The 144179-nt window shown below is 37.8% G+C and overlaps 1 protein-coding gene, 2 non-coding genes and 1 pseudogene across 3 annotated transcripts; all 4 read left to right on the forward strand.

Annotated features, from left to right (window-relative positions):
• Window positions 1-21701: 21701 nt before the first annotated feature.
• Window positions 21702-66778, forward strand: LOC118839854 (annotated as a pseudogene).
• A 2296-nt stretch (window positions 66779-69074) lies between these two features.
• On the forward strand, window positions 69075-74484 carry LOC118839086 (cytochrome c oxidase subunit 7C, mitochondrial). The gene is made up of 3 exons (XM_036746552.1): window positions 69075-69270; window positions 72751-72889; window positions 74392-74484. Exons 1-2 carry the CDS (start codon window positions 69196-69198, stop codon window positions 72865-72867), a joined length of 192 nt encoding a protein of 63 aa, XP_036602447.1. The 5' UTR covers window positions 69075-69195; the 3' UTR covers window positions 72868-72889; window positions 74392-74484.
• On the forward strand, window positions 70334-70395 carry LOC118835087. Its single transcript, XR_005009437.1, has one exon. It is a non-coding gene; the product is annotated as a small nucleolar RNA Z39 (small nucleolar RNA).
• LOC118835085 lies at window positions 74110-74172 on the forward strand. The gene has a single exon (XR_005009436.1). It is a non-coding gene; the product is annotated as a small nucleolar RNA Z39 (small nucleolar RNA).
• Window positions 74485-144179: the final 69695 nt, after the last annotated feature.

A 144179-nucleotide genomic window follows, 5' to 3' on the forward strand; every position in this document is an offset into this window, starting at 1 on the left:
TCTGCCTCTAGAATATCAGGGCAGTTCTCCTTGATAACTTCTTGAAAGATGATATCTAGGCTCTTTTTCTGATCATGGCTTTCAGGTAGTCCAATAATTTTTAAATTATCTCTCCTGGATCTATTTTCCAGGTCAGTGGTTTTTCCAATGAGATATTCCACATTGTCTTCCATTTTTTTCATTCCTTTGGTTCTGTTTTATAATATCTTGATTTCTCATAAAGTCACTAGCTTCCACTTGCTCCAATCTAATTTTTAAGGTAGTATTTTCTTCAATGGTCTTTTGGACCTCTTTTTCCATTTGGCTAATTCTGCCTTTCAGGGCATTCTTCTCCTCATTGGGTTTTTGGAGCTCTTTTGCTTTTTGAGTTAGTCTATTTTTTAAGGTGTTGTTCTCTTCAGTATTTCTTTTGGTCTCCTTTGGCCAGTCATTGAGTTGTTTTTCTTGGTTTTTTCACATCATTCTCATTTCTCTTCCCAATTTTTTTTCTACTTCTCTAATTTGCTTTTCCAAATCCTTTCGAGCTCTTCCATGGCCTGAGACCAGTTAATGTTTTTCTTAGAGGCTTTTGATGTAGGCTTTTTGACTTTGCTGATTTCTTCTGGCTGTCTGCTTTGGTCTTTTTTTGTTACCGAAGAAAGATTCCAAAGTCTGAGTCTGAATCTGAGTCCGTTTTCGCTGCCTGGCCATGTTCCCAGCCAACTTACTTGACCCTTGAGTTTTTCATTGGGGTATGACTGCTTGTAGAGCATAGGGTACTTTGTCCCAAGCTTGAGGGGCTGTGCTGATGTTTTCAGGGCTATTTCTACCCAACAAGCTCTGCCACAGCAGCACTCCTCCTCCCCCAAGAACCACCAACCCGAACGGACTCAGATCTAAGCTGGCTCTGCACTCCCGCTGAGGTCAGCCACTTAATTCCTCCCACCAGGTGAGCCTAGGACAGGAAGCAACTGCAGCTGTAGTTCTGTAGTTGCACCACCTCCGCTGCCCCCGGTGCAGCCGTGAACTCCTTTCACTCCGACCCAAGCAGGTTTTCCCACTAACCTTGTCTGTTTTCTTTGACATTTGTGGGTTGAGAGATCTGGTAACTGCTACAGCTCACCGATTCAGGGCACTAGGGCCTGTTCTGCCCTGGTCTGGTTGGTCTGGGTGCAGCTCACACTGGGCTCTGCTCCCCTCTGCTCCCAGCTCCCTGCGATAGACCTTACCTTGAGGCCACCCAGGCTGTCCTGCGCTGGAGCCCTGCTTCCCTCTGCTATTTCATGGATTCTGCAGTTCTAGAATTTTTTCAGAGCCATTTTTATAGGTGTTCGGAGGGACCTGGGGGGGAGCTCATGCAAGTCTCTGCTTACCAGCTGCCATCTTGTCTCTGCCCCTCCAGAATTCAAAGTTTTAAAAGCAGATGCTCAAAAAAAGTTGTTTTTGCATACAACTAGGAAATAAGATATACAGGCAGTAGAAATCTATCTTGCCCTACAAGAAAGTAAGGCCAAAAGGGATGGGGGCTGAGGGGGAGTAGGGTGATAGAAGGGAGGGCTGACTGGGGAATGGGGCAATCAGAATATATGCCATCTTGGAGTTGGGGGGGAGGGTAGAAATGGGGAGAAAATTTGTAACTCAAAATCTTGTGGAAATCAATGCTGAAAACTAAAAAATATTAAATAATAAATTATGCAATTCAATAAAAAATGAAAAAGAAAAAAGAAATTAAGCATATCACCCAGATCCCATTTTACTCATAAATCCCCAGAAGGATACCAATATCTTGTTAATTTTTGAAGTAGTATTCTCTCCAAATTATAGCTCAAAAGCCCCCATTGATGTGCTTACTTTTACTTAGTCAGCCAAGTTTATACTCAGTTTGAAGCAAAAGAATATAATGAAAAATGATGAAGTTAAATGTAACTTGAGGATTCAAACCCAGTGTTTTTACTTGAGACTCTTTTCACTGTTGGAGAGAAGAATTTTTTGACTCTGAATGTTTATATGAGGGGTGGAATTGGCTTAGGAGCTTGGGAAAAGAGAAAATTTTCTTGCTTTCAGGAGACATTTTCTGTTAGAGGAGGAGCCAGAGACAAAGAGACTGAAAGAGAGGAAGAAACATACAGACAGAGAGGGACATAGATATAGAAGATAAAGACAGAGGCAGAGAGATAAGACCAAGAGAGTGACAGAAAGACAAAGAAAGAGATACAAAGATAGAAAATCAGAGAGACAAAGAGAGAGAAAAGAGAAGACTTTGGGGAATGGCATGCATGTAGAAGAGTTGGCACTTCCTCATGGCCCTGATTTTCAGCTTACCTCCTTAAAATTTTTAAGGTTAAATTGGGGATTTTTTTCACTTGTTTTGAGCTTAGATAACTCACTCTTTCTGGGAGGGCTTATTTTCTCTGCACATTATCTGGTATATTTTAATCTGTATAACTGCACTGATTTTGGTTGTCTATCTGCTTAGATAAATAGGTTTCTTTACTATTCTCTGAGCCTAATAGCCCCAATTTCCTATTCTCCTTTAGACAAGAATCAGTTACCCTTGGAAATGAGTGGACAAGATTCCAGAAACAGCTATTAACATCTCCCTGCTAGCTACATTTAACAACCCATGTAGAAATACATATAACCTAAATGATTAACACCCTTATCTCCACCCCTATGTAAGAGCAACAACACAGGGTATTCCTTTCAGAAGCCTTTAATTTACAAATTAATTCATCCTCAATAGAAAAAGTGGCCATAGCACACATATGGTCAAAGCACATTTATTTCAATCTGTAGAGAGTTTATTGTTCTCTTATGTAATATTCTTTGGTCTCTTGTTAGAGACATGAGTGCTGGGCTGAATGGATGTAACTTACTATGGTATTTCATGTGTCCTCATATCAATTCCCTGTCCTGTCCAGTCTCTTTATGTTCTTTGTCTGCCTCTCCTGTCTATTTTCAATATTCTCTATTTTCTAAAAGTAGGAAAATGTTACCATGAACATAGGCTTTAGGATGAAAATAAATGGCATTTTTTTCTTTCTACTTACATGAAATAATATGAAGGTTTCATGGAAGGGCAACTTCTGTGATGGTGCCTTCTTATGATGTCATGCAATTCTCTGCTGGACCTGTTCCCTGGCTGACATCACTATCCTGCCGCTGCACCACTAGGTGTCATGTTTTAGTTGCTTCCTACTGGGCTTTGCATCTTCAGCATAGTGGAGTTTGGATGTCCAGTTAACTTCTTTGAATCCCCAGTACTTAGCTTAGTGCCTGGCATATAATGGGCACTTAAGGTGTATTCACTGACTAGTTGATTTAACACCACATTTACCATCTATTTGAAGTTCTGTGTTTAGTCAGCTTCTTTTCTAAGGTACTGAGCCATTTCACATTAAAGACTAAGTCTTTAACTGATGTGATATCTTCAGCTGAGATTCCTCACGTGAAAAATGGAACTGATAATAAATTACTTTATTTACATCACACAGTTGAGGTGGGCAAAGCACTTAGTAACATTAAAGTGTCATGTAAATAAGTTATTATTACTGACATCCATATAGTAAGCATATCATATCCTTTATCATCATTTGCCTTCCAAAGACACAGCATTTTAAGGGAAGAAGAGATGATATTACTTGTGCTCCAAGGTCCTACTATTTCACATCCAGGAGTTCAGAGTCACCAGAGATATATTCTGGGGTTATTCCATATATATTATTAGTTTCCACAAAAATCAGTTTTAATGAGTGATGGCATTCTCTTTGTCATATCTCTGGCATAAATCTTCCAAGAAGAGGGAACATCTTCCAATTAGCTATATCCATATGGTCATGTCCATAATTCTCAGCAAGTAATCATCATCCACCACTACATAAGTTTTTCTCCTGGGGTCAGAAACATGATTTTTTTTTTGTATCCACTACCACTGGCAGTTTTCTCCTATTTTTGTGGGAATCATTGGATGCTGAAATTTCTTCATGAAAGCCCAAGTTTATTTTCTTTTCGGAGATCCTGCAATACCACTCTGGTTGTGTTTAATTATTTTTCCTTTTCTCTTCTTCTTCAGAATCACATACCTCCACTTGATAGCCCTTCAGACGTTTGTATAGCCACCATGACCCTCCTGATCTTTCTATTTTCCTGGCTAAACAACCTCACTTCCTTCAAATGACATGGTCTTTCCCCATCACAGCTGCCTGCCTCTGGATAATGCTTAGCTTCTCAAAGTCTTTCCTAAACTATGGCACCTAGAACAGAACACAGTACTCTCTATGTGGTTTGACCAGAGGACAACAGGACCATCATCTCCTTGTTTCTGGAAGCTCTGTCTTTCAATGGAGTCCAAGATTGCTTTTTTTGGCTTCCCATAATACTGCTGACTCATGCTGAACTTGCAGTTGACTAAAACTCAGACCTTTTGTCAGCATGTTAGTATCTAAATATGCCTTCCCCATTCTTTTCTTGTAAACTTTATCCTTTTGTAATTCAAATGTAAGACAATACTCATCCCTATTAAATTTCACTTTATTTTTTCAACTTACTTCTTTAAATCAAAAAGCTATTTTTGGCTCCTAACTCCCCTATTCGGTGTGGAAGCTATACTACGCAGTTGTGCTATCTGCAATATAGTAATTATGCTATCTCTGCCTTGATATAAATCACTGATAAAAATATTAAAGAGCCTAGAATAGATCCCTAGGCCACTTCTGTAGAGACTCATTGCCAAGTTAATACTGATGGCTTTTTAAGTCTAGCCATTCAGCCAGTTCTAAATATCTCTAGCCCATATAAGAATATCTTGAGATAGTATATCAAATGCTTTATTTAAATCTAGGTAAATTATATTTATGGAATTCCCCTGACTTATCAACTTAGTAATCTTGCCAAAAAAGAAAGGTTTAAAGTTAGTTTGACATAACCTGTCTGACCTATTTTTGATGAAGTTACATGGACTATAATCCCATTTTCCTTGCTATATATTCACTAATCTCTTTAATGATCTGTTCTAGAATTTTCCTTAGAATTGAAGTGACCTCACTGGCATGTAGTATCCAGTTCCTTCTCTCCCTTATTGTCCAACTGTGCTCTGTGAAAGACCTGTATTTCCAATTTTCTGCCCTTTATACTCCATTTAGCAGGAGAACTGATCAGTTCACACACATGGCTTGTACTTGCCCTTCTAAAGACTTTTGTTGGGAGCCAAGATGGTAAAATAAGGCAGGAATTCACCCAAACTTTTGAAAATTTACATCAAACAACTATGAAACAATACCCAAAAGGCATTCTGGAGTGACATAACCAACAAAAGGATTTCCTAGCCCAAGACAATTTAGAAGGTCTTCAAGAAAGGCCCATCTCATTTTGATAAAAGAGGAGGGCAGTCCTGTGCAAACACTGTCTGGGTAAACAAGCAGCAGACCATACTCCAGAAAACCAGTTGTGAACCCTGCTAAAAGGTACTAATCACAACGAAGTAACAGCAATGCTAAATATATATGCCCCAAATGGTACAGCTTCCACATTTTTAAAGAAGTTAAATGAGTTATAGGAGGAAATAGACAGTAAAACTATACTAGTGGGAGACCTTAACTTTCCTTCTCAGTACTAGATAAATCTAACCTCAAAATAAATAAGAAAGAAGTTAGGGAAGTCAATAAGATTTTAGAAAAGCTTGATGTGATAGACCTCTGGAGAAAATTGAATGGAGATAGAAAAGAATACACATTTTTCTCAGTGGTAGATGGCACCTACACAAAAATTGGCCATGTATTAGGGCACAAAATAGAAAAGCAGAAATATTAATGCATCCTTTCCAGATCATAATGCAATAAAAACTACATTAAACAAAGGGACTTGGAAAGATAGATTAGAATTAATTGGAGATTAAATAATCTAGTTCTAAAGAATGAGTGGGTCAAAGAACAAACCATAAAAACTGTCATGAATTTCATGAAAGAGAAAGACAATAATGAGAAAAGATACCAAAATTTATGGAATGAGGCCAAGACAGTACTTAAGGGAAATTTTTATCTCCAAATGCTTATAACAGTATAATAGAGAAAGAACAAATTAATAAATTTGGTATGTAACAAAAAAATAAGAAATTAAAAATCCCCATTAAACTTCAAATGGAAAATCCTGAAACTCAAAGCAAAGAATAACATTATGAAAAGTAAAAATAAAAACAAGAAAACAAAACATTGAACTAATAAATACAACTAGAAGATGGTTTTATGGAAAAGCACAATAAAATTGGTAAACCAGTGGCTAAGTTGATTTAAAAAAAGAATAGAAGAAAACCGAATTACCAATATCAAAAATTAAGAGATGAATTCATCACAATGAAAAGGAAATTAAAACAATTATTTGGAACTATTTTGGCCACTTATATGCCAACAAATCTGGCAATCTAAGTGAGATGGATGAATAGTTACAAAAATATAAATTGTCCCAGATTAAAAGAACAGGAAATAGAATACTTAAATACCCCATCATAGAAAAAGTAATTGAACAAGCCATCAATGAACTTACTAAGAAAAAAATATCTCTATATCCAGATGATTTCACAAGTAAGTTCTACCAAATATTTAAAGAAAAAAAATTAATTCCAATGTTATATAAACTATTTATAAAAATATGCAAATACAAATACAAATATGATACCTAAACTAGAAAGAGCAAAAACAGAGAAAAAAAACTATAGATCAATTTTTGTAGTGAATATTGATGCCAAAATTTTAAATAAAATATTAGAAAGGAGATTGCAGCAATATATCACAAGGATCATGAACTATGACCAAGTGAGATTTATTTTAGTAAGCAAGGCTTGTTTAATATTAGGAAAACCATCAGCATAAGTGACCATTTCAATGACAAAACCAACAGAAATCATAAGATTATGTCAACAGATATAGAGAAAATGCTTTGTACGAAATATGGCACCAATTCCTATTAAAAACCACCGTGAAAGCATGGGAATAAATGAAACTTTCCTTAAAACAATAAGTAGTATCTATCTAAAACCATCAGCAAGCATTATCTGTAATTAAGAAAGACTTTTGTTGATCCTCTTCCCTTCTCCTACTTTCCTGTGGGGTAAGATACCCAACTGAGTGTGTATGTCATTCCCTCCTCAAGTCAAATCCGATGAGAGGAACATTCACGCATTCCCCTCACCTGCTCCCTCTTCCCTTCCAATGAACTGTTTTATCTTGCCACTTTTGTGTGAGATAATTTACCCCATTCTATCTCTCCATTTCTCCCTCTCTCAATATATTCTTCTCTCACCTCTTAATTTTATTTTTTAGATATCATCCCTTCATATTCAACTCACCTTGTGCCCTCTTTCTATATATGTATATGTATATATATATATATATATATATATATATATATATATATATATATATGTATATATTCCCTTCTATTACCCTAATACTGAGAAAGGTCTCATGAATTACACACATCATCTTTCCATTTAGGAAAGTAAGCAAAACAGTCCCACTTCAGTCCCTTATGACTTCTCTTTCTTGTTTGCCTTTTAATGCTTCTCTTGATTCTTGTGTTTGAAAGTCAAATTTTCTATTCAGCTCTGGTCTTTTCACTGAGAAAGCTTGAAAGTCCTCTATTTTACTGAAAATCCATATTTTGCCTTGGAGCATTGTACTCAGTTTTGCTGGGTAGGTGATTCTTGCTTGTAATCCTAGCTCCATTGACCTCTGGAATATCATATTCCAAGCCCTCTGATCTCTTAATGTAGAAGCTGCTAGATCTCGTGTTATCCTGATCATGTTTCCACAGTACTCAAATTGTTTCTTTCTGACTGCTTGCATTATTTTTTCCTTGACTTGGGAACTCTAGAATTTGGTGACAATATTTCTAGGACTTTCTTTTTGTGATCTTTTTCCGGAGGCAATTGGTGGATTCTTTCAATTTCTATTTTACCCTCTGCCTCTAGAATATCATGGCAGTTCTCCTTGATAACTTCTTGAAAGATGATATCTAGGATCTTTTTTTTTATCATGGCTTTCAGGTAGTCCAATAATTTTTCAATTATCTCTCCTGGATCTATTCTTCAGGTCAGTGGTTTTTCCAGTGAAATATTTCACATTGTCTTCCATTTTTTCATTCCTTTGATTCTGTTTTATATCTTGATTTCTCATAAAGTCACCAGCTTCTACTTGCTCCAATCTAATTTTTAAGGTGGTATTTTCTTCAGTGGTCTTTCTGACCTCCTTTTCCATTTGGCTAATTCTGCCTTTCAAGGCATTCTTTTCCTCATTGGCTTTTTGGAGTTCATTTGCCATTCGTGTTAGTCCATTTTTTAAGGTGTTATTTTCTTCAATATTTTTTGGGTCTCCTTTAGACAAGTCATTTTTCATGGCTTTCTTGCATCACTCTCATTTCTTTTCTCAATTTTTCCTCTACTTGTCTTACTTGTTTTTCCAAGTCCTTTTTGAGCTCTTCCATGGCCTGAGACCAATTCATATTTTTTGGAGCCTTTCAATGTAGGCTCTTTGACTTTGTTGACTTCTTCTGACTGTATGTTTTGATCTTCTTTGTCACCAAAAGAAAAAGATTCTAGGGTCTGCTTCTGAGTCTGCATATTTTTTTGCTGCCTGGCTATGTTCCCAGGCAACTACTTGACCTTTGAGAATTTTGTCAGGGTATGACTGCTTGTAGAGTAGAGAATACTTTGTCCCAAGCTTTAGGGGCTGCGCTGCTGTTTTCACCACAAGCTCTGCCACAGCAGCACTCATTCTCCCCCAAGAACCACCAACCAGGACCAGGACCCAGATCCAAGCAGGGCACAGCAAGCCCTGCACTCCTGCTCTGTTCTGCCACTTGATTCCTCCCACTGTGTGAGTCAGGGACTCCAAAAGCAGTTGATGCTAGAGCTCTGGAAGCAGCCACCGGAGCTTCCTGCTGCTGTCACCACTGCCAGCAGTGCCCCTGCTGCACTGCCTCTGCCACCCCCAGGGCTGAAGCCAGACCACTTTCTAACCTGATCCAGCAGTTTTCCCACTAACTTGCTCCATGGTCTTTGGCGTTTTTTGTTGAGAAGTCTGTTACCTGCCACAGCTCAATGATTCATGGCCCTAAGGCATGCTCTGGCCGACTTCCAGTCTGGTCTGTCCTGGCATGGCCCACACCAGGCTCTGCTCCACTCCTAGTACTGCATAATAGACCCTTTCCAGCAACCATCCAGGCTTTCCTGGGCTGGAGCCCTGCTTCCCTCTGTTATTTACTGGGTTCTGCAACTCTAGAATTTGTTCAGAGCCATTTTTACAGGTGTTTGGAGCGATTTGGGGGGAGAGCTTGAGCAGGTTCCTGCTTTCCAGCCACCATCTTGGCTGCACCAATTTCTTTTTTCTTTAGAAGAATTTTAAATATCTTGTAATAAAAGGAGGGTCCCAAACGTAAGTAAAGAAACTCACAGGAAGTTCACTCAAGGAAGCCATCCACTGCAGGGACTAAAGGATATATTTGCAGAATTAGACAGTTGAGTAATGCTAAAAAGCCAAAGGCTTTTTTTACTTAGGTTTCTTTGACTCACAGAGTAGGTTGTCTATAGACACCAAAGGGCACAAGGTATTGAAGTAAGGGATACAATGAGAATCCCTGGAGTGCAGTGAGCAGAGTCTGATCTCAGTCACCAGATGAGAACACAGTATTACTCATAAGTGGGTCTTTGACTTTACAAGAGGCTATCCTTGTGATGTTATTCATTATTACAGCAAATTCATCATCACTTCCTGTATCAGGACAGCCCAGGAATGCTGAAGAAGACCAATTATCTTATTATTTTATAAAAGAATCAGGAATGTGTTATTGGTTTCCCACAAACAGAGGAGGCTTCCATCAGAAGGATTTCTTCAGAGGTGGAATTTTCTGTCAAAGAAGATTTCTGTCAGATGCCAGAAAAAGGAATGGGTGGTAGGCAAAAGGGAACTTATCTAGAGCAAAAATACCCTATCAAAAGACTAGGTCCAATAAAACAAAAGTGTATTCAAAATTATAATCTCAGAAAAACCTATCATATACTACATAGAACACAAAAATCCTCATCCCCTCTTCATTAGTGAGCCCCAGGCAAGGTATATAGCATTTTTAAAAACGATGTTCCAATTTCTTGTTTCAGACTCAATCAGGAAAAATTGTCAAATAAAAATAGGATCTATAGAGCTTTAAGGTTTATAAAGCACTGCACATTATATTATTTTATTTGAGGCTCACAACCATCTTGGGAGGTAAGTACCATTATTATCCCCAATTTACAGATGAGAGAACTGAGACAGAAGTTAAGTTGCCTGAAGTCACACAACTAGTAAGCATCTCAGTCTGGATTTGAACCCAGGTCTTCCTTACTCCAAGTCAAGCGTTCCATCCACTGTGCCTTTATATTTGGACCTTTACATTTAAAATGCTTTGTTGATGGTGGTACTCTGATGTGAACAGAATAGGGAGTAGTTTCCTTGAGTGGCAACTATTTCTTCAAATTGAGGCTGAAATTCTTTGAGATGGAGAAAACTTACCTATAATTGCCAATACTGGGAACTCTGAGTTGCCTAGATTGACCTATGATGTCACACTTAAATATAAGTAGGATCATTAATCCGTACATAAAGATCCTTGTAGGCCATATATTGACTTAATTTTAAAATGTAATGTTATCCATGTCGTATTATTTTCTTTTATTTTAATTTAGTTTGTTGCAGCTAACTGCATAAGGCCAGCAGACTGGCACATCTTGCCTAGACCACTGCTCAGAATTACTACAGCTATATAAATTCTTTATCAACATTATGATAATACTCCATTATATCCAGTATCCTTAAAAATGTATTTGTTGCAGGATATGTGAAGTTTCTAACATATTTATACAGTAAAAATTATTTAATTAGATTTTTTTTTGCTAAATTAGATAACTAGATTATTAAAAATATTTAAGTAAAATATAGTAAAAAAAAAAGTTCCCAAATCTACATTCATATAGACTATGCTTAGAGATACGATCAGAGGATGGCTACTCATATTACTTTTCAGTTTCTTTATATATGTATTAAAATGGTCAAGAAAATGATATTCCAATATCCATTTTTAAAATAAGCTCCTTAAGGAACAAGATAGTTTTTTTTTATTTTGTCTTTAAATTCCCAGTGCCCGGCACATCACCTTGCCCATGAAAAGTGTTCAATAATGTTTAATGAACTGAATCATTAAATCTTTAAAAATATTTGAAAAATTATGCCATTTTCCATCCTAGAGTTTGTATTAGTTCCTAGAATATTTTGTTTTTAGGAAATGGAATCTTTTAAAAATAAAAGATTTGACTCAAACAAGGAACATAAAAAGATTGGATAAGACAGAGCATATGTATAAGAACATATATAATCCCTAGGACTCATGTCTTTAACAACAATATTTTATAGAAGAACAACAAACTCCATAGATTCTAGGAAAAGAAATAGTAACTAATTCTCTTTCTGTCCCTGCTGAAAGATTGATAGACACAAAGGGAATAGAAAGGAAGAAGATTGGTGGAACAGTACTCCAGGTCAATTCCATGTAAACTTTGTAAATCGAGCAATCATCCAAGGAAATCAGTGCAACCTAGATAATTGAAGGCTGAGTGTCAGCCTGATCACTAAATCTAACAAACAAGAAAACTTTTAAATTCACAAATAAAACTTTGACTGATGCTGATGTTGATCATTTACTAGGCAATTTATTAGTGCTGTAATTTTTCTCGGTTAAAGTCTTCCCCTAATGCTTCATTGTAACATGGAGCTGATCACGGGTCCTTGAAGCCTTTGTCAGTGAAGAATAAACCCTAAAAAGTCCTTCTTAGCTGGAAAGACTTTACAAGTACAAAGCCAGTGATAGACTGTATATTTGTCTGTTCTTTGAAGACCAAAGTGCCTAAGTGGCAAGAGGCTTACTATCACAAAGTTGAACATCAGGTGACCTTTTTTTTAGTCACAGAAACTTATGAGATCATATACTAAGGCATAGGAGGACTGGCAAAATCAGTAGAGGAAATGGCCACGCATAGTAAACCATGTATTTTTGAAGTATTGCAGTAACTATTTTTTCTGACAAAAGTCTCCTACTGGGGCCTGTTTATAACATGGCAGCAGAGGTTACTTCCTTCCAGAGTGAATCCCTCTTTGATCAGAACTCTGCTCTGCACCTTTTCCCTCTCAGTGGCAAATACCTTTGGTGAACACACATCTTCCTGTTTCTATGCTTCACCTGATGTTGATTATCAGAGGTTCACTGAACAGTTATTTCAGTTGTTAAGTTTTCCAGGGAATCTTGAATTATGTTGATGTATGGATAGAAGACATCTTATTGTAAAGAGCCTGGAATGGGCTCACTCTGACTAGGAAATAAGAGATCCCTCCCATGGCTTTCTGTACACAGCCCTACGTGGTTTCCCCCTCCAGCACAGCATCAATATGTGTGAGCTTGATTTGGATGATACCCTCAGTGTAACAAACTACAGAAGAAAACATCTGGTCCCCTTTGTGCTCCTCCTTGTTTTCCTTTTCATAGATTTTGCTCTAATTTCTCCTGTTTTTTTTTGTTGTCTTTTCATAAACAATGTATGTATCATAGAAGCGTACATCTTTGTGTTTTCTTTTCTTCTTTCCTTCCTTCTTTCCTTTTGGCTGACCAACTGGCACCAACAGACAGATAAGCACAGAATCCACAGGAGAAGCAGCACCTTCTAGGCCACCAGTCCTGCCTCCATTCTAGCTCTCACAGTGATCATTCAGGAAAACAACTCCTATAGAGAGTGGACCAACTACCCCCCACCAACTATTAATTAGCTGACATACACAGGGATGGCAAACCAGCCTAGCTGAAGCAACAAAGTAGAAACAGGAAACAACGGCATGTGCCAGGCAAGTAAAGACAACACTACCACCACCTTGGCCACCATCTTCCATCAGACCCTGCTGGAAATAACCCAGGATCATGAACACAAGAACCTTAAGAATAGAAATAACTGGAATGAGGAAAATTGCCAGGTAGAGTAAACAACCGAGGCAAACTCTACCAACATTACCCTCCAAACAACTTTAAAATTATGTGTAAAATTGAAGTCTAGTCCTGCAGAGCCAACAAAAGGCCAGAGTGAGCCATTTTGTTTCCAGACAGAGACAACTTAAGAAGTTAACAGAAGAGGTCTGTGACACCAATGAGCTCATGTGGCTCAGGGAAAACCAACAAACGGCTTTGGAACTGATTGGGATAGCAGCAGCTTTCTAAAGTTCTCAGCCCAGAGATAGCAAAGGGGTTGAACAATTCATCAGAAAGACATTACAGAGGACCCTGAGCTGGCACTGGATACAGGATCCTAATGCCTTCCCCATTTATAGTTTCAGGTCACAGTTGCAGAGCAAAGAACAGCATGAGCATTTGTAGATGCAGGGGAGGAGAGGCACTGGTCACAGTTCTAGGGCCAAGAGGAGCACTAGCAATTGTGGATGCATGGAGCAGGAGTCCTTCCCAGGCCAAGACCAGAGTGCAAACTAGGACAGAGGTAACTGATGGGGTTCTTAGGTGTCTGTGCGTGGACTCCAATTCTAAAATGATATTTCTCCCTAGCTCCAAAACACTCCCTGCAGCTTGTCCCCAGCCCAAGGACAATTACTCATGAGTGGGCCCCAGCAAACACTTCTCTCTCCCTGGTACAGTAACAAACTGCACCAGTGAGAATTATGAGTTTGAACTGCCTTCATACTAGCTCATAAAGATATTTAGTACCCACTGGATTATCTATACCAACTCCTTACCTCATTATATGCATCCTGTATTCCTTATTATGTCTATCATAGACTTTAGACATATGTATACTCTCTACATCTATCTTATCAAACAAGACATTTATTAGTGGCAGACTGGGCAATCATCAGTTGTCCCTGACTGCTACTTGACTTACTGATATAGCAGGCCTAAAACCACACCTCCATGTGGCCCAACCTTGGGCTTTTCCTGCTGAATTCTTGGTAGTAGTAGATACTGTGCAGTAGATACAAAAATTCTATGTTCCTTTAAGAACTGACCACTCCTTAACCACTCCCTAATCCTGCCCAGAATTACCTAATTAACATATTTAGCACTTCTTTTACTATAGTTTATTCTATATAAAATAACTGTACCCCTCTAAGGTCACAAGTTCCTTAAGAACTTTTGCCTGCTGAAAAGTGTAAAAATAAATCTTTACCAACTTGATTTAAAGAATGCTTGAGTCCATGAATTCATTCCAGATGACCCTGTCCAGTGCTCTGGTCCTTGAGGGATCCCTGAACCCCCTTAAAATTGCATCAGTAATCATACCTCTCTTAGTATCACACCACCTTAGAAGCACCAAAAACTTAAAAAAAAAAAACCCAGAAACTATCTCTGAAAACAGAAGCACAAAAAAAACCCATGAATTTCAGGAGAGGGCACCAAGTCAAATTCAGGAATAGAGCCGAACTTTAACATAGAGTTAAAAGTCAAGAACTAGGCTGAGGAAATGAGAAAACAAAAAAAGAACCTGATCGTTAAATAGCTACTATGATGACAGGGAAAATCAAGTCACAACTTAGAAGAAGAAAATTAAGTCAAAACAACTACAAGGAAAATCTTAAAGAAAAAAAAATACACACACACACACAGGCACGCGCACGCATGCCTGTGTGTGTGTGTGTGTGTGTGTGTGTGTGGACACAAAGCCAACAAGAATCCCAGGAAAAGCTAAAAAATGATTTTCAAAATCAAAGTAGTAGAGGAAAAATAAGGTAAAAAATGAGAGCAAGGGAAGGAAATTACAAAAAAAAAAATAAATAAAACAGCTTGGTAAAAGGAGAAACAAAAAAAAAATGGAGAGATTACCTTAAAAATAGAATGGGACAAATGGAGAAAGCATCACAAAATGTCACTGATAAAACTAATTCCTTAAAAAGTAGTATTGGTTATAAGGAAAAAGAGGTAGAAAAGATCACTGAAGAGAATTTGGCTCATATCTAAGGGTTTCTAAAAGGAGATTAGAAAGGTACTCAATATGCAATGTAGATCAGGCTTAGACAACTATGTATTTCATTCACACAAAAGAAATGCTTTACAAAAAATTCAAAATATACAAAACTTGCAAGGATATTTTGACAAAAATTAGCAGAAGTAAATTGCAAAAACTTTTATACCCTCCCAGGAGGCTGATACTTAAAACATCAGAACATGAAAAATTTTTTATGACTAATAAATTGGCATTTCACCTTCAGCTCATCTTTTTAATTTCTCTTACAGGGTCCATATCTTTTAGCAAGCTATGTCAGGGTTTGAGCTCTTCATGTCAGTTATTTTCTCCTCCACTAAAGGTCTTAGTCATTTTTAGGGGCACCTTACATAGTTCTTCTAGCACCTGATGAAAAACTAGGAACTTCAGAATTCTTGAACTCGTGAGGTTGCCTGCAAGTCTGTAGTGATAATCAAGGTGGAACTTTTTTACTGTTTTCGTTTTTGGAATACTAAGGCAATCAAGTGCCTTTCATGAGTCTTGGTTTTTTGTTTGAATCAAAAGTCATTGATTGGAAACAATATATATGATTTGGTGCTAGTGATTAAAGATCTTTCCCACACCCCTTTTGCTAAGTAGACCCTGAACTCTCGGGGCCCTGAAGAGGGTACATGAGCTTTGAGGTTGGTATTTTACTTTTGGGGCTACACTCAATGGAAGGGTATTGGTGATTTGGCCAGACTAGACTCAGGGTAGCGTTAGGAGCCCCAACCCCCCAGCTTTGAAAACCCAGATGTTGGTGCCTCTCTCTCTGGTAACTATGTATTGTGATTTGGTCAGACAACTAGAGGCCTGTCTGTTGATTTCTGTGTGTTATTTGCTCTGTTTGTATAATTTCCACTTGCAATTTCTGTTTCTGTTTTCCCTGAAGTTCAGGGTGCTGACTTTTTTCCCCTGAACTAAATGAATGATATATGTATGTTTAATTAAAGTGAGATTGTTAACTCCTTAAAGTTGTTTTCCTTTGAAAAGCAGGTCAAAGACCCTGTGCTGGCAGCCCTTCTGTGTGCTCTTGTTGTTGGTCTTTCACCTCTGCAGCAGCTGCTAGCAACATTGTTGTTACAAAGTCATACTCAGGAAAGTTAAGTTATACTCAGGAAAAGAAACAAAGTAGAAGAGGCAGCCAGAGGTCAAGCACAAACTGACCTAGGCAAGATCTGACTCTAGTTGCCATGTGCAAATAAAAGTCATCTGAATAGGCAGAAAGGGAAAAGGACAACTTAATCTCTCCCATCCCTCAAGGGAAATCTCAGAAAGTGCCTTGACACATACACAAGAGAGAAGAAAGAACAATGAGAGTGGAATCTATCACTCCTTATAAAGTCATATGTCTGCGCATCCCTGATGCAGTTATGATGGGTTGAAGAGAAGAGGGATCAGGAACTACCCAGGATGTGCTCTCATTCAAAAGCAACAAATTCTTCAAGACAGAGCATATATTTTCCAAAAAGTCATCAGGGACACATTCAGCACTTGGTGGGGTATTCTCTAGGCAGAGGAGGTGAAGGGAATCTGCTGTTTAATCCCATTACACAATCCTCTCATTCAAAGTATGGATTTAGACTGTCCCAGCCTTTTGTTTGGTCTCCTTGTTGCATTAGTATAATTTTATACTCTGTTAGCATTTAAGGAAGGAAAAAGCAATATTCTTAGATGGAACAATGGGAACAGAACTACTTTTTTTTTTCTTAATGAGCAGTTTATTGCCATTAAGACAAGAAAATCACTAGTACAGACAATCATTGCTTACAACTCTAATTGTAGGCATTCTAAAATGTCTACTTGGGAAAATTATCATTAAGATATTTAAGGTCCGCTCTGAGATATACAAATTACATATGGATATATAATTTTGTTTGTCTCCAAGTACAATCAGTTGTAGGCTAATACAATTTGATCAAGTCTTCAGAAACAAAAGCTACTACATTAAAATCAAGGAGAATAAATGTTTTCTTTTGTTGTCTATAAAAGTACCATTTGTTTTAAACAATTCATATATATGTCTCACAGTTCCTTATAATACATTGGGAGCTGAATATGTATTTGCTAATAAGTGAATTAAAACAAGAGTTGGTTCAAAGATACCAGTAGAGACAAGAAGATGAAAGGGGTGGGGGTGGAGGTGAAGGTGGGGGCAGAATAGGATGGAAATAACTTAGATGGCAAATCATGACACGAATGTGAATGTTATTTGTTAAAAACAATGAAATCATCAGTATCATCAAAGGACGTATTTGCATTTAGTGTTAAGTGAAGATCTCTCCTTCAGTAAGTCCTGTTAAGAAGCATAAATGGAAAATATATTAGAATGGAAAGACTGCTGATGAAATGGCAGACTACAGGCAGCAATGCCTCTGAACTTGCCCAACATTCTCCTCCAAGTCACACTAAAATAAAAGTTCAAATCTAATTCTGGATAGGCAGAGCCAACAAAAGCTTGAAGTAAGAAATTTTACCAGCCCAAGACCACTTAGGAGGTCAACAGGAGAGGTCTGCAAGACATGCATTAAGATTAGCCTGTAGAGCAGTACAGGAGCAGCAGCTTCAGGAGCTCCAAGTGCAGTCAGACAACTGATCAGAAAGAGATTGGAAGGTTCCCTTTGCTGGCACTGGGTACAGAACCCTGTTGCACTGCTTCTATGCATTTCCAGGTCTCAATTGAAGGACAAAGAAGAGCAATAGTGCTTGCAGCCTCAGGGGATCAGGGACTCTGGTCAGAGGTCCAGGGCAAAGAAGAGTGCTTACAGTCACTCATAAGTGAACAGAAGCCCTGGGCTCGATTACAAGGCAACAAGAAACACTAGTGCTTATGGCTACAATAGATCTGTGCCCCTGGTCACAGTTCCACAGCCAAAAGGAACCCTAATACTTGCTGCTGACAGGGAACAAGGTCGCTTCCTAGGTAATGGCCAGAGTACTAGCAATGAGCACAGTGACCACACCTCTCTTTGGATCATACCACCTTGAAAACATAAAAAATTTACAAATCCCCAGAATTAGCAATAAAAACAGTCGCACAAAATAAAATTAAAAAATGAAGCTTGGGACAGTGATCCCTCTAACCTGGAATCAGAGCCTAACTTTAATATCAAGTTAAAAATTAATAAATAGGCTGGAAAATGAGGAAACTACAACAACAAAAATAATATAATGATAAAAGCTACTATGATGACGGGGAAGATCAAGACACAAACTCAAAAGAAGAGAAAATTACTACAATGAAAGCCTCAAAGAAAAATATGAATTGAACATAAGCCCAAGAAGAATTCCTGGAAGAGGTCCGAAAAAGGATTTTTAAAATCAAATGTGAGAGGTAGAGGAAAAATTGGGAAAAATAGAGAGAGTGGTGCAAAAAAAAAATTAAGAGAGTCAATTGTTGGGTAAAAGAAGCACAAAAATCAAAATTGGCCAGATGGAAAAAGTAGTATAAAATCCACTGAAGAAAATAATTCCTTAAAAATTAAAATTGGACAAGTAGAAGCTAATGACTTTATGAGACATCGAAAAACAATTAGACAAAATCAAAATAAATGAGAAATATCTTATTGGAAAGACAATTGGCCTGGAAAATAGATCCAGGAGAGATAATTTTTAAGTTACTGGACTACTGGAAAGTCATGATCAAGAAAAGAGCCTAGACCTCATCTTTCAAGAAATTATCAAGGCAGAAATCTGCCTTGATATCCTAGAACCACAGGGTAAAATAGAAATTGAAAGAATCCAATGATCACTTCTTAAAAGAGATCCCAAAATAAAAACTCCTGAGAATATTATAGCCAAATTTCAGAACTTCCAGGATTAAATATTGCAAGCAGGCAAAAAGAAACTTCAAACATCAAGATCACACAACATTTAGCAGCCTACATGTTAAAGAATCAGAGGACTTGGAATATGATATTTGGGAAGGCAAAAAAGTTAGAATTACAATCAAGAATAGCCTACACAGCAAAAGTGGGTATAATTCATCAAGGGAAAAAATATATATTTAATGAAATAGAAGACTTTCAAGCATGCCTGATTGAAAAAAAGATAAGCTGAATAGAAAATATGACATTTAAACACAAGACTCAATAAAAACATAAAAAGTTAAAGAAGAAAGAAAAATCATAAAAGATTCAATAAGGTTAAACTGTTTACATTCCTATATAGAAAGATGATAATTGAATCTCCCAAGAATTTCATCATTATTAGGGCATTTAGAAGTGGTACACATAGACAGAGGGGACAAGTGTGAGTTGACTATGATTGAATGATCTTAAAAATCATTAAAGGCTAAGAAGGAGGGATGCACTGGGAGTATTGGAGGAGAGAGTAAAAATGGGAAAAAAGTATCTCATATCTCAAAGAAGATCTTTTACAGTAGAAGAGAAAGTGGGAGTGGGGTGGGTTGGCAGGCAGCACTGGAACCTCAACTTCATCAGTCAAAGAGGGAATAACAAGAAGGTAGGAGGCAAATGAGATAAGAGAAGAGGGATAGGGTTGGCAAGATTAAGAGAGGTGGTGGTGAGAAGCAAAACACTTTTGAGGAGGGACAGTAAAAAGAGAAACAGGGAGAAGAATAAACAGGGGGAACTAGGAGGGAGGGAAATGCACAGTAATCACAACTGTGAATGTGAATAGGATAAACTCACCTATAAAACAGATGCTGATAGTACAGTGGATTAAAAGCCAGAATCCTACAATGCACTGTTGACAAGAAACACATGTGAAACAGAAAGATATACACCAAGTAAAGATAAGGGACTGAAGCAGAAGCTATTATGCTTCAGCTGAGATTAAAATAAGGGGGCATAGATAGCAATCATGATTTCAGACAAAGCAAAAATCAAAATAGACCTAATTAAAAGAGATAAGCAGGTGTGCTACATTTTGCTCTAAGGTACCATAGACAATGGTGTAATATTAATATTAAATGCATATGTATGCACACACACACACACACACACATACACACGACACTATAGCATTTAAATTCTTAAAGAGAAAGCTAAATGATTTAAGGAACAAAATAGACAGTAAAACTATACTAGTGATGACATCAAGTTTCCTCTCTTAAAACTATATAAATCGAATCATTAAATAAATAAGAAAGAAGCTAAGGAGATGAATATAATTTGATATGATAGACCTCAGGAGAAAAATGAATAGAAATAGAAAGGAGCATACTCTTTTTTTCAGCTTACATGGAACTTTCAAAAAAATGATCACATCTTACTTAGGGCAAGGGTGGGGAACCTGCTGCCTCAAGGCTACATGTGGCCTTCTAGGTACTCAAGGTGGCTTTTTGACTCAGTTCAAGTTTTTCTGTAGAAATCCTTTTATCAAGGGGATTTGTTCTATGAAGTTTGGATTCAGTCAAAGGGCTGCACTTGAGGACATGGAGAGCCATATGTGGCCTCGAGGCTGCAGGTTCCCCACTCCTATCTTAGGACATAAAAATCTCACAATCAAATGCAGAAATGCAGAAATGTTAAGTGTATTCTTTTTCAGATGATATGCAATAAAAATCACATTCAATAAAGGGACATGGAAAGAAGGACTAAAATTTAATTGGAAATTATATAATCTAATCCTAAAGAACAAGTGGGTCAAAGAACAAATCACAGAAACAATCAAGAACTTCATGAAAGAGAATGACAACCATTAGACAACACTGACAAATTTATGGGATGCAGCCAAGGCAGTACCTAGGAAAATTTTTATATCTCTAAATCCTTACATGAATAAAATAGGGAAGGAGCAGATCAATAAATTGGGCATGCAATTAAAAAAGCTAGAAAAAAGAACAAATTAAAATCCCCAATTAAACACCAAATTAGAAATCCTGAAAAACAAAGGAGAAATTAACAAAATTGAAAATAATCTGAACTAATAAATAAAAGAAGGTTGTTTTATGAGAAAAAACAATAAAATAGATAAATCATTGGTTAATTTGATTTTTAAAAGAAAGAAGAAAATCAAATTACATTACCAAAAATAAAAAAGTGAATGTACCACCAATGAGATGAAATTAAAGCAATTATTAGGAGCTGTTTTGCCCAATTATATGCAAATAAACTGACAATCTAAGTGAAGTGGATGAATATTAGCTAAAAATATAAATTGTACTGATTAACAGAAGAGGAAATCGGATACTTAAATAACTCTAACTTAGAAAAAGAAATTTAACAAGTCAGCAATGATCTCCCTAAGAAAAATCTCCAAGACCAAATGGATTTACAAGTAGATTCTAGCAAACCTTTAAGGAGCAATGAATTACAAAAAAACATAAACTATTTGGGAAAATGGGCAAAAGAATTCTGACAAATTCCTTTGATGACACAAATGAGGTGCTGACACATAAACCAGAAATGGCAAAAACAGAGAAAGAAAACTATAGACCAATTTTCCTAAAGAATATTGATGACAAAAATTTTAAATAAAATACTAGCAAGGAGATTGCAATAATATATCACAAAGATCATACAGTATGAGCAGGTGAGATCTATATGAGGAATATAGGACTGGACCAATATTAGGAAAACTATAAGCATAATTGACCATATTCATAACAAAAACAACAAAATCATATGATTATCCTAGTGGATGCAGAAAAGGCTCTTGACAAAATGCAACACTTGCTGTCTTCCCATTAGCCACTGCCACAATGAGAGAAAGGGCAACCACCAAAGTACTGAAGATTAGTAAGAAGCTCTATGAGAGTAAAACAAAAGAAGTTTATTAATTGTTGGATAGTACTGGGAAATTCCTCTTCCAATCTAAAGACCAGATTATAGCAGGAAACCCAGATAGAAAAAATCACCTGGATGGAAAAGCTGCGATCTCAAATGAAATTATCTCAAATGAGCTGTATTTTTGAATTGTTACAGGAAGCAGGTATCAAAACTGCTTTCACCAAAAAATGTCATGAAACAGCTTTCATTGCACCTCAATATGAAATGATTCCAATTGAACTGATATGTAGAAGAATTACAACAGGTTCTTTTCTCAAAAGAAATCCTGGTGTCAAAGAAACATGCAAGTTCTGCTCACCTAAAGTGGAGTTGTTTTTCAAGGATAATGCCAACAATATCCACAGTGGTCTGCAGAACAAGTTATTGCTACAAAATGGTGTTTTGCTGCACTTAACATATGTCAGACTGAAGTGGATATTATAAGTCATTCCACACAGGCTAATTTTTAAATACTGGAAAAATCCTGGTTACCTCAGAATTGTACACTGGTTGACATGAAGATTGAATTTGGTGTAAATACAAAAGAAATTTTTCTTGCTGATGTTATTGGTAATGATTCCTGGTGGCTCTGGTCATGGTGATAGAACCAAAACAGAAAGACAAATAGTCATATTGGGACCTTGAGGAAATGACTCCTGAAGGCCTCCGGATGGTGAAGAAAGACTTTGAATGAGTTGCAGAAAGAGTGGAGTTGCTTTGAAAGGAGGAAAGTCTATGCAGAGTTGTAGTACTGATGGGCTCAACTTCTGACCTTGGTCATTGTGAAAAAATTAAGAAGGCTTGTGGAGGGGGACAGAGTCAAGATGGGGGCTGGAAAGCAGGGACTTGCCTAGGGCTCTCCCCCAGAACCCTCCAATACCTATAAAAATGGCTCTGAACAAATTCTAGACTTGAAGAACCCATGAAATAGCAAAGTGAAGCAGGGCTCCAGACCAGGACAGCCTGGATGTTCACTGGGTAAGGTCTATCACCCACGGAGCTGGAAGCCAAGCAGAGCAGAGCCCAGTGTGGGCTGCACCCAGACCAACCAGACTGGGAGCCAGGCAGAACAGGGCCTGGCGCCCTGAATCAGTGAACTGTGGCAGTTACCAGACTTCTCAACCTACAAACACCGAAGACAACAGAGAAGGTTAGTGGGAAAAGCTGCTGGGACAGAGTGAAAGGAGTTCCCCATTCAACCACTGCCCCAGGGGCAGCGGTGTGTGGTGCAGCTACAGAACTATATTTGCAGTTGCTTCCAGCCTCGGGCCCACCTGGTGGGAGGAATTAAGTGGAGGATCAAAGCAGGAGTGCAGAGCCAGCTTAAGATCTGAATCTTGTCCAGGCTGGTGGTTCTTGGGGCAGGAGGAGCACTGATGTGGCAGACCTTGCTGTATAGAAATAGCTCTGAAAACAACAGCAAAAACCCTTAAGCTTGGAACAAAGTACTCTATACTCTACAAGCAATCATACCCCGATGAAAAACTCAAGGGTCAAGAAGTTGTCTGGAAATTTGGCCAGGCAGCAAAAATGGACTCAGGTTGAGACTCAGACTTTGGACTCTTTCTTTGGTGAAAAAGAAGACCAAAACATACATCTAGAAGAAGTCAACAAAGTCAAAGAGCCTACATCAAAAGCCTCCAAGAAAAACATGAACTGGTCTCAGGCCATGGAAGAGCTCAAAAAGGATTTGGAAAAGCAAGTTAGAGAAGTAGAGGAAGAATTGGGAAGAGAAATGAGAATGATGTGAAGAAAACATGAAAAACAAGTCAATGACTTGCTAAAGGAGATCCAAACAAACACTAAAGAAAATAACACCTTAAAAAATAGACTAACTCAAATGGCAAAGGAGCTCCAAAAACCAATGAGGAGAAGAATGCCTTGAAAGGCAGAATTAACCCAATGGAAAAAGAGGTCCAAAAGACCACTGAAGAAAATACTACCGTAAAAATTAGATTGGAGCAAGTGGAAGCTAGAGACTTTATGAGAAATCAAGATATTATAAAACAGAACCAACGGAATAAAAAAATGGAAGAAAATGTGAAATATCTTATTGGAAAAACCACTGACTTGGAAAATAGATCCAGGAGAGATAATTTAAACATTATTGGACTACCTGAAAGCCATGATCAGAAAAAGAGCCTAGATATCATCTTTCAAGAATTATCTAGGAGAACTGCCTTGATATTCTAGAGCAAGAGGGTAAAATAGAAATTGAAAGAATCCACAGATCACCTCCTCAAAAAGATCCCAAAAAGAAAACTCCTAGGAATATTGTCACCAAATTCCAGAGCTCCCAGATCAAGGAGAAAATACTGCAAGCAGCCAGAAAGAAACAATTAGAGTATTGTGGAAACACAATCAAAATAACACAAGATCTAGCAAATTCTATATTGAGGGATTGAATGGCTTGGAATATGATACTCCAGAGGTCAATGGAGCTAGCATTAAAACCAAGAATCACCTACCCAGCAAAACTGAGTATCATGCTCCAAGGCAAAATATGGATTTTCAATAAAACAGAGGACTTTCAAGCTTTCTCAGTGAAAAGACCAGAGCTGAATAGAAAATTTGACTTTCAAACACAGGAATCAAGAGAAGCATGAAAAGGTAAACAAGAAAGAGAAATCACAAGGGACTTACTAAAGTTAAACTGTTTTGTTTACATTCTTACATGGAAAGATGAGGTGTATAATTCATGAGATCTCTATATTAGGGTAGCTGAAGGGAATGTACATATATTCACATATATATATATATATATATGCATATATATATATAATATATATGTACACACACACACACAGAGGGCACAGGGTGAGTTGAATATGAAGGGATGATATCTAAAAAAGAAAATCATATTAAGGGATGAGAGAGGAATATATTGAGAGAGGGGGAAAGGGAGAGATAGAATGGGGTAAATTATCTTGCATAAAAGTGGCAAGAAAAATCAGTTCTGTTGGGAGGGAAGAAGGGACAGGTGAGGGGGAATGATTGATTCTTGTTCTCATTGGATTTGACCTGAGGAAGGAATAACGTACACACTCAATTGGGCATCTTGCTCCACAGGAAAGAAGGAGGAAGGAGATAAAAAAGGGGGGATGATAGAAGGGAGAACAGATAGGGTGAGGAGGTAATCAAAAGCAAACACTTTTGAAAAGGGACAGGGTCAAGGGAGAAAACTGGACAAAGGGGGATAGGATAGGAAGAAGCAAAATGTAGTTAGTCTTTCACAACATGAGTATTGTGGAAGGGTTTTGCATAATGATACACATGTGGCCTATGTTGAATTGCTTGCCTTCTTAGGGAGGGAGTGGGGGGAGGGAAGAGGGGAGAGAATTTGGAACTCAAAGTTTTAAAAGAAGATGCTCAAAAAAAATTTTTGCCTGCAACAAGGAAATAAGATATACAGGCCATGGGGCATAAACATCTATCTTGCCCTACAAGAAAGTAAAGGAAAAGGGGATGGGGGGGAGTGGGGTTACAGAATGGAGGGCTGACTGGGGAATAGGGCAATCAGATCATATGCCATCTTGGAGTGGGGGGAGGGTAGAAATGGGGAGAAAATTTGTAATTCAAACTCTTGTGAAAATTAATGCTGAAAACTAAAAATATTAAATAAATAAATAAATGATTCGGGGAAAAGAAAACTTTGTTATATGGGATGGCTTTTGCAGAGGGAGAGGAAACACATTGGGGAAAACTGTAATAACATGGAAAATAAAGCACCAATAAAACATTTTTTAAAAACAAAAAAGGAGGCTTGTGGAAACTATGGAATTCCCTGTGAACTTCAGTAAAATCTGCCCATAAATTTCCAGATGAAACAATTCTGAGGTACCACCTAATACCTATTGGATTGGCGAAGGTGTCAGAAAAGAAAAATGACAAATGTTGGAGGGGATGCGGAAAAATTGGGACACTAATGCACTGTAAGCAGTTGTGAACTGCTCCAACCATTCTGGAAAGCAATTTGGAACTATATCCAAAGGGCTATGAAACCATGTAAATCCTCTGACACAGTACTATCACCATTAGGTCTGAATCCCAAAAAGATCAAAGAAAAAGGAAAAAAGACCTATATGTACATAACTATATATATAAAACAACTACATATAAAAACTCTCTCTCTCTCTCTCTCTCTCTCTCTCTCTCTCTCTCTCTCTATATATATATATATATATATATATGTATATATATATATGCATATATATATATATATATAACAACCATATATAACTATATATAAAACAACTATATATGTGCACATAGATAACTATATGCTATAATTATAGCAGCTCTTTTTGTGGTGACAAGGAATTGGAAATTGAGGGGATGCCCATCAACTAGGAAATAACTGAACAAGCTGTGGTATATGATTGTGATAAAATACTATTGTTCTATAAGATATCACAGACAAGAGGGCTTCAGAAAAACCTGAGAAGATTTATGTAAAGTGATACAAAGTGAAATGGGCAGAATATGAATATTGTACATAGTACCAGCAATATTGCAACAATGACCAACTATGAATAAATTTAGCTATTCTGATTAATACAATGATCCAAGATGATTCTGAAGGACTTATGATGAAAATGCTAACCAGCTCCAGAGAAACAATTGATGGAGTCTGAATGCAGATTGAAGCATAGATTTTTTCACTTTCTTTATTTTTCTTGATTTCTTTTAACATGGCTATTATTGAAATATATTTTGCATTATTCCACATTTATAATTGATATCACATTTATTTCCTCTTTAATGAGTGAGGTGGATGTGGGAGGGAGAAAATTTGTAATTTAAAATTTAAAGAAAATGAATGTTAAGATGAAAGGAAGGAAAGAAAGAAAGAAAGAAAGAAAGAAAGAAAGAAAGAAAGAAAGAAAGAAAGAAAGAAAGAAAGAAAGAAAGAAAATAAAGGAAAAGGAAAGAAGAGAAGAGAAGTGAAGAGAGAAGAGAAGAGAAGAGAAGAGAAGAGAAGAGAAGAGAAGAGAAGAGAAGAGAAGAGAAGAGAAGAGAAGAGGGATTTGAAATTATAGGACCTTAACTAGAATCCCAACTCTGCCACTTAACACCTATGTTACCCTGGGATAATTACTTCACCTCTTTGGACCTTATTTTCCTAATCTTTAAAATAAGGCTATTGGACTAGATGACTTCTAGGGTCCCTTCCAAGGAATACAAAGGGGAAATGGCTTTATAATCATTGTAATGAATGTAATCAGTGTTAAAGCTGTTTGTTGGAAAAGAGAGGCAAATTTACAATTAGTTTTACAATTTTAATTGATGTCTCCTGTTCTATTACACCTCTATGTTATTTTTCTCTTTCACTGTCTACTAAGCCATGGAAGAATTGATAATTAAATATTAGTAAATTAGTAAAATGTACCTATACTGATAAAACAAGGGGTCTTTTAGAGTATTAAGTATTATAGAAATTAAGTGCTCCAGAGAGTACATAGGCAGACATGTAGGCTTATGATTTCTAGATGCTACTATAACTTTCAGAATACTGTACTAAACAAAACAAATTGACTCAAGCTTGGGGTCAACAAGCTATATTCCACAGAAAACTTTTAGTCTGTCATCTGCTTTTGTATTACTAGATAAGAATAGTTTATTTCTTGCATTTTTTAAAAAAGTCTTCTTATATTTTAATATATAAAAAAATTCTTTCATCACAGCTATACAAAAACAGGTAGATATGGCTTTGGTCCATGGTATGAGAACCCATCATCTAGGTACAAAATATTGAATTAGATATGAGGAATTCTGAGTTTCTTTCCTCATCCAGTTGTCTTGACTTTGATACCTATAATGTATAACTATTCAAAAATAATTTTTTTATTTTTATTGTTGCTGTTTTTATCACAAACACTTGGGTAGTAAGTCCAAGGTTGGTGTAGTAGGCATTTATAAAAAGGTTGGATAAAAATAAGAGGAAAAAAGGAAGAGAATGACTAGAAAATCCAGATGGATTTTTTTTAGTGAGGACATTATGATCTTACCACATTACTCCTATGGAAAAAAAGATCTCAAGGCCTACCTAATTTTGTTGTGATTCTAGAGAGCTTGGCATTACAGCAAAGGATTATGCACTAAACACCATTACCTATGACAGAAAATAAGAAATTTTTTGTTTCCCATTTTGTTTCTTAATTTGCTTCATCTAGGCAGAAACATGAAAAGCACCTGTTCAACTTACTATAATCAATTATCCATTAATATTTGACTTAGAATATTCAAAAATATTCCCAGTAGTCTACCAATCTTCACAAATTCTCTCAGCATTCTGTATATACCTTCATCAATCTCCAGCTTTGTGCATGCTTTCTCAGCAACCTTTTTATCATTTGCATTTGATTTTTCCGCATTCTCTAAAGATAATAAATTGTTTAGGTATATGCAGCTCAAATAAATTGTTGGACTATGGCACCTGGTTTGCTTGTCTTCAATCTGGCTCTTCCCTTGCATAAGAAATAAAAATGATTAAGCTGAAATTGCAATGCTCTAGGTTAATTTTTCAACACTTGGAATACATAAAGAAGAACAATTAGTATAAAGGTTAGAACAAATGATACTGAACAACTCGATTTGTCATCCTCTGATGCATTTACAATGGGTGACATACTTCTGACAGGGATGTTAGATTAATATCCTTGTCATTTAAGGCCTCAGAAAGATTTTCAAATCCTAATTCCCAGGGCGGTCATGGGGTTGAGGATATACATGATGGGGTATATGTTAAAAATGTTTAGCATTACCAGAACTTCTTTCAAAGAACCTCTGGGTGCTCCTAGGTTAGGTGGATGATGGCAACAGTATCCAAAGCAGGATTGGCACTAGAGAGCATGGCAGTAGAAGACAGCATCTGTTGTGTTAATAAAACTTTCATACTTGCAAAGGTGGAAAAACTAATAGAAAAAAACTGATTCTACCAACAAAAAGCGAGTTGTTGCTGAGTTAGAAATAAGGGTGGAAGGAAAATGATTAGGACACATTAGAGTTTGTGATTCAGTAAGAGAAGAAAGGCAGCGAGGTGGCACAGTGGATAGAAGGCCAGGCCTGGAGTCAGGAAAACCTATGTTTAAATCCAGCCTCAGATACCTACTAGCTGTGTAACCCTGGACAAGTCACTTGCCCTCTGTTTGCGTCAGTTTCCTTATCTGTAAAAATGAGCTGGAGAATGGCAAACCATTCCATTATCTCTACCAGAAAAACCCAAAATTATGTCACAAAGAGATAACAACAAGAGAAGAAAAGCCAGGCCTAGTCTGACCCTAGATTTGGGGAGAGGAGATTTCACAGTTAAGATAAATAATAAGTAGGATACTAAAGAATAAATTTATAGACAGCAAGACAGTCTAGTAGAAGTAGAAAGAGCTCAGAGAGGAAAATATGAAGATATAAAAGGAAAGATTTCAATGAAAAGGAAAAAGTGATCTATAGCATGCTTTCTAGAGGCCATTTTTCAGTTTGCAGTTCCTTCAAAAAACAGTTCATATGGTTTAATTACATATTCGTTGCTCAAAGGCTTCCATTGAGGGCCCACTAGCCCCTGAGTAGTGCCTTACAATTTGGGACAGCTGTATTTGTTAGGAAGCTTTTTCTTACATGAAAACTAAATTTGCTTCTTTGGTATTTCTATCTATACCCCAAATTCTGCCCTCTGGGGCCAAGCAAAACAGTATAATCTTCCTTTTCGATAACATCCTTTCTAACATTTAAAGAAAACTAGGATTTATCCCCTAAGTTTTTTTTAGTGACTTGGATAAATGCATAAATATCAAATTTGCATGTAATGCAAAGCCAAAAGGGTTAGCTAACAGATTGGATGACAGTCAGGATTCAAAAAAATCTTAACAAGTTAGAACAATGGATTGAATCTGATAAGATGAAATTTAGTAGGAATATCTATAAAGTTCTGCACTTTTGTTCAAATAATGAAATTTGCAAGTATAGGGGGAAAGGAAGAGGACAAGGAATAAGTACATAGTAAGCACCAACCATGTGCCAAATACTATGTTAAACACTTTTAATATATCTCATCTCATTCTTACAAAAACCCTGTAAGGGGTACAATATTATCTTCATTTTATAGTTGAGTAAACTGATGCATACAGAAGTCAAGTGGCTTGTCCAGAGTCACACAGTTAATAAGTGTCTGAGGCAGGATTTGAACTCATATCTTCCTGGCTCCAGGCTCTAACTACTCTGCCACCTAACTGCCCTAATGTATGGGGAAGACATGGCAAGTTAATACTTTGCCTAAAAAAAATAATTAGGGAGGTTTTATGGACCACACATTCAATTTAAGTTGCTTGCATGATATGGAAGCCAAGAAAGCTAATGAATCTTAGGCCTCATTAAGAGGTGTAGGGATCAAGTCTAGAGAGGGCCACTGTACATAGCCCTGGCCAGATTGGATCTGCTGTATTAAGTTCAGTTTGGAGTACACCATTTTACGAAGGATATTGATAATCCGGGGAATATCTAAAGGAAGGCAACCAGGATTGCAAATTCATGATCTATAAGGATAAATTGAAGGAATTGGGAATTTCAGGCTATAGGAGAAGAAAAATGACAAATGTTGGAGGGGTTGTGGAAAAATTGGGACACTAATGAACCGTAAGTAGTTGTGAACTGCTCCAACAATTCTGGACAGCAATTTGGAACTATACCCAAAAGGCTATAAAACCATGTAAATCCTTTGACCCAGTACTATCACTGTTAGGTCTGAATCCCAAAGAGATCAAAGAAAAAGGAAAAAAGGTCTACATATATACAACTATATATATATAAAACAACTACATATAAAAACTGTCTCTCTCTATATATATATAATATATAAAACAACCATATGTAACTATATATAAAACAGCTATATATATATGCTATAATTATAGCAGCTCTTTTTGTGGTGACAAGGAATTGGAAAATGAGGGAACACCCATCAACTGGGAAATAATTTAAACAAGCTGTGGTATATGATTGTGATAAAATGCTATTGTTCTATAAGATATCACAGACAAGAGGGCTTCAGAAAAACCTGAGAAGATTTATATGAAGTGATACAAAGTGAAACTGGCAGAATGTGAATATTGTACATAGTACCAGCAATATTGCAACAATGACCAACTATGAATAAATTTAGCTATTCTGATTAATACAATGATCCAAGACAACTCTGAAGGACTTATGATGAAAATGCTAACCAGCTCCAGAGAAACAATTGATGGAGTCTGAATGCAGATTGAAGCACAGATTTTTTCACTTTCTTTATTTTTCTTGATTTCTTTTAACATGGCTATTATTGAAATATATTTCACATTATTCCACATTTATAATTGATATCGCATTTATTTCCTCTTTAATGAGTGAGGGAGATGTGGGAGGGAGGGAGAAAATTTGCAATTCAAAATTTAAAGAAAATGAATGTTAAGATGAAAAGAAGGAAGGAAGGGAGGGAGGGAGGGATGGAGGGAAGAAAGAAAGAAGGAGGAGAAGAGAAGAGATGAGAAGAGAAGAGAAGAGAAGAGAAGAGAAGAGAAGAGAAGAGAAGAGAAGAGAAGAGAAGAGAAAAGAGAAGAGAAGAGAAGAGAAAGAGGGATTTGAAATTATAAGACCTTAACTCGAATCCCAACTCTGCCACTTAATACCTATGTTACCCTGGCTATTGGACTAAATGACTTCTAGGGTCCCTTCCAAGGAATAAAAAGAGGAAATGGCTTTATAATCATTATAATGTAATGTAATCATTGTTAAAACTGTTTGTTGGAAAAGAGAGGCAAATTTACAATTAGTTTTACAATTTTGATTGATGTCTCCTGTTCTATTACACCCCTTTTTTCTCTTTTACTGTCCACTAAGGCATGGAAAAATTGATAATTAATTATTAGTAAATTAGAAAAATGTACCTATCCTGATTGATAAAATGATGGGTCTTTTAGAATATTAAAGTATTATAGAAATTAAGTGCCTCCAGAGAGTACGTAGGCAGGCTTGTAGGCTTCATGTCCAAATATAAAAAGTACGTACGAGAGAAATTGGAGAGAGAGAGAGAACATGAACAGCTGCAGTGCTCAGTAAAGTCTTCATGTGCAAGGTGACATTTGAGTAGAACATTAAAGAAAACAATGGCATGTAAGAAACAGGGGTGAGAAGGGGTTACATTTCAGGAATGAGAGAAAGCCAACCAAGGCATGGTGATTAAAGGTGGAATTTCCCATATGAGGAAGAGCAAGAAGATTAGTTGGACTGGACCATAACGTGCACGAAGAGGAATTAATGTGAATTTACATTGGAAAATGTAGGTTGAGGTCAGGCTTTGAAGGGTTTTAGAAGTCTTGAAGAGGTATTTATACAGGATGACCCTGAAAGTCTTCACATAGGCAGTTTCACATTATTAAACTTAAAGCTGCCCCAACTTTTGGGGACAACTTTTATTTCTTCCCAGAGGCAAGAGAGGCGTTGGTCCTGGGTCTTTTATTCCTTAACTTGTTAAGGTGCCAAGGTAATAATTGATATTCTTAGGTGTCTTAGAGTTCTTATGTATGCTATTCCAGAAACTATACCTGTACCAGAATTGTAATAAGTTGCTTCAATGGAAAGTCTTCAAAATTTGTGGCAAGAAGAGCTGGGTTCAAATCAAGGTTACTACTTATAGAAATTTTGATTTCATTTGGCTTGGCCAATGTTCCCTGTTCTTTATCATTCTTTATCTGTAAGATGAAGGGGTCAAAGGAAGTGCCCTTTAAAGTCCCTACCAGCTAAATATGTTATTTAAATAAATGATGGTGATGAATTGATTCAGATCTGGGCTAGACTTGCCTTTCTGAATGTTATGAGGAGCCGCACTGTGTCTGATTAAATGTCCCTAGAGCACGGCATGTCATGACACACATCAAGCATATCAAACATTAGTTAGACATAGCATGGCATCTCTTATGTTGTTTTGAGATCACAGCTCCATCCTTGTGGCTTTCAGTTACCCAAAGAAAATAAGATTTCATGATCAACAAGAGGAACAGAACTGTAGATTGCAAATTTAATAAGACTTTGCTTCTACTATAAAACTGAGTCATTTCTTTCTAAACTAAGCCTTAGCTTAATCTCCCCAAATTGTCTTGAATTTCAAAATTATATAGTTGTAATTAAAATCCAATTATACTTTCTTCATCCTTTCCAATACTTCCTGGTGCCATTTCTACATATGCTGAAAAGGCTATTCAGATATGTAACAGATTGGGCAATTGCTTTAATGTTCCTTCAAATGGAAAAGAAAAACTGGAAAAAATCTGTCATTTTCTATCTTAAAAAAAAAACAGCTGGTCCTTATATGGTTCTGTGTACAATATAATGCAAATTAAACATTTGCACTTAATTGAATAAAAATATTGACACACTTCTGGAAAATCTGAATCAAGCCATTAAAAATTGAAGGGCTACCAGGCCACTATGCACCACCCCCACCCCTTTCCCTTCACCTCCACCCATAGAAGAACATGTTTCAAAAAATAAAAGAAGAGAAAAGGAGAAAGCCAACCCACTTTTTGATTCTCAGCTGTGGTATCCATTAAGCTGTACATATTCTTCACTCGAAGTTCCATAAAGTTATGCATTGGTGGATTTACTTGAGCCCCAGGGATCTTGATTACTTAACATTTTTCTGTGTTCTGTCTTATCTGCTACATTTTAGGGGGAATATTTTTTCTTTGAAATGAACAAAATAGGAGTCTAATTAAGAAGCCAGAATTCAGGACTGAAATCATTTCTCTGTGTAATTATACTTGCAAGAAGATCCCTCAAATTATCAGTGAATCAAAGCAAAAGCAGAAAACATTCATGCTGATGCTGATTTTTTAACCCTAACAAAAACCTGGAATTTAGATCCTCAATCACAGGTCAGTTGTTATCAAAACATACTTTTTAAAAATTTTAAATACCAATATTAAGACTTAAAATATTGTCATTTAAATAATGACAACTTCAAATAATATTCAAAAGAAAAAGAAATGCCCTACAATACTGACATAATGATCATAATGAATCTTCTTGAACTCTGAAAATAAAACTGAAAGACTACTGGGTAAGATGATGTGAAAGCCAGAGCTAATGCATAGTAAATAGCTGCAAATGATCCCAGAAAAACCAATCATAAAGAAATGTGAGAAGTAAGCCATCCACCTAGGTCAAACTTGGACATGGAGACAAACATTCAGAGGAAGGGAGAAGTGTTGGACCAGGAAAGCCAGAGCCAGCTCAAATAAACAGGAAGTAGAGAAGGCAGGGAGAAGTTAATGCTTGAGAAACTGGAATAATCTCAGGTAACCTTGACTGAACTCAACATGATGGTAAGTAGGGAGTGGCAAAGGGGAGGAGGAGAGCCTACAAATAGACCTGAAGAGAGACAGGGCTCTGAAAAAGGGCATTACAAACCAGAGCCAGTTCTAATACTTGAGCACCTGAAGCCAGATTCTGGTCCTGACTTGTTGTAAAATAATAAGCAGATGACAAAACCACCCTCTTCCACTGCCATAGCTCACTATGCAGGGACACTGAACCTGGCTGTGTAGACCTCAGAGAACTGGGAGCCCATACCAACTATGTATGTACCTGGACACAAGGGCTAACCACTTACATTTTAAAAGAGACAAAGAACAGATTAATGAATTAGAAATGCATCTTCTCTTACTTCTAAGGCTAGCATTTCTAATATAATATTGAATAACAGAGGTGATGAAGGGCATCTTTGTTTCATCCCTGATCTTATTGGGAAGTCTGCTAGCTTATCCCCATTATAGATAATACTCATTGATGGTTTCAGATAGACACAGTTGTAACATCAATGTTACTAGCAGCTGTTGTGGGGGTGAAAGACCAACAACAAAAGCACACAGGAAGGCTGCTAGCACAGGTTCTTTGATCTGCTTTTCTAAGGAAAGCAACTTTAAGGAGTTAACAATCTTTCTTTAATTAAACATACATAATCATTCACTTAGTTCAGAAGGAAAAGCCAGCACCCTGAACTTTAGAGAGAATACAAACAAAAATTACAAACATATATTATATAAACAGAGCAAATAACACAAACCAGTCTATCCATAGTAATACATAGTTACCAGAGAAGCACCAACATCTGGTTTTTTTCAAAGCTGGGGAGCTCCTTAACAATGGCTACACAGAGTCTCATCTGGTCAAATCACACAACACTTTTCCAGTGAGTGAGAGCCCCAAACAAAATGCTAACCTCTGAGTTCATATACCCTGTTCAGGATCAAAAGGCATCACAACCATTGGACTCAAACCTATGTGAACTAGGTTTTCCTTGACTTAAAAGCAGGTCATCAAAGACTCCCAATTTAATCAAAGAAACAAAGGCCAGACTCATCAAAGCCACTTGTTTACAACAATGCTCAAAAAGAGGAAACTGTAAAAAAGTCCCACCCTAATTACCAATACAATAGCTTATCATTTTAAGGAAACTTCATTTATTCCCATGTTTTCTAGTGTTTTTAATAGAAATGAGTGTTTTATCTTGTGAAAAGCTTTTCCATTTATGTATGAGATAACCATATTATTTTGTTGGTTTTGTTATTGATAACATCAATTATGCTGTTTCTAATATTGAACCAGCTCTGCATTCCTGCTATAAATCCCATCTGGTCATAGTGTATGATCCTTGTGATATCTTGCTGTAATCTCCTTACTGGTGTTTTATTTAAAATTTTGGCATAAATATTCATTAGGGAAATTGATTTATATTGGTCATGTTGACTCTGGTTTTGCTCTTCCTGATTTAGGTATCAGCACTATTTTTGTGTTGTGAAAAATTTGGTAGGATTCCTTCCTTGCCTATCTTCTCAAATAATTTATATAGTTTTGGAACTAGTTGTTCTTTAAATGTTTAGTAGAATTCATTTGTTAATTCATCTGTAGTGAGAGTTTGTTCAGTTTTTTTTCCCCTAAGATAGGGTTATTTAATTATTCTATTTCCTCTTCTGCTAATCTGAGCTATTTATAAATTTGTAAATATTCATCCATTTCACTTACATTGTCAGATTTATTGGCGTATAATTAGGTAAAATAGCTTCTAATGAGTGTGGTAATTTTCTCTTCATTGGTACTGAACTGAGTCTTTTAATTTTTGATACTGGTAATTTGGTTTTCTTTTTTTTTTTTAAATCAAATTAACCAATGACTTATCTGTCCTATTGTTGTTGTTGTTTTTCATAGCTCCTACTATTATTTGTTAGTTCAATGGTCTTCTTGCTTTCAATAGTATTAATCTCTCCTTTGATTTTCAGGATTTCCAACTTGGTTTTTAGTTGGGAATTTTTTATTTGTTCTTTTTCTATTTTTTAATTGCAGGCCCAATTCATTGATCTGCTCTTTCTCTATTTTACTGATGTAAGAATTTAGATCTATAAAATTTCCTCTAAGTACTATCTCAGCTTCATCTCACAAATTTTTGAATGTTATCTCATTGTTAAGATTCTCCTTCATGAAATTCTTGATTGGTTCTATGATTTGTTCTTTGACCCACTCATTATTTATGATTAGATTAATTAGATATTAGTTAATCTTTGTCTCCATGGCTCTTTATAAAATGTAATTTTACTGCATTATGATCCGAAAAGGATGCATTTAATATTTCTGGGGGTTTCTGGCATTTGGTTGTGAGGTTTCTATGCCCAGACAAATGGTCAATTTTTGTGTACATGCCATGTACCAAAGAGAAAAAAAATATATTCCTTTTTATTCCCAATCAGTTTTCTCCGGAGGTCTATGATATCTAACTTTTCTAAAATTTATTTCATCTCCTTAAATTCTTTCTTGTTTATTTTGTGTTAGATTTATCTAGCTCTATAAAGGGGAAGTTGAGGTCCTCTATTAGTATAGTTTTACTGTATTTCTTTCTGTAACTCGTTTACTTTTTCCTTTAAGAATTTGGATGCTATACCACTTGGTGCATATATGTTTAATATTGTTATTACTTCATTGTCTGCAGTATCTTTTAGCAAAATGTAGTTTCCCTTATTATCTCTTTTATGTGGATCATTTTTGCTTATACTTTATCTGAGATGATGATTGCTGCCTTTGTTTTTTTTTTTTTGTTTGTTTGTTTTTGTTTTTTTAACCTTAGCTGAAGCATAAGAGATTTTGCTCCAGTCCCTTACTTTTATTTTATGTGTCTCTCTGCTTCAGGTGTGTTTCTTGTGAACAACATATTGCAGCATTATGATTTCTATTGTACTATGCTCTCTGTTTCTACTTTGTTTATGAGTTTATTCCATTTACATTCACAGTTGTGATTTCACTCCATCCTATTTTCCTCCTGTCTCTCTGTCTCTGTCTTTCTCTGTCTCTGTCTCTCTCAGTCTGTGTGTGTGTGTGTCTGTCTCTCTCTCTCATTTCACCCTGTCCTTCCTCAAAAGCTTTTGCTTCTGACCACCATCTCTCTTAGTCTGCCCTCCCTTCTATCAGCCACCACCCTTTTCTCTTATCCACCTCCCCTCCTACTTTTCTTGTACTCAAATATCTTCTTTCTGGCTGCTTGCAGTATTTTCTCCTTCATCTGGGAGCTCTGGAATTTGGCGACAGTACTCCTAGGATATTTCTTTTTGGGATCTATTTGAGAAGGCGATCGGTGGATTCTTTCAATTTCTATTTTGCCCTGTGGCTCTAGAATATCAGGGCAGTTCTCCTTGATAATTTCTTGAAAGATGATATCTAGGCTCTTTTTTTGATCATGGCTTTCAGGTAGTCCAATAATGTTTAAATTATCTCTCCTGGACCTATTTTCCAGGTCAGTGGTTTTTCCAATGAGATATTTCACATTGTCTTCCATTTTTTCATTCCTTTGATTCTGTTTTATAATATCTTGATTTCTCATAAAGTCACTAGCTTCCATTTGCTCCAATCTAATTTTTAAGGTGATATTTTCTTCAGTGGTCTTTTGGATGTCCTTTTCCATTTGGCTAATTCTGCCTTTCAAGGCATTCTTCTCCTCATTGGCTTTTTGGAGCTCTTTTGCCATTTGAGTTAGTCTATTATTTAAGGTGTTGTTTTCTTCATTATATTTTTCAGTATTTTGGGGGGTCTCCTTTAGCAAGTCATTGACTTGTTTTTCATGGTTTTCTTGCATCATTCTAATTTCTCTTCCCAGTTTTTCCTCTACTTCTCTAACTTGCTTTTCCAAATCCTTTTTGAGCTCTTCCATGGCCTGAGACCAGTTCATGTTTTCCTTGGAGGCTTTTGTTGTAGGCTCTTTGACTTTGTTGACTTCTTCTGGCTGTCTGTTTTGGTCTTCTTTGTTACCAAAGAAAGATTCCAGAGTCTGAGACTGAATCTGGGTGTGTTTTCGCTGCCTGGCCATATTCCCAGTCAACTAACTTGACCCTTGAGTTTTTCAGCGGGGTATGACTGCTTGTAGAGTTAAGAAAACTATGTTCCAAGCCTTGGGGGATGTGCTACCTCTGCCACCCCAGCACTCCTCCTTCTCCAAGAACCCCCAACCCGGACTAGACTTATATCTTCAGTAGGCTCTTCACTCCTGCTCTGATTGGCCACTTAATTCCTCCCACCAGGTGGGCCTGGGGCCAGAAGCAACTGCAGCTGTAGTTCTGTAGCTGCCGCACCTCCTCTGCCCCAGGGGCAGTGACCCAACCACGAACTCCTTTATAAACCCTGTCCCCAGAAGCTTTTCCCACTACCCTTCTCTGTTGTCTTTGGTGTTTGTGGGTTGAGAAGTCTGGTAACTGCTGCAGCTCATTGATTCAGGGTGCTAGGGCCTGCTCCGCCCAGCTCCTGGTCTGATGGGTCCACACAGCCCATGCTGGGCTTGGCTCTGCTCCACTCAGCTCCCAGCTCCGTGTGGGATAGACCTCACCCAGACACCATCCAGGCTATCCTGGGCTGGAGCCCTGCTTCCCTCTGCTGCTTTGTGGGTTCTGCAGTTCTAGAATTGGTTCAGAGTCATTTTTTATAGGTTTTTGGAGGGGCTCAGTGGGGAGCTCACGTTAGTCACTGCTTTCCAGCCACCATCTTGGCTCTGCCCCACCCCCCCTACTTTTCTTTAAGGTAATATACATTTCTATACCCAACTGAGTGTGTCTTATTCCATCTTTGAGCTCATTCTGATGAGAGTAAGGTTCAACATTGCCTGTCACCACTACCCTGTTTTCCCCTCCACTGTAAAAGCATTTTTATGTCTATTTTATGTGAGATAGTGTATTCTATTCTACCTCTCCCTTCCCCTTCTCCCAGTACATCCCTTTTTCTCACCCCTTTATTTTTGAGTATCATTCCATCAGAGTTAACTCCCACTCATGCTCTCTGTCTACATATACTTTTTCTAACTGCGGTAATTATGATAAAGTTCTTATGATTTACAAGTACCATCTTCCCGCTAAGGAATGTAAATAGTTTAAGCTTTCAATTCCTTATGATTTCTCATTCTTGTTTACTTTTTATGCTTCTCTTAAGTCCTGTATTTGAAAGTCAAATTTCTATTCAGCTCTGGTCTTTTCATCAGGAATGCTTAAAAGTCCTCTATTTTGTTAAATATCCATTTCCCCCCTGGATAATTATAGTCAGTTTTGCTGGGTAGGTGATTCTTGATTGTAATCCTAGCTCTTTTGCCTTCTGGTATATCATATTCTAAGCCCGCCAGCCCCTTTAATATAGAAGCTGATAAACTTTGTGTTATCCTGACTGTGGCTCCATAGCATTTGAATTGTTTCTTTTTGGCTGCTTGCAGTATTTTTTTCTCTTTACCCAGGAGCTCTGGAATTTGGGTATAATCTTGGGACCTTTCATTTTAGGATCTCTTTCAGTAAGTGATCAGTGGATTCTTTCAGTTTCTATGTGACCCTCTGGTTTTAGGATGTCAGGGTAATTTTCCTTGATAATTTCTTGAAATATGATGTCTAGGTTCTTTTGATTGTGGCTTTCACTTAGTCCAGTAATTCTTAAATTGTCTCTCCTAGGTATATTTTCTAGGTCAGTTTTTTTTTGATGAGATATTTCACATTTTATTCTATTTTATTTCATTCTTTCGACTTTGTTTTATTGTTTCCTGGTATCTCATGAAGTCATTAGCTTCTACTTGTCAATTTTCATTTTCAAGGAATTATTTTCTTCAGCTAGCTTTTGTATCTCTTTTTCCATTTGGACGATTTTAATTTTTTAGTCAGTTTCTTTTTAATTAGTTCTTCTCTTCCAGTGATGTTTTGTGCCTCTTCTAGAATTTGACCTATTTCATTTTAAGATGTTATTATCTTTAATAATTTTTGCTTCTCCTTTACCAACCTTTTGACTCTTTTTTCATTTTATTCTTGTATCACTTCCATTTCTTTTCCCAATTTTTTCTCCATCCCTGTTATTTGATTTTTAAAGTCCTTTCTGACCCCTTCCAGGGCCTAAGACCAATTAACATTTTATGTTGATGCTTTGCACGTAGCTGCTTTGATTCCATTGTCTTCTTCTTAGTTTGTGTTTTGATCTTCACTGTCACCATGGTGACTTTTTGTGGTTAGCTTTTTTTTTGTTTCTTTGCTCATTTTTCCAGCCTATTTCTTGACTTTTAACTTTATATTAAAGTTGAGTTCTACTCCTCTGGTGGAGCAGGCACTATCCCAACCTTTAGAGTTGTTGTTCTGCTGTTTCAAGAGCTAGTTTTGGAGGTCTGTAAGTTTTCAGTTCTTCCAAGGTAATATGATCTAAGGAAATGTGTGTTCACTGCTCTCCTGTTCTGTGCTCTTGTCTGTGAATGACCACAAGCACTCTTTTCTTTCCTCAAACTTTGACCAGAGTCCCTGCTCCTGCTAGTGCTCCTCCTTGCCCTGGAACTGTGACCCAGAATTATATATGAGCAATGCAATAGAATCCTACTTGCAGTGCTTATAATATCCTCCCGACCAGCAGTCCAACGCCCTTACTATGTTGAGCTAAGATCTTTGGAAACCATGACTCCCACCAATTCAATTGCCCCCAAGACCTGCTGTTGGATTCCAGGTGAGGCCTGTGCTGATGGTGAGCTGAAATGCCTTTCACTCCCAGCCCGGTGAGACTGACAATCTTCTAAGTTGTCTCAGCCTGGAAAATTGTTTCACCCTGTCATTTTGTTGGATCTGTCACTCCAGAATTTGTCCTGAGGCATTATTTTAACATTGTTCTGAGGGGAATTTGGTAGAGGTCAGGTGAGTGCCTTTTCTTGGCATCGTGGCAAATAAAAATTATTTTAAAAAGAAAAGAAAACTGATAGTTTTAAATTTAGTGACTTCTAAAAATAAAAAAAATGAATATTCAAATTGGGCTAGTTTCATAAATACAAAATCAAATAGAGAGTATAGTTGCCATTTATCCAGAGTTTGGGGCTTTAATTATCTGTACATTGGGTAAAATGTTTTTACCTATGAAATTGCCTTTAATTCTTCACTTTACTCTGTGTTCGCTCCAGTAGAAAGTAAACTCTGCATGCGTAGAGACTGTTTTTCATCTTTTTTTTTTTTGGTCATAACTCTAGAACCTAGAATAGTGCCTTCTACATTTACAGTAGGCACTAAATAAATGCTTTTGGATTGAAAGATTATACATATTTATGTTTGCATGATCTATAAATGTTCAGTGCATCATTAATTTGGGTGAACTGAATATTTTAATTATTTTCTTGTATACTAGAAATATAATGTGATATATTAAACATTATGAAAGGTGGAAGAATTAGTATTGCTATTAGCTTCTTGGTTATCACTTATTTCTTAATACCTTTTAATTCTCAAGTATGTAGTCATTTGCTTTTTGCTTTGAATTATTTATATTCTTAACTGGAATCATTAATAAAACAACATCTCATTAGGCTATTATCCTTTACTAAAGGTACTTGGTTCACACATAAAACTCATTTTAGCTTTTCAGCAACTGTAGTCTTAAATCTTTCTTTAAAATAATATTTATGGAGTAGATTTATATGAAGTGGGAGGGAAAATGGGTCAGCTGTCTTTAAAACCAATGATGTTTTAAAGACTTAAATCAAAATGAAATGTACAATTACATTTTCTACTTTTTATTCTAACTTCTCTACCTACTTGATATGGGAGATCTAGGGACTATGTAATAAATGGATCAACAAATAGGCTAAATCTTAACTATGATTAGAAGAATGCCCATATATTCCTATATCAAGGTCAGCAATTCTGTGTACAGCCATAAATTTCCTGCGCAGGGCCTGCCTTATAGATAAATAATCTTCTAACTTCCTATTGCTGTCTAGGGCATCACTATACTTACAACAATTCAAGATCACAACCTTGCTGTTATCCTCAACTCCTCACTCAAACTCACCTCACATATGCAATCTGTTGCTAAATATTGTCATTTCTACCTTATTATCATCTTTGACCCCAACTATTACAATAACTTTCTAATTGATCTCCCTACCTCAGATGTGTTCCTGTTCCCATCTCTCCTCCAAGGTGTTCTTCTTAAAGTATGTTCAGCCATTTTCACTTCTGCCCTAGTCTTTGTGATGCCATTTAGGGTTTTCTCAACAAAGATACCAGAGTGGTCTGCCATTTCCTTCTTCAGCTCATTTTATAGATGAGGAACTGAAGCAAATGGGGTAAAGTGATTCACTTGGGGTCACACTAGAAAGTGTCCCAGTAAGTGTCTCAGGCCAGAGTTAAGCTCAAGAAGATGAGTCTTCCTGAGTTCATGACTTCAGACCTAGGAAATATGTCTGATTAAGTCATTTACCCACCTACTGAGTAAACTTCAGAGGCTCCCTGTTATCTACAAGATCAAATATAAAGTCCTATTTTTGGTATTTAAAGTTCTTCCCAATCTGGACCCTTTACCTTTTCGGTCTTCTTTCATTGAGCTCTCCTCTATATTTTCTAGGATACTTCTACACCAGTCTACTTGTGGTTCTTCTATCATGACATTCCACTTCCATTCTTCATATATTTGTACTTGCAATATTTTCTCCTTAACTTGGGAACTCTGGAATTTGGTTCTTTTTCAAGAGGTGATCAGCGGATTCTTTCAATTTCTATTTTACCCTCTGATTCTAGAATATCAGGGCAGTTTTCCTTGCTAACTTCTTGAAAGATGATGTCTAGGCTCTTTTTCAAGTAGTCCAGTAATTTTTAAATTATCTCTTCTGGATCTGTTCTCCAGGTCAGTGGTTTTTCCAATGAGATATTTCACATTGTCTTCCATTTTTTCATTCCTTTGGTTCTGTTTTATAATATCTTGATTTCTCATAAAGTCACTAGCTTCCACTTGTTCCAATCTAATTTTTAAGGTGGTATTTTCTTCAGTGGTCTTTTGGACCTCCTTTTCCATTTGGCTAATTCTTCCTTTCAAGGCATTCTTCTCCTCATTGGATTTTTGGAGCTCTTTTGCCATTTGAATTAGTCTATTTTTAAAGTGTTATTTTCTTCAGTATTTTTTGGGTCTCCTTTAGCAAGTCATTGACTTGTTTTTCATGATTTTCTTGCATCACTCTCATTTCTTTTCCCAAATTTTCCTCTGTTTCTCTTACTTGATTTTCCAAATCCTTTTTGAGCTCTTTCATGTCCTGAGACCAATTCATATTTTTCTTGGAGCTTTTTGATATAGGGTCTTTGACTTTGTTGACTTCTGGCTGTATATTTTCATCTTGTCACCAAAGGAAGATTCTGTAGTCTGAGACCTTTTACCCCACTTGCTCATTTTCCCAGACAATTAATTGACTTTTGAGCTTTTTGTCAGGGTATGACTGCTTTCAGAGTGAAGAGTGCTTTGTCCCAAGCTTCAGAGGTTTTGTGCTGCTGTTTTCAGAGCTACTTCTATTCTGAGGTGGTATGGTACTCCTCTCCTGGCCTGTGCTCTGGTCTGTGAGTGAAGGTACTCTTTTCTGCCATGTAACCACCAGGATGACTCCCTCTCCACAGTCACCATGAAGCTCTGCCACACTAGCATTCCTCCTTCCCCAAGAACTGCCAACAAGAACCATGACCCAGATCCAAGCAGGGCAAAGCAAGAGAACTTTGCCTCAGTGCCAGCAAATCTCTGCACTCCCACTTTGATCAGCTGCTTGATTCTTCCCACTGTGTGGATCTGGGGCCGGAAGTAGCTGCCTCTGCTGGTGCTGCCGCTGCAGCTGCACCACCTCCACCACCCCTGGGCTGCAACCAGACCATGCACTTCCCTCACTCAGATCTAGCAGTTTTCCCACTGACCTGCTCTGTTGTGTTTAGCATTTGTGGGTTGAGAAGTCTAGTAACTGCCCTGAGTCCTGCTTGTTTCCCTCTGTTATTTTGTGGGTTCTATAGCTCTAGAATTTGTTTAAAGTCATTTTTACAGGTATTTGGAGGGATTTGGGGGAGATCTTAAAGAAGTCCCTGTTTTCAAGCTACCATCTTGGCTCTACCAAGAAAAAGTTTTAATAGGGAGATGAGATCACTGGGTAAGGAGTGGATAAGTATAAGGAGAAGAAAAGTGAGGGGCTCTTGAACTGTAAGAACAGGAGCTCCTAAAATAAATGATTTGATTCCTAAGTTTACCTAGGACTGGCAGGTAATGCATGCACATGCAGGAGTGAGTGCAGTCAGAAAGCTAGAGACCCTGCCCTCTGTGGAAGACAAACCTAGGGTGAGAATAGAGAGTTGAATGGGTCATTAAAATTCATAGTTGTCCAACCTCTCATTTTATACCTGAGAAAACAAAGGTCCAAAGTTAAATGACTTGCTCAAGTTCACATAGATAACATTGACATTTCAGGCATTTTAGCTCTATGAGATAAAATGCTATTTCCAAGAAAGGTGATGTTAGGTATCAACCAAAGAGGAGGTTATTTTTGAGCAGGAAACTGTGTCTCTAAACTATGAGATTCACTCAAATAAATATAATTATAGATGTAGTGCTTGCTATGTGTAAAGTACTGCGCTTGGCAGTGATATCATAGAAAAAGCACAGGATTGGAGTCATTCAAATCCCAGATATATTCTTAAGTGCCTGTGTGATCTTGGACAAGATATTCAATATTTCTCGGTCTCAGGTTTTTCATCTGGAAAATTCAGGGTTGAAGTAAGTCACCTCAAAGGACAGAGTACCCAGCCTCAAGTCAGAAAGTTCAAGTCTAGCCTCTGAGAGTCAATACCTGGGTAAGTCATTTAATTTCTGTCTGCCCCCATTTCCTTAACTGTAAAATGGGGATAATAATAGCACATACCATTTAGGGTTGTTGAGAGGATCAAAAGAAATAGTGTTTTTAAAGTACTTAGCACAGTATCTGGCACACAGTAGGCACTTAGTAAATGCTTGCTCCTCTCCCCTCGCCTCCCCGCAAAGATTTCTTCCAGTTTTCAATATATGATATGATGATCCTACTTCCAACTTGTTGGTCACCTCCTACTTTCTGTACCTGTGAGTGAAGGTATACTTACTAACTTGTCACATAATCGAGTAAAAGATGTGGATAAAACAGCTCAGGTGGATAGAGCAAAATATTGCCTTAAAGCCTTGCTAGTAACAAAGATTTTCCCATATATACATGAAAAGTATAGAAGATCATCCCAAAGACAGAACAGAGATGACCTTTTTCAAACACCCTCTGATCATTAATGTCAGGCAAGGCACAAAAGAATGAGGTATTTGACACTGTCATGGAAGACATCCCGGGTAGAGTCCAGGTGGAAGAGGGATTCCATACACAGCAGGAGTTTTTATCCTTTTGTTTCTGTGTCACGGAACCCTTCTCAGATTAATGTTTTCAAATGTATAAAATGGAATACAGAGGATTATTTTTGTTATTGATCAGTTGTTTCCATAATGTCCAATTCTACAAGACCCTATTTGGGGTTTTTTTTAGCAACAATGTCAGAAAGGCTTGCCAGTTCCTTCTCTAGCTCATTTTACAGTTACGGTACAGTTACAGTTTACGGTTAAGTGACTTGCCCAGAGTCACACAGCTAGTAAGTGTCTAAGGCTTGATTTGAACACATGAAGAGAAGTCTTCCTGATTCCAAGCCCAGTGCTCTATCAATTTCACCACCCGACTGCCCAGATAGGATTATAAAGACAATCAATTACATTGAAATATAGATATTAAAATTTTTTTACGTATGCAGGCCCCAGTTTAAGAGCCTCTGGTATAGGTGATGAAGTAGTACAGGTGTTCCACTTTGCAAATGACATTATATTGGTTGCATGAAATCTCAGAAAAATTCAGGGCCTCTTAGATGAGATTCATAACTGTTCAGAAGAGTTTAGTCTTATCATGAATACAGGGAAAAGCAAGTGGATGAAGAATTCCTATTCTCCAGATCATGACATGGAGGGAGATGAACATTGTATGGAGCTCATTCATAGCTATTTGATCAGACTCTACAAACAGGCAAAGTGGGCCTAGAATTAAACTGAAGAATAGCAGCTGAATTGCCTTTAGGATATTTCTAAACTATTTTAAGAACCCCAAATTTCTCCCCCAAAACGATGACACATTTTTAAAAATAAAAGTATTGTACTATTGTAGTTGTTAGAGGACTATGAGTCACAGAACAATATAGGCTACAAAGAATTAAAAATTAGTTTCAATTAGAGTTATGGACAAGTACAGTGCAACATATAATTTTTAAAAAGTACAGTCATGAAAAATCACAGTAAAAGATAACATCAAAGAAACATTGGTTGATTGTTGTCTTTTGTTTTTGAAGAGGACTATGTTAGGGTTAAGATACAGTGTGTCTAACTGTGGCTGATAAGAGCAATATGATCTCAGAAGGCTCTATCATAGGTTGGGAAGAAATAATCTGTATGAACATTTGGAGTGTAGAGCATATAAGAAGTGTATAAGATTGAAAAGAAGATGGATTGGTCATTTGACAAAGCAGGTAATTGACAATCCACATGCTACACTATAATCATTGTGATATAAAAAGCTTAGCTCATACCTTCTACTAGGGGCCAACTTAAGACTTTTTCTGATATTCCCAGCTATTGCCTCCTGTTTGCACATGCATACATACACACACACACACACACACACACACACACACACTTACACAGATATCATGTATTTTATTATATGAAATCTCATCTTCTACAGGAAGCCTTTCTTGATATCCCCTAATGCTAATGACTTCTCTCTATTGATTATTCCAGTTTATCCTGTATTTAATTTGTTTGTATTGTCAAGATACCTTTAGGAGACTCCTTGTTTTCCAGAGCTAAGGCCCAGTAAGCAAGCTGTGCCCTAAGCTTGGCATAACAACAATCCTTTGCGCTCACCCTCTAGATGAACGCAGTCACAGAAAAATCCTAGAATTGTTTCACATAATGATTGTATTGCTTTGACCGGCATCAAGTGTCCTCTGAGCTAAGACAAGCACCTACAGTACCCATGTTCCGGTCATAAAGCCCTGCTATGAATCAAACTTGTCTTGTTGTTGCTGTTACCCCTCATTGTCAAGGCTACAGCTCACTGTGTAGCCATTGATATAAGTATTGATATCTGCCCACACTAAAGTAGGTCTGCCACTAGGGGTCTTGGCACATGTGTCTAGTTTCCCTCCCTGCTTGCAAGCCGCTGGTTTCGTCCAGTTAACAGTATATACTTATTTGTGTGTTGTCTTTCCCAATAGACCAAGCTCCTTGAGAACAAAGACTCATTTACTTTTCTTTGCAGCCCTAGTGCTTAACATAGCCTTGGTGTACAGTAGGGACTTAATAAATGTCTTCTTACTGACTTAAATCTGGGCTTAATTTATTGTTTTGTTGATTTCTAGATTTAGGAAAGTGATCAAGAAAATGTTAATAATGCAGATTTTTTAAATGGTGGGATAGATATATGGTTATATATGATAGATAAAAATGTATCATATACATACATATATCACTCACATATATACCTATGTATGTATTTTGCGTGTTTTCCAGAAAGCCAGTTGTTAAATATTTACTAGCATAGCACTGCAACAAGGTATAGTAGAATAAAAACTGCCGTCAGAACCAGGCAGACCTGAATGCAGGTCCTACCTTTGTTGAGTACCAGCTCAACTGCGGCAAATCATTTAAGCTCACAATGCTCTAAGTGACTCTTGGGGACTCTAAGTTTCAGAGACAGTGACAAGCTTCATTGACGGAAGTCGTTTCCTCATTCTGGAGTTCCTTATGTCAACGAAATCACAGACTCCCATTCTATTTACTTTGTATTTGTGTATGTGAGTTTGCGTTGTCTCCCTCAAAAGAATATAACCTCCTTGAGGACAAGGACAGTACCATTTTTGTCTTTGTTTCCCCAGCTCTAAGCATAGTGTTTGACACATAGTATATGCTTAGTTAAGTGTATGCTAATTGGTCAATTAGAAGATAAAAGGGGAAAAGTCCTTTAAGAAGTTAGATACTTCTCCCTTCCATCCCTCTCCTCCCCCTTCCCCTTGAATTTATGGAAGAACATGGATCGATTCAATTGTCTCTTCCATGTCTGACTCTCCATGACCCCGTTTGGGGTTTTCTTAGCAAAGATACTGGAGTGGTTTGCCATTCCCTTTTCCAGAGAGCATGGATAGCAGCCAGAAAAAGAAACGAGGTACAATCACAAATCCATTAGAGTATCCAAGTGACCTTAGCCAAATCACATAACCTCTCTGGGCCTCAGTTATCTCATTTATAAAATGAGAGGAAAAACCTGCCTCACTACTAAGGTCCTAGCTAGCCCTCAATCTATAATCTTATTTATTCTTCCTAGACTTTCTAGAAGCTTTTATTCAAATACTCACTGTATATACTCTGTCCCAGAATGCCAATCATTTTGTCATAGTCATTGCATTTTATCATAAATCAATATTTCTAGTTTTTATGTGCCATTATTATATTCATATACAGTCAAGCAATCAATTAACAAACATTAACTAAACACCTAGTTTGAGCCAGGCACATAGGCACATAGGCGCTGGGGATACAAAGACAAAAATCAAATGGTCCCTACACTCAAAGGGCTTGTATTCTATTAGGGAGACAAAATGCAAACAAATAAGTACAGCAAGGGGTTTATCAAGGGATTTCTAATCAAATGAGTCCCTCAGTCTCCTTAAGGAAATAATAAAATGTAAGGAACAGGTAGCAGGGACAATGAGATATAAGGGCACATTCAATTCAGACTCTGCAGCAGTCCATTTTCATCTTGTAAAGAGTGTACCCCTTCAAGGTTTTGATTATCTTTGTTGTTACTCAGTTGTTTCAGTCATGTCTGATTCTTCATGACCCCATTTGGGGTTTTCTTGACAAAGATTCTGGAGTGGTTTGCCATTACCTTCTCCAGCTCATTTTACAGATGAGGAAACTGAGGCAAACAGGGTGAAGTGATTTGCCCAGGGTCACACAGCTGGTAAGTGGCTGAGGCCAGATTTGAACTCAGGAAGATGAGTCTTCCAGACTTCAGGCCAATCACTCTACCCATTACACCACGTAAATGTCCTTTTGATTGTCTACATAAAGGAAATATAAAGAAGCATTTTCACTACTTTATTATATTATGACATCCAAAGACGTTCTTTAATCAGTTTGGAGGAATTATAGTGCTTTGCCTGTTGGGAGAAGGCAACCGATGCCACGTAGGAATAATAATAATTAGCCTGAAGAGGATCAACCATTCCCATATATAATACAAGTGAATCAATCAGCTCTATTGAAGAGAGAAGGTGGTGGTGGAGAAAAGAACCAACCAAATAACTAATAAAGAACTCAGTTACTGAGCACATTTTTCATGTAACCGCTTATACCACATACTCCCACCATAATGGTATATTTTAACATAAGATCTGTCCAGAATTTAGCTTCAGAGTCAGGTTGAACAAGTAACAAGAAGAACTGATTGATCATCCAGCCCCGAACTCAGGAAGTGGAAAACCACAGAGCCAAGATTCCTGCTGGTTCTGGGCCACAGGCTCCAGTTATGTTTGTTTTTGGTTTTCCCAAAAATGCATGGAAGTATCCTGGGCCAGCTGAGTCCAAAGTTGGAGGCACTGATGATTACAGCCAAGCAGAGAAGGAGCATCTATTAGGGACTATGAGAGGAACGTGGCAAGAAGAGCAGTAGAGAACATCAATGGCCCAGCAACCCTCAACAACCGCGGTTAGAAGGTACTGATCCTCATGTGTGCCTTGGTCATATTTGTTCCCTATGTGGTTGCCTCTCTGCTTATAAACTCTATGCATTTACACTCTTCCCACTGATACTGTATAGAATTCTGGAATATCATGCCTCTGGTTTTATGGGAAATTGTTTCATAAGACTCTTGTTCTTAGCATTTCTTTTCATTAAATGCCCTTGCTTGAAGTAACTGTGTCCTTTAGCTGTCTAGAGAAAAGATGAATATACATGTGAAGGCTCAGGAGCTATAGTCTTAGGAGTGTAGACGTACAAAGTACCTTGCACATGGTATAGTCATCTCCCAGGAGGACCCAATGTGTGGGAGTAAGTTGGAAGCAGGTAATCAAATAACCCGTATAGAATTTCATAGCATATACAAAATGCATGCAAAGTGAATACAATTAAATATAATAATTTGGAGGTTATTAGTTAGAAGAATTAGGAAAGACCTTACAGAGGAAGAAGGGACAGAAAGATAGGGATTCTAGGAGATGGACTTAAAGGAAAAACTGCATTCCAGGCGTGAGATGGACAGCCTATGCAAAGGCACATAGATGTCACATTCTATATGAAGAACATGAAAAAAGCCAATTCATCCAGACTATAAACTCCATGAAAGAGAGTAATATATAAACAGCCTGGAGAGGTCAATTATAGCCAAATCATAGGGGGTTTTAAATGCCAGAGGAGCTTGTTTTTTGTCCTAGAGACAACAGGGAACCATTAGAGTTTATTGAGCAAAGGAATGACATGGTCAGTCAGACTTGTGCTTTAAGAATGTCACCTTGGGTTTCAGAAAAACCTGAGAAGTCTTATATAAACTGATAGAAAATAAAGTGGATAGAACCAGGAGAACATTGTATACAGTAATAGCAATGTTATAATTATGATCAACTGTGAAAAACTTAATTACTCTGATAAAGACAGTGATCCAAGACAATTCCAAAGGACCTATGATGAAATTGCTATCCATCTCCAGGGGTAACTGATGATCTCTGAGTACATATTGAAGAATACTTTTTTCTCTTATTGTATTTTTATTGTTATATGTGCATGTGTGTAAGTTTTCTTTTGCAACAGTTAATATGGAAATATGTTTTACATGACCTCACATGTATAATTGATATCATATAGTTTGCCTTCTCAAGAGGTGGGGGAGGGACAAGAAAGAGGGAGAGAATTGGAACTCAAAATTTTAAAAGATGAATGTTAAATATACATATGTATATGATTGAAATAAAATGTAATTTTAAAAAAAATCACTTTGGCAGATGAGTGAATGACGAATTGAAGAGGAGAGAGACTTGACATGAAAGATGAATTAGAAGACAATTTCTATAGTTCAAGTGAATGGTAATATGAGTCTAAATTAGAACTAGTGGCTGCTATAAGTGGAGAGAAGGGTGAGTATTCAAAAATTGTTACAGGGCTGCAATTTGATTGGACAAGTGGTGTGAGCCTGAATAAGGTTCATGCTATAAGGTTGTAAATCTGGGTAACAAGAAGATAGTGGAGCCCTTGACAGAAATCAGGCACTTCGAAAGAGGTGTGAGTGCAAAGGAAAAGATAATAAGCTCCTTTTGGACATGGTGAATTTGATATGTCTGTTAAGACATTAGAATACCCAATAATCATGTGATAGAGCATAGGAGAGAAACCAGGGCCACTATATGGATAGAAATGATAACTGAACCAATGGGAGACAAAGAAGTAACTGAGAAAACATATAGAGAAGAAAAGAAGGTCCAGGACACAACCTTAACAGACACACAGTTAAGAAATGGGATATAATGGTGATCCAACTAGAAAGAGTTAGAAGTGACAGTGAGGCAAACAGTAGGAGAACCAAGATAGACCAATGTCACAAAAATTCAGAGGAAGAAAATACTCAGGAAAAGAGAGTAGTTGATAGTGTCAAATGCTGAAAATATGTCAGGTATGAGTGAGAGGGATATAATTTGTGAAGACTTCACAGGGTAAGAATATAGGGGCTACTCTTCTCATATTTCTGGAATGGTAAAGGAGTAGGAGAGGCTTGGAATTTAACCTTGTATTGACTTACCTAACTTCTGGAAGTCAGGGCCTGAAGCTGTAGGTGCCCCTCCCTTCCCCCTCTCTCTGTGCTAGCACAAGAATTTTACCAAATAAGGAGATAATGGACTACCTGTGAGCTGTTTGTTCTCTGCTCCAGGAAGGTCCCCCTCTCCTTCCTCATTCCTTCTCTTTAGCCATCTCATCACTACATTAGTAGCCAAATAAGAAAAGTATATATGGATTGGCTCTGTATTTTCATGCCTAGATTGTAAGCCCGCCTCATGGGCAATGGTGAGAAGGGATAGAGGTGGGCGGGAATCTTTGCATTAAGAGTACATCTATTGCTGCATTTCCTTTGTACTTTGCGCCCCTCCACTAGTTTCCTAGTGGAGGCAATGCCCAAATCTCACAAGGTTTGTAAAATAAATTCACTTTGCTTCTACCTAAAGATGTTTCTCCAATTATTTGATTTTTCTGTCCCATACAGGTAGAAGGATTCAGAACCACATGGTAAATAAGTTTCTGTTTCACTTTAATTCTCATTGTGACTTAGTAATTTTTAAATTTCTTATGAAAGTTGCTATGTTTTCAGAATGACCTATACCACCCTATATTCACCCAATAACCCTTTGTTTTTGTACTAGTCTTAATTAAATTTTAAACCTTCATTAGTTTGTCAGTTTCAATTTTTGCCTAGATTGAATGAAATAAATGTACAAATCCTTCTGTGGCTGAAAAAAGTCTGTTAAATATCTGCTTCCAACTGCAGAAGCAGACAGGAAACATTATAATGAACTTAAAGAAATCTGGCAATAACGATGGTAGTGTCTTTGCATGTACAATTGCAATCAGCTCAAGATGGCAATGGAAAAGAACAGTAACTAATATTGAGGATTTCCATATTGAGAAAGGCTGTTTCTGTATTCAATTTTTGAACATTTACCCACATTTGGCCATTCCCAGGAAAACAAGAAGGATAAATAATGGATGTGTTACCTCATGAAGAAATTTTAAATTAACTAACCATCTTTAACATTTGCTGATTAACCAGATGGAGATGGTCTGAGGAACAAATGAACTACCTTCAAGCAACATTTTTTTTGGAATATCCTTAATTATTCCAAATCTTTGTCTTTTACAGATAGATTCGATTTTTTAAATAAAATCTAAAACTCATTTAAAGCCAAGCTTGGTGAATAAAGGTATGAGTAATCTGAGTAATATTTGTGGTTTGGAATTTTTTTTAAAAAGAAGTAGAAATAAGAACCCTCATATCAGGGTTCTTGACCTGGGTTACATGAATTTTTTTTAAATGTTTTAATAACTATATTCCAATGTACTTAGTTTCTTTTATTTTGTATTTTTAAAAACATAATTCTGAGGAGTCTATAAGTTTCACCAGACTGATCAAGGGGTTCATGAGATGAAAAAGTAACAAGCTCCTGCCTCAGGAAAAAAAGTCATTTCCCACAGTTTGAAAAGAAGGGCATAGTTCAACAACCAGCCTCCACACTGGCTTCCCTCTTAACCTTTCACAGATAACTCTTGAAGTTCAATCCAACCCAATTCAACAAACATTTATCAAGCATCTAATGTAATAACGTAGGAGGTACAATGCACTGTGATATCTTTGTCCACTCTTCTCTAAAAGGAATTTTGATTCCTTCCAGGAAATGGAGTAAAAGACTGGAGCCAGAGGCTGACCTCTATTCTCAGAGAGAAGGGATACTGGGCTAGAGCTATATGTATTGGCTCCCTGGCTCCTGATCATTGTCTCTTTACAGGGAAGGAGTGGCTCAGCCTATACATCTAAGACTTAACTCCATGTCCAACAAATACTAATTTCACAATGATGACATATAGCAAATAGTGAATAAACCCATTTTTTACAAGTCAACATACCAGAAAAGGTAAGAATATACTAGACAATACAAAGTAAATGAGCTCTCCTACTGGAAACAAGATTACTAAGCTCAATAAAGAGAGGCTCAGATCTCACCCAAGGAAAAGTTCCCTGAATTCTCTAGTATTAATAAATTGGAGATAGGTACTTGATCAAGGTGCACACTCCTCTACAGGTAGGCTTCTTCCCAGAATCTCCAGGAAAGACTTTTTTTTTTGAGGTTTGTAACCTGTCTCATTTATTTATTTATTTATTCATTATTTTTTATTTTTTACTTATGTTTAGTTTACAACATTCAGTTCCACAAGCTTTTGAGTTCCAAATTTTCTCCCCTTCTCTCCCTGCCATCTCCCTCCCTCCCCCCAATATAGCATGAAATCCAAATATAGACTCTACACATAAATTCACATTAAACATATTTTCACATTAGTCATGTTGCAAAGAAGAATTATAACCAATGGAATGAATCTGGGAAAGACTTTTGTTAAATAAGTTGTGGTGTCTACTACTAAAAAGTTGTTAGCTAGCTCTTATCAAGAAGAGGTTTTACCCAGTATACTCTAGGATAGTGGTCTCCAAACTTTTTTTTTTATCTTGCCCTCTATCCATAAAACAAAGTCTTGAGAGTTCCTGCTAATATATGCATATTAACTTATATACATCTACTGTTTATAATTATGTATGTGGTTAAATTTATAGAAAAAAATAAAAATTAAGAAAGGATGGGGTAAAGATGAAATAATATTTGGGTATACTGAGTAGGGGAGTGATGTGATCAGACCTGCTTGTACTTTAGGAAAATCACTTAGCTCTGTAGAAGATGGATTGCAGTGGAGACAGACATGAGACGGGGAGTCCAATTAGGAGGCTATTGCAATAGTCCAGGTAAATGCTGATAAGGGTGTTAACTAGAGAGATGGCTATATTAGTAGAGAGAAAGGAGCAAATCTGAGAGATATTGTAGAAAAAAGTGACAGGAGTAACTGATTGGATACGTGGGATGAGGGAGAATGAGGAGACAAGATGGTGATGCCTTTGGCAGAAGTAGGGAAGCTTGGAAAAGCAGTAGATTTGGTGGTAAGAAAATGTAATGATGTCTTCTAGATCTAGAAATAACTAGGTGAGGCAGTGAACTCTGGGCCTTGAGTCAGGAAGATGTGAGTTCAAATCCAGCCTCAGACACATACTAGTTGTGTGACCCTAGGCAAGTTACTTTACCTTGGTCTATCTCAGTTTCCTCAACTGTATAGTAAGGATTATAGCACCTACCAACTAGGGTGGTCCTGAGGATCAAATGAGATATTTGGAAAGTGTTTAGCACAGAGCCTGGAATACAGTAGGCACTTAATAAATCCTTCTCCTATGCAAATCATCAACCATTTACACCTGCTTATCCAATAAGGCTCACTCTGTCCCAGCCAAAGTGAAAAGGGGAGTAGCAAGTGGGAGGACGTTTGCTCATCATTCATTGCCTCGGAGCACAAAGGGAGACTTTGATTCCTGCCAGAAAGGGAAACACTAGCTTGGAGCCAGAAACTGGTCACTCTGCTCTCCTTAGACAGAGGGCATACCAGGATAAAACTGTATCAATCTGCTCTCTTAAATATTGCTAGTCTGACATAAATAAAAGTTTTAGGTTCAAGCTGTGTTTTCACTCTGAGGGTCACCACCCAGCCACAGCCTAGAGATGATCAAGGTGAAAAGCAGTAGATATGGTAGAAGACAGAGGGAAAATATTTTCCCCCATTAATACTGGAGCAGCTGTGAGTTTCTTGGTAGCCATCAGGTTATAACTGCCCTGAGGGGCTGACAATCATTCAGAAAGAGAAATATTGAGATCTTGCACAGGGGAGAAAAAGGGCTGAGAGAATAGGAGGAGAAGGAGGAGATTCCCTGAGGAGAGGTACTGATGCAGCTGTCAGTCTACCTGTTAATAAAAATAGAGAAGTCTGTTGTCTTCCTGGGGCATGTATTTAAGATATAACAGACAACTTCCCAAAACTTAACAAAATGGATGGCAATTTAGAATGATTCATGCGGACACAAATGATGCTGCCAGAAGGAATTTAAAAAATATTGCCAACAATCATGATGTCTTGGGCATGAAACTAAAGACCAAATAGATTGTTTTTTCCTCACTATCATTCATTGAACATAAGAGCTGCTAAAGAGAAAAATTAATTTATGAAGCAAACAGCCAACTTGGAAAGCAGTGTCAGGGGATGGGATTTGACTTCTGGACCACAGTTTACAACATGCTAATGATAGATTCCTGGCCAGAGAAAGAATATACCTAATAAAATCGGGTAGGAATGTATTTACCAGGCATCTTACACATCTAATCAAAAGGGGATTTGATGTGAAAAATGGGGAATAGAGAAGAATATATGCGTGTGTGTGTGTGTGTGTGTGTATGTATAGATATATACGAAGAGAGAGACAAATGTTCTCTCTCTCTCTCTCTCTATATATATATATATATATACAACTATATATATATAGAGAGAGAGAGAGAGAAAGAGAGAGAGAGAGAGAGAGAGAGAGAGATACATATATATGAATACACATATACCTTATGCCTAAACTTTATAGGTTTGAATCTATGAATTTTACCATTTGTGTAGAAACTTTTAGATTTATGAGTTTTACCATTTTCAACTGCCACAAATGAGACAACAAAAAGTTCACACAGTTGAAACACCTGGAAGTTCATACGAGACAAAATCCAAGAGAGGAATTTGTAGTAAAATTCATTGACCCAACCATCCGTACACAAAGTTTAAGGCACAAAGAAGGGGAACTAGAGCTCTTAATGCAAAGAGGCCAATGTGACCTCATCGTTGTTGCTGAGACTTTGTAGGATGAAGCCCATTACTAGGCCAGGGTTCAGCACGCAAATAACTTATTCCAAAGAAACAGGATAAGTTAAAGGAGGTAAGAAGGTACAAGCACCCATGTGAAGAAATCCAAGAAACAGAAGGGGAATTCATAATAGAGAAAAGTTGGATGAAGTTGAATAGAGGAAAAAGCAAAAGTGATTTTATCTCTGGAATATATTATGCTACAGACCACCTGGACAAGGAAGAAGGAATATATAAGGAGTTTGTGGAATAGATCACAAGCCCAACATGAAGGCCTGCTATTTTGTTGATAAGAGACTTCACTTATCTAGATATCTACTGAAGCATTCTCTCTGCCAAGTAGTTAATAAATTCTTTGTTTTTCTTAGTGATATTTTCATCCTTCAAAAGGTAGAGGAACCCAAGGGACATTCTATACTGGATTAGATTCTCATTAATAGGGAGAGTTGTTCTCTGGGTTGACAAAATGGGAACCCTAATGAGAAATTGCTGTTCCCTCCTAGAATTTGTGACGTAGAAGAAAAGAAAATCTGGGCAAGTAGATTTCAAAGAGTTGAGAGAAAAGATGTCAGATAGCAAGGACTAATTTATATTTTTAAATTAAGTGTAGAGAAGATGGAAACAAGACCAGGAAACAGTGGATGACTAAATTATGGCACGGTCCTGTGAAAATGGTTTCAGGAATATTAAAGCTCAGAATGGGTTGGGACTGTGTAGGGAAACTAAGGAAAATAAAAGGTTCTGTTTAAAGTTTTTTTGTTGTGCAGTCATTTCAATTGTGTCTGACCCTTTGTGGCCCCCTTTGGGGTTTTCTTGGCAAAAATACTGGAGTGGTTTATCATTTCCTTCTCCAGCTCATTTTACAGATGAGGAACTGAGGCAAACAGGAATAAGTGACTTGCCCAGGGTCACACAGCTAGTAAGTGTCTCAGTCCAGGTTTGACCTCAGAAAGATGAGTCTTCTTGACTCCAGGTCCAGCACTCTGTGCACTGAGACACCTAGCTATCCCAGTTAAATTATATTGGCAGAAAAAGGAAGACCAAAGAGAGAGTAGTATCTTTAATTGGCACAAATGGAACAGGGATAACTGACAAAATAAACAATGCAGAGTGGCTCTATTTTTATTTTGCTTTTATTTTTTTCTGCCAAGGAAGCTGATGTTTACACTGAAAATGAGAGAACAAAAATGACTAACAAGGATTTGATACCAAATATAAATAAGGCAGTAATAAGTGGCAGTTGGTGAATTCAAGTCACCTGGCCCACATGAACTACAACCTCAGGCTCTGAAATAGCAGATGTGAATGATGAGCTACTGTTGGTGATATTTGAGGGGAAAAACATGGAAAATTGGAGATTGAAGAAAAACAAATATTTTCCCGATTTTTAAAAAACAGAAGATAATACAATCTGCAAACTATAGGCCAGTTAGTTAGTTTGATAGCAGAGAAAAGTATAAACAGCTCATTAGAGAGATGGTTGCTCTGCTCCATTGGGCATCTTCATCATGCCTCATCCTCCTCTTCATCATCCTTCAAGATGACATCAGCCTTGGCACTCCCAGCTCATCAGTACCTTCTGTTTCTTGGACCCTTCTGCATGGAGGGTAGAGCACAGAAGTTCTACCAAAAATCTCCATCTAAGGAGTGTGCCCTGGCCAGCCAGCTCTTCATTTTCCAACTGGCTGCAACCCTTTAGACTTCATCATGATGCAATGCCCTCTCCCCTCCCTTTTCAGCTTCTTTTTGTTCGTTGTTTGTAAGCTCCTGGAGGATGAGGACTGTCTTTCTTTTTCATACTCATATCCTCATCACTCATCACAGTACCTGCAACATAGTTTACTGACTGATTGAATTCAGGTACAGGAAATGGTAATTACAAAGAGACAGCATAGACTCATCAATAACAGATTAAGCCAGGTTAACCTTATTTCCATATCTGACTCGATTACTGAACTAATAGAAGATTCTAGCAGGGCTTTTGATAAAAACTGATAGCTTCTTCATGGAAAATATGGAGAGATGTGAAATGGAAGCTAACATGAAGGACCACTGAAGCCTCTTTCAACTTTCAAATTGTGTAATTCTGTGATCTTATGGCTAGAAAAAAAAAGTAAGCATATTAGAGGTTTATAGGCTGTGGTTTTAAGTGTATTCAGTCCCATTGAGTACCTAGATGGATCTGTAACTGGTTGGATGGTTAGTCTGAAAGAATAGCTATTAATGGTTTGATGTCAATGTAGGGGTCAGATAGGAATAAGCATGTACATAGTGGCTACACTATATTCCGGGCACTGTACTAAACACTTTATGAATACTGTCTCACTTGGTTCTCATAATGACCCTATGAGGTAAGTACTAATATTATCCCCATTTTACAGTTGAGGAAATTGAGGAAAACAGAGGTAGAGTGATTTGCCTCACTTAAATACAATTCACAATCAAGATGAGACATCATCCTCATCATGTTATTGGTCCTCTCTGAGAAGGAAGGATGAAGAACAGTAACAAAAAAAAAAACAGTAAGTATCTGGAGCTGAATTTGAATTCAGGTCCTTCTGACTCCAGACTCAGCACTCTATCCTCTGTACCACTTAGTGACCTCTAACATGGCAGGAACTCTCTAGTGAAGGACAGCAGGAATATGTGGTTCTTGGCCTTGTGTTGTTTAATATTTTAATCAGTGACTCGGATAAAGGAATAAGTGTCAACACTTATCCAATTGGCAAATGACAAAAACCTGGGACAGATAGCTAGTACACAGCACAGTAGAGTCAGAATCCAAAAAGTCCTTTATATGATGGAGCAATGAGCTCTCTCTAATCTAAACTTCACCAGGGCAAGATGGGGAATGAAGACATGACAAAGTTCCACGGAATTTAGTGGACCTCAAGTTGAATATGAGTCGTCATTGTGATGTGCCAGCCAAAAAACTGTTGTGATCTTAGACTGTATAAAGTGAGCCATAGCTTTAGGAATAAGAAGTTGAGAGTCCCACTTTTCAGATGTCATCTGGGGTATTGGATTTAGTTCTAGATGTAAGAGGTTAGGAAGGACATTGAGAAGCTAGAGACTGCTTTGAGAATTGTGAATCCTCAGACTGCATTTGGAATGGTGAAAGTACACGTCAAAAAAAAAAGACCATCCTAAAGAAACTGAGGAGGTTTAACTTGGAGAGGAGAAGATGTAGGAGACATATGATAGTTATCTTCAAGTATTTGTAGAGCTATCATGTGAAAGATGGAGTGACTTGTTCCACTGTGCCCCAGAAGGTAGAACCAGGAGCAATGTGTGGAAATTACAAAAAGTCACATTTAAACTAAATGTCAAGAAAAAATTTCCTAACAATTAAGTGTATCTCAAAGTAGAATGGGCTACCCAGTGAGGTGGTGGGTTGCCTCTCCTTGTAGGTCTTCAAGAAGCTATATGATCACTTGTCAGATACATTGTAGTGGCAATTCTTTTCATATGTGGGGTGGACTAGTTGGCCACTGAAGCCTCTTTCATCTTTCAAATTCTGTAATTCTGTGATCCTGTGGCTAGAAAAAAGAAAGCATATTAGAGGTTTATAGGCTGTGGTTTTAAGTGTATGCAGTCCCATTGAGTACCTTGAATTTGTGGAAGTTGTCCTGAGGTTTCCATATTGGGAGAATGAAGTACCCTATGATAAGCATACTTGTAAATATCAATAACCTCTTTAAGGGTCCCAGTTAATTTGAATGATCAAAATCTTATTTTCTCTAACAAAAGAGTGGATAGAGTAGTGCACTTGTATACAAAAAACACTAGATTCAGATCCTATCTCTGACAGTTGTGAAATTTTTGATTTTGGGCTAGTCACAACCTCTCAACCCGGTTTTCTCATATGTAAAATGAGGATAATAATACCTGAAGGACCAACCTTTAAGAGTTGTTGTGAGACTCAAGCAAGAAAATTACTTAAAAAGCACTTTTCAAGTGTTTAAGCACTATGGAAATGACAGTTCTATTAATATAGCCTATAGTAAGGACTAGATAGATGAATAGTAAATAATAAGTAAATAGATAAATAAATAAATGATGAATATACATATTTATATTTAGATTGATTGGTCAAGTTGATAATAGTTGCATTAGAGTATATTGGTATTACTGTTAATAATAGTTTTAATGAAAAAGCCACATATAAAAATAGCTTCATTTTTGTATATCTTTGAAGCTTATTAAACACTTTACCCATCTTGTCTCATCTTTACATCATACCCATCATCTAAAGTAGGAACTTCAGGTATTATAATTTCTGTTTCACAGATGAAGAAACTAAGGCTAAGGTAAACAATCACTCAACTAGGAGATTTCAAAGGCCAAATTCAGACTCAGGTCCTCTCAACTCCAAGTTCAATACTACCTTTTCCGTGTCATGCACTTGTCGTTTATGAACCCAGCACTAATATGGTGTAATGATAGGAATAGGGATTGAAAATGTGATTTCATGGGTAAAGGGAACTCCCAGTGAGGAAGCTCCTAAAAATGCAGGTCAGTATTTTCTCTACAACTTATATTCTTAGAGAGTTGCCTTGATTACTGAGATATTAAGTGGTTTTCCATTACGTGTCAGAGTAAGGATTTAATCTGAAGTCTTCCTAGCTCGGAGACAATACCTCTGTTACATTAGTGGTATCAAACTCAAATATAAATGGGGTCTTCTAATTTGTATATAACAATCCCCGTGGGCCACATCTTAACTTAGTTTTAAAATGTTATGTTATCCATGTTTTATCGTATTTTTACTTATTTTGTTAAACATTTCCCATTTACATTTTAATTTGGTTAGGCAGCACTCAAGAGGATAGTGGGCTGCATGTGGCCTCCAGGTTGCATGTTTGACCTTTCTATGCTGTGTTAGTGTCTCAAATCATTTCTAAACAGGGAAACTATTGGAATAACCATTACTTAAGTAGTTTCCAAAAAACAAAGCATTAACATTTTATGAAGAAGAATTTTATAATTGTTGGACATTTCCATGATGAACTAATAAGTCTATTACTACCACACAGCATGACATAGTAACATGGAATAAATAATATGCCTTGAAAATACATGTATTTTAAAAATATGTAACTGAGTCTATAATTATCAATGAATACAATATACCCTCCTGACCTTTGGAGAATTCATGCTATTTTAGGCACCCTTCATCTAGAAAAGAAACTCTAATTCCTGGAACCAGCCACTGTCATGGACACCAGAAAAGAAGCTCTCCTATAGCAACCTTAAAGGATTCTCATACATCTGGGGGGGCACAGCACCCAGAAACATAACAGGGATAGCATCTAGGTTGTACTGCAGAACATAGGATTTTATGGAATTAGCCCTGTGGCCTTTGCAAGAGCACAATTTTCTTTTCCTTCCATTTAAGTCCATGTAGAGAATTTTTCTGAAGATATACAACAGGCTTCTCTTTATTCTGGGATTAAGAAATCATGCTTAATAATACAGCGGGGAGTATTTTATTGAGATCAAAACTTCTTTCCTTTGAGCCATCATTGAATTAGTTAGAGGGCTGACAGAATAATTCCAGACTCACTGCTCCTTGTTTATCTCTCAGTAAACCATACTGCCTCAGTTAATTGATTTTTTCTCACTTTACAAAATCAAAATTGTCTCTGCTCATTTGAAATTTCAAAAAGATGCCAGTATCAGGAACGCTATTGCAACATGTGATTTTGTAAACTTTAAATCAAAAGACATTTGTCAATTTGAATTTTGCAGTACAGAGTAGAAGCCCATCCTTTCTCCACTAAACAACTTATTTTAAAGTAAATTTGAACCTAGTCTTCAAAATCTGAACTATTACCTGGTGAATGAAATGATTAATACTCTAATTTTTAGATACACTGAACTACATAATGTAATTCCAGCCACAGAATACTCATGAGGGCCTAGGAAATATAGCCCAGATTTCATGATAGATACCCAGCTCACTACTTAAAATAATGGGATTTTATTTTTTAAATATAATAACTCTGGAGTAATGCTGACTTCCCTAAAGATGCTTTTCCATTTTGTACCAAGTAATTCATGAAATGCCTTATTTCTTTGTAAAATAAATTTTATACTGAAAAGTCTCCATTCCTTATTGTAGTTTCCAAAGGACCATTACTAGTTTATTTGTCTGGGTATGGAAACTATCAGGTGGGGAATGATGAATTTGTCATCCCTCATCATTATCATAGGATGATAAACTGAAGCTAGGAGAAACTTCAGAGGTCACCTAACCGAGCTCCCATAGTTCATAGCTGAGGAAACTAAACCTCAAAAAAGTTGTGTTTTATCCAAGGTCACATAGATAAATAGCTAACAATAGGATCTGAAATTGGGTTCTCTGACTCTGTTAGCATGCTTTCTACTGCATTATGCTGATTCTTGCAGTATTTACTGTACTTACAGTCAACTTGGACATTCCTAGAAGCTCTCTAAATTTAAATGCATTTTCCACAAAAGAGTGGATAAAGAAATTTGAGGTATAACTTACAATGAGGTTATATATGTATAGGAGGAGTTGGTAAGGTTATGTATATACAGAAGAGTTGCTCCACGAAAGCCCAGGATCTAATCATAGTAAAGGGTCTAATGAGATGATAAACTAATTGCAAAGAGGAGGCCACCTTCATGAAATTCAAAAAGGCCACCGGAGTGAACTGGAAAAGGAACAACCATAGCATGTACAATGATAGGCCATGCCCTCTGGGTGACATTTAAAAGTCAGTCTATTCAAAAACTGCTTGAAAAGGAATCCAAGTGTATATAAGAAAAATAGGGCCAGAGAGATGTTCAGGCAGTGACTGCCACTACAGGAAATGAGGCCAGGATTCTGCGAGTGAGGTTATTTGAATGGTTTGGGCACAAAGGGACAGATGTTGTATTACTAAATATATCTCTACACTTGCCCCCACTACCACTACCACTACTACATGCCATGAGCCAATAATCTCGTGTTTTCTTTTTTCCCTTTGGGTTTTTTCATGGGAACTGAAAGCCTTCCTCTCTGTCATGGGGAATGTCTGTTCATCTTCATTTAATTTAAATGTTTACTTAGTCATTATTCACAATATTATCTGTTAATTTTGCTAGTCTTGGTGTTTTTAATGGGAATGTATCCGGGAAGCGGTGATTTTTAAAAAGGAAGCATCCACATAGAGATACCTCTAATATTCCAGAGGGGTTATTTCTGAATGAGGGCTCAGAGCTAAAAAAAAAAAAAAAAAAAAAAAAAAGGATTACAGATCCTTTAATACTAAAGTAGAGAAGGAGTGTTATACTGGGAAACCCATTTAGGCAATGAATCAGAGTGTGGGACTGTAAGTGCTTTTAAACAACCCTGTTCACTGTACTACTTGTGTATGTGTGTATATATGTATGTATGTGTGTGTGTGAATAATCTATTATCTAGATAAAGATATGGATATAGAAATAAATATATCCCCCATCCTTCCCCTCTATCACCATCACCTCTCTTCATTCACAGTAATGTAAAACTATTACCTTTTTTGAATTTTTTCAGTATTTTGAACCTTTTGAATTACTTTAGTTAAGACTTCAGTGTGATTCTGAAGGAACAATATAGTGAGTAGTTCTCTACCGGGAGGTTCTGTCATATTGAAGGCCGGATTCTCCTTTGCTGTAATAAGCAAACTGAAAACTATACAATGAAACATATTTGTCCAAAGACGAAAAGTTTTTTCAGTTACCATTTAATACAAAATTAATAAAGAGAATTAGAACCCTGTAAAAGTGATTTAATCCTAGCTTTGCCCCTAAATAGTTGCACAGGCTTGGGCAAATCTTTTATCTTTCTAGCCCTCAATTTCCTTATCTTTAAAATAAAGGGGTTAGCATGAAACTGTGAAAGATAATGAAATGAAAAATATCAGAGGGACTATGGGGAAATGGCTAGACTACTGAATTGCTGAGGGAGTTGTGAATAGGTCAATCTATTGATGCAAGGAATTTGTATGCCCTTTGACCCAGTTATACTATTACTAGACCAAAGAAATGAAAATGCAAAAGGACCTATATGTACAAAAATATTTATAGCAGCTTTTTTTGTTAGTCAAAAATTGGAAACTAGGGGGTTGTCCTCCTACTGGGGAATGGGTAAATGACATATAAATGTAATAGAATATTATCTTGGATTTGTTAGAGTCAATATTTAAGACTGAGCCTATTCTACCCAGGAACCAAGGTGATAGAAGAGAATGTGATCCCAGTACCAGAGGATTTTGTACTTGGGTACTTTCTGTATTTTCTCAGTAAATAATCTTTTGTCAAAGCTAAGTGGTGCTAGTTGTTCCATTGGTATTAAAGAGAAAGAAACTGGCTGATTAGTATTAGTGAGACAATAACTAGTGATTGATTTTGGGAGAAGCACACCTTTTCTCAAGAGCAAAAGTACTAGAGAAACACCCCTAAACCCTCAGGGTTTCCCCTAGAAAGATGAGGGAGGAAAATTAGCCTTGCTCTGGGGACTTGACACTCAAGTGAAATAGAGGTTGGAAGATATGCGACTACAATTCAGTAAAGAGGTTAGAGCCAGATACACACACACACACACACACACACACACACACACAGATACACAGATACATAGATATAGATATAGATCTAAGACTCAGCTGCACAGAGATGAGAGTTGAAACCATGGTGCTGCTGAGTTCATCAAGAGAGTGTCTAAAGAAAAAAGAAGAGCCTAAAGTTGGGGTACATCCATAGTTAAGGTTCAGGATATTGATGATGATCTAATAAAGGAGACTCAGGTCTTGTGCCCAAGATTTTATATTTGATCTTGAAAGTAATAGAGAGCTACTGGAATGAACTTAGTAGGGCATTGACATGGTCAAAACTGCATTTTGAGAAAATTACTTCAGCAGCTGAGTGAAGGATGGATTAGAGGGGGAAGAGACAATGCAGGGATACCAGCCAGACAGCTATTGTAATTGTCTGGGTGTGAGGTGATAAAGATCTGAACCAAGGTAGCATCTGTGTGCATAGAAAGAAGAGGACCTGTAACTTGTTGTTATTGTTCAGTCATTTCAGTAATTTCATGGCCCCTTTTGGGGTTTTCTTGGCAAAGGTACTGGAGTGATTTTGCATTTCCTTCTCCAGGTCATTTTACAGATGAGGAAACTGAGTCAACCAGGGCTAAGTGACTTGCCCAGGGTCACACAGCTAGTAAATATCTGTGGCCAAATTTGACCCCAAGAAGATGAGTCTTCCTGACTTCAGGCCCAGCACTCTATCAACTGTGCCTGTATTAGAGATGTTGTGAAGATAGACACAACAAGGCTTGGCTGTACAAGGTGACAGTAAAGAGTCAAGGATGACATCAAGTTGCAAACTGAGTGACTGGAGGTGCTTTCAGCAGTCATAAGAAAGTTTGAAAGGGAAGGTTGGGGGAAGGTAACGATAAGTTGTATTAACTTTGAGATGCCTATGGCACATTTATTTTATGTCAGGATCCCCATGCTAAGACCACTCCTCTCTTTTTACTCCTCTTTATACTACTAGGAGACACTGTTTTACAGAGCTAAGGCCCAGCAAGCAAGCTGCACTCTGAGCTTGGCATAAGAACAATCCTGTGCACTTCCCCTCTGGACGATCTCAGTCACAGTAAAATCCCAGAGTTGTTTCACACCAGCATCAAGTGGTCCCTAAGCTTGGACAAGCATGTATAATGCCCATGTTCTGCTCATGAGGCCTGCTTTGAATCAAACTCGTCTCATTGTTGCTGTTACTCACTGGGTGGACACTAGTTTTAGTATTAAGATTTGTCCACACTAATGCGGGTCTCCTGCAGAGGGGAAGTGGGAAGGTGGGGGGATGGAGTCCTGGCACATATGTGTCTAGTTTTCCCTCTCCAAAGGAATAAAGACAGCTTTTTGCTTATAACCACTGTCAGCTCTTTGGGTTTATTTTATTTTATTTTTGGAATTAACTGTGGTTTTGATAACCTGTGTGAACTCTGGATTTTTAGCGTTAACAGCAGTTGCAGAGCTGCTGTGGCTCATTGGTTATTTGGTCAGAGTTGACAACTGAAATGTACAATAGGCAGTTAGTAATCTCTGGCAGGAGCTCAGAAGAAAGGTTAGGACGGTATATCCCTGGACTGAGACTGTGTTCATTTTCCAAATTTAGTCCCTAGCGTCTTGCACATAGTAGGCCTTTAAATGTGTGAATTTATTCTTTTTAATGCTTGTACAAAAATTTGAAATGTATTTTCATTTTTAATTATTTTATTGATGTCTTCTGTTTTTAATGCCATCATAATTTTCCCCAATAACACTCTTCCTCCTCTCCCCAAAGAGCCATACTCCATAACAAATAGTATTTTAAGACAAAATAGAAAGAAAAAGAAGAGAACAGAAATCAACACACTCAATCAATACAATGAAAAAGTTCCAAAGCAAGTACAATGAAGGCATAGAATTGGGAATGGCTCTTTTGAGTCATGACTGTTGTCTATAATTTTGCAATATTCCCTTTTGATTTGTGTGTGGGGTTGTTCATTCAATTTATATTGTTGTAGTCATTATGTATATTGTTTTCTTGGTTCTGCTTTACTCCACTCTAGATCAATATATATGTGTGTGTGTGTGTGTATATATATATATATATATATATATATATATGTACACACATGTATATGTACATATTATATATATATATATATATATATCTTTCTGTTTCTCTGTATCATCATAGTCATCATTTTTTCTAGCATAGTAGTAGTATTCCATTACATTTATCGATGATTTTTTTGTTTAGCCATTCTCCAATAGATGAGTATCTACTTTGTTTCTAAGTTTTTGCTATCACAAAAAGTGCTACTATAAATATTTTGGTGTATATGGAGATTTTCTTCTTATCAGTGGCTTCTTTGGGGTATAAGCCAAATACTACAACCTCCAGATCAAAGGGTATGGATATTTGAGTTACTTGATTTGCATAATTACTGCTTTCCAAAATTATTGTACCAATTCACAACTCTATCAACAATATATCAGTGTGCCATCTTTCCACAGCCTTTCCAATGGCCTCAAATATATTGCGATGGAATAGATTTTCATGTTTATGAAATTCATATTGAGTCACAATGCTTTCTTTAATACATTTGTAGATATAGGCAACAAATCTTTGCTAGTTGTGAATATATTTTATTTTTGAAAATAGCCAGTTAATACACAGTGGAAATTGTCAATTAAGAGTTGGTGATTAATTATAGTAATCCTATTCTGGATCAAAAATAAAGCTTGATAATAGCATAAAGAGGAAAATGTGGACTTCTTCCTCATCCATTCCATCTGAGAGGTTAAAGGAACAGTAAGAAATCAGGCACACAACAAGATGGTCTCTGAAGAACTGATTCAATTAAATTCTACAAACTCTTAGTAAGTATAAGCTATATGGAAAACACTGGGGTCTGTGTGAAGGATAGAAAGATTTATTTCAATTCCATTCAATTTATTGAAACATATTTACTAAGCACCAATTATATTTAAAATATTAAGCCAGTACAATTTTTTTAAAATCCTGCCCTCAAGGAGCTTACATTCTCCTGCAGAATAAGACATATAAAGAGATAAGTAAATAAATGAAATTTGAGGAAGAAAGAAGTATCAAGAAAACCCTCTCATAGGAGGTAGCACCTAAAATGAACCTTAAAGCACAGGCTCTTAAACTGAGATCAATGAACTTGTTGTGCAAATACATAAAAAGATAAATACATACACACATATATACATATGAACATACATACATAGGATGTGTGCATATGTATGTCTGTGTTTGTGGGTGTGTATGACAACTATTTTGATATAACTTAGTTTCCTTTACAATCCTATGTATTTTATTTTATGCATTAAAAAAAACCAAAACATTATTCTGAGAAGGGGGTCTATAGGCTTCACCAGTCTGCCAAAGGGATCCATCATGACACATACACAAAAAAAGCCAAGAACCCTTGCCTTATAGGAAGTTAACCATTCTAATAAGCTCATTTGGAAGGGAATGTATTTGCAAACAAAAGAGACAGCTTGTGCAAAGGTTCAGAGGTTCTAAGAAGAGGTACTCTTTGCTGCAGGCACGGTTCTAGTAAGGGAGAAAAACACAGTAATCATTGTAATACAAACTTGGCCCTAACATCAGGAAGAGGGGAGAGGAGAGCAAGAAGGATGAATATGAACTCTACCAATCACAGAGGTTAAAGAGAAACAAGGCTTAGTGTATGGCGGTGACCTCGGAACTACATTACCCACAATGCCCCAGAGAGTTCGCAGCGCTGCATTTCCGGCTTTTGTCCGCTTCTCCCTCCCCCCCACACTTCCCATCATCCTCCTTGAGTTGTTGCCCGCGCAGGAAGGAGCAAGGTCAGTAGGGAGAAGGGTATTCGGCGGCCATCTCTTCCTCCTCCGTTGCGGCCTCTTCTGCGGTCGTCCCGGAGCCTCGGCAGCGCCATGTTGGGGCAGAGCTTGCGCAAGTTCTCCACCTCCTTGGTTCGCAGGAGCCACTATGAGGAGGGCCCGGGGAAGGTAAATGCGGCCGGGGCCCGGGCAAAAGGCGGGAAGGCCCGGCAGGCGGGGGCAGACTTGCCTACCACCCCGCGGAGGTCACGGCTCCGGGTGTAATGGCTCTCCGCCACCTGGAAGAGGGGAGAGGCCGAGGCCGCCGAGCAGCACCTGCGCCGGGGCTGAGGGGAAGCGGGAGGGCGCGGTCCGGGTTCGGATCCTGCCGCACACCCTGAGATTCGTGACCGTGAACAAGTCACCTGCCCATTGTTGAGCCTCAGTTGCCTCTTCTGTAAAACGAGGGCTCGGACCGGATGACCTGCGGTCCCTTTCTACTCTCAGTCTGTGACCTCATCCGGGCACCCCCGCCTTTTTTACGGACAGGGACGCTGAGGCCCAGGGAGAAGTGACTTGACCAAGGTCATACAGCTTTTAGGTGGCAGAGGCAGGCATAAACCCCAGGCCTCTTGGATTTTACGCCACACAACGAAAAACTTAGAGGCAGGCGGCAAGCTGGAGGCTAATAATCGTTTTCTCCTTGTTATTTTAGTCCCTGGTGGCAAAGGTAATTGCCTAGGAGAGGACAGCAATTGAAGAAAGCGGCCCAGAACAAGGTGGAGGCCCCTGGTGAAGGTCATTAATTGCAAAGTGACTAGGAAACCGGGACTCTGTAGTTAGAGCCTCTTAGAGGATGTTATTTAAGTAAAGGTGTAGGGCAGAGATCACTGGATGTGGAACAAGAAGATCTGAGGTCAGTTTTTGAGTCTGCCACTTCTAACCTATGTGACCTTAAGTAGTTTGAGCCTTAGCTCCCTCATCTGTGAAATGAGTGGTTGGAGTAAAGGATCTGAATAGGCCCTTGAAGTCAGGCCTTTGAATGGAGGATTTCTGCCCACTAAAAGCCTTTATCCACATTCCAGTGGCGGTGCGTGGAATGAAGGGCCTAGCAGCTAAGAGCAGTAAAAAGAGGCCACCTGATAAAAGAAACTAGTCACTGCCTGTGATGCAGCAAAATCAACTTTTTCATAATAGAATATACACTCTTTATCTTTTTTTTTGTGGGTCTGATTTCCTTTCCTTTTCTGTGGTACATGTGATGAGAATCATACAGTATGAAAAACAATGATACTGTAAACGCTTTCTGATGTACCATATACTTGTTCTACTTCCTTAGTCTTCTATAAAGTGTTACCAGCACCATTTATTCAGGATCCACTCTCCAGAGCAACGTTCTAGGCCCTGTGGGTGCATACAAAAGAAACAAAGTAGGTAGGCACATAGGACCTTCGTATAGAAGGAAGCAGATACCTAAAAACAACTCATGCAAATGCCCTATTTTTAATAAACTAGTGCTGTTTAAGATTCCCTTTATAACTATTTTAAATGTCACACTAGTAAAATTTATTTCCCCTTGGTCTTACTGTAATAACATGAAACTTTATAATAATGAAGTAATAACTGGCTTTGAAACTATGACTGCTTAAATCTAATGTCCCTTTCAGCAAAGAACCTTGCAGCTAATTTGGAATTAGCCTAGGTTAAAATTCAGTCTCTCCCTCCACCCCCACCCCTTTTCTTTGCAAGAAAAAAAGAAGTACCATAATGTTTATGGCCTAGTAAATCCTTAATCATTTCAATTCACTTAGATAACTCTTTCATGATATTGGAACTTTACATACAGCTTTATTGTTTTCTTGATGTGTTCTCCCAACCCAAACTAAAACTCAGGCTTACTGATAACTATTGCCAGCCTTCAAGTTATAAGTAATTTTTTCTTTAGAAAATCGGCTTTTTAGTAAAGTTTAAGTAATGTGCAAATGTGATATAGTACTGCTGAGGGAATATTGCATAAAGGAATGATTAAAAAAAAAGCATTTCCATTTTCTTTCCCCAGTTCTCTTTTAAGGTCACAGAATATCAATCTTTCTGGTAGTTACTGACTTTTCAACAGATAGCTACTACGATTTATCATTATCCAGTATATTGTTTACAAAGAAAAAAAAATCCTTTTTGTTAGAGGTCATCTAGTCTAAGACTGCCCTCAATCCAAACTAATTCCTTCTTAATAGTCCTAACAGAATGAGCCTTTATCCAAATACCTCCAGACACGGAAAACTTTCTTGAGCTTAGTTAAGTCAACTCATTCTGCTTTTTGGACAATTCTAAGTGTGTAAGTTCTTATAATGAGCTGGCTTTAATCTCCCTGTAATTTTCAATGAAGTAAATAAGTTAGGATCTCTAATTTTGTAGAAACTAGTAAATTTTTAACAGATTGGCTTAATTTTATTTGTAAACCTAAAGTATCATAGTAGCACTATTTTTGTCAGTATATTAGAAGAAACCCTTTTTTCTAGAACAAAGGCCCAGCAAGCAGGCTGTGCCCTGAGCTTGGCATAACAACAATCCTTTGCGTTCACCCCCGGGTGATATTAGGCATAGTAAAAGCCCAGAACTGCTTCTGGTCATGAAGCCCTGCCATGAATTATTTTTAGGGCTGTAGCTCACTGTGTAGCCAAAGGTGTAAGTATTGAGATCTCCCCACACTAAACCAGGTCCCTCCCAGTAGGGGCAGGGCTTTAGTACTTGTGTCCTGGCTTTTAAGCCATTTCTCTTACTTTGAAATTAAACAGTTGTTTTATTCCTGACTGCTGGTTCTAGCCTGCTTTGTTTTGCTCTGGCTACCCATAGATTAGAGACCAGTTCTGATCTGGTTGACATTTTCCAGCTTGTAGTCTTTTTTTTTTTTCCATTCTCATTGAAATGTAGTTTTGATTCTAGAAATCTCTTGCTTTTAAAAACTTCTGTTGCTTCCCATGTGAAGTCAGATGCCATAGCCTGATACTTTGACTATGACCTTAATTGTCTTTTTAGTCTTAATTACTACTGTTCCCATATAGAAAATCTTTGATTCTACCAGATACTCTCTCAACACACCTTGGCCTTCCCTAACTCACTTGTTTGTCAAGGCTACTTCTACTGAAATCTTGCCCCTATTGCTTTTCTCTCCCCCCTTTCACATCCCTACCTTTAAAAATGTAATGTAGCTATTAAGGTTTTTCTCTGATACCATCTCCATTAAGCCTGGGATTTTTCTTTTCCTCTGACCTGTAGCACTAATCTATGTACTGCTCATGGCACTGCTGTGACAGTATATAATATTTTTGCAAATCTTTTCTCTAAATACAGGCTTTATGTTCCTAAAGGATAAAGATAACATCTTATGATCATAAAATACATTTGCATGTGGACATACAAATTTTTCTTTATCCTGTTGAAAATTTACTTTTTATCTATACCTTGTTTTTATATAGAATTTTTTTTTCCATTAACCTATCCTTAAGAGAGCTGTCAGTAGTAATATACTTGTGCTTTCATTATACCGAAACTCAACAAAGGTAGTATACATTTAGTAGTTAATCTTAATTCTCCCCAAATCACTGATTACCAATTACTATATTATTATCAGCATTCATTGATTATGATTACTATTTTCTTTCTCCAAAGAACCTGCCCTTTTCAGTGGAAAACAAATGGCGGTTGTTGGCAATGATTACTGTATTTTTTGGATCTGGATTTGCTGCACCTTTCTTTATATTAAGACATCAGCTGCTTAAGAAATAAGATTCTCCTATACAGGAATCAGGTAACTACATTTATTTGACCTTGCTAAAAAAGGGAATATTTCTACCATTCTTTCTCTTGCTTATTTCTTAAAAGTAAGCTTTTTTTAAATCTGTGATTTCATAAATGGGGTGATTCCCTAGACTTATACCTATTTAAGACAATCCTTTATAGTTATGACCGAAAAATTGCTCCCCCTCACCAACAAAGTTCAACTCTTTGAATTTAGCTAGGCATCTCAGAACCCTGACAAATGTTCCATTTGTCGTTGGGTCTTTCTAGTTTTCTGCCACAGTTTCAGATAATCTTCATGTGAACCCTACCATCTTCCCAAATTACTATTATATTGGCTCTTTCACTGCTAAACGTCCAGGAAGGATTCAGTCTTGAACCTATATTTTCTGCTTCCATTTGCACATGAGCCACTTATTTTTCAGCTCTTTGCAGTCTGTCATCCTGCCCCTTTTGTTTTGCACAAACTTCTTTCTCAGCCTATAGGGGTGCAGCAGGTTGTAGGGCAAAAAGTGTTGCATTTGGAATCGACCTGGGTTCAAATCCTGGTTGTGTCACTTAATAACCATGTAATTGCCTAATATGTACATGATGATGTATTCGTCTTTAGGTATACAAAGATACCACATAGAAATAATACTCTTCCCTCAAAGAGCTTATATTTTACTGATAACAAAATCTAGATTTGTTGTGGGTTGGGGAGGGAGACAGAGACAGGGAAGGTCTTATGAAGCAGGTGGCACCCAAGTTGAACCTTGAGAAGGTTCTGAGAGTCAGAGAGGATGGAGTGTTATCTAGACATGAAAAATAGTTTGTTCTAATGCACAGTGTTAAGAAATGGTGTGTTGAGTCCTAGGAATGGCTAGTAGTCAAATTTCTCTGGAATTTAAAGTATGTGGAGGATAGTAGTAAGGCAAAATGAAGCTAGATTGTGAGTCTTAAGTGCTGAATTGGAGATGTTGTCTTCTTTTAGAAACAGGGAGTCATGAAGTCCTGTACCCACAAAGTTTCTGCTCAGAGATACTTCCTAACTATGTGACCCTGGGCAAAATTACTTAGCCTCATCTTTAAAACAGCAACCTACCTACCAGGGTTGTAGTGATGACAAATGAATTATTTGAAAACCACTTTGCAAACCTTAAAAATAATACAGAGGTGCTAACAATCACTGATACTATTACTACTACTACTGCTACTACTACTACTACAAAATAGGAATTATGTTTATTGGTACATATGATGTGGCAATTCAGTATGAATAAAACCGTGATACTGTAAACGCTTTCTGATGTGCCAATTATAACTAAATTAACTTATATATACAGATAATTCTGGAAGCTAGGTGTCTAAGTTGTGATTTTTTTTTAGCTAATAGTTATAGACTAGAACCTGTCCTCAAATGCAGTTACAGAACTTGAAACTTAAAAATTAAGGATCCCATTGTTTTGTGAAATGAACAGGTATTTGCATGCGTGGTTAATTGAAGTTCTATGTTTTTTTTTTCCTTCCCAGACTTGAAGTACAGCCACTTATAAAAGCAGAAGAATGGAGTAAGCCAACTGTTTACCATAATATATGTCTTTGTAAATAAACCTATTAAGTGAATGTTTTGGAGTCATCTCTTTATTGAATATACTGGGTTGTATGTTCATTAATTTGACCGTTTTGCTGTCAGTCATATCTAAAATATTGTTGGCTTTAGACTGTATTCACTTGTTAAATAATTGTTACTGCAAAGATGGGTGACTTGGGTTCAGAATTCAGTGACAGCATCATTCATGCAGAATTATAAATTTGGCCATCCTCTGACCTTATTTTTTTACATGAATGAAAATGCTATCACATATATATATATATCTTTTCTACATTGCCTATGAGCATTTAACCAAATTTTATATCAGAATTTCTACATGCATGAACAACTGATGATCTGTGCCAGTGACTAGGCTATCAAAAAGTGCTTAATCAGTGATTATTTGCTTTGCTTATACCATGTGTGCTCCTTCCTCAGATGCTGAAGTCCTCCATTTAAAAGCCTTTAGTACCTACTCTACCTTCTTGTTTTACATATAAGACAAAATTTCAGCTGCCTTGCCTGATAGCTCTGTAGCCTAATAATCTTATCCTGCCTTTTCAAGTTTAAAACAACTACTGTTACTCTTTCCTCTACTAACCTATGTCTCAAGATACACTTATCTTTTCACCATATTCCCTTCACCAACCAGATACTATATTCATTTTTCTGATCCTTTGACATTTTCTCCAACTGAAACCAGCAAGTAATTATTGAAGCTCCCCCTGTACCCTATGATAGGTACTGGGGTTTCACAGTTTTTGAGTACCTGCCATCAAGGAGCTTGCATTCCATCAGGAGGGAGATGGTGTGTCCAGTTACATGTTTGCGCAAAAAATTTACAAAATCTAAAATAATTTAGGGGAAGGAATCAGGAAAGACATAAAGGTGAAGTTTGAGTCGAAACTTGAAGGAATCAAGTAGAGATGAACATGCATTCCTGGTGTGAAAATATACAGAGGGGATGGGAAAAGTGAGAGGAGCAGCAAGGTGTCTAATTCAGCATAAAGCAGAGCAACATATAAGGCAACCTGTTGGAATCAGCCTGTACAGGGCTAGATAGATGAGTTTGTATTCAACCATAGAGATAATAAAGATTTGCTGGAGTTTAATGACTAGTGGAGTGGCATGGCCAGCTAGAACCATACTTTAGGAAAATCACTTTGGAATGTCCTCCCTCTTAACCTGTCTAAAACTTTTATAGCATATAAAGAAATCTATGTGTTTTCATGGAGAATGGAATCTCTACCCTTCCCAGAAGCATGCTAAGTATAATGCTTTAGATGGCCTTTTAAAGTACAAGTCCCCAACATTTACGTAGCTCTTCAGTTTACAAAACTAGCCTGAGTAATTGGTAGTGCAAGTACCTCCTTCTTGAAGAGGCAAAAAGAAAACAGGTTGAATGATCTGTCCACAGTCAAAACATCTGATTAGCAGCTGTCAGAGTTAGTATGGGAGCAAATCTGATTAGTCAGGGCTGTATGGCCTGATTTGCTTTTAGAATCTAGAGCAACTTTTTGTTTTCCCTTTTTTTAAAGTATATGCCCCTTATAGTTCCTTCATTGGTTTACCTGGATAAGAGTTTTTTGCCAACGGCAAGATCTGCTACAATGATTAATTGTGTTGAAAATGGCTCCTCTTGGAAGTATGGAAAGTGAGAAGTCTCATATCCCTGGGCCTGAAAACAAGCACTCACAAAGAAAACATTAAAAACAACCCTTTACGCTGCTATTGTTTCCCTTAACTACTGTTCCTTGACATCTTCATATGTGGCATCACTAAGACAAAATAGTATGTGGGGAAGGGCCTGTGCATGTTTTTAGAGACACTAAATTTCAGGGACACCTATTAGGTCTGCTTTAGAGCAAAAGGAAACTGTCGTCCCTCAGGTCCTGATCATGGGAGGAGTAGAAAGCATTCAGGGAACCCCAAATCTTGGAAAAACCATAGGCTCAACCTCCCCACCTCCTTCCAAAAGAAAATATAGTTCTCTGTTTTAAATATACTTTTATTTGTTTCCTGTTCCACATTGCTATATGTTATTTCATAGAATTGGAAGGTATATGTTTTCTCCAAACCTCAAAGACAAGTATCTGCATTGCAGTGGAAAGAATGTTACAATAAGAGGACCCAAGTAAAATCCTCAGGTCACATGTGAGTTGGGGAAAGGCTCTTAAGTCTCTGGACCTCAGTTATCACAACTATAAAATGAGGTTGAACTCAACCATGAAGGTCCCTTCCAGCTCCAGATCTGTGACCCTTAAGGTCATCTAGTTTAGTCAATCACACATGAGCAGGAATCGCCTCCTATACATTATACACAAGACATTTAAGTGCCTATCCTGGTGTTAGTGTGTCATCACAGCATTCCAACCTTTCCTAATGCTAAGATAAATACTTTTAATTTGGACTCACAGAGATCCTTATAACAATTATGGAGAAAATAAACCACTCAAAGTACCTATCAGTAGAATTGCAGAGAGAAAAAAAACTTCATATTTTCCATTTTTGATATGGAAATAAGTATGTGCTTATCATCTGCAAGCATATTGTTTACATGTCAATTAAATTCACACTGCCTACAAATGGCTTAATTATACTACTGTTAAGGGCTGGAAAATTATAGCTATGCTGGGCTTCTGATACTCATTCACAGATGTCAAACTAAATTACAGGTGAAGGAAAAACATCCATCTCACATAATCAAGCCACAGTAGTATACATAATCCATAAAACAAATATAGGCATTGTTTTTTGTTTTTGTTTTTGCCATACTCCACTTGCAAGATACTTAATTTGAGAGAAAGAAGAGTTATTTTCATTGAAAAGAATTGATCTTTAGGGCAAGTGTAAGAATTTTATTTTTTTAAAAAAAAAACACAACCTTCTTTTTAAATTTTGAGTTCCAGATTCTGTCACTCCATCCGTCCCCCACCCACTGAGAAGGCAAACAATATGTCAATTATAAATGTGAAATCATGCAAAACATTTCCATATTAGCCATATTGCAACGAAAAGGGAAAAAAATGAGAAAATTGTATTTCAATTTGCACTCAGAATTCATCAGTTCTCTCTTGAGGCAGATAGCGTTTTTTCATCATGATCCCTTTGTAATTGTCTTGGATCACTTGATCAGAGTACCCAAGGCTTTCACATTTGGTCAACATTACATCGCCATTACTGTGCCCAATGATCTGGTTCTCGTTTCATTTTGCATCAGTTCATATAGGTCTTGCCATGCTTTTTTATTTTTCTGAAACCGCCCTCCCCCATAATTTTTCATAGCTCAATAGTACTGCATCACAATCATACCACAACTTGTCCAGCTGTTCCCCAATTGATGAGAATCCCCCCAATTTCCAGTTCTTTGTCACCACAAAGAACTGCCATAAGTATTTTTGTACATACAGGTCCTTTTCCTTTTAATTTTTTTTTTTTTTTTTACCTCTGGGGTACCTGCCTAGTACTGGTAGTACTGGATCAAAGAGAATGCACAGTTTTATAGCCCTTTGGGCATAGTTCCAGACCATATTCCAGAATGGTTGGACCAGTTCACTATTCTACTAACAGTTCATTAATGTACCCATTTTCCTTCATCCCTTGTAGCATTTGTCATTTCTGATAGGTGTGAGGTGGTACCCAGTGTTGTTTTAATTTGTATTTCTCTAATCAATAATGATTTAGAGCATTTTTTCATGTGACCATAGATAGCTTATGATTTCTTCTGAAAACTGCCTGTTCATATCTTTTGACCGTTTGTCAATTGAGGAATGGCTGGTTCCTATTAATTATAAATTTGACTCTCTTCTGTATGTGTTTGAGAAATGATTCCTTTATCAGAGAACTTGGTGTAATTTTTTTCAATATCTATTGTCTATGCTTTTTAGCAAAATGTTTCTCTGATGACCTCTTTTAATAAGGTCAATTTTTACTTCTCCTTTGTCTGAGATCGTGATAGCCACCCCTGCCTTCTTCACCTCACCTGAAGCATAATGTACTCTACTCCAGCTCTTCATTTCAACTCTGCACATGTCTTTCTTTCCAAACTGTGTCTCATGTACACAACTTATTGAATGCTGGTTTCCATTCCATTGTGCTGTCCACTTCTGTTCCTTACATTAGCTCTTCCCATTCACATTCAGTTATGATAATTAGCTGCATTTCCCTCCATGCTATTTTTCTCTTTTTATCTTGTCCCTCTTCAAAAGTCTTTTGCTTCTAACCATTGCCTCACCTAATCTCCTCTCTCCTTTGTTATCCTTCCAGTTCCCCTCCCCCAGTATCTGTTTTTATCTCCTTGTTGGGTAAGATAGAATTTTGTACCCAACTGAGTGAGTATATATATTCTGCCCTCTTTGAAAAAGTTTCTATGAGAGTGAGGTTCAAGCATTGCTTGCCAGCCGTCTTCTCATTTTCCCCACCACTATAAAAGCTGTTCTTTGCATGCCTCCTTTATGTAAGAAAATACACCCCACTTTCCCTCTCCCTTCTGCCTTCTCCCAATGCATCACTCCTCACCCCTACATTCTTTATTTGGAGATTAACCCAACATAATCCACTGACTCCCATGACCTCTGTCTGTGCAGACTTCTAACTGCCCTAATAATGTATTTAGGAGTAACATGAATCATCTTCATATGATAGGAGTGTAAACAGTTTAACTTTATTGAGTCCTTTATGATCACTCTTTCAATTTTACCATTTCATGCTTTTTCTTGGGTCTTCTGTTGTAGCACCAATGCAATATTCACAGCGCCTGCCGGGACTATGAATATGCTGGTGTAGTTCTGAATCACAAAATATAACAGACTCTCCACATGGAAGACAGAACCAAAACATTTATTCGAACATCAGAAAGCAGAATCCCAACACCAGAAAACAAATCCATCATAGCAACAAAGAAATCTATACAGACTAGCAATGCAGAGGGCACCACCATCCCCAAGCCTTCCCTCTGTTAGGGCCTTCCCACAAACAAACAGCCTCAAGCAAAATCACTCCTTGGCCCTCACCTGAGCTAACTCTCTCTTCTCTCTCTAAGCTGCAACTCCCACCATCTTCCTCCCAGCTCTGATCTGACTGCTTCCTCTCAGTAATGCTCCATGCTTCCTGCTCCACCCCTTTCTGTTCTATCCCTTCAGCAAGCTCCTCCCACCACAGGGTTCATGCGACTCAGACTCATGTGACTTAGGCTTCCATGTGACTTAAGCATGTCACATGGGCCTGTTAATGGATGGTAAAAATCTTCCCATTTATATTACCATTATATCTGTTTAAACGTCAAATTTTCTATTCAGCTCTTTTTTTTTTCCACTATCAGGAATGCTTAGAAGTCCTCTATTTCATTAAATATCAGATTTTCTCCCAAAGGATTATGCTCCATTGTTCTGGGTAGGTGATTCTTGATTGTAACGTAACCAGAGCTCCTTTGTCCTCCAGAATATCATAATTCCAAGCCCTCTGCTCCTTTAAGTGGAAGCTGCCAAATCTTGTGAGATACTGACTGTGGTCCCACAATATTTGCATTGTTTCTTTATGTTTGCTTGCAATATTTTGTCCTTGATGTGGGAGCTCTGGAATTTGGCTATAATACTCCTAGGAGTTTTCCCAGGAATCTCTTTCAAAAGGTCATTAATGGAGTCTTTCCATTTCTGTTTTACCTTCTGTTTCTAGGATGTTAAGGCAGTTTTCCTTGATAAGTTCTTGAGCTATGATGTCTAGGCTCTTTTTTTGATTATGGCTTTCAGGGAGCCCAATAATCCTTAAATTATCTCTCTTTAATCTATTTTCTAGGTCAGTTTTTTTCTAATAAGATTTAACATTTTCTTCTATTTTTAATTTTTTTAACTTTTTTTTTTATTATTTCTTGAAGTCTGATGGAGTCATTAGCTTATACTTGCCCAATTCTAATTTTTAAGTAAATATTTTCTTCAGTGAACTTTTGCATCTCTTTTTTCATTTGATCAGTTCTGCTTTTTAAGGAGTTCTTTCCTTAAGTGAATTTTTGTGCCTCATTATCCATTAGGCTGATTCTGTTTTATAAGGTGATATTTTCTTCAGTATTGTTTTGTGCCTCATTTACCAAGCTGTTAATTCTCTTTTCATAATTTTCTTACATCCTTTCATTTCTTTTCCCAATTTTCTTTCTACAACATTTAGCTCTTAAGAAAGGGAAAAAAAAAAAAACTTTTCTGGGAATTCTTGCTGGCCTTGGGTCTAATTAGCATTTTTCTTTGAGACTTTGCATGTAGGTGTTTTTTACATTGCTGTCTTTTAAGTTCATGTGTTGGTCTTCCCTGCCACCATAGTAGCTTTTTATAGTCAAGTTCTTTTGTTGTTGTTTGATCATTTTCCCAGCCTACTTTGAATTTTGACTTTATGTTAAAGTTGGCCTCTACCCACTTGGGAGTGGGGCGGCACTGTGCCAAGCTTTAGGCTTTTTTTTTTGCTTTTTGCAGAGCTAGTTCTGAGAATCTGCTGGTTTTCAATGTTTCCAAGATTGTACAATCCTGGGAGAAGTATGGTCACTGTTCTCCTGGTCTGTGCTCTGGTCTTTCACTAGGAAGAGCCCCTGCTCCCCTACAACTGCAATGCTAGCACTCTTCTTGGCCCTGGAACTATGACTATGGCCCCTGCTCCCTTGTAATTGATCACAAATGCTCCTCTTCACCTTGGAACTACAACTCAGAACTGCTTATGGGCAATAGAGTTACAATAAGTCCTATCTGCACTCCATGCCAGCACAAGGTCCCCTGTAATCACTTTCTGATTAGTTGTCTGACCCCCCTGCCATCTCTGGACTGATAGTTCCCAAAGTTGCTGCTGCTGCTACTGCTGCTGTGGCCACTTCCAAGGCCCACCACTGGTGCTCTAGGCACCATCCTAGCGTTACAGACCTCTTCTGCAGACCTCCTAAGTTGTCTTGGCCTGGGAAAATGGCTCCCTCTAATCTTTTCTTGGCTCTGTGGCTTCAAAATTTGATTTGTGGTGTTTTTTAAAGTTGTTTGCAGGGGATTATTGGGAGAGTTGAGCTGGATCCCAGACTATCTTCTACCATCTTGGCTCTACCAAGTGTAAGAATTTTAAAGTCAACTCCCTATTGACTTTTAAGTTGATAAAGTATAAATTCAAGAAGAAAAGCTAGAGCAACAAGGAAAAGTTCATATCACATTTTCCATGGCTCTTTTGAGCCTTCTGTTTACACTGGTAGAAAAACAATAGAACATTTTTTTTTAATTCTTAAAACCTTGCATTCTCAAGAGAATCACAGATCCCCAAAGACACCTAGATTAGAATTTACATTTAGAAAGACTTTGCGGGTAATAATTTAGAGCTCATTTTAATCACAATTAATGAAGTAATAAAGCAACCCTAGATCTGGCTATTTGTTTGAGCATTTTGTAGGAAGACTTTTAGTTGATCCTGGCCCCAAAGATACCAAGTCCAATTTAGAGCAGAGAGTGTGTGCAGGATGTCAGTAAAGTAACAGCTGAAATTTCCCATCAATCAATCAATACGCATTTATTAAGACTTTATTATGTATGCTAAGCCGTGGAATAAAATGGTGGTGACCACATAGCATCTGCTATGACAGAGTGCCAGGATAAAGGAGGCTTCTTCGCAATAATCACTTTCTGAATCTGATGGTAGACTGATGTTAGTCACTTTAAGACACTGGATCTCGTTTTCACCAAACTTCAAGTTTTGTTTGTTTTTTATTTGTAAATAGAACTTCCTTCTGTTACATAAATTGCATGGTTTGTTGTAGGTGGGGAATCTCTGCTACAGGGGTTATTTATATGTCTTTACTGGCTTATTCTGTGTGTGCGTGTGTGCATGCATATGTGTGTTTGTGTCTGTATCTGTGTGTGTTAGGGCAAAGGGAACTGGCCATGGAGGAAAGAAAATCAGTGGGGAGGATGCCCTTGTGATGAATATAAGGGACATGTCTCTAGGGAGGCATTCACATTCTGTGCTTGGTGGTTTAGTAATTTCTATCCTCACTACGCATTTATTACTATTTAATTATATTTGTAGAAGGCTCTTGAAAGAAAAGTGAATGCTAGTGAGAATTCTTGCAGAGTACTTGGAATCTTAAGTAATCACTAGGTCCAGGCTGCCATCTTGGTGCTCAAATAGGATAATATATAGAAAGCCCTTTGCTGGCCTTCTGGTGCTAACTACACATCAGTTCTTTATGTTATTATACTACTTCCTATGAATGCTGCTTGAGAGATCCATACTTCAGACTAAAGTTTTACTTCATCTTGGCTTGTTTTGAGCATTTATATTTTTAATGTCTTACTGATGTTTACAACTCTCACAATCACATGTAAATTTTTTGGCAATTACTAATGTTTTATCTTTGATATAAAATTCAGAATATAAATTAGGAAACAAGTTTCTATCAAACACACCTGCATTCAGTAGGACAGTAGGGAGGGATCGCTTTTGTTGTATGGATGTCCCCATTGACAAGCATGAATTTACCAGGTTACAGAAGAAAATTTTGTTTGAAAATAAAAAAGCAAGGAAAACAAAACTGAAAGTTACATATGGTGATTATTCATCCCAAAGAGCTAGGTAAATCTCCATCATCACTTAGGATTGTAAAATAGGAAGGTTTCTCTTTTCCTAATCACTCAGAAAGGGGGAGGGGAGAAGGATCTTATCACCACGTGAGAAATAAGTTTTATTGGAGGTGAAGGGGAAGAGAGATTTGCCTCTGTGGGATCACCTAGCATTTTGAATAGGTATTTGGCTCTTTTTTTTTTCAAGCACTAGATCAAACTACAAAGTATTTCTGTTTTGCATTAAATGGATTAATTTTGTGTTCTATCCAGGAAATGCAGTTTTTCAGTCCATATACTTCAACAGTGTTTATCTTTTTTTTTTTCGAAATCCTTTTTGATGCATTTTTATTTAGAAGTGGGTTATGGAAATATTAAAGGCCTTAACAAGTAATTTTCAAAGTTGTTAAGAAGGTATTACTTATGCTCTTATTAAATTAAATTTTATATCCCTCATGCAATTAATCATCAAGACCCTGTCAACTCATTTTCTTTAATATATCTTTCACATCCATCCATAGCATGCCAGGCCCTTCTTTCCTTCACTATCTCCAAAGTTTGTCCAAGCTCATGTACATTACTTCCATGACACTACCTATCCATCTGTCTTCTGCTGTCTCCTTTTCCTTTTGCCTTCAGTCTTTCCCAATGTCAGGGTCTTTTTCAGTGAGTCTCCTTTTCTCCTTATGTGGCCAAAGTATTTAAGCTTCAGCTTTAGTGTTTGTCTATCTAATGAATAGTCTGAATTAATTTCTTTAAATATTGACTGATTTGATCTCCTTGCTCTCCGAGGGACTCTTAAAAGTATTTTTTTTCACATCACAATTCAAAGATGTCAACTCTGTGGCACTCAGCTTTCCTTACAATCCAACTGTCATTGCCACACATGACTACTGGAAAAACCATAGCTTTGAATATATAGAGTTTATAGACCATTGTTGACAAGGTAATGTCTCTGCTTGTTAATATGCTATCCAGATTTGGCATAGCTTTCCTTCCAAGGAAAAAGTGTCTTTCAATTTCATAGCTGCAATCACTGTCTGCAATGATCTTTGAACCCAAGAATATAAAATCTGACACAGCTTCCACTTCTTCTTCCTCTATTTGCCAGGAAGTGATGAGACTGGTTGCCATGATCTTAGGGTTTTTGGGTGTTTTTTTTTTTTTAATGTTTAGCTTCAAGCTAGTTTTTACACTCTTCTCTTTAACCCTCATCAAGAGTCTTCTGAATTCTTCACTTTTTGTCATCAAAGTGTTATTATCTGCATATCTGAGATTGTTGACATTTCTGCCTTTTGATTCATCCAGCCTGGCATTTTGCATGAGGTACTCTGCATGTAAGTTAAATAAATAAGGTGACAATATAAAACCTTGTCATACTCTTTTCCCAGTGTGGAACCAATCAGTTGTTCCATGTTTGGTTCTAACTCTTGCTTCTGAACCCTTATATGGGTTCCCCCCAGGAGACAAGTAAGATAATCTGGTACTCCCATCTTTTTGAGGGCTTGCCACATTTTGTTATGATCCACAGTCAAAGGCTTTAGTGTAGTGAATGAAGCAGAAGTAGATTATTTTGGGGTTTTTTTGTCTGTTTGTTTTTCTGGAACCCCTTTATTTTCTCCACAATCCAGAGAATGTTGCTAATTTGATCTGTGTTTCTGTGCCTTTTCTGTGATACATGAATTCAATAAACAAAAATAATTCAGTAGTAAGGAAAGTTTTTAATCTGCATTTCTGGCACTGGTTGTACAAATGACATCCTCTTACGTTTCTGTTTAAATAGCTTTAATATAGTCTTTAAGTTGATGATATCTGAAAGATAGGAACCCTAACAAAGATTACACCAGTTAAGATAGTTCCCAGCAAGTAGGGTAATCTGTGTCTTTTCAAAATTGAGTTCTGGTCCCTTTGGGTTGAATGGGGGACAGGCACACTTAGTTTTTTGGATACTCACTGATGTATGACAACAAACCAGGACTAATGCTTCAATCACATTTTAATAATAATAGAGAGTACAGATGCAAGTGGTTTGGGGTGGGATACAGAGATAAATGGCATGGAGAATGGGGATAGGGTGGCAGAGGGAATTAGGCAGCAATGGGGAAGAGAATGGGGAGGGAGAAGGGCACAGACCCTAACCAAAGATCAGAGTTGGGTGCTCAAAAATAATTAAATTCCCTAATATTTCCATTCAGTTCTCTTCATATAGTAATAAATGTAATGTTTGCACTATTATATTAAAGTCTGTAACCTTTTCATATTTTTTTTGGTTTGACCTATATTCAGTCAGTGGAGTATTGAATTTTCCTACTATTAATATTTTTCTGTTCAAATAATTTTTGAAATTCATTTAACTTTAAAAAAATAGTTACTATTTCTATTTCTTGTTGAAATCAAATCAACATTGCCATTGCCGCTAAAAAGACTCTCTCTCAGTGGGCTGCAGTATTATTCATATTTAGTGTGATTTCCCAAACCAAGAAACCCTCCTATAGCCACCACTCCCCTCCATTCAGTTGATGATTTGATTCTTTTTATAATAACATTTTTATAACAACATTTTTTTAAATAACATTTATTATGCACCTACTATGAGCCAGGCACTGTGCTAAGGACTGGGGATGCAAATAAGAAAAAGAAAGTGCCTTCCCTCAGGGAGCTTATAATGTAATGGGGAAATACAACACATAAAAGGAAACTGAGAGTTCAAACCAAGCAGAGCTGTATCTAGAAAGTGGAGAGTCCAGTTTCAGCCCTCCATAAGAGAAAGCTTTGGGAGTAATATAAATATATTATATTGTACTGTGTTGTTTATTACTCCCATGTATTCCCAAGGTTAGTTATGATCTTTAATTTCCATTTGAGGTAGTCTCTCTGACACTTTATTTTCCTCCAATGGTATCCTAAAGGTTTTTGTTAATCACGTCAAAGACATTGTCACTTTGATGTTCCCCTGTGATGAAGCCAGTGGGAAAGTGTTTAATCATACCAACATTCCTGTAATTCTGATTCTTCTTCCCAAATCTGCCTCCCTTCCTTTTGAGACCATTATAAATCATGCTGTTTTTATAATAATATGTAATATTTATGTTGAAATCCTATCTAATTATTCATAATTTTAAAGCTCCCTTATTGAAATTCATTGTGGATTTGCATATCAAAAGACGTATCTAGGTCTGTCCTAGTGTGCCTTGCTGGCATCATGAATAGAGTTCTAACCTTAAAGTGAGAAAGGTCTGAGCCTGTGTTATGATGGACAAATCCTCTCTCACACTTAATTTACTCATCTGCAAAATGGGAATTATAATGCTTAGAATACCTACCTTATTGCATTTTTGTAGGGCTCAAAAGAGATAATGTCTATAAAATAGTTTATCAATTTTAAATCTCTAATAATAGTAATAATAATAGCATTTATATGGTATTTTGAGATTCACAAAATTCCTTTCAAATAATATCTCATTTTGTCTTCACAACAATCCTGGGAGGTAGATACGATTATTATCCCATTTTTTAATTAAGAAACTGAGGTAGATAGAGGTTGTGACTTCCCCCAAACAACAAGTGACTGAGACTGGATTTGAAATCAAGTATTCCTAATGTTATCTTCTGCATCACCTAGCTGCTTAAATATATACTCCATCTAAATATCAGTTATTATTACCTGTTGAAGCTATATTTCTGTGTTGATTTTTCAATATCAAAACTCCTAGAGAGCCTGCCTTTCAACTGTAGGATGTCTTGGAACAATTCTGGAAAATTAAATATACATTATTTTGCCTTCAAATATTACAGTTAATTTAGTTGGGTAATAGATATTGGGATAAAGCCCAATTTTCCTGGCTTTTCAATATTTCATACTCTAAGTTGTTTCTTCTTTTTCATATTGGATAAAAAATGTCTGTGATTTGAATCTGGTATTTCTTCTTAAGTGATGCTGTTCTTAGCTAAGATATCAGCTCTTTGTCAATGTAACTGTGGAGTTAGATGGCAATGTTTCTGCATGAGGGGAATGTGAGTTCCATCCCTGTTGGCATCTAGTGGATTCTTTCAATCTGTAATTTTCCCTTTGTCTCAATAATTCTCAAAAATGTTCTTATGTTGAAAAATAGCATCAGATTTTTGTCCCTCTCATTCTGGGGGGAAGCCCAATGGCCCAAATCATTTCTCTCTGCTTTTCCCTCGAGTTCCATCATCTTTGATTGTTAAGACTCTGTCTAGTTTTACTGCTTCTGGATTTTTTTTATTCCAGTAGAACAGTTATATTTCTCATTGATTCCAAAATTGTATTCAATTTTTTAGCAGAGCTCTCTGTATTGCTGTTTTGTTAGAATTTTGATTTGTTCTCTTTCCCCATAGTAATGGATTGCTCTTTATCAATATTAGATCTTTCTTTACCCACATCAGTTTCTACTTTATTTCACTTAAAGTATCTAATATGTGATCATTATAGTTTTGTTTCTATACTGCTGTGAGTGTTAATTCACTGTTGTTTTTCCCTTCCTCATCTGTTTGCTTTGGATTCTTTTAATCTGTATCATTTACTTATCATTTTAAAAGGTTTTATTTATTTTTTCTGCTTGCTTATTTTTTGACTATTCCTCTTTTTTTTGGTGGGTGGGGAGGGACTATTTGCTTTTTAGATGATACTTCTCCTGCTTCTCCCCTTCCTTTTTTTAATTATTGAGCACTTCCATCTCTAGGCTACTCAAGTATGCCAGCCAATGTGCTAAGAGCTGAGAGTATAGAGAAAGGCAAAATCACAGCAGCTAACATTCTAATAGGAAAGACAGTAATTTAAAAATGACGTACAAACAAGATATATACCGTATTCATGGGCAGCGATCTAAGAGGGAAGAGATTATCACCAAGACAGACTGACAAAAAGCTTTTGCAAAAGGTGGTTTGAGCTGTCTTTTTAAAAAATTTTATTTATGTTATTCTGAACTTAAGGAGTAAAACAAGAATTTCCATAACATAATAGAATTTAAAAAAAAGATGACTGCACAAGAAACTGCCAATATGTTATGTACAATTTGCTTTTCTTTTTAAATATATAATGAAGTTATCATGTGACTTTTATTCCTTTTTCTTCCCCTGCCCTCCTACCCCCAAGATGGCTATCATAAGACACAAATATGTGTGTGTGTGTTTGGGTGTATGTGTGTATGTAAAACCATTCTATACATATTTCTATTTATCAGTTTTTTTTCTGGATGCAGATAGCATCTTCCTTCATATGTCCTTTGTAGTTAATTTGGGTATTTATACTGGTCAAAATGACTTTGTCACTCAAAGTTTTTCTTAAAACAGTATTGTTGTTACAGTATACAATGGTCTCTTGGTTATGTTTATTTTGTTATTCCTTAGTTCGTGCAAATCTATGTTTTTTCTCATAATTTACAGCAGCAAATAGTATAGTAACCTCGTATTTGACAAGTGTAAAAATAAGTTTTGGGTACTAGAATTCATTATTTGTTGGGCAAGTCACTTAACCCCAATTGCCCTGTGTTCCCCCCTCCAAAAAAAAAAGAATTCATTATTTGGTTAAAAATTGTTGGGAAAACTGAAAATCAGTATGGCAGAAACTGAGCATAGACCAATATCTTACACCATTTACCAAGAAAAAATCAAAATGGAAAATGACTTATATATAAAGAGAGATATTAAGAGAAAATTTGAAGTACATTGAATATTCCCTATCAAACTTATGGACAAGTGAATCATTTATGTATAAACGAGATAAAGAGATGTATGAGGTGAATATTGAACTGAGCTAAGTCTTAAAGGAAGCCAGGGAAGCCAGGAGGTGGAGATGAGGAGGGATGACACATCAAGCATGGAGGTCAGCCAGTGAAAAAGTACAGAGTAAAAAGAAGAAGTGTCATGTGGGAAGCATAATAAGAAGGTCATTGTCCTTGGATCATAGAGTCATGGAAGAAAGTAAAATGGAAGAAGACTGGAAAGGTAGAAAGAGGCCAGGTTATGAAGGACTTTAAAAGCTCAGCAGAGTATTTTATATATGATCCTAGAAATAATAAGGAGCCACTGGGGTTTATTGAAAGGGGGTTAAGGGAGGTGACATGGTCAAACCTATGCTTTAGAACGATTACTTTGTCATTTGAATGGACTATTGTGGGAGAGACTTGAGGCAGGAACATCAACCAATAATCTAGACATGAGGTTAGGAGAGACTGTACTAGAATGTACTATGAGAACAGAGAGGAGGAATCTATGAGGGATGTGGTTAAGGTAGAAATAATAAGACTGGACAATAAATTGGATGTGTGGAGTGAGGGCTAGAGAGATGAGGATAACACTAAGATGGTGAGCCTGGGTAACTGGGAGGATTGTGGTATCCTTGACAATAATAGGGAGTTTTGGAGGGAGGAGATAGGGGAAAGAGAATGAATTCTGTTTTGGACATGTTGAATTTGAGATTCCTATAGGACATGAAGTTTGAGAGGTCTAGAGATAAATGACTCACTAGGAGAATCTGATTGTTTAAGTGGAAATGTATGTAATAATAACTGGCATATATATATCCAGGAATCATCTGCATAGAGATGATAATTGAACCCATGGGAGCTGCTGAGATCACTAAGAGAGTCAGTATAGAGGGAGAAGATAAAAGAGCCCAGAACAGAGCCTTAGGGAATGTCTATGTCTAGTGGACATGACTTGGATAAAGAACCAACATAGGAGTTTGAGGAGTTGTTGGGGGTAGACCGTCTGGAGAGAAAATACCAAGTTACCAAAGAAAGAAGCAGTCTGCACCAGCATGGTAGTAAATAGGTTTCCTGGGGGAGCTTACTTATGAGGCCAGTCCAGGCAGTGGGATGATAGTGGTAGATCTCTGCCCTACACCCAAGTCTAGTCAGATGTTATATAGCAGGCCTGCACAACATAGAGCCTGCAGGTCTCTTGCAGGCAACCAAAAAATTTTGGGCTGCCCTTGAAAAATGTAGGTCTGGCCCTGCACATTCTCTCCTGTCTCACATGACCCATTGCAACCAACTGTCATCAGTCTGTCTCTAGTCTAACCTAGCTGTGCCCCGAATGAGTTTGGCTTCTCTTAATTTTGGCCTCTACCCACTGCCAAATTGTGCAGGCTTGTTACATAGGGACAGAAAAAGAAGGCTTAGTGCCAAAAGATGGTCGTGGTCACTTGGGTGGTTATGTAATTTTTCTCATGGGCAGTTGCATAATAAAGCTGTTTTTCCGTTTACAATAACGGTGACACCTAGATGTAGAAATATGCCAAAGGTCGTGTTCTTACAGTCTTGCTCCCACCATGCAGGAGTGCTCCTACAGGTAGGTTGCTGTTATCGTTGTTTGTTCTTTGTTCTCAAAGAAGACCGTGACATCAGGAAGGAGATGTCATGACTTGCAAGTGATTGGATTTAAGTAAGGGAGGGCTATGCAAAGTCACCAGCCTCACTCTCTTCTCCAGAGCTATCTGGATCCCATGGCAAAATATAGATCAGGACAACTGGACAAGGCCCCAGATGTAGTGGAAGGTCTTGGCCTTTTTGAGCTAAGATCTTTCTTGCCCATTCAGTCGTTAAGACTAGGTAAAAATGAGGCAAAGAATGCCCTCTTTTACCTAGTCAAAAAAAAAATCAGTCTAGAAGGGGAAGACCCTCAGGGTTTCTGGCCAAAAGAGAAATAATTACTATTTATACTCACTCTGAGCCATCAGAATCTGAACAACGACCAAGTGAAGCTTAGGTTGGGACCCATTGTTGGGCAATCAATGAAAGCCAGAGTGATTTGGGTTTAACACATGGTCCATAAAAAAGAAATCTAGCCCCCAAACCCAAAGATATCTTGCTAGGTTTCAACGATCAAAATTTATATTCCTTTGGGCAGAGCACTGGCAGGTAAGGGTATGATTGCTTATGTCGACAGAGGGAGAGGAAGGAGAGGTGGGAGGGAAGGAGGGGTGGAAGGAAGGGAGGGAGGGAGGAAGAGAAAGAAGGAAGGAAGGAAGGAAGGAAGGAATTAAGGAAGGAAGGAAGGAATGAAGGAAGGAAGGAAGGGAGGAAGCATACACTGTATCTAACAAACAGACTTTCCCAAGATACTAATAGCAAGAGGTCACTCAGTAAAGAGAATGTTGGTCTTGGAGTTAGGAAGAACTGAGTGTCACACTTGACTCTGACACTTGCTAGTATGTGGTCATGGGCAGGTCATTTAATCATTAAAAGCTTTTCTCTAAAGAGGGGATTAGGTACCTGAAGTAACTATCTCACAATATTTGTGAGGTTCAAATCATATTTAAGTTGGATACGATGGCAACTGAGGTACCTTCTAAATGCCAAATAATGATTTAGAAATCAGTTATACAAATTAGCAAACTGAGTTTTAGAAAGGTTAAGGTACCCCAGCCATCCTAGAAGACCGGTACTTTACTAGGCCAGAGCCTCCTCTTTTTGGGCTCTGGAGTTGGCAGGTAAAGGAAAGAACTGAAAAAATGAAGAAAACCTTTTTGTTAAATGGAAAAAATAAACACGATCATTTTTACACTGCTCCCCCATTCCTACCCTGGGCGGGGGCAGAAGGGGGGAAGGCAGCCTACCCAGAGATATCTTTTAGTCTGGGTCCCTCCCATTTACCCCCAGGGGCCTCTTGCTGCTTTTGGCTTTGGGTAGTCCCTGCTCTACCATAGCCCTGTTGTGTTAAGAGTTAAGCTCCAGCAAGAGGAGAATTAGACAGAAGAGGTGGAGAACTGGGACCCCGGGAACAGGAAACCTGGAATCAATGAGGAGGAAGAAAGATGGAGAACAACACAAGGTTGAATATTTGAGGAGAGGAGAAAAGAAAGGAACCCACGTTTAACTGCCACAGGGCAGATTTGGGGACTGCTTTAAAATCTCAATGCGAAGAGAAAGCCAAAGGTCAGCTTCAAATTCTAAAATGCTTTTTATTGAGGAAAGAAGTCTCTATTTCCAGCTCCCCAGAGTTTCCATCACTTTCATCTCAGTATTGACTACAAAATAAATGCAATTTCCTGGCATCTCTACTGTTTGAAATTAGGACAATTAATTAAATGGATTTAAAATTAAAGAAAACTTTGTTCTTAATTAGAAATCAATGGTCTTTGAATAGATTAGTTACTAAATGGTAAGAGTATACCATCAAAGTAAATTTAGATGATAAAACTGGTGTTTTCTCCTTTCAATCAGATAAAAGACTGGATTAGCTGAAGATATGCCTGAAAATCACTGAAGAGTTATAAAGTACCAATGTGGCCATCAGGCTGGTGCTAGTTCAGGCAGACCAGGTCAGACCCAAAAGTCATGTACCCAAAGGCAATTCACTCACTGAATTTCTGAATATCACTTTCCTTATTTGTAAAATGAGGATTATAAATACTTGCCCTGCTGTCTCACAGAATTGTTATGAAGAAAGGCAGCTAGGTGTTGTATGGGGTGGGGAACCTGGGGCCTCGAGACCTTAGGTCCTTGGGTGCAGCCCTTTGGCTGAATCCAAACTTCACAGAACAAATCCCCTTAATAAAAGGTTTTGTTCAGTAAAACTTGGATTCAGTCAAAAGGCTGCACCTGCATGTGGCTTCAAGGACACATGTACCCCCCACCCACCCCAGTAGAAGATGAGAGTGTAGAACTTGGGAGAGTGTAGAACTTGGAGTCCAGAAGACCTGAGTTCAAATATTGCCACAGACACTAGCTATATGACCCTGGGCAGGTCACTTGATCTCTCTTACCTTCCTTTCCCGATATGTAAAATCAAGATAATAACAGTATCTACTTCTTTGTGAGGATGAAATGTGATAACATGTTTAAATCACTTTTACAAACTTTAAAATGGTATATAAATGGTAGCATTATTATTATAATGTGTAATATAAATGTATTAACTTACACAAATGGGGGCCATAATGAGAATATTGAGACAATAATCTCTTGCCATTCTTATTCATGCTCAGTATTACCACCAAAGTAATTTTCATTAAATACGGATCTCACAATGTGACTCCCCTATTCAATCAACTCCAGTGAATTACTACTGTTTTGCTAAATTCCTATTTAACTTTTAAGGTGCTATAGTACCTATAGCCTCAGCCTATCTACCTAGAGCAGACATTCTCAAACTTTCTTGGCCTACCGCCCCCTTTAAAAAACTTACTCAGCACCCCTGTAGAAATCTACTTTCTTTAACCCTTTAACTGTTTTTTTAAATTTGTGTCATTTCAAAAAATATGTATAAATTATTTTTAATGACATCCTAAATTTTATAATTTGTTATAAATTTGTGGGGTTTTTCCTGCATTGAAATTTTGATGATGCAATATTGTATCATGTTACCACATAGTAGTGTATTGCAAACGAGTCATTACATGCAGATATTCCTGCCAATGCATGCTGGATTTCCAGACAATGCATGACACGCTTGCCTGCCAACACTTGCTTGTTAAGACCTATAGGCGAACTTGACCACTAATCAGTTATAACTTGCATTTTTGTGTTAATTTGGAAAATAATGTAATCACTACAACTTTAACTCTGTTACACAAGAGATGAAACACACAAATGGTTTTCAAAATGTTCTTCTCTTCTTTCTTTATCTCCTCCCCCACCCTGTATCAACTAATTAGCATACTTAACATTCTCTTTGCTGTTTCTTTTCTATATAAGCTTTAGCATCATCCCTATTAAGTTGCAAGTTCCCTAAGGAACTTTGCCTGCCTTACTGGCTTCACAATAAACTTTGCCACTTGACTGGAACATGATTTGAGTGTGTGAATTCATTCCAGGTGCTACCACCCTGCACCCTGACATTTGGGAGGTCCCAGCACCCCTAAACCATGTCAACACCCTTGAATAGTGTCACCCCACCTACCTTTGCCCTTCCTCCCTAATTGCCTTGTATTTAACAACTTTGTATATATGTACATGCATATATGAATGTATTTATTAACTTTATTCTATACATAATTTTATATGTGTCTCCAAGAAGCTGTAGCATATGCAATGGCAACACCCAGGTAAAACCTTCTCATCAGATGGGCTAAACCAGGTTGATGGTAACCAACAGCTTCCAAACCTGTTGATGTGCTAGGGGGATGTCTGTGCCATGCATGTGGAGAATTTTCCTGGCTGAATGGGCAGAAAAAGAACAGTTCATTCCAATGGCCATGAAGGCCGATGAAGCAGGTACTATGGAGCACTTAGAATTTGTCAAGACATAGAAGATACCAAGGCCATCCACTGCATCCTAGGCCATCCCCAATATTCCTCACTTTTGTCTTGCTACAGGACTTTGACGAATACTGAAGAGAGAGTGAGACTGATGATTTTGTGCAACTCTGCCTCACTCAAATTGCAAGTCAAGACAACACCAAACGTGAAGTCATTGGTCTTCGAAAACAAAGGATGAACAATAACAGTTTTATATGTGCCTGTTTATATATGTTCCCCCTGCATTGGGGAAAAAGGAAAAGGAATAAGCATTTATATAATGCCTACCACAAGCCAGACACTATGCTAAGTGCTTTGCAAATAGTATCCTATTTGTTCCTCAGAATAACCTTGCTGGGTAGGTGCTATTATTATCCCCATTTTACAGTTGAGTAAATTCAGGCAAACAGAGGTTAAGTGACTTCCCTGGGGTCAGACAGCTAATAAGTGTCTAGAACTGATTTGAACTCAGATCTCCTGACTCCAAGTTCATTGCAAGTGGAGATTATTCATTCTTTGTACTTATATGCCCACGTGTGCCTGCCATATAGAAGTTGTTTAATAAGTATTTATTGATGGATTAAGTGATAAACACTATAGCTCCAATGATAGTGAAATCCAATGTCAGAAGCCAAAATGTGAGAATGGTATTTCCTGCTTGTAGTTATTTAATGTTGTTCTCAGAAAAATCAAGATAATGTATAATTCAGTAAACATTAAATATTTACTGAATACACAGTACTATTATAGGTGCTGGAAAGATACAAAATTTAGAATAGAATTTGTATATATTTTATTTAATATTTTAGTTTTCAACATTTATTTCCACAAGATTTTGAGTTACAAATTTTCTCCCCATTTCTACCCTCCCCCCATTCCAAGATAGCATATGTTCTGATTGCCTCATTCCCCAGTCAGCCCTCCCCTCTTTCACCCCATTTCCCCCCAGCCCCTTTCCCCTTACTTTCTTGTAGGGCAGGAGAGATTTCTACGCCCCATTCCCTATATATCTTATTTCCTAGCTGCATACAAAAAAATTTAATTTTTTAAGCATCTGCTTTTAAAACTTTGAGTTCCAAATTCTCTACCCTCTTCCCTTCGCACCCACCCTCCCTAGGAAGGCAAACAATTCAATAGATCACACATGTATCATTATGCAAAACACTTCCACAATGCTCATGTTGTGAAAGGCTAACTATATTTCCTTCCATCCTATCCTGTCCCCCTTTATTCAATTTTCTCCTTTGATCCTGTCCCTTTTCAAATGTGTTTGCTTTTGATTACCTCCTCCCCCTATCTTCCTTCCCTTCTATCATCCCCCCCTTTTTTATCCCCTTCCCCTTCCCTTCTTGTGGAGTAAGACGCCCAATTGAGTGTGTATGTTATTCCCTCCTCAAGGTGAATCTGATGAGAGTAAAATTCGCTCATTCCCTCTCACTTGCCCCTCTTCCCTTCCAACAGAACTGCTTTTTCTTACCACTTTTATGTGAAATAATTTACCCCATTCTATCTCTCCCTTTCTCCCTCTCTCAATATATTCCTCTCTCACCCCTTAAATTTATTTCATATTTTTAGGTATCATCCTTTCATATTCAACTCATCCTGGGCCCTCTGTCTATATTCCCTTCAACTCCCCTAATACTGAGAAAGGTCTCTTGAATTACACACATCATCTTTCCATGTAGTAATGCAATCAAAACAGTTCAACTTTAGTAAGTCCCATATGAATTCTCTTTCTTGTTTACCGTTTCGTGCTTCTCTTGATTCTTGTATTTGAAAGTCAGATTTTCTATTCAGATCTGGTCTTTTCACTGGGAAAGCTTGAAAGTCCTCTATTTTATTGAAAACCCATATTTTGCCTTGAAGCATTATACTCAGTTTTGCTGGGTAGATGATTCTTGATCTCCAGAATATTGTATTCTAAGCCCTTCGATCCCTTAATGTAGAAGCTGCTAGATCGTTTGTTATTCTGATTATGTTTCCACAGTATTCAAATTGTTTCTTTCTGGATGCTTACAGTATTTTCTCCTGGAAACTCTGGAATTTGGCAACAATATTCCTAGGAGTTTTCTTTTTGGGATCTTTTTCAAGAGGTGATCAGTGGATTCTTTCAATTTCTATTTTACCCTCTGATTCTAGAATATCAGGGCAGTTTTCCTTGATAATTTCTTGAAAGATGATGTCTAGGCACTGTTTTTGGTCATGGCTTTCAGGTAGTCCAATAATTTTTAAATTATCTCTCCTAGATCTATTCTCCAGGTCAATGGTTTTTCCAATGAGATATTTGACCTTGTCTTCCATTTTTTCATTCCTTTGGTTTTGTTTTATAATATCTTGTTTTCTCATAAAGTCACTAGCTTCCACTTCCTCCATTCTAATTTTTAAGGTAGTATTTTCTTCAGTGGTCTTTTGTACCTCCTTTTCCATTTGGCTAATTCTGCCTTTCAAGGCATTCTTCTCCTCATTGGCTTTTTGGAGCTCTTTTGTCATTTGGGTTAGTCTATTCTTTAAGGTATTATTTTCTTCAGTATTTTTTGGTCTCCTTTAGCAAGTTGTTGACTTGTTTTTCATGTTCTTGCATCACTCTCATTTCTCTTCCCAATTTTTCCTCTATTTCTCTTACTTGCTTTTCCAAATCCTTTTTGAGCTCTTCCATGGCCTGAGCCCCATTCATATCTTTCTTGGACGCTTTTGATGTAAGCTCTTTGACTTTGTTGACTTCTTCTGGCTATATGATTTCATCTTCACTGTCATCAAAAAAGGAATCTAGAGTTTGAGTTTGAGTCTGAGTTTGAGTCTGAGTTCATTTTTGCTGCCTGTTCATGTTCCCAGCCAACTACTTGACCCTTGAGCTTTTTGTCAAGATATGACTGCTTGTAGAGTGGAGAGTACTTTGTCCCAAGCCTTAAGGTCCAAACACTGCTGTTTTCAGAACTACTTCTACTCCACCGTCACCCCAGGCTCTGTCACAGCAGCGCTCCTACTCCCCCAAGAACCATCAACCAGGACCGCAATTCAGATCCAAGCAGGGCACAGCAAGATTATCTGCCTTTGTGCCCACAAAGTGCTCCTTCCATTCCTGCTCTGATCTGCTGCTAGATTCCTCCCACCTTGTGAGCCAGGGATTCGGGAAGCTGCTGACGCAGGAGCTCTGGAGGCAGCCTCAGGAGCTTCCTGCTGCTGCTGCTGCTACTGCCCCCACTGCATGACCTCCTCCACCCCCAGAGCTGGCAGCTGGACCACTCTGAACTCAATCCTGCAGTTTCCCCCTAACCTGCTCTTTTGTGTTTGTGGTTTAAGAAGTCTGGTAACTGCCACAGCTCACTGTTTCATGGCCCCAAGGCCTCTTCTGGCTGGCTGACTCCAGGTCTGGTCTGTCCTAGTGCGGCCCACACTGGGCTGCCCTCCGCTCTCAGCACTGTGAAGTAGACCCTTCCCAGTGACCATCCAGGCTGTCCTGGGCTGGAGATCTGTTTCCCTTTGCTATTTCATGGGTTTTGCAGCTCTAGAATTCCTTCAGAGCCATTTTTTACAGGTGTTTGGAGGGATGTGTGTGGGGGGAGCTTAAACAAGTCCCTGCTTTCCTGCTGCCATCTTGGCTCCGCCCCCTAGAATAGAATTTGTAAAACTTCCAGTGGCAAAGAAATATGTTATTATTATTATTATTGGTAGTATTACTATTTTATTTAAAATGAAAAGATAGCACACGACAAACTTTTCCTTTGATTTTCTAATTCAATTTTATTTTATTTCAATTCCAAATTATCTCCCTTCTTCCTCCCTCTCCCCCATCCATTTAGAAGGAAAGAAAAATGAAATCCGTTACAAATATGTGTGGTCATGCAAAACAAATTTCCACATTTGCCATGCCTCCTCCACCCCACCCCCCCAAAAAAAAAGGAAAAGGAAGAAATTGAAGAAAATATATTTCAGTCTTCACTCTGGGTCCATCTCTTCTGTATCTGGAGTTGTATAGATTATTTCATCATGAGTCCTTTGGAATATGGTGGGTCATTGTGTTGATCAGAGTTACCAAGTCTTTCAAAGCTGATTTTCTTGACAATATTGCTGTTACTGTATAAATAAAATACTGTATTCCTGGTTCTGCTCACTTCATGTTGCATCAGTTCCTACAGGTGTTCCTGAGTTTTTCTGAAACCATCCCTTTCATTTCTTACAGTACAATAGTATTTCTATCACATCCATATACCATAACTTGTTCAGCCATTTCCTGATTGATGGGCATCCCCTCAGTTTCCAATTCTTTGCTATCACAAAAAAATTGCTTCTATAACTGTTTTTGCACTTATGGGTATTGCTAGGTCAAAGTATATGCACAGTGTAATAACTTTGGGGGCATAGTTCAAAACTGTTCTCCAAAATGTTTGGACTAGTTCACTGCTCTACCAATAGTCCCATTAGTGTGCTGATATTCCCACATCCCTTCTGGCATTTGTCATTTTCCTTTTTTGTTATATTAGCTAATTTGATGAGTGTGAGATGGTACTCAGAGTTTTAAAATTTGCATTTCTTTAATTTTTAGTGACTTATGGCTTTTGATTGCTTTGCCTTGAGTTATTTCACAGTTCAGTCTGGGGACCTGAAAGTTTTCAGTGCCTCTGAAGTGATGTGATCTGGAGAGAGATCTGTTCACTGCCTTCTTGGTCTGAATTCTTTAAGTTGAGTCTGTTAGTTTATGTACAACTGAGTTTCAATAGACTGCTGCTTGACTTAGTCACTTTTAGCCCACTGGGAAGTTCTATGGGTTTAGAGGGACTGAGCTGCTGGCTTTCCTTTGGTCTTGGTCTCCTGCCCTGGTTATTCTACTACATCTTTATGTGCTGGGCTAAAGGTTAGAACTGAGTTGCTGCTCTGTTCCTGGGCTCAGAATCATGCAGCTAAATTTCTGAAAATTGTTCTGTGCTCTGTACTCAGCTAGTACCCAGGCTGTCTCTTAACCGCTCTTCTCCTTCCTGTGTCTGTGACCTGGAACTGGGTAGTGGACACAGAGCTGACACATGGGATTCATTCTTTTCCCAGTGCTAGTTCAGTTGGCCCCTGGGTTCTCTTTCTGCTTTGGTGCTCCCTGATTTGGTGATATGTCTCTACTCCCTTTTTGCAGATGGAAGCTAGAATGTTTCTCATCCTCACCACCCCTCTTGCAATGTGTTCCTAGTCTGCCTCTGCCCCAATATCCACAGACCTCTCTGTCTGTCTGTCTTCCTAAGCTGCCCTGGGCTGGTAAAAACTACTCATCGTGACTTTTCCTTGACTTTCCTGTTCAGAATTCAGTCTGACAAGTTTTTTAGCTTGATTTAGAGGAAATATACTGAGGAACTAAGGAAAATAATGCTTCCTTTCACTCTGTCATCTTGATTTTGCCCTGCTTCTCGTTGTAAACTTTAAAGTATTATATGCATTCCATTTGTCATTATTATTGAGACAGAGTCCCTGCCTTAAGGAACTTACATTTTTTTAGGCAAATATGACAGTCTGAGTATCATTAACACAAAGTAATATAGGACAAATTTATAAAAGACATATAAGCAAAATATTGTATGAGGTATGGGGGGAAAAAAGGTCATATTTAACTGAAGAAATCAGGAGAGGTTTCCCAGAATCGGCGACATTTGAGCCTGATTTTGAAGGAAGGTAGAGGGAAGAAGTTGAGGCAGGGGACTTCCAAGTAAAGAGAATAGCATGTAGTATAAGTAAGGGTACAGTCATATCGAGTGTGGTTAGAGCATAAAGTAAATAGATGCATGCCATGCAAGGCTATAAGGCATCAAGAATGAATGAATGGAAAAATAATTTAGTAAGAAATTACTACGTGCCAAGCACTACTTAAGGGCTGAGGATACAAAGAGAAAATATGAGATAGCTTCTGGTCTCAAGGAGTTCATCGTCTAATTGGGGGAGACAGCATATGAAAAAAAGTCCAGTGGTAGAGTAGATGTAAAGACCTGGAAGCCCTAAGGGATCCATGGCAGGACAGGTGACATTGAATGGAGGGAGAGATGTGAATAGTTCTAATTATTAAGAAACAATTTCTTTCTTCAATTCTAAATTTTGCCTTTTTTGTTATTTCTACCCTCTGGGCATATAGAATAAGTCTCATCTCTTTCCCACATGCGATCTTTCAAATCCTTGAAGATATTATTATGTCACCTCTAAGTCTTCTTTTTTCATGATTAGACATCCTCAGTTCCTCTAATTTATTCAATTTATCATCCTGGTTACCCTCCTCTCGATGACTTCCAGAAGATCAATGTCCTTCCTAAAATGTGGTACCCAGAAATGAATTAAATACTTCATGTGTAGTCTGATACAAAGTGCAATGAGGCTATGAACTCTTTATTTCTTCCTTAAAGCAGCCTGAGATGGAATAATTTTTTTTATTAAATAAACTCCCAGCTCATTTTTCTTATGAATTGTTGTTTAGCTATGACTTCCTCATTTTTGAGATTGATTTCTTTGAACCCAAGTGTAAGACTTTGACATTTATCCCTATCAAATTAACCTTAATAGATTTGACACAGTGTTCCAGCCTGTCAAAATCTATTTGCATCCTGGCATGCTCCAGCTTGCCAAAGTCCTCCCTAAAATTATGGTGCCCAGCAATGGGCAGGTATGACTTGACTAGGGAGAGAATTATTTTAGATCTTGTACCTCCCTCTTGCTGAACATTGTATTTATATTAATGCAGCTCATGATCAAGTTAGTTTTTTTAGCTTCCACATTCCTGTTGACTCATTGAGTTTGCAGTCAAATAAAACTGCTAGATCTTTCTGCTTCTTAGTCCAGTCTCCCCCATATTGCACTCACCTCACTGTATTTTTTGAACCTGTGCTAGACTTTACTTTCATCCATGCTAAACCTCACCTTACTGGATTCCACTTGTCCAGATCTTTTTGGATTCCAATTCTTTCCTCTAATATATGACCTTTATATTTCCTTTTTGTAGCTTTTACCAGTTTCCAAATTTTATAAGCAGGCCATCTAAGTCTTTATCTAGGGCACCAATAAAAATGTTGAGCATATTCTGTCAAGGAGAGAACTTCACTAGAGACCTTCTCCCCAAGCGTTCTTTTTAAAACTAGTTTTGAATTCTTATGCTGAGGTTAATGTGGCTTACCACAGTCAGTGCTGCAGGATTACAAAAACTGGGGGAGGGAGGATGGGATAAAAAGCACCTCATGAAGTTCTTTTTTAGTTTAATTTAAGTGACATTTGAGAGGCAGCTATGAATCATGTGTAAACCAAGTCCCAAAGTGTATTGGTATGGATCTCTCTCTTCATTGGTGGAGAGCAACCCCTTGCATCTGTATAAGGTAAGAAGTGGAATTGAAGAGATCAGAACAGAGAAGAGCACCAGGCTCTTTGAATCTATTCAGCTTTCTTAGGGCTCTTTAGTCTCTTTGGTCTTCAGGCATTACTGGCTTCAAGTTTCAAGAGAGAAGATGAATGATGCCAATTCCATTTCAGGTTGGGTGACTAGAGACACTGTAGACTTCAAGAAATTTCCCCTTAGGTGGAATCTGGTATTCTGTCTTGGTAAAGCTGAATTATCTTGTTCCCAATGGTACTACTCCTTCACTCTCTATTGTCTACTTTATATTCTTCCATGTATACTTTATCAGATTTCAGTTTTGCTATCTAGTCGGATAAGTGGTTATCTTTACTACTCACTATACATTCATTATGGAACTGGTATTTATTGTGAAGGGGGTCAAGCCTTTGATATAAAGTTTGGGGTCCTCCTTTCCCCATTAAGAAACAGTGATCACAGAATAAGAGCCCTTCCCGAATTGATAAATCTTTCCTAGGTGGTTTTCATAGGAAGAATTCAAAGTTGTCAAAGGGCCATTTGAAAAAGCTTATTCTAAATCACCAATAATTATAGAAAAAGTTAAAACAACTCTGAGGTACTACCTCACATCCACTAGCTTGGCTAAGATGACAACAAAAAAGGAAAATAACATTCTAGAGGGGATATGGAAAAATAGGTACACTAATGCACTATTGAGGGAACTATGAACTAGTGCAGCCATGATGGAAAGCAATTGGGAACTATTCCCAAAAATAGTGTACATACTCTTTGACCCAATAATATGTTCAGTAGTGTTATAACCCAAGAAGATCAAAGAAAATGGAAAAGGACCAATGTATACAAAAATTTTATAGCTGCTCTTTTTGTGGTGGCAAAGAATTAGAAACAGAGGGGATGCCCATTAACTAGAAAATGGCTGAACTAGTTATGGTATTTGAATGTGATGGAATACTGTTATGTTTTTAAAAATGGTAAAGGCAATAGTTTCAGAAAAACTTTGAGACACCTGTATAAACTGATGCAAAGTGAAGTCAGCAGAACCAGAAGCACAATTCATACAATAACAGCAATATTGTAAATACTATTAACTTTGAAAGACTTAGTAACTCTGATCAATACAATGACGACCCACCATGATTCCAAATGAAACATGCTATTCACTTCCAGATGGAGAACTGATGAACTCAGGTTGCAGACTGAAGCATCTTTTCTTCCTCCCTTCCTTCCTTCCTTCCTTCCTTCCTTCCTTCCTCTTTCTTTCTTTCTTTCTTTCTTTCTTCCTTCCTTCCTCCCTTCCTTCCTTTCTTCCTTTCTCTCTTTCTTCCATCCTTTCTCTTTCTTTCTTTCTTTCTTTCTTTCTTTCTTTCTTTCTTTCTTTCTCTTTCCTTCTTTCATTTCTTTCTTTCTTTCTCTCTTTTTTTCTTTCTTTCTTTCTCTTTCCTTCTTTCTTTCTTTCTTTCTTTCTTTCTTTCTTTCATTCTTTCTTTTTTCTTTCTTTCTTTCTTCCTTTCTTCCTTTCCTTTCCTCCTCCCTCCCTCCTTCCTTCCTTCCTTCTTTCCTTCCTTCCTTTCTTTCCTTCCTTTTCTTTCATTTTTTAGGAGGGAGAAATGAGAAAAGGGCATGACAAATGCAGAAATTTATTTTTCATGACTATAAACATTTGTAATAGGTTTTGTTTATTCTTGCCTTCTCATTGTGTGGCAGAAGGATAAGGAGAAAGGAGAGAATCTGGAACTAAAAAAAAAAGAATTAAAAACTCTCTGTGCCTTAAATAAATAAATAATAAATGAATGAAATTTTAAAAGAGAAAAGACAGAAATAGATAACCAGAATGGTTTTATTGCTATGATTTTAAGTTTAATCTACATTAAAAACATAGCATATGAACTGAAAAAGCTAGAAAAAGAACAAATTGAAAATCTCCAATTAAATACCAAATTATAAGTACTGAAAACCAAAGGAAAGATTAATAAAATTGAAATCAAGAAAACTATTGAACTAATAAATAAAACTAAGAGCTGGTTTTATGAAAAAAATGATAAAATTGATAAAACTTTGGTCAGTTTAATTTAAAAAAAGAAAAAAGAAAAGCAAATTACCAGTATCAAAAATGAAAAGGGTGATTTCACCTCCAATGAAGAGGAAATTAAAAGAGTAATTAGGAAATATTTTGCCAAAATGTGTACCCATAAATTTGATAATCTTAGGGAAATGGATGAATATATATACAATAAAAGTTGCCCAGGTTAACAGAAGAAGAAGTAAAATACTTAAATAACCCCATCTCAGAAAAAGAAATTGAACAAGCCATCAATGAACTCCCTAGGAAAAAATCTCCAGGGCCAGAAGGATTTATAAGTGAATTCTTTCAAACACTTGAAAAACAATTAATTCCCATACTTTATAGACTATTTGGAAAAATGGGTGAAGAAGGAGCCCTACCAAATTCTTTTTATGACACAAATATGGTACTAATACCTAAACCAGGAAGAGTCAAAACAGAGAAAGAAAATTATAGACCAATTTCCCTAAGGAATATAGATGAAAAATTTCTAAACAAAATATTAGCAAAAAGATTACAGCAACTTATCACAAGAATAATACACTATGATCAGGTAGGATTTATTCCAGGAATGCAAGGCTGGTTCAGTATTAGGAAAACTATCAGTATAATAGATCATATCAAAAACAAAACTAGCAGAAACCATATGGTTATCTCAATACATGCAGAAAAAGCTTTTGACTAAATACAACACCTATTCCTATTAAAAACACTAGAAAGCATAGGAATAAATGGAGTCTCCCTTAAAATCATAATTAGCATCTACCTAAAACCATCAGGAAGCATTATATGTAATGGGGATAAGCTAGATGCATTTCCAATAAGATCAAGGATGAAACAAGGATGTCCATTATCACCCTTATTATTCAATTTGGTACTAGAAATGTTAGTTTTAGCAATAAGAGAAGAAAAAGAAATTGAAGGAATTAGAATAGGCAAAGAAGAAACTAAGTTATCATTTTTTGCAGATAATGTGATTACTTACTTAGAGGATCCTAGAAAATCAAGTAAAAATCTCCTTGAAATAATAAATAACTTCAGCAAAGTTGCAGGATATAAAATAAACCCACATAAATCCTTGGCATTCTTATATATTACTAACAAAGCCCAACAGCAAGAAATAGAAAGATAAATTCCATTCAAAGTTACTGTAGACACGATAAAATATTTGGGAGATTACCTGACAAGACAAACTCAGGAACTATATGAACACAATTACAAAACACTTTTCACACAAATAAAGTCAGATCTAGATGAATGGAAAAGCATCAATTGCTCATGGTCAGGCCGAGCTAATATAATAAAAATGACAATTTTACCTAAGTTAATTTACTTATTTAGTGCCATACCAATTATACTACCAAAATTATTTTATACAGCTAGATAAAATAATAAAATAAATTCGTCTGAGACAACAAAAGGTCCAGAATGTAAAGGGAATTAATGAAATGAAATGCTAGGGAAGGTGGGCTAGCCATACCACATATTAAACTGTGTTATAAAACAAGAATCAACAAAACTACTTGGTACTGGCTAAGAAATAGAGTAGTGGATCAGTGGAATAGGTTAGCTACACAAGACACAGTAGTCAATGACTACTATAGTAATCTTCTCTTTGGTAAACCCAAAGAGTCCAACTTCTGGGTTAAAAACTCACTATTTCACAAAAACTGCTGGGAAAACTGGAAAATAGTATGGCAGAAACTGGGCATAGAGCAATATATCACACCATATACCAAAAGAAAGTCAAAATGGGCTCACAATTTACATATAAAAGCTGATACTATATGCAATTTGGGAGAGCAAGGAATGGAGAAGGGAAGAATTTATGATCAAACAAGAGATAGAGAGCATTACAAATGCAAAATTAATAATTTTGATTATGTTTAATTGAAGTTTTTGTACAAACAAAGCCAATGCAACCAAGATTAGGAGGGAAGCAGAAAATTGGAAAGAATTTTTACAACCAGTGTCTCTGATAAAGGCTTCATCGCTAAAATATACAGGGAGCTGAGTCAAATTTATAAGAATACAAGTCATTGCCCAATTGAGAAATTGTCAAAGGATATGAACAGGAAGTTTTCAAAGGAAGAAATTAATGATGTCTATAGTCATATGAAAAAATGCTCTAAATCACTATTGATTAGAGAAATGCGAATCAAAACAAGTCTTAGTACCACATCTCTCCTGTCAGATTGGCTAACAAAACAGGAAAATTATAAATTCTGGAGAAGATGTTGGAAAATTGGAACACTATTGTACTGTTGGTGGAGTTGTGAACAGATCCAACCATTTTGGAGAGCAATTTGCAATTATGCCCAAAGGGCTATAAAAATGTTCATATCCTTTGACCCAGCAATACCACTTCTAGGGCTGTGTCCCAAAGAGATCATACAAGTGGGAAAAGGACCCACATGTACAAAAATATTTATAGCAGCTATTTTTGTGGTGGCAAAGAATTGGAACTCAAGGGAATGCCCATCAATTGGATATGGCTAAACAAGTTGCAGTATATGAATGTAATGAAATACTGTTGTGCTATAAGAAATAAGGAGTAGATGGACTTCATAATAACCTGGAAAGACTTACGTGATCTGATGCTGAGTGAGCGGAGCAGAACCAGGAGAACATTATACACGACAGACACACGGTGTCTGTTATGACTAACTTTGATAGACTTGGCTTTTCTCAGTACTAGGTTCTAAGATAGCTCCAAAAGACCCACGATGGAAAAAGTTATCCACATCCAGAGAAAGAATTATGGAGTCTGAATGCAGATTGAAGCAAACTATTTGCTCTTTCTCTCTTTTTTTCTTTTTTGGTTTTGTTTCTTCTTTCTCATGGCTCATTCCATTGGTTATAATTCTTCTTTACAACTTGACTGTTGTACAAATGAGTTTAATGTTAAGGTGTATGTAAAACCTATATCAGATTACATGCCATCTTGGGAGGGGAGGAGGGAGCAGAGGAAGGGGGAGAAAATTTGCAACTCAAAAACTTGTGGAACTGAGTGTTGTAAACTAAAAAAAAAATAAAAAAAAACATGGCATATGATAGAAGTTAATTATTTCATATAGAATCCTCTTATTCTTCTGTTTTGTTATATTGTTATGTTCATATTTCCTGACTTCTTTCAAGTTCATAATTAAAAAAAGAAAATTAAAAAAAAAAAACAGCAATCAGAAGTTTAGCCTGAATCTAAAAACCAGAGGCCCTAGACCAATAATAATATTTAAGGCAGCAGATAGATATATTTCTAGCCCCAGTACTTCCTCTCTTTAGAGAGAATGGAGTGGTGGCCTCCTGCCTCAGTCTCCTGCTTCCCCTCCTGTCAGGAAATAACATTTCCCTTAGGAAATTGTGGGAGAAGATGCTAGAGATGTCCTTTCTGCCTCCCTTCCAGTCACCCTTATTAGACATGTGAAGGGACAGCCTCACTACGCATTCCTCAGTGTCAGGAAGACTTGCGTTCTCGTCTCACCTCTGACACCACATACTTGTTTGTGTGATTAGGCAAGGCAGTTAACCTCTCAGTAGCCACAAGCAATTCTCTAAAATTCTAAGTCTTTCTGTGTTAATGTCGGAGTTTCCTCATGTGGATTTCTCCTTGATTAAGTTATAGATCCAGGCCAAAAAAAAAAAAAAAAAGAAAAATCAGCTATTGCTTCACAATCACTGTAAGGCTACGGCAGTTGAAATATCTGTAACCCTTTGCATGACATCCCTAGCTGTAAACCAGAGAATAGGCAGAAACTGAATCAAAAAGCACTGTTTTAAAATTTTGTCCTATATGATACATTATATTTCACCTACTACGTATCAAGATTTAGAGGGAGAAAATAAAAGAGAGGCAGGGAAGAGAGAAGGGCTTTATGAATGAAAATAAATGAAAAAGAAAGGAGAGGAAAAGAATGAGCAGTGATAAGGAATGAGAATAATCTGGAGACTGCTGTAAGTGAGGAGGCCAGAGAGTCACCTTCTATGCCAGTGTCACATGTGGCAGAATCTCCTGATGTCCAGAGATCGCCGCTGTCTGGCACCACTTTCCCTTCCACTATCGCCAGCCTACAATCTTCACATTTATTTCTTTGTTGTTGTTGTTGTTGTCCTTCATTTTGCCTGTAATAGACAGTCGGTAGTTGGTAATACCTGGAGCACCACTAAATCAAGCCTGCAATGTCAGAACACAATCAGTCAACAAGAGGCGACCTTTTCCCAGAGCATTCTCCCTCCTTATGTCTCAGTAAATGTTGATGGAAGTGTGTGAACATAACAAGATCAATGAGAAGATTTATCATAGAGGGAGGGTCTGCTTAACAGGAGTCTGCTCCACATTCTCCCATGAATTAACAACCACCTTTATAATTGTTTGTGCATTTTTGCAAATGCCAACACAGTCCAACATCTGTCATGGCACATGAAAAAGTCCCAGTTCATTTGATATAGTTAGTGCTCCACTCATCCCTGAAAAGGTCACAGGGGCTTTAACTTGCTGGGCATGATTAAACTAGCTTCTAGCAGATGACCACGCACATTCTGAAACCTACAGTTTCAGATGGAAAGCATCTCCATCTGGGATGGAGAGCAAAGGTGTCACTTTTCTCATATTCTAAAATGCGTTCTGCTTCTGTAGCTCCAAGTTCAGTTTTAGGGAGCGTCTGCTGCAGACACACAGACAATCTTGGGCTTTGACATATCTGATGTCTTCATCTTCTATTCTTATGCATATGGCATAGGTACTGTTTTGTGTGAGAATAGGATTTTAAAATAGTTTGCAAGTCCTTAATGCTCCCCACAGCTTCTTTCTTCTATCTGTAGAGGCAGTGTTTCTAACAAAATGGGGGCCTAAACTTGTGAAAGGGTAGATGCAAATTGTTACCAAAATAGTTATCTCCTGAACCTGTCAATCATCCAAGCAGTCAATCAGTCAGTCAACAAGCACTTATTAAGGTCTACTATGTGCCAAACATTATGGTATGCAGGCTGGGATACAAATGCAAAAAATAAACAAGTGGGAGTGAATGACAAGACACATATATCTATAATTACTTCCAAAATATGTATAAACAAATTCAAGGTAATTTCGGGGAGGATATGCTAACAGCTAAGGAGATCATGCAAGAAGTGGCACTTCAGCTAACTTTTGCAGGAAACTAGGAATTCTAAGAGGTGGAAGTGAGGAGGAAGTACATTCTAGGCATGAGAAACAGCCTGTGTCAAAGGTATAAAGGGCAGCTAGGTGGCACCATAGAGCAGAGTGCGGGGCCTACTTCCTGAGTTCAAATCTCACCTCAGACACTTACCAGCTGTGTAACCCTGGGCAAGTCACTTAACCCTGTTTGCCTCAGTTTTCTCATCTGTAAAATGAGCTGGAGAAGGAAATGGCAAAAACCACTCCAGTATCTTTGCCAAGAACACCCCAAACAGGGTCATAAAGAGTCAGATACTACTGAAATGACCAAACAACAAATAGATGGAGTGCTGTATGTGAGAAACAGAAAATAATAAGCTGGTTTAGCCATGAGTGGAACATAGTAAGGTATGGAAAGTAGGGCTAGAAAGGTGGGCTGAAGCTAGGTTGTGAAGACCTTTAAATACCAAATAGATATAAATACCAAATAAATACCAAACTGATTCTAAAGGTAATACAGAGCCACTGGAATTTATTGAGCAAGATAGTGACAAGATCAGACCTTGTGATTTTAGAAACGTTGTTGTGCTGTCTGTGTGCTGAATGAATTGGAGAGGGAACAGATAGGAATCTGGTTGATCAATTAAAACGCTATTGACGTAGTCCAGATGAGAGAGGATGAGGTCCTGAGCCAGAGCAGCAGCTCTGTGAGTGGAGAGGATGGGGCAGATGTGAGAGATGTTGGGAATGGAGAAAGGACAAGACTTGGCAACCAGATCAGTGGGATGAGTAAGGAGAAGAAGTGAAGCATGAGTTGCCGTTACCATGGAAGGAGAGCTGGACCGCATACTCTACCTCCACATAGCTCCTAGGGGATTAAGGCAATTGGGACTTATTCTTATTGTTCTTCACCCTCACTGAGGTCATAGAGCTTAAGGGGAGGCCATCAACACCAATACCCTCATTTTGCAAATGAAGAAACTGAGGCACAGAGATATTCCACAGCTCATAAGCATCTGAAGTGGGATTTGAACATAGTTCTTACTGACTTCAAGTTTAGCGCTCTATCCACTATCCTGTGTTGTCTCATGGTATATAGCAGATACAAATCCTGACTCTCTAAATTCCTTTCAGGACTAAAATTCTATCGTTCATTTGCAGAACCTATAAAATAGAGATAACAAGGCATACCCCAGGTACCTCACCATGTTGTTGTCAGGACAAAGTGAAATTGTGAATTGTATGTAAACCGCTTTGAAAAAAATGCCATACAAAAAACATGCAACTATGGGTATTGTCCTCTTAAGTTACCTTGAAGAGACAATATATTATTAGCCCCCATTAACACTTATGTGTGGATCCATAGATTACATTAGGGAGAGGAAACTTTGTATAGCTGAAGTTGCAGACAGGTAAGTTTTGAAGGGGCAGAGTAGAAAGACTGCGGGGATGGAAAAGAGGGTTTGGAAAGAGTTCAGGTCATGGGTGAGAAGGATGATCTTTTTCTTACTACTGATGGGAGTTATCTACATTATTGTATGTACAAACTTTTTTTTCCCTAAGATCTCATTGTAATGACAGTATTCTGGGAGACTACTCCCTGAGAAGGGAGTCTGCAGGATGTCATTAAAGATAACCTAAAGAAATCCTTAGTAAACTTAGAGGCACAGATATACACTATAGAATGCAAGCTCCTTGAGGGCAAAAGTAGTGAGTGGCTATTTTTTTGTTTGCTTTTATTCTTTGTTGTTATTGTTGTTTTCCTTTTCTGTATCCCTCTTGCCCAGGATGATGACTAGCACTTAATATAGAGGCTTAATAAATGTTTATTAAATTGAATCAAATTGGAGTTCCTTTCTATTCTATAAATTATCTAAATGCTAAAGGTTTCTCTCATTTAGGAAACAGGCACCAGGAAGTCAAAGGAAGGAGGTATGCTTAGAAGTAAGACAAGAAAGCAATCTAGCTGTTGGTTTTTAAAGAAAGTATCATGTTTTAGGTCCAGAATATTACAGTGTCCGTCACTGCCCCTTTTGGATTGGAACCCAAGCCTAAAAATAATCTTAGGTGAAAGAAATCTTTAACATAAAAAAGAGAGTACAAAACATTCTGGAAGAAAGGAGCACAATAAAAATTGAGATAGCATTGCAAAGGCCCAGGAAATATTGACACCTTTTGGGACTACAAAGGAAATAAGTTCTGAGATTAATACTGAATCCTTTAAAGCCCAAGGGAGGACTCTTTGAGGGCCAGAGAGGGAAGCGCTTTCTTCAAGCAAGGATGCATAAAGAATCCTGGTACCCTTTGCCAATGAAGAAATTGACCTTAGCTAGAAACTTGAGAGCTTGATCTGTATCCCACTTGAAGAAGTGAGACCCTAGGGGAGAAAAAAAATACATCAACAACAAACAATAAAAAAGAACATTTTTCTCAGTAAATGCTAAGAGCTAATAAAGATTAAGGCCTACTGCCACTTAGACACTCAGTCAACCAGGAAGCATTTATTAAATGCCTACCATGTGCCAGTCATTGTACAAGGCTCTAGGGATACAGAGACAAAACCAACCGTCCCTGACTTTAAGGAGCTGATACTCTATGGGGGGAAAGCCACATGTACACATGTGAGGAGGTAGAAAATCTATACAAACTAAATGCCAAGTCACTGGGTAGGGGAAAACACAAAAACTGTGGTGGAGTGGTATTAAGAAAGGCCTCATTTAGAAGGTACCACTTGCCCTCAGTTTTGAATGATGCCAAGAGTTATGAAAGAGGCAGCTAGGTGGTACAGTGGACAGAGTACTGAGCTTGGAGTCAGGAAGGCTCATCTTCTTAAATTCAAATCTGGCTGACCCTGAGCATATCACTTAACCCTGTTTGCCTCAGTTTCCTCATCTGTAAAATGAACTGGAGAAGGATATGGCCAACCACTCCAGAAAATCCCAAATGGGGTTATGAAGAATTGGACATGACTAAACAACCACAAAGGGTTATGAGGCCAAGGTGAGGAGGTAAGGAGGTCATGTTCACCGAAGACCAGGTCTGTTTACTAGATATATTTTTATGGCTACTTCTACTCTAAGTAGAATTACATTATTCTTTCCTGAGTTATTTTTTGTATTTTAATCTCTTATCTGTTTTCTCTGTAGTTATGAGCAGCTAAAAAAATACCTGCAGGAGACCTAAGAAAGAATTTATTTATTTCAGAGGCAGAAGGGTAGGAGAAAAATTGGAAAACTATGTCCCCTTGGGCAAGAGCAATGCTAGATTGGAAGAAAGGATTGTGGCAGTAACTGCCAAGAGAAAAAGAAGTCAGATTCTGGGACTCATCTACAGAAAAGACAAGCATGCAGAGCAGGCCTTGGACTGAAAAGTATCTCCAAACATTTATGGGGAGGCCCCTATGGTGCTACAGCCTCACTACCCGCGGTCCACAGACCTAGGTGGGGTATGCCATAAAGGATGATGAAGCTCTCCAAGAAAGATAAAAATGTGCCAAAGTCAGACTTGTTTAATTCAAGATTTTGTGTATTATTCTTACAGCAGGCAGACAGGAAAATTATGATTCTAGCTATGTCACCCTAGAATGCATGGGACAATCCATGTTGTGCTGTATGTGTTTCTAGGAAGGCACTGAAGAGTTGATTCTCTGTTTATCAGGATGCCCATGCCAAGACCACCCCTCTTTTTCATTCCTCCTTTTTTTTTACTCTTAGGAGATACTCTATTTTCCAGAGCTAAGACCCAGCAAGCACACTGGGTCCAGGGCTTGGCATAACAACAATCTTTTGCCCTCACCCTCTGGATGGACTTTGACACAGGAAATCCCAGAATTGTTTCATACCAGCACAAGGTGGTCCCTGGGTTTAGACAAGCATCTGCAGCAACCATGTTCCAGTTGTGAAGCCCTCCTATTGATCAGACTTGTCTCATTGTTGCTGTTACCCCTCATTGTCATGGTTACAGCTCCAAGCACAGCCACTGCTGTATGTATCAAGGTTTGGCCTCCCTGAAGCCGGTCTCCTCTTAGAGGAGGCCTAGTGCACATGTCTAATTTCCCTCCTCCAACAGGATAAAGAAAGCTTTTTGCTTGTGATCACTGGCAGCTCTTTGTTTTTATTTTATTTCTTAGAATTAGCTATGGATGTGATAACCTGTTTGAGCTCGTTGGTATTTTCAAAGTTAACAGTGGTTGCATAACCTCTGTGACTTGGTCATTTATTTTCTAATTTGACGGTTACATACAGATATGGAAGAGACTAGAAGGGTTAATCTAAAATTCTGTGCTTTCAGTTTCCAGGCCTACACTGAGCCAACAAAGTTAGTTTGGGCGCTGAGGCTCTAAGAAAGAGACCTATTTACTAAAAGGCTGGTTTATAGCAGGGGCTGGCAGGCTTGAGCTGTCACAGATGCTCAAATGCATTAAGTCTCCAGACAGATGGTAGAGAGGAGATAATTCAAGCATCACCCTATTACTCCCTCCCCCTTATGCAATCTCACCCAATTCAGGTTCTGACTTTTTGTGACACTCATAATCAGGAGCTTTGGAAATGCCGCACTAATAGGGAGAGCAAATACCACACTTGAACAAACTAGGCATTGTGGTTGAGGAACCATTTCCCATCACATTAATGGAAAAGGCAGCTGTGTTGCTCAGAGGGAGATTGTTCCTACAACCATTGTTTTTGGACATGCTGTTCAATTATGATACCACTCCAGCTGCTGTCAACACTGTAAGGTCTGAAAGTGTCAGAGCACGTCGTGGGCCTTCCACACTCTAAAGAGGACACATCAGAAACATGATGTATCTGAAGTATGCTCCAGCTTTCTACCCCCACCCCTGGTGTTACATCTATCATCCATGTAGGTGGACAATAGAACATTGACTTTTAAATGGGGGTAAAACCCTAGTATGTGCCCCTAGCCACTATTTGATTTTCCAAAGAGAAAATTGGGTTACACCCTCTTCCTCATCTATTTTTTTTTTAAAACTGAAATTACTAAAAAGAAAGAGCTGGCTCAAAACAGGGAACTTTATTTACACTATGAAGCTTTGCCTGTGGCATGACTTTGGAGGCCCATTTGGCAGGTAGGAAACAACTTTAACAACTTGGACATCATTTGCTGCCACCTTCCCAGAAATTGCATAGCAGAACATTCTGGGAGGTTAAATAACCCCTTACATACCACATGAATACCTGCATACATTCACATATACTCTCTTTCCCCACTCCCTTCTAACCTCTTCCCTCCTTATTTATCCTTATAACATACTGGCTAGTGAGCAAGAAGTAAATATTATTATTTTCTTATAGGGAAAATGGTCCCATTGAAAAGTTAAATGCCTGGCCCAGTGTCAAATTGGAGGAAGAACCAAAGCTGGTACCACTTATCGCCTGAGCAGAATTCCTGTATGTATACAGTAACCCAGTGCTTTCAACTGAATTTACTGACAGCCAAAACAAATGTCTGTTCTGGGTTAGTCAGTTATTCCACAGCAGAGAAAGTTAGTGACAGAAAATCTTATCAGAGATCTGAGGAAGTCCCTTATCTACTTTAAAAGCCTGCCTTAGGAACTAGTGAAGTTCTGGTCCAGAGATAGGAAAATAGGTGGAGGAAATTAGAGGAAGCCAACTAACCCAGAAGTCAATGATATTTTGAAATAGACCCAGTTGGGAGTGGGGGCTCATTCCCATAGTAAGTGATAGTGGGGAGGCTAAAGTTGGTGGAACACTTGAGCTTGGGAGTTTTTAGCTGTGTGAAGTAGGGCTAAACCCAATCAGATGTCTCCACTAGGTCTAGTATCAATATGATGAAACTCCAGGAAGGGAGTTTTTAGGGAGGGTCACCAGGCTGCCTAAGGAGGAATAAACAGGCCCAAGTCAGAGATGGAGCAGGTCAAAACTTCCATGTCCATCAGAGTGGGCTTAGCTGGTGAGTGGCTGCCATCCTTCCAGGCTGAGTAAGAGAAGGGGAAAAATGTTGTTGTTGTTCAGTTTGGAGAGTTTTCTTGGCAAAGACACTGGAGTGGTTTTACCATTTCCTTCTCCAGCTCATTATTACAGTTGAGGAAACCGAGGCAAATAGGGTTAGGTGAGTTACCCAGGGTCACACAGATAGTAAGTGGCTGAAGCCAGAATTGAACTTGGGAACATGTCTTCCTGACTCCAAGCCTAGCACTATATCTGCTACTCCACCTAGCTGCCAAAAAAAAAGAAAAAAAAAAGAAAGAAAGACCTGAATACACATCTCTGAGTGGGGGTGTAGTTGAAGGAATGCATTTGTTTTTGTTGGAAATTTAAATACAAACAGTGAAGTTTTTCCCCCAAGTTTATACCCATGAAAAGGGAAAATGTGAAGCAAAACCCAGTACTTGCTTTGCCTTCCTTATGCACTTTTGCACTTATTTAATTTAATATGATGTGCCAATTACAAAACTGCTGGATTTATGCTTGCACTCAGAGCAGATGTTAACAACTGCCCTTACAAACAACTTGAACTTCTGTCCTAGTACAAACCGTATACTATGGAGGTTTCACTAGACGTAGATTCACACACTTCTTGGTATTTCATGAACAGTACAACCATTCTTTGTGAGTGTATCTTAAGTAATTCCCTGACTTTTGGTTTAGATTGCCACCCCTTCAGCCTCCTAGAATAAATATCTCTTTATTAGCTAGCGGGGTAATTCAGGAGATTAAAAGTGGAGTGGTGGTTAAGAGAGACTTCCATTCTTCTTTAATTAAGAGGGTGACTAGATCTCCCTTACCACCGACCCCAGCCTGGTCCCCACACACCCATCCATGCCAGCACTCCCCCATCCCTTCACCTACTCCAGCTGTTCTATTGCTGTGAGAGTCCCCAACCCACTTCCCTAAGACTGTGATAAAATGCCCAAGATAGCCTGAATCTGAAATACCGATTAATCTTACTTCTTACTTTTGTGGTTTATGTAAAAAGAACTCATCAGATTCTACTCTTTATCTATATAGGGTAAGAGTAAAAATTAGAAGGCATGGGAGTAAGGAGTAGGGAGGCATAGAAAGAAGAATTTTTAAAAATCAATTTTATTTTATTTTCAAGTCCAAATTCTCTCTTCCTCATCTCCCCTTCTCACCCCAATAAGAAAGAAAAACAAAACCCATTACAAATATATATAGTTAAAACAAATTCTTGCATTGTCTACGTTCCTTACCTATACCTTAAAAAAAGCCTGACTCTGTACTCAGTCCATCAGCTGTGGAAATGGGTAGCATATTTCATAAAGAGTCTTCCAGAATTGTGATTGGTCATTGGTTCTACTCACTTCACTTTTCATCTCTTCATACAGGTCTTCCCAGGTTTCTTTGCAACTTATTCCCTTCATAATTTCTTAAGGCATAATAGTATTCTATGAAATGCAAATACCATGATTTATTTAGTCATTCTCCAATGGATGGGCATCACCACAGATTCCCATTATTTGCTTTCTTCTCTTTGATTTCTTTGGGTTATAGACCTTATAGTGTTTTTTCTAAGTCAAACAATATACATAGCTTAATAGCATTTTGAGCATAGTTCAAAATTGCTTTCCATAATGATCATACCAATTCACAATTTCACCAATAGTACATCGATATACCTGATATTCCACTGCCCTTTCAGTATCTGTCATTATCTTTTTTGTCATCTTTGTCAGTCTGATGGCAAAGCTGTTTTAATTTGTATTTCCCTAATTATTAATGATTCAGAACATGTTTTCATATGGCTACGATAGTCTAAATGTCTTCACCTAGAAACTTTCTATTCACAGCCTTTGACCATTTATTAATTGCCGACTGGTTCTTATTCTTCTAAATTTGAACCAGTTCCCTGTATGTCTTAGAACTAAGGGTTTTATCAGAGAATTTTGCTGCAAAGATATTTTCCCAAATTTCTTGCTTCTCTTCTAATTTTAGCTACATTGGTTTTGCTTGTGGGCAAATGTCCATTTTCCCTCCTGTGAACCTCTCTGTCCTCTCTATCTCTTGTTTTGTTTTGCTTTTCCCTTTGAATTATATATGTGTTTGTGTGTATATCTATCTATCTATCTATCTATCTATCTATCTATCTATCTATATATCTATATCTATATCTATATCTATATATATATATATATATGTATGTATTCAGCAAAAAGCCTTTTAACCCATGGCATGAAAAGTTGGGTCAATTCCTGCAACCTTAGGAAGAAAAGTGGGTGATTGGTTAGCAAAGTTGTTAGCTGGGTAGTTGTGTTGCTAGTTCATACTAGCACCTCTTAATACCCTGGAGACTCTATCGTTGTTGCTCACTCGCCCTAACCCACAGTCTTACCTAAGATTTCCATTCCCACTTTTCAGTCCCTTCCTTAGGCCCCTGCTCTGCTGGAAATCCATGTCTAAAAGTTATCACCAGTGCCTTAGCATTGAGGGAGCATCTAACCTGATCATCCAAGCAATGACTAGAAGGTGGCCAAAGTGACCAGGAAATAGTAGACAAAGGGATGAAGGGAGTCCAGGGGAAAATTCTATACTCTTATTTGTAGTGAAGCTTTTAGATTCCTGGTGTCTAAGTTGGACCTCTGAGAGCCTCTCTCTGAGATAGGGTTGGCTTCCTCATCTGTAAAATTAAGGGACTTGGATTAATTAAAGGAAAGCTAAAAAACAATAAAGTAATAATAATCTTTAAGTGTAGAGGTAGCTTGGCATGTGGAAACAATACTTGGTGGAATCTTGGGTTCTATCACTTACTGCCTGTATGACTGACCTCAAGCAAGTCACCTGACTTCTCTGGGTCTCAGTTTCTGCACCCATAAAATGAAGGAATTTGTAGTCAGTGATCTCTAAAATTCCCTTCAAATTAATAAAAAATTGATGGCTCTGTGAATATGAGCCTATGCTAGGGTTGACAGCGGAGGAAATAAGTTTAGGGATCTCAGGGAACACCATGGTAGTGAGAGCCACACCATAACAACAAAAATAATTTTAAGATGTGAGAGAACGCTTGCATTTCTGGCATGAGGTGGAGGCCCCAATAATATTCCTGGATAATGAATACAGCCATCTGAGAAGGTCCCGGGCTAATGAATTTGTTCTAGGCAGAAGCCTCACTGAGCTCGACCAGAGTAATACTTTTATATGAAACCGAGTTCTTTGTCCAAGGATCAGCTCAGCAATTAAATCTTTTACAAGATATAAAAACCAATAGTTTCATAATTGGGTGTAATATAACACAGAAAAATAAATAAGAGAATTCTAGTGGCTGAGCTCAGGTAGAAATCTCTATATGCCTGAAACCAAGAAAGATCTTTTGTCCAATTTGTCCTTATGTAGGTAAGTCCTTCCACAGCATTTTCTGTAAGTTATATTTAAGAATGAACTTTTCTTTTTAAAAGAGTGGAGTATTAATTTAATTAAGAGAGACTTATAATCTTCTTTAATTAAGAAAGTGATTAGATCTTCCTTACCACCAACCCCAGCATACTTGCATGAAATATGAAGAGCACAATGAGCAGAACCAAGAGAACATTGTATACAATAAAAGCAATATTGTTTCAAGAACAACTTTTGAGTGACTAAGTCATTTTGACTATTATAAATACCCAAATTAACCACAAAACAAACCTATAAAGGAAGATGCTATCTTTATCCAGAGAAACAACTGATGAATAAATATATAGAATGATTCTACACGCAAACAGACACACACACACACACACACTCATATACACATACATACATATTTGTGTCTAACAGTAGCCATCTCAGGGAAGAGGGAGGAAAAAAAGGAAAAAAAAAGGTTAAAAAAGAAAAGTTACATGAAAAATTTATTATATAATTAAAAGGAATAGCAAGTTGTATATAAGAGAGTTGCAGTTTCATGTGCGAGCATCTTTTTTTTTTCTATTTTACTATGTTATGGAAATGCTTTTTTTATTTCTTGAGTTTGGAATTAAAAAAAAAAGAATGAACCCCCTGCACAAAACACTTTAGCGTTTCCCTATTGCCTCTAGTATGAAATATAAACTTCATTGAATTTAGAGTCCTTCAAACTCTTGCTCCTGTTTCTCTTTCCAGACTTGGATCTAGAGTCAGGAAGACCACAGTTAATCCATCCTCAGATACTTAATAGTTGTGTAGCCCTGGGCAAATTATTTAATCCAGTTTCTTCAACTGCAAAATGGGGGTAATAGTAACACTTACCTCCCCCACTGCATCCCAGCGTTGTTGTGAGGATTAAGTGAGATAAGATTTGCAAAGAGATTAGCACAGTGCCTGGCACATAGTAGGTGCTTAATAAATGCTTATTCCATTCCATTCCACTTATTATATATTCCTGCCCTTCATGAATTCTACGATAGTGTCAAACAAATAGAAATGTGGCCACTAAATCATACACATAAGATCCCTGTGGGCTGCAAATTGATTTAGAAAGTCATGTATTAACATTATCTATGTTCTATCATCATTATTTTCTTTATTTTGTTAAGTATGTCCCAAGTATTTTTTAATCTGATTCAGGCTTCACTGGGGAGCCACCCAAGCCTTCTGTTTGATGTATCTGCTCTCAGTACAACCACACGTTCCTACTTGTTCTTCCTGGGACTTTACTTCTGCAAATATAGCTAACAAGTCTGGTGAGTTAGAAAGACTCAATTCAGAAACTGTCATAATTCATGAATTAGATATCCATGATTTCAGACATTCGTGGCTCCATCCTGACAATCCTGATTGCCAATATCGTAAGCAGCCTTCGTTCTTTCGTAGTCTGTAACCCACATGTATCATTCTGGAAGGAAGGTGCATCCATTGTTCATGGTACTATCTTCTGGCAACAGCTTATGATTTGGTTCCTAACTAAAGTACAGCCACAGTTAGTGTCTGTGGGGTTTCCTTATTATAGGTTTCATTAGGAATGTGCCCTCCCCACCCCCAACAAAAAAGTCAGCATGGACATTAGACCTGGTATTGGAAACTTTGAATATGGGTCCCTGCTAATATGACAACTGACATTTTAAGAGTATTCTGAGGTTTATAATAATAATTGTAGCTAACTATGTATCACCTATTGTGTGCCAGGCACTTTACAATTATAATGTTAATTGATCTTCACAACAACCCTGGAAGATAGGTGCTATTGCTATCCCTATTTTACAGACAAGAAGACTAAGGCAAACACAGGTTAAGTCATTAGCCCAGGGTAACACAGCTAGTAAGTGTCTGAGTCCAGATTTGAACTCCAGGCCCAACTCTTCTATCTACCACTCCATCCTAAATGCCTGGGTTTACAAAGGACCTTGTTCACAACCACCCTCCAGAGTCAGGAAAATAGAATTCCTATTTTACAGGTAAGGAAACTGAAGTTGAGAGCATGTAAACGATTTCCTAGGGTCATACAAGTAGAACCTGGGGTCAAACCCAGTTCCCTCCTGCCTCCCAAGTGCATCGCTCTTTCCAGGGAGCATCACCTTGACCTTCCTGATGTCTCTGCCACTTTCTAGCTATGGGACTATAAATGAGTAACTGAATCCGTGAGCCTCAGTTTCCTCATGTATACAATGAGGATAATTGGGTTTATTCTACCTGCCTCACAGGACTGCTGTGTAGAAAACATGGACATTATGAAATGTCTTTTAAATGTAAGTCATTGTTATCACATGGACAAGAATCAGACAAGATGAGAAGATGTGGATGGTGTTTGACTGATCTTACCCAGTGGATCTGTTGAAGTGACTATAGTTATTATTATAAATAGTGAGGGAGAAGGCTGCTTTTTAAGGCCAGTACAGGTCCTTCATTCAGTTCTGGATCCATCTTTGATTTACATGAAATGCAGGAAGAAGCCGATCACAAAATGAAATTTTGAGGCATGCGTCTGTGCCAATTCTCAACAATGTCAAAGACAGAGAAAATCTCTTAAGGAAGAGAAGTCCCTTGTCTGTCTAACTAGCCCTGACTTAAGGAGATAGCATGGGACCCGTGGAGAAAAGGAACATGTTTAAGGCCGATCTGGTGTGACCTTGTTAAGCAATCAGCTCTATTTAATTGAGGTGTTGCCAGAAGATGATATATTTCTTTCCCTTTTAAACTCACATATGTTTCCTAGAAGTCTGTGGGATTTTAAAATAATGATTTGTTTTCTTCCAGCAATAAGTTTCAGACACCATAGCTTCCACTAACAATGGGCCATTTATTCTCTTGAATCATAACATTCCCACTCAGTGTATCAGAATAAGAATTTGCCAGAACTAGTAATTCATGATTGGATGGGATGAACATTTTGTATCTGTTTGTCCAGGGAGATACTAATCAATTTTCAATTAGGATAGATGCTGACTCTGTGGCATATGGTGGCGGGAGGGAGGGGAAGGCAAAGAGATATCACAGAATCAGGTTTTGTAAGTTGGGAAGGACCTTGGAGGTCATCGGGCCCATCTATGCCATGCTTGACAAATGTTCAGACTTCTACCTGAATACTTTCAGTTACAAGGAGCTCAGATCTTCAGAAAACATTGTGCTTTGCACATCTATGCTCAATAAAATTTGAATTGAATGCATTCCATTCCAGTGTTGGAAAGGACTGACTATTCTTTGTATTAAGCTGAAATCCTCCTCCCTAAAATGTCCACTTGTTATTCTGGGATGGGAATTCGTTTAATATCTTCTATATAACAACTTTTCAAATACCTAAAGATAGTCATTATTCCCCTCTAGCCTCTCTGAAGAGCTCCTATCACCCAGTGTGTTTTGTATTTTTTTTTCACTGTTGCTCTTATGACTTGGCATCAAAACTTCTCACCATTCCAACTACCCTTCTCCGGATATTCTTCAATTCATCACTGTCCCTTTTAACAGTGTTCTTTAATGTCCCTACAGGTAGGATCTGAGCAGTGCAGTGTAACAATAATAAATTACATTTATAAAAATGCTTTAAAGTTTGCAAATCATTTTACCTACATATCATTTTACCTACTTGAGTGGGATAATGAAGGTAAACAAGCTTCATTATCACAACCACCCTGTGAGATAGGTATTGCAGATATTATCCCTATTTTATAGGTGGGGAAACTGAGGTTCAGAAAAGTTGACTAACTTATCTATGGTCCAGAGTTCCCTTACTCAAAGTCCAGTACTCTGTCCACAACACCATCAGTACAGAAGGATAATTATCTTTGTTGTACTGAAAGCTATATTTCTCTTGATGCAACTTAAAGGCTTTCTTGTTATTGTTGGTTTAGCACCTTGTATGAATGTTGACCCATTGAGTTTTGTAGTCAGTTCAGACACAGGTCTTTTTTCTATGAAGAATTGCTATTATTCCAGTTTTCCCATATTTCATACTAGTGCAACCTCCACCAAGTCTTACTTTAATGCCTCATCCCATCTTGGGATGACCCTAGATTTTCTAAGGCTTTTCTAAACAAAAAAAGAATAAGCCCTGGTAGATCCTACCCAGCTGCAAAACATAGGTCTAGCTATGAACTATGTGTCATCTTTCTGACACTTATTGAGTTCAGAGGGACGAATCACCAGATGTTTTATCAGTTATCATGGGATGGATTTTTCTTGGCCTCCCAGTTCACCAGCCAGCTCACTTCCCATCTGCACCTGTACTCCCAGGGTATAGATTTCTTTTCAGCCACTGCTGAAGTTCATGAGGCTGTCTAAAAAGGATTCAATCTGCTTCAGTGGTTGTTGTCATCGTTCAGTCATTTCAGTGGTGTCTGACTTTTTGTGACCCCATCTAGAGTTCTCTTGGCAAAGATACTGGAGTGGTTTGCCATGTCCTTCTCCAGCTCATTTCACAGATGAGGAACTGAGGCAAACAGGGTTAATTGACTTACCCAGGGTCACACAGCTAGTAAGTGTCTGCAGCTTCAGTGGGATGCCCATATCAATAAAATCATGGGTCCTTAAAGCATTGAAGTAGTTCTTTGTGAAACTGACATTTGAAAATAAATGTAAGACATTACAAGCCATTTGCTGGAGTTGATCTTGTTCCAGCCTGTCAACATCTTTGGGATCTGGATTCCATCTTTAATAGAAGAGCTATCCCTCTCAGCTTTATCACATTTACAGATGTGATCAACATGTCTTCCAATTCCCCATTTGAAAATGGTAACAACATCTGCCCATCTTAATGAATCCCGATACCGATGAGAGTGTTGTAGGATATTACTTGACTAGGTTTAAATTTGTTCCAAAACATATCTCAAACAATTTTAGTGAAGCTGAGTGATCTACCACACCCTCCTTCATCTTCAATTTCAATTCCCTCTCAACCATATTTGCTGTGTACTTTTCAGTTACTTCCAGGATAAAATATAAATCCTCTGTGCAGCTTTTAAAGCCCTTCACAACATGGCCCTTTCCTACCTTTCCAGTCTTCTTATACCTGGCTCCTCTGTACTCTGCAGTCCACTGACACGGGCTTGCTTACTTTTCCTTGCACAACTCTCCATCTCCCAACTTCAGACATGTACTTTGGCTATTCCCCCGTGCCTGGAATTCTCCTCATCTTTACCTCCTGGCTTCCCTGGCTTCCTTCAGATCCCAGCTAAAATCCTTCCTTCTAGAAGTCATTACTGATCTCTCAATACAAATGCCTTCCATCTGTTGATTATCTCCAATTTATCCTGTACATAGCTTAATTGTCCATAGTTGTTTGAGCATTGTCTTCCTGGTTAGACTGTTAGCTCCTTGAGAATAGGGACTCTTTTTAGCCTTTCTTTTTATCCCCACAACTTATCATAATGCAAGGTAGAAAGCTTAATAAATTAATATTTATATTAATTAATAATATATAATATGGTAATAAAAACACTTAATAAATTCTTTTTGATTTACCGAACTGACTGCATTTATGTATACATTTCTTCTGAAGTCATGAGTAAGTCAGCCGAACTTCTTCCCTATTGTTTCTCCAGAAGTTAGCTGAGCACCTCTTAGGCTATTATTCTTTCTAAAAGAAACCTGTCATCTTCCTTATCATCCATCTCCCTCCCTCTCAAATTTCAGCTTAACTCATGTCAGTGAGTTTTCTGCCAGTTTTCACCTTAGGAAGCATTTCTCACCTTTGCTAGGAAAACTTATCATTTGATGTCTCAACCCATAATCTAGGAAACCATTTTTAATTCTTTTACCCTATCTGATTTGCATAGCCTGTTGGTGATTTGCCACGTCTTAATTCTCTTCCAATATCACAACCATCAACTAAAAGAAGAGGTGAACATTCTACTCATAAACCCCAAACCTGCTGTTTCTTATGTAGGACTCAAAAAAATCTCTGAATACCTTTCAGGTTTGTTCTCCTGGTACTATTTATTCCTATTTGTATCAGTGAATGTGATGAGTCGGCTTGATACATTTTGACAGGATCTCTGGCCTATCTTGGAAACACACACACACACACACACACACAGAAAATGTAATAGCCAGCTAGCTATTTCTAATCTATGTATCATTTCAGCAGGGATTCATTAATTATCGTTTGGCATCCTTTTTTTGTCTGGGCTAGATAAGAGGACTCCTGTTATGGAATCCTTGATTCCAAAGGTCACTGAGCTATTTCCTTAAGATAACAGTGCTTCTGTAATTTAGTAAGATTGCATTAACTGCACAGAGTTTGGCACCTGAAGTCGTAAGTAGTTTGGCATCACTGAAAGCAAATTCAGTACATCTCCTCCTGCCCTTTTCCAGGCACGGCCCATTAGCCATCTCCAGTAGTTGTCCAAGAGACGTGTACTAATGGATGATTTTGGTGACCTGAATCATTATCTGAGCAATATGCTTTTTATTTGCTTTATTTTTCCAATATAGATGGTTAGACTAATCTCTTACCCATTACTGTGTACTTCTCTGAGGAGTATTGTAGTGTTCTGACATAGAAAATAATTAGGACAATGTCTTCTGTGCTGAGAGCATTTGGGGAAGCCAACAGCCAATGTGCAATCTTTCTATCTGAACGATCTTCATGATACTTCCTCCCATGGCCATGGACAATATGTTTAGTGAATCTGTCTCTCCCCATACCTCAGTTAATGCCAATATTGGTAGAACTTTGAACAAAGTTATATTTGAAAAGGAAGTGAGTGGGTCATGTAGCAATAATGAGAATCCACAGATACACAGGACTACCTTGGAATCCCTGAGATTCTCTGACAGATCTATGGGACCACTCAAATATGAAATAGTAGGAAGAAAAAGGCCTTGAAGGAAAATCTATACTGATAAAAATAAAGATGGATTAAAATACAGATCAAAATCAAAAGCACTGTCTTTTAAAATTTCATGATAGGATTATACATCTAGATCATTACTTGGCAACTGATTTAGAGCCTTTCAGGTCAATCAAAGAACAAGCATTTATTAAGCACCTACTATGTATGAGGAACTGTCCTAAGTGCTGGGTATATGGAGAAAGGCAAAAGAAAGTCCCTACTTTCAAGGAACTGACAGTCTTATTGGGGAAAAAAGCACATGCAAACAACTATATACAAAGAAGTTATATACATAATTAATTTAAAATAACCAATGGAGGGAAGATACTAGGCTTAAGGGGGATTGGGAAAGGCTTCCTGTAAAATATGGGACTTTAGCTGGGACTTAAAGGAAGCCAGGATGTAGGGATGAGGATAAGAACAATTCTGGGCATGGAGGACAGCCAGTAAATATGTACAGAGTAAGGGGATGGGGTATGTTTGTGCAAGAAAGAGCAAAACAGCAAAGAGGGCAATATATCTCAGGATCTCAGAACAAGTGAAGCAGAGTAAGGTGTAAGAAAACTAGAAAGGTGGAGGAGGGGTAGGTTATGAAGAATTTTGAATGCCCAACAGAGGATTTTATATTTGATCCTCAAGGTGATAGGCAGCCACCGGAGTTTATTGAATAAGGGAGAGACATGGTCTGATCTGTGCTTTAGGAAGATCAATTTGACAGTTGACTGAAGGATGGACTGGAGTGGAAAGAGGCCTGAGATAGAGAAACCAACCAGCAGACTATTGCAGTAGTCCAAGAGAAAGGTGATGAGTCTGTACTAGGGTAATGACGATGTCAGAAGAAAGAAAGTGTTATACGTGAGAGATGTTACCAAGGTAAAATTAAAAGGACTTGGCAACAGTTTGGATACAGAGGGGATGAGAGAGTAAGGGACCACGGCGATACCTAGGTTCTGGGCCTGGGTGACTGTGGGGATGTTCGTGCCCTTGGCAGTAATAGGGAAGTTTTAAAAGGAGAAGCGGGGAATGGGGCAAAAAATAACAAGTTCAGTTTTGGACATGTTGAGTTTAAAATGTCCAGTACGCAGCTGGAGATGGAAGATTAGGGAAGAGGTTGAGGTTAGATAAGTAGATTTGAGAATCATCTGCATAGAGATGGTAATTGAATCCATGGAAGATGATGATATCACCAAGTGAAATAGTATGGATTGAGATGAGAAAATAGCCAATGATAGATCCCTCAGTGACATCCAGGATTGTTGGGTATGACCTAGATCCAACAAAGGAGATCGAGGAGTCTACTACTGACAGGGAAGAGAACCAAGATAGAGCAATGTCACAGAAACCTTGAGAAAAGGGAGCATCAAAGCGAAGAAGCTGGTTGACAATAGTCAAAAGTTTCAGAGAGATGGAAAAGGATGAGAACTGAAAAAAGGCCATAAGATTTGGTAATTAAGAGATAATTGATAACTTTGGGGAGAGAAGTTTTGGTTGAATGATGAGTTCAGAAGCCAGACTTCTGAACTTCATAGAAATATGAAAAAATAAATGAGAAGAAAGGAAGTGAAAGTGTCAGTTGTAGATGGCTTTCTCGAGGAGTTTAGCCAAATAAATGGAGGAGAGAAATAGGATTATAGCTAGCAGGAATGGATGGATCAAGTGAGAGTTTCCTGCAGATGGTAGAGACATGTAGGGCAGGGGGGAAGCAGTCAGTAGAAAGGGAGAGATTGAAGATAAGTGAGAAAGTGTTATGATAAAGGGGAGAATTTGCTAGAAAAGATGGGGTGGAATAGGATCATTTATGTAAGTTGAGGGGTTTACTTTGGCTACAAGAAGGGCTACCTCTTCTTGTGTGACAGGTAAAGGAGGAAACAGTGGCAGAAGTTATCCTAATTATGTGAATGAGATGGAAGGGAACAGAGGGAACTCCCAGGAAATAATTTTAATTTTTTTTTCAGTGAAATATGAGACCAGGTTAGGAGATGGGAAGCCAAAGGTTTGGAAAAAACTACAGTGATGAGTGGGATAGTAAGCCAAGAATCTAGATGTTGGGTCTTTTCTATTAAAAAAAGATTTATATTCGCTTTATTGAAGCCCATTTTCTATCCCATCATTATATGTTTCTGGAAACTCTTGATGTAGTTTTCTTAACTAGAGAAATCCCATTACTTCTAAAAAGTCCTGTGGCCTACTATAAATTATGCAAATTCTGGATTGTATCAGAAACTTATCTATGGGTAGAATTTGTGCCCTGGAGACCTCACAATATGAAGGGCCTTTGCCTTGGTACAAAACCCACAATACTCCTAATCCAAAAATCAAAACAAAACAAAACATTCTGACCTTCTATTCCTGAAAGCACCAAAGTTCATGGATCAAAATTATGAGAGAATTTCCAAGCACTTCTAATACTCCCAAACTCTTATAAAATGTATCTCTACAACTCGACTACCTTGGTTGCACCTACTTCATAAGTATAACATTAGTTATATAACATTAAATCCTTTTTTTTCAAATTCATAGAATTAATTCAGAAATAAGGCTTTGCTGATTTCTGGAAGAAAAGGAGATGTTTTTCTCTCTAAATATAAAAACAAAATGTGCCACTAATAAAGAATCCTTAGTTTAATCATGTGCTTCCTTCATTACTTCCATATTTGAGGTAATATAAAGGGAGGAACAATTATTGCCTTGTTCATTCTGATTTATTTGGCCCTCTGCCTCCTCACCTTGCTAATGAAAAATAAACTGTGCTGCAGGGGTCATTTAGGATGTGATTTAATAAGATGCTTAAAAAAATTCAAGCCTGGAAGGAAATGTATTAGCTTGAAAGCACCTGCTGGGAAAAAATATATTTTGTCTGTCTTTTTTCCTGTCTGTCTTTAGGTTATCAGGTAATTCAAACCAACAATGTGTATAGCATCATTAAGAGGCAATCTGCTAAGAAAGAGGATGCAAAATGCTGAGGAGCAAATGATGCCTCTCAATGAAGAAGTTCAAAAAGACAAGCTTTCCAGGTCTCAAATTCCCTAAAAAAATTGCTAAATAAATGGCAGCCAGCACAATTCCAGGTTGCAATCAGGCTGGGTGTGTTTCCCTTAAAGGACAGAGTATTGACAGAAAAGGACCCCCATAATTCCCTTTGTTTGTGACAGGGGACCCATTTTCTCTAAGCTACCAGACCTGTGGTATTTGTATAAAAGCGTCTTTAGTTATTTCATTGACATGGAAGAAGAGGGTATCAAATGAAAAATAAACTCGAGATGTGTCACCATCCAGGAAGCTGATAGTGATGTGTTAGCACATTAAAAGTGCCCTTCTACACAACAGTTTATCACTCTCTGTATGGCTGGAGCCAGACAGTTTTATCTCTAAAGACCAAACTGGCAGAACCAGAAACCTATCTTTGTATTAAATGGAAAAGGATTCATCAGCGTTTATGGAGAGAATACACGTTCTAGTCTTCCAAGTGTTTCCTCTGAGCTTGTTTCTGAATAAATACTTTCATCTTAAGCCTTATTTTAATGCTTCAAAGGAAGTGATTTCATCAGTCAGTACCCTTTTTGCCCACACAGATCATACTCCCTCCATGCCTTAGTATATGGTTTCATGCGTTGCCATGGCCAAAAATAAATCAGTTACTGGCCAGCCTTCTGGTGATGGGCCTCTTCAGATCCTCGGCTATTGGATCAAGAATTTTGAGGTTTTCCTTCTTGGTAAGACTGGCCGGAGATCATGTCTAGCTTTGGCCTTTAAGAACCTGTGGTCACCTATATGCTTTGATGAAGCACCAGAAGCAGAATTCGGTGGAAGGTCTCAACCCTTATGTTGAGTTTCAAGTTCTTGCTGCTGCTGGGTCATCTTCGACTAGGCTCTTTTTAACAACTAAATGGATGACCGAGTTGAATGGGAAACCAGTGATCGTGTCCAGGCATAGCAACCCTAATGGTGTCTGAAATTACAATATCCCCACTAGTCAACCAAGCTAGATCTGATCTAGCTATAGAGAAATATGGCCTGCAGGTAAAGGAAGGTGATGATTCAGAAGAAACCTCAGGCAGTCTGGATTGATCCTGCATCATTCTGGGTCTAGAGAATCTATGGAAGACAGTGGCTCACTATTGGATTAGACGATGGTGATTTCAGTTTGCTTTAGTGAGACAGCAACCATACCAAAAAGTACCTAACTCATGGAATTATTGGAAGACTATAGATGGTCTCAACAAGTGATAAAGTTTAAGAATAATAAAACTATATTTGTTTTCCTAAGGTAAGAGGGGAGGGGGGAGAGAAGGAGGTGCCAGCTAAACATGGGGTTGCAATGAATGGTGTTTATTTTCATGGTCAGTTGTGTGCCTCTACTCTTTTTCTATAGACAAGGCCCTTGACCTTCTATTCAGAGTCAAGGACATAAATAGCTTGAATTATTTATTCTTTTAATTGACTAAGGGTCTCTAGATTTGTTAGCTTTAGTTTCACTCCCATTATATTAAACATGCAAAATCCCTATTGAGTTATATAGATGGTTAGTGACAATTTCAGGTAGACAGTCTATTATAGAAGCCAATTAAGTGACTTTACTGGAATCTGCTAGAAAGAAATGCTCTCCTTTCTTAGTCACTTCTCCCAAAACCTGCTTACACATTCTCTAGTTCAAATTCACTGGTCTATTTTATTCAAGTCTGCTTTTCTTCTCGAGCTCCCACTATCCTCGAAAGGAATTTGACAGGCAAGACAGACACACCCAGGGAGCTGAAAAGTAATTATGTGAAAAATAAAGATGGAGTTTCATTATTTCTGAGTTCTATCATTCATTGAGAACCACTATCCATGGGAGAGTGATTATGTGAAAATAGCCATATGAATACATTTACTTTAATTATAATAACCTGCAATAATCAAACATGGTCTTGGAGTCATAGTAAAGTACTCTAATGCCTGCGTTGTTGTGTAATAATGCATTTGTAGATGTTGTGAAGCCAAATGCACACAGATGGGCGTTATTATGTGGACACATGCTCTGTTACAGGGGGGTTTCTTAAGTTAATTGCCTTCATTTAAAAAGATACCAAAAGGCAAACTTGGGATAATTCTTTCTGATCATTTTGCAAATCAGTAATGACTATATGATAGATGCCATATCTTTGCTGAATGTTTCACTGAAGTCATATAACTTCTTAGGAAGGGGAAATTATATAGAATTAAATATTAACAGTTTGGAATAAACTAAAAATTTCCTTAGTACCATTATTGTGGCAGGATTATGCAGCTACTCTTGACTAAGTAATGACAGGGTTCTTTTCAACCACAGATCTTGGTAAATTTAGTACTAGAAGGTCTTTAGGGATTTGAGACACCACTGGGTGTCTCAAACTAAAATAGAAAGGGATCTCTGTGAGCCAAATACTGACTTAGAAAATCACAAATTAATATTATCCGTGTCTTATGGTATGTTCATTTCCGGTATTAAACATTTGGCAGTTACTTTTTTAACCTGGTTCAGGCTACACCTGGGAGGTTTGTGGGCTGCATCCATGAGTATGGCACCTTTGATTGAGTCCCACCTTTTCATTTTACAGATGAGGAAAGCTAGATCCAGAGTAGTAAGGTAGTAAGCAGCAGGACTGTGACTCAAACCAAGGTCTCCTTATTCCAAATCCAGTGTTCTTTTGAGGACACCAGATCTAAAAGTCAGAGTATTAATAGAAACAAAAGTGGAATCTTCAAATAGCAATTGGAAGCATAAACCAAAGGAGAGACCTCACAAGCAGTGGGAAAAGTACTCTTCAGGAAATAAATATAGTAATCACTGGTTATGATATCATCTCTGAAAAAAGCAATATACTTCTGAGAATTTTTTTAAAAAATTATTCTACTGACATTTTTAAAATATTGTGCTCTAATTCTAGGTAGAGAAATATATACACACAAACACATGTATGTATATATATATGTATATATGTGCATATGTACATATATATGTATGCTTATTCCAATGCTACTCAATAAACTTTAGTGGTTCACTATAACCTCTGAAAGCAAATAGAATATTTTTATTCTGTTTATCACTGAAAGCCCTTCACCAGCTAGCCCCAGCCTACCTTTCCAGTCCTAACTGAACTTACTCTTTTCACAGCAGTGGTGGCCTGCTGCACACAAGGCATCCTATCTCCCATCTACACAGATCTTTACAGGGGCTGTTTCTTGAGCCTAGAATGTGTTCCCTTCCATGCCTCTGCTTCTTAGAATCAATCCCTAGTCTCCTTTAAGATGCACATTCAAGCTTCACCTTCTTTATTAAACCTTTCAAGACCTTCACAGCTACTAGTGCCTTCTCTTTACACGCTCCTTTCCCCATTAGAAGGTAAGCCTCTAGAAGACAGGGATGATTTCATTTTTTCTTTTGTAACAATTACCTGGCAAATGCCTTGACCATAGTAGGTATACAATAAATGTTTGATGATTAATTGATTGAATGATTAATTTCCTCAGAGTAATTATTTCTTTTGATGCACATCTCAACTACCCTTTCCCCTAGTAAACAGTTTTGTTTTGTTTTTTTTAACCATTATAGAGGAAGAAGAATTTGGGTTTACACATGACAGTCTCTTTCAGCAATATTTTTTGGACATAGATAAATTCCCCTAGGAATCTCACTCCCCTTCTCTCCCTTCCTTCATTCTCATCCCCTTTCCTTGAAAAATCCAAGGACATGAACATTATTATACTGATACAGGGAAAAAGGCCCTTAGGATTTCAGCTCCTTTAAAATGTTTCCTATGCTTTTCTCCTTCCATTTCTACTCTTCCTCCTTTTCCTTTTTATTCCTTCTTCATTACCTCTTCTTCTCTTTCTCCTCTTCCTCTCCATGTTCCTTTTTCTTCCCTTTCTCTCCCTCCTTTTCGCCCTTCTTTTTTCTACTCTTCCTCCTCCACCTTCCTTCATTTCTTACTCCCTTTCTGTTCACCCCTTACTTCTGTCTCACATTCCCAGGGGTCATGCCTCTGCAAAGCAGGATCTGCTGGATGTCATGATTATTTCTCTGATTGGAAGCTATTGTCATCTCACAGTTAATTAATGCCTAATATAGACAGCCTCTTCATGTATGCTTTGGGATTGATGAGCAGCTGGTGCAGTCACGCTTGACTGACAGCTCTCAGTTGTCAGTAAGATGTCATAAAGCAAAGAGCTCACACTTTTAGACTGAAAGGGAGATCATTTAGGGCAACCCCCTCATGTTACAAATGGGAAAACTATGTCTCAAAGGGGTCTCGTATTTATTTTACATTTATTTGTACTTTATATAATGTTTGTATATCTTTTTTATTTGTATGAAATAATGAGAAATAATTCTAGAAAGCACTAATATTTGACAAAAATCCTTTTCCATTTAGAAATCCTTAACGACCCAATTCCTTTTAAAAAACCTCTCCAAATAATTTTCTTGGAGGTGAGTATGGAAAGTAAGTGAGGATTTCTATATTGGTTAAATTAGGTTTGGGGGGAAAATGAGGAATTTTCAAGAGGCAGAAGCAAGCAATGAATGAATCAAAAGCTTCTCTAGAGCTGGGTGATGAGAGTTTATGTCAATAAACCATTTGAGGTAGTATATAAAAGCCTAATTGGACACACTATTGATTTGCATATTTGTTCTTTTATATTAGATTCTAAGCAACATACAGAGGAAATGCATGCATGCAGGAGTCAACATTAGAATAAGTGTTGATATATTTGCCATCATATAGGTTTTGTTTTTCAGGTCCACACTTGTAATCCATATGGAGAACTCCTGGGGTGGAAACACCTCCTATCAATGCAGATAAGCAACTCTTCCATAACCTATAGTTTCAGAGATTTGCCTGGGGCAATAAGAAGCTAATTGATCTGCCCTGGGACAAGTTTGTTCAGTTTGCTGGGGGAAACTTGAACTCAGCCCTCCCTGACTTGGTGGCTAAATCTCAGTCCATAATACCGTTCTATCTTCTCTTGGATTATAGTTTAGAGATCAGTACTAGAAAACTGGGATGGGCAGGGGAGAAGGGGGAAGAGGTAGGGAGGATCTGATTCTAGTTCATTCACTGCAAGTGTCCACTAGTATTCAATGGGGAAAACAAACAAACAAGCAAAAAAAAAAAAAACTAAAGCACTTAAATATTCTTGAAGAAAGAGGCCAGAGATTTGTAAAGGAAATAGCATTGCATTTGGAGTCAGAGGACTGATTTCGAATGCCAGCTCTATTACTTACTGCCTTGTAACACTGGGAAGGCTGTTTATCCTTTTCTCTGATCTTCAGTTTCCTTATCTGTAAAGTGAGAAAATTGAACTAAATGAATTCTAAGGCCCTTTCTAGCTCTAAATCTTATAATCCTACGTAAGGTCTAAATTACCCAGACTGCCTATTTACATTGACCACAATGATTGGAGAAATTATAATTTTTTCATATATAAAATACCCCAGGGTCCATCATGCAAAAGATGCTGCAAACACAGTTTTTCACCAAGATACAAATACAACACCTTGAACATGAGCAAACTAATTCAGTAGCTTTTTATTTTTGCAACTAGAACATGAGTATCGCATGTGAAAACATTCAGGAGGCTTGGAACAGTGAGCTCTCTTTAGCAGCTCTGTATAATGTGGGGGTCCTGGCAAGTAACATGCAGTTCAAACTGTCTTAAATATTTTAAAAATGTTCAGATGTTTACCCACTTAACCACCAATTCGCTGAAGTTTCTTAGTAAATATTGCCCCCTGCAGTTCATGCCATAACTGTGCAAGAGGGTAAACAAGTTCTTCACCTCTTATAATCCAAATGCAAGCATGAGGAGGAAAAGGCCAAAGCCGAATGATCTTTGCTCTGGTGTTGCCCTTTGCCACCTACAGACAATGCAGCTATTTCGGAGCATATGATTAGCACTGAGACAGACTTTGTGAGATTGGAGGGGCTCTTGTGTCTTCAGGCAACATAAATGTAACTCAACTTCTGTGACCTAAATCCTGAAAAAGTCACATATGCCAAAGCTGTATTATTATTGCAAAGAAAAATCAACTGAAAAAATGCACACTTCTAAGTTACAAACTGATTGCAGCTGAGGCTGAGGATGTGATGATTATATTGCTTTAGAGACAGTGAAGATATTCATCTGAAGAAAATTATTTCTACTCACTTGCAGTAGTCTAATTTCTTAAGGAAGACAGGTAGTTATTCCCACTCTGCCTATGGCCCTATCCAGGATACTGTACAAAGTTTACTTTTCCTTATATGAATTAGATGAGTCCATGACAAATCATGGTTCTATGCTAAAACTTCAGTGTTTTTGGAAATAAGTCCCAAACTGGTTATGATGTTTACCAATAGGACATTGCTTGCAAGTGTTTAAAAAGGGTGGGGGTTGGGGTGCAGGGTGGGGGTAGGTGTAAACAAACTGCAATTGTACCAAATAATGGAGTGAAAAACACATTGATTTGGTGGCCAAATTGCTGAAGTTCTAGTCCCAGATCAGGCACCGATTAGCTGGGATATTGACTAAATCATATAAGTTCTGTAGACCTGAGTCTGGTCATCTCTAAAAGGGATTCAATAAGATATTTGAAAATTTGATATTTCCTTCTGTCTCCAACATTCTATTCTTAGACTTTGAGTTTCTATGGTTATATTATGAGAAACATTCATTACATATGAAACTATTTAAGTACCCAGACCCTTTAGAGTAGTGGTGTCAAACTTAAATAGAAATGGAAGCCACTAATCCATACATAAGGATCCCTGTGGGCTTCCTGTTGACTTAGTTTTATAATACAATATTACCTACATTGTTTGCTGTATTTTCATTTATTTTGTTAAATATTTCCCAGTTACATCTTAATCTGGTTTGGGTGTACTTGGGAGTGTGGTAGACCCCATGTAGCCCGTGGGAGACGCATTTGACACCACTCTGCTGCAGTACCAGTAAAGTACAAAGAGAACTCTCTGGAGTCAGAGGAACAAGGTTCAAATCTACATTCCACACTTACCACTTGCATAATCTCGGGCAAGTCATTAAATATATTTGGGCTAGAGAGTTTCCTTATCAGAGTTGGACTAGATGGCCTCTCCTACTCCTTCCATCTCTAATCTATGATCCTATGACTGATGTTATAAACTGCTCTCTCAAATCATTAGGCTAGCGTTACATGCTGTACAGAGTGGTGCATTAGATAGTGCTAGACTCAGCATCAGGAAGACTTGACTGCAAACCTGGACTTTGATAAGTACTAGTTGTGTGATCTGGGAAAGTCACTTGGCGTCTCAGTACATGCCCCTGGTAACAGTGCAAGGCTGAAGGTTGCTGAGAAAGGATTGTCCACATTGGTAGAATGATTCATTTGGAACTCTGTACTAATAAAATTATAGGTCTGGCTAAATATATCCATATCCATATGAATGTATACACACACATATATATATATATATATATATATATATATGTATATGTAAAATGTTAGCCTGATGACTTTATATACCCTTGCAACTGGAAGCCTTTCTTTAATCTTTTCAATGATATCCAATGCTACCCTTCCAAATTTGAGTCATCCTCATATTATCCTATTTATCCCAATATAAATAAAGAAAAACCACAGGCTCTTCCTGTGGTCAACATTGAAACTTTAATCCACAAACCAGGATTTAAAAAAAAATAAAACCCTCAACATAAAGAAGAAAGGAAAGAAAAAAAATTCTATTTAATTTTTTTCTGAATTCTTTTAGTTCAGAAATCATGGAACTGTGCTTATGTTGCTCTGCATTACTGAAATTCTTAGACAATCCAGTTGCCTTCTAGCATACATGGATCTGCATTTGCAACAGAGAAACGCAGGAAAAAATATATCTAGAGGTTTCTATGGCAGCATCTCACAAATTTTACAAGTAATTTCATTCAGGTGGCTAAAAGCATGCTCTCCAGCTTCATAAAATGATCTAGACCATGGGGTCAGCAAACTATTGCCCTGGCCAAATCTGGTTTAGCTCCTGTTTTGTGCAGCTTGTGAGTTAGGGATGGCTTTTACATTTTAAAGTCTTATTATATTTAAAAATGTACAATATCTTTAGCTTGTCAATTTGGCAATCGCCCACAATTTGCCCAGGATTGATCTAGACTATAGATTCTAAAACCTATGAGTACAGTAGGTAGGGTTTGTGTCTCTCACCCATTTCTGTGCTTTATTTTTCATAGCATCCAGCAGAGAGTTATGTACGTGATAGGATTTTAAGAAAAACTGATGGATTCATTGACCTAGAAATAGATCACTATCTGATCATTTAGGCACCTCAATAGGTCAGACAGCTTTTCAAAAATGTTTTCTATAGCCACTCCTATTAGAGCCATCTCTAGGCAAAATTATTTGTCCCAGGCCTTGTATTTGGAGGGACTCACACTAATGTAAGGACCAGGAAGACGGAGTACTTTAGGCATAGGCTGTAGAGTTGGAGGTTGAAGTAGGGAAAGAAGTAACAGACTGTGAGCTCCTTCTGCCTTCCTTTAATAAATGCCTGCTGAATAGACTTATGGACTCATAATGTTAACTAAACTTAGCTTCCTAGAGTTGGCTCCCCTGATTTCCAATCACATAAGTCTGAGTCTTCATTTTGCCATTTTATGACTTCTTATCTCTCTCTTCCTCCTTTTTAAATTTCCTTTAATGTTCATTTTAATTAACTTTTAACATGTAGGAAAATGTTGATGATCAGAAACACATACGGTATTATTTGCCCCGTTTCACCTCTCACAGGCTAGATCCCTTCCAGGACTTAGACATATATCCTCTGAAAGTACATAACACCCTATATGGGCTGTTGAATTCAAAGAATAGTTTGGGCGTGCCAGTGCTAAATTTACCTTTATAGAAATGGAACAGAAATCTAACAGTGAGGTCTTATATATTTGATTAAGGCATCATGATGTGGTGGGAATGGTAAAATGGCAAAAGACCCTGGAAGGAGTCCCAGTTCCATCATTCACTATAATAGTGCCTGATACCCCATCATTTCAATCTCACTGAGCCTCAGTTTCCTCCTCTGTAAAATAGGAATAATATTTTCTCTGTTAACTGTACAAGGTCATTGTAAAGAAAGCACTTTTTTATTTTTTTTATTTAATGTATTTAGTTTTCAGCATTGATTTTCACAAGAGTTTGAATTACAAATTTTCTCCCCATTTCTACCCTCCCACCCACTCCAAAATGGTGTATATTCTGGTTGCCCTGTTCCCCAGTCAGCCCTCCCTTCTGTCACCCCACTCCGCTCTCATCCCCTTTTCCCTTTCTTTCTTGTAGGGCAAGATAAATTTCTACGCCCCATTGCCTGTGTATCTTATTTTCTAGTTGCGTGCAAAAACTTTTTTTTTGTTTTTGAACATCTGTTTTTAAAACTTGGAGTTCCAAATTCTCTTCCCTCTTCCCTTCCCACTCACCCTCCCTAAGAAGTCAATCAATTCAACATAGGCCACATGCGTATCATTATGTATAACCCTTCCACAATACTCATGTTGTGAAAGACTAACTATATTTTGCTCCTTCCCAACCCATCCTCCTTTATTGAATTTTCTCCCTTGACTCTGTCCCCTTTCCAAAGTGTTTGTTTTGATTACCTCCACCCCCATCTGCCCTCCCTTCTATCATCCCCCCCCCTTTTTTATCTTCTTCTTCCTCCTTTTTTCCTGTGGGGTAAGTTACCCAATAGAGTATGTATGGTATTCCCTCCTCAGGTCAAATCTGATGAGAGCAGGATTCACTCATTTCCCCTCACCTGACTTCTCTTCCCTTCCTACAGAACTGCTTTTTCTTGCCACTTTTATGCGAGATAATTTACCCCATTCTATCTCTCCCTATCTCAATATATTCCTCTCTCATCCCTTAATTTTATTTTATTTCTTTTAGAAATCTTCCCTTCATCTTCACCTCACCCTGTGCCCTCTCTCTCTCTCTCTCTCTCTCTCTCTCTCTCTCTCTCTATATATATATATATATATATATATATATATGTATATATACATATATATATACATATATACACACATATATACACACACATACATATATACATACATAAACAATCACATATACATATATATACGTAAACATATATATGTATATATATGTATATGAATATTCCCTTCAGCTTTCCTAATACTGAGGTCTCATGAATCATACACATCATCTTTCCATGTAGGAATGTAAACAAAACAGTTCAACTTTAGTAAGTCCCTTGCAATTTCTTTTTCTTGATTACCTTTTCATGCTTCTCTTGATTCTTGTGTTTGAAAGTCAAATTTTCTATTTAGCTCAGGTCTTTTCACTGAGAAAGCTTGAAAGTCCTCCATTTTATTGAAAATCCATATTTTGCCTTGGAGCATGATACTCAGTTTTGCTGGGTAGGTGATTCTTGGTTTTAATCCTAGCTCCATTGACCTCCGGAATATCGTATTCCAAGCCCTTCTATCTCTTAATGTAGAAGCTGCTAGATCTTGGATTACTCTGATTATGTTTCCACAATACTCAAATTTTTTCTTTCCAGCTGCTTGCAGTATTTTCTCCTTGATCTGGGAGCTCTGGAATTTGGCGACAATATTTCTAGGAGATTTCTGGGATCTATTTGAGGAGGCGATCGATGGATTCTTTCAATTTCTATTTTGCCCTGTGGGTCTAGAATGTCAGGGCAGTTCTCCTTGATAATTTCTTGAAAGATGATATCTAGGCTCTTTTTTTTTATCATAGCTTTCAGGCAGTCCAATAACTTTTAAATTATCTCTCCTGGATGTATTTTCCAGGTCAGTGGTTTTTCCAATGAGATATTTTACATTGTCTTCCATTTTTTCATTCCTTTGATTCTGTTTTATAATATCTTGATTTCTCATCAAGACACTAGCTTCCACTTGCTCCAATCTAATTTTTTTTTAATGTAATTTATTTATTTAACATATTTGGTTTTCAGCATTGATTTTCACAACAGTTTGGATTACAAATTTTCTCCCCATTTCTGCCCTCCCCCCCCACTCCAAGATGGCGTATATTCTGGTTGCCCTGTTCCCCAGTCAGCCCTCCCCTCTATCACCCCCCTCCCCTCTCATCCCCTTTTCCCTTCCTTTCTTGTAGGGCAAGATAAATTTCTACGCCCCATTGCCTGTGTATCTTATTTTTTAGTTGCATACAAAAAGTTTTTTTTGTTTTTGAACATCTGATTTTAAAACTTTGAGTTCCAAATTCCCTTCCCTCTTCCCTTCCCACCCACCCTCCCTAAGAAGTTGAGCAATTCAACCTAGGCCACACATGTATTATTATGTATAACCCTTCCACAATATTCATGTTGTGAAAGGCTAACTACATTTTGCTCCTTCCCAACCCATCCCGCTTTATTGAATTTTCTTCCTTGACCCTGTCCCCATTCCAAAGTGTTTGTTTTGATTACCTCCACCCCCATCTGCCCTCCACTCCATCATCCCCCTGCCTTTTATTTTTTTTTTATCTTCCTCCCTCTTCTTTCCTGTGGGGTAAGATACCCAACTGAGTATGTATGGTATTCCCCCTCAGGCCAGATCTGATGAGAGCAAGGTTCACTCATTCCCCCCTCACCTGCCCACTCCCCTCCTCTCCTAGAACTGCTTCCTCTTGCCACCTTTATGGGAGATAATCCACCCCATTCTATCTCTCCCTATCTCCCTCTCTCAGTAAGTTACTCTCTCATCCCTTAATTTCATTTTATTTCTTTTAGCTATCTTCCCTTCATCCTCAACTCACCCTGTGTCTGCTCTCTCTCTTTTACATATATATATATACACATACATACACATACATACATATACACATAGATACATGCATACATACACATTCACTTATATATATACATAAACATATATATATGCATATATATATGCATATTCCCTTCAACTACCCTAATACTGAGGTCTCATGAATCATACTCATCATCTTTCCATGTAGGAATGTAAACAAAACAGTTCAACTTTAGTAAGTCCCTTGCAATTTCCGTTTCTTGATTACCTTTTCATGCTTCTCTTGATTCTTGTGTTTGAAAGTCAAATTTTCTATTCAGTTCTGGTCTTTTCACTGAGAAAGCTTGAAAGTCCTCCATTTTATTGAAAGTCCATATTTTGCCTTGGAACATGATACTCAGTTTTGCTGGGTAGGTGATTCTAGGTTTTAATCCTAGCTCCATTGACCTCCGGAATATCGCATTCCAAGCCCTTCGATCTCTTAATGTGGAAGCTGCCAGATCTTGGGTTATTCTGATTGGGTTTCCACAATATTCAAATTGTTTCTTTCTGGCTGCTTGCAGTATTTTCTCCTTGATCTGGGAGCTCTGGAATTTGGCAACAATATTCCTAGGAGATTTCTTTTTGGGATCTATTTGCGGAGGCGATCGATGGATTCTTTCAATTTCTATTTTGCCCTGTGGCTCTAGAATATCAGGGCAGTTCTCCTTGATAATTTCCTGAAAGATGGTATCTAGGCTCCTTTTTTGATCATGGCTTTCAGGTAGTCCAATAATTTTTAAATTATCTCTCCTGGATCTATTTTCCAAGTCAGTGGTTTTTCCAAGGAGATATTTCACATTGTCTTCCATTTTTTCATTCCTCTGGTTCTGTTTTATAATATCCTGATTTCTCATCAAGTCACTAGCTTCCACTTGCTCCAATCTAATTTTTAAAGTAGTATTTTCTTCAGTGGTCTTTTGGACCTCCTTTTCCATTTGGCTAATTCTGCCTTTCAAGGAATTCTTCTCCTCATTGGCTTTTTGGAGCTCTTTTGCCATTTGAGTTAGTCTATTTTGTAAGGTGTTGTTTTCTTCAGTGTATTTTTCAGTATTTTTTTGGGTCTCCTTTAGCAAGTCATTGACTTGTTTTTCATGGTTTTCTCGCATCCTTCTTATTTCTCTTCCCAATTTTTCCTCTACTTCTCTAACTTGCTTTTCCAAATCCTTTTTGAGTTCTTCTATGGTCTGGGGCCAGTTCATGTTTTTCTTGGAGGCTTTGGTTGTAGGCTCTATGACTTTGCTGTCTTCTTTAGGCTGTATGTTTTGGTCTTCTTTGTCACCAAAGAAAGAATCCAAAGTCTGAGACTGAATCTGGCCGCGTTTTCACGTCCTGGCCATATTCCCAACCAACTAACTTGACCCTTGAGTTTTTCAGTGGGGTATGACTGCTTGTAGATTACAGAGTTCTATGTTCTACGTTTGGGGGGGAGGTGCCAGCTCTGTCAGAGCCGCACTCCTCCTTCCCCAAGGACCCCCAGTCCAGACTGGGCTCAGATCTTCGGCAGGCTGTGCACCCCTGCTGTGATCCGCCACTTAATTCCCCCCACCAGGTGGGCCTGGAGCTGGAAGTAACAACAGCTGTAGCTGCCCCACCTCCGTTGCCCCCGGGGCTGGAAGCCGAACCGCGAACTCCTTCCACTCCCGCAGCTTTTCCCACTAACCTTCTCCGCAGTCTTTGGTGTTTGTGGGTCGAGGGGTCTGGTAACTGCTCACGTATTCAGGGCGCTAGGGCCCCCTCCGCCCGGCTTCTGGACTGGATCGTCCACGCCGCTCAGGCTGGGCTCTGCTCCACTCCGTTCCCAGCTCCCAGCTCCCAGCTCCCAGCTCCGTGTGGAATAGAGCTCACCCAGAGACTATCCGGGCTGTCCTGGGCTGGAGCCCTGCTTCCCTCTGCTGTTCTGTGGGTTCTGCCATTCTAGAATTGGTTCAGAGCCATTTTTATAGGTTTTTGGAGGGACTCCGGTACGGAGCTCACTCTAGTCCATGCTTACCAGCCGCCATCTTAGCCTGACTTCCTCCAATCTAATTTTTAAGGTAGTATTTTCTTCAGTGGCCTTTTGGACCTCCTTTTCCATTTGGCTAATTCTGCCTTTCAAGACATTCTTCTCCTCATTGGCTTTTTGGAGCTCTTTTGCCATTTGAGTTAGTCTGTTTTTTAAGGTGTTGTTTTCTTCAGTGTATTTTTCAGCATTTTTTTGGGTCTCCTTTAGCAAGTCATTGACTCGTTTTTCATGGTTTTCTCGCATCATTCTCATTTCTCTTCCCAATTTTTCCTCTACTTCTCTAACTTGCTTTTCCAAATCCTTTTTGAGCTTTTCCATGGCCTGAGACCAGTTGATATTTTTCTTGGAGGCTTTTGGTGTAGGCTCTTGCACTTTTTTGACTTCTTCTGTCTGTATGTTTTGGTCTTCTTTGTCACCAAAGAAGGATTCCGGAGTCTGAGATTGAATCTGGGTGCATTTTCGCTGCCTGGCCATATTCCCAACCAAGTAACTTGACCCTTGAGTTTTTCAGCAGGGTATGACTACTTGTAGACTAAAGAGTTCTATGTTCCACATTTGGGGGGGATGCCCAGCTCTGCCACACTGGCACTCCTCCTTCCCCAAGAACCCCCAACCCGGACTGGGCTTAGATCTTCAGTAGGCTGTGCACTCCTGCTCTGATCCGCCACTTAAATCCTCCCACCAGGTAGGCCTGGGGCCCGAAGCAACTGCAGCTGTACTTCTGTAGCTGCCCCACCTCCGTTGCCCCTGGGGCGGTAACCGTGAACTCCTTCCACTCCTGCAGCTTTTCCCACTAACCTTCTCTGTTGTCTTTGGTGTTTGTGGCTTGAGAAGTCTGGTTACTGCTGCATCTCACTGATTCAGGGCGCTAGGGCATACTACCCCTGCCTCCTGGTCTGGTTGGTCTGCGCTGCTCACGCTGGGCTCTGCTCTGCTCCAAGCTCCGTGCGGCATAGACCTCACCCAGAGACCATCCAGGGTGTCCTGGGCTGTAGCCCTGCTTCTCTCTTCTCTTTTGTGGGTCCTGCAGTTCTAGAATTGGTTCAGAGCCCTTTTTTATAGGGTTTTGCAGGGAGTCAGCGGGAAGCTCACGCTAGTCCCTGCTTTTCAGCTGCCATCTTGGCTCCGCCCGAAAAGAAAGCATTTTTAAAACCCTAAATCACGCTATAGATCTGAGTCATATCCATTAAAAATATTATTACATCAGTTACATACTACTGTACCTCAACATTATTTGTTTTAGACTGTGTCCTTTTAGCGGAATCATATTTTCTTTCTTGGTCCCCTGCGTTGACAAGGACAAGATAATGTGTGCTAATACTTAGGACTTCTGATGATGAGAAATTACTGAAGTATGGTCTATTAGTACTGTCAAACCATCCCTACCCTCTTAACTCTTCCACAGGAAATTGACTCTTCCACAAGGGCCATGGATATCTCTAGAACAAAACACAGTTCTGGGGATTTCTAGGGCTTTTATTATGAGATGATCAGTAGTGGGTTTCCCATTAGTGAAGAAGGCTTCCTGACTAAAGATATAGATATGTAAATATATATATATATATATATATATATATATATATACACACACATATATATATATACACACACATATATATATATACACACACATCCTATATATGTATATGTGTATATATACATACACATATAAAGATAGCTTTTCTACAAATAAAGATTATATTTATATTCCTCAAAATAATAATTCTAGAAAAGTGAACATGTGATGTATATGTTGGATGACAGAAGCAACATTCAGAAAGATCCCACAGTCCACCACAATGGACTGAAAATAGCACAATGAAAAATGGTTCAAACAAATATACATCCAGGTTCAAAAAAGAGTATAGCATGGAAGAGACGTCATTAAACAGTTTGGATGAGATGGATAGAGTGCTAATTAAGTAACCGAGCAAACTCAGTCAGCCCCACAAATGTTACATGACTACCCGAAAGGATAGTGCGATTATTTGAGGATACATATATATGGGTATGAGTGTGTATGTATAAACATATATATATATATACACATACATATACACACATACATACATGTATATGTGTGTATATATGTATACATCTGTGTGTATATATATGTATATATGCATATATATTTGCTGCAGCCCACTTCTGCCCAGCATCATCTCTCTGTTGTCCTTTGGGTTGCCTGTAATTTTTATTCTTTTGAGTGTATGATATTTCTTGATTCGTAGATATATCTCATCGACCAAAAGAATATTGGGGTTAAAAAGATCTATTTTCGTGTCAAGGAGCACTTTTGGATCATGAAAAGCTATACAATTCCCTAACTGCAATCCAACCTCCTGTTTATTTCTAAGTCCAGCTCGTTCCATCTGTGCTGCCTTTCCAACATACATACACAATAACA

This window comes from Trichosurus vulpecula, chromosome 1 (assembly GCF_011100635.1).
Source record: "Trichosurus vulpecula isolate mTriVul1 chromosome 1, mTriVul1.pri, whole genome shotgun sequence".
NCBI classification, from domain to species: Eukaryota; Metazoa; Chordata; class Mammalia; order Diprotodontia; family Phalangeridae; genus Trichosurus; species Trichosurus vulpecula.

Excerpts from the sequence above, each read along its gene's own strand:
- LOC118839086 (XM_036746552.1), top strand. The coding sequence starts at position 69,196 with ATGTTGGGGCAGAGCTTGCGCAAGTTCTCCACCTCCTTGGTTCGCAGG. Across the intron at positions 69,271-72,750 it reads ATGAGGAGGGCCCGGGGAAG|AACCTGCCCTTTTCAGTGGA; the intron begins GTAAATGCGGCC and ends CTTTCTCCAAAG.